This window comes from Phaethon aethereus (genome assembly GCF_964289735.1).
Source record: "Phaethon aethereus genome assembly, chromosome: Z".
NCBI classification, from domain to species: Eukaryota; Metazoa; Chordata; class Aves; order Phaethontiformes; family Phaethontidae; genus Phaethon; species Phaethon aethereus.
The window spans coordinates 21,618,312-21,762,490 of NC_138577.1; the positions used below are offsets into that span (position 1 = coordinate 21,618,312).

The following is a 144,179-nucleotide window of genomic DNA, read 5'->3' on the forward strand; positions in this document are numbered from 1 at the left end:
TTCCATCGGCCCTTAGCGGGCCGGGCCTGCGCTGCCGGCGCGGCGGGGGTGACCTCCCGGGCCGGCCTGCGGAGCGAGCGGCCTTCCCAGCGTTTTGCAAGGCTCCCCTGGGAGCGCAGGCGGCTGGAGAATACTCTTAGCAGCAGCAGCGGTGTTAGCAAAACGCTGTTATCGCGGTCAGTCCTTGGAAAAGGTGTTTGTGGAAGGCTGGGTTGCTAGGAAATGATCCTTAATATAGATCGTTCATGTGATCAGGATCCAGGGAATCCTCTGGGTTCCCTCTATGGTTGTCCTTTGCACATTTCTTCATTCAGTAACCCTGAAAAATTACTTTTGTAAATGGGACACAGTCATGTGCTCTACGATGTCCTCTCCATTCCAGATTAATTTTTTCCAGATCGTGAGTGAGAAGGAATACATTTCAGAGACACATTCACAAACTTATGTTATGCTAAGACTGTAAAGTGGACTATTTGTAGTCGGGAAAGTACCAGACATCACTGATGCATGCCCAAGTGGCTTCCTGCCATATGCTTTAGGCTTTTGCCCGTTTACTTCTTAGATTATCTTTGGGCTTGAGTGGATATGAGCTGTATTATATTCTTAGTTACATCTTCAGAGGAATAGGCAGATTGGCTAAACAAGTAGGACATCTAGTCCAATATCCTGTTTCAAACACTGGCTGGCATGAGCTGCTAATGAGGAAAGGTTAAGAAATTTGGAAAAAGAGAGTGGAAGATAACCTATTTCTCACAGGTTTAGTACCTGTCTCTTAACATGTTTGGTTTACTTTCTGAGATGGCTTAATATCCCCAAGAAAAACAGAGTTACTAACTCTGAAAATGTGTGTTTTATACATAACAGAGTAAAGTAGGGTAAGCACTTCAGGGGTCATTTAGTTCCTCCACTTTCCTCAAGACAAAATCATCTATACTTAAATAGTTTCTAATAGGTATTTATCTAACCTGCAGATTAAATTTATTACTTCATGTCACTAGTCACAGCTGATGCTCTTTCTAGCAACCTTAGATGCTTATAGCATTGCTGTTTCTCCCATTGGTGGTCTCTACACTTAATAGACCCAGTCCTTTCCATCTTCTCTTACAGGGTGTTTGGTGTTCAAACCCTTCTTAATGTATCAGGACAAGTGACATCTGGGGAATAAGTTTCACAGTTTTATCATTATGAACAAAAGTACTCTAGCACTACAATTTGTTACTTTTGCTTTCTCTTCAGATTATGGTTGGTGTGGTTGTATTTATGTTGATGTAGGATTACAGTTTGAGAATCATGTATAGTTGGTAGATTTTCAGTCTGTACGGTCCCTGCTTCAGCACTCTCCAAAAAGTCAGTGTTTGGCAACGAAAGGGTAAGTGGGAGCATGCTCCAACTAGAGGGACCAACAAAAATATTGTTGGGTGTTTTTTTCTCTTATTTTAGCATATCTTCTGTGTCCTGTAAGATCATTAGAGTTCTGCTAAATAGACGTTCCAGAAGTAGACTCTCAACTCTCCCCCCTTCCCCCAGCCAACAGAAAACCCCTTGTGACATTCTCATTCTGAAATCCAATAGCCTGAAGCAATTCCTGGTTTATTGCCAGAACTTGTAGAACAACACCCCCCCCTTCAAAACCAATCATGTCTGAGGCCTCACTTACATATGACATGTATTGTAACTCTTAAATAAGCAAGAGCTCCTGAATTTCACAGGCTATTTATAGACTCAATGTAAAACTATTTCCACATAGCTGAAATTGCACAGAAGAACAAAACAATTTGTTTGCAGTTGCTCTTAATTTTTCTGTATTGGCACAAAATATCATTAATATAGCAACAATTCAGTTGCTGTGTTCAGTATTGTGTGAGCTCTTCTTCTAAGATGACTGGCTTTCCCAACGATTTTTTGGTAGGTTTGGAAAGTGATGGTAGCATGCTTGCCTATATACCTTATCTCACCTTCAGAACCTTTTGGAAACTCTAGATGCATGGAAAGATACCTGAAAAGTATAAAGAAATAGCCTTATTAACAGACTGAGTCCCATTTCTCCATGACATCAGTCAGCAGGCACAAGTCAGTCCTGTATTTTCCACCAGCCCTAACTGCAATGGTGACATGGATGGTGGGGTAGCCACTGTCCTTGTGGGTGGCCTGAAGACACTTGTAATAACACTTATCACTTAGTTGATCTTGTTGATCTTGTTGGTCCAGTAATTCTCAGTCAGGGCTGCTGGTTGGGTTGCTTTATGCTACTTGGAGGAAATAATTTGACATCCATGATGCAAATGGAAGTATGTGGAATTAAATGTGGTAAGATACGTTTTTCTTAAACAATCATCACCATCTACCCCAAATGTGGTTTGTATTAACCTTTTCCTTCTTTTACAGGCAGGACTGAATGTTTTGGGCAATTATGCTACATCACTCAGTGGGTTGAGTTTTGGTTTTATTCTTATGAAACCTAGGGTTTTAATCTGACAGGAGGATTGGTCATATTGCAGTGATTTCTAGTTCTGTGTCAGCATCTTCTCTAGTAATAAATGCTTCATTTTGAGTCTTCTTGGTGAAGGTGAAACTCAACTGCGGTCACAAACACTGGGCCAAAACCTCTGCTGACATAAACATGGTCCATGGTAGCTGTAGATGCTTACATTCTGGCATGGGGTCTTGTAGCCTGGAGCATAAAATGTCTGGACTGTGGACTTTTAAAATATACAGGCTGTACTTTAAATAACACACTAGAAATCTGACTGTTTACATCAACATCATTAGACATTTTCTGGTGCAAGCAGGTAAAAACAAATTAATAGCATTACCATTTGATAGAATCAGGACATTTGGGATCCCAGGTAAAGAAAACAATTAAGCCCTTCAAGCATGTTGTGAAGTGTCTTTTCTGCACATGGACAGTTTTCTGAAAGAGTCTTTAGTTTGATTTACTGCATTATATTCTTCCCTACTGATACACATTATACTGCTGGGTACTGTACTGTATGTGCAGTACAGTACTGATATACAGGTAATATAAACACCAGTAATTTAAAGTTTCAAATACCCAGAGAAATTAAGAATTCTGGCCACATTTGAAAAATGTTCCTGCAAACCAGCATTTTAATCTGCACATTGAATTAAGGATTATATGAAATAAGTTAGTCTATTGAATTCACTATAATATATGAGGCAAGAATAAAAGGAATTTCATTGTCAAGAATTGGAAGGTCTTTTAGATGAAGTATCTATCTTCTCATTTACACTGCAATTTGTGCTAAGGTCAGGGCTATATAGGACATTTCCAAGCTCCTATGATCCACAGCTAGGATATAAGTAGGTGGAGCATACCTTTACACCCTCTGTTTTTTCAGCCCCAGGAAGAAGGGGATAGCCCGGGAATATGGAGATAGGCAGTAATACTTGAAAAACATTCAGTAATTGGCAAGGGTTTCTGGGTAGCTCCTTGACTGTGTGAGCAGAGCTATTTTTAGAGATGCTGTTAGAGATTGCATAGGAACAAGCTTATACCACTCTTTATGGATCATTTCAGCAGTTTTGTAACAAGTTTGTGATGGTTTTATACTAAAAGAAGGCAGATTTAGACTAGATCTAAGGCAGAAATTTTTTACAGTGAGGGTGGTGAAACACTGGCACAGATTGCCCAGAGAGGTGGTAGATGCCCCATCCCTGGAAACATTCCAGGTCAGGTTGGATGGGGCTCTGAGCAACCTGATATTGTTGAAGATGTCCCTGCTGATTGTAGGGGTGTTGGACTAGATGACCTTTAAATGTCCCTTGCAACCCAAACTATTCTATGATAAGCTGTGACAAAGTCTGCAGTCAGTGCAAAATCTACTGAATCTGCCTACATTAGGTATGCCCCAGAGAGGAAAAGATCTTTCTGGAATGTATTGTTATCTTGGTGTAAGGACATGAAACATCCCATAGATACATCTCATATATACAACCCCCCTGCACTGAGCAGGGGGGTTGGACTAGATGACCTTAAAAGGTCTTTTCCAACTCAAAGATTCTGTGATTCTATGATCAGGGGTGTGAAAAGATTCCTCAGGCCTGGATACATGTGCTCTTGCTGGAGATGGGTCATTTTCAGTACAGGGGATTTTGGGAAAGTTTGTCAAAGTTATGGAGAAGCTGAACAAGACCCTTTAAGGCCAATGTTCTGAGCCATGACAAGTCAAAGACATTTTCTGTGAGATGGCTGAATCACTATATGGAACTATATGCCTGGGCGGTTCAGTGACATACTCAAACCTCTTGAGGAAGTGATGATGTTATCTCAGCTTGTATCACTGTCCTGAACTTAAAGTTACAAATATGGGTGTTCAGTGTCCTTACAGTCAAGATGGATCTCCATCTTCTGACATTCTTTAACACTAAGAAGAATCACTTTTTTTTTTCCCCCGAGAGTGGAGAGGACTAGTCCTTTGGTGTGGCTGGCCAGAACAGTAGCAGACTTTTCTGTTGAAGCTATAGTCTTGTAGGTCATGAAGTCATGGTGAAGTCCCCTGAAGAAGAAAGGAGGAGGCAGGCTGGGAGGCAGCAGCAAGGAAAAAATGGATGATGTAACTGTTGGAAATGATTTAATGAGGGTTACAGCATTTCTTCAGCTTTATAACTTAACAAATAAGAGCTGCTCAGCAGCAGCAAAACCCAGGCTTGGTAATTCATTACTTCCTCTTGAGGGAGTTTGGAGGATATTGCTTTTTCCCCTGGAGTAAGTAGGTGTTTGCGATACTTGTGACAAAGGGGTAAAAGTTCACTGAGCCAAGCAGCCACTATTGCAACTAGCCAAATATGTACAACCTAGGCCACTTGATACTTGATGGCACTTGTTGCACCAAGCAATGAATGATAAAGGGCTATCCTCATTCTGCAGCATCGCTATGCCCAGTAGGTTGCTAAAATCTGAGACTCAGGACAAAGTCTTGCAAAATTCAGTGAGGGTCTCTAGAACTGTAACTGGGCTTCAGCAGTTCAGGAGAAACTTGTGATCATTGCAAGGTAGAAATGGGGATAGTTGACTCTTCCACATGTGATAGGCTTGACAGGGAGCTCTGGGTTATTGAAGAGGACTTGATGCAGTTCTTCTGTTGTGATCCTTGGGAAGAGGAATAGCAACACCATGAAGCTGCAGCAGGGCACGTGGAATAGAAAGAAGATTGGTTATAGCCCACTGAAAAATAATGGTACATGTGACAGAGTGCTGTGGAACCTAGCAATCTGCTTGTTTTTCAGGGGTGGAAATTGTATAGCTAATGTCATTTTAGACCTAGGCTGGAAGCTTTGACTGATGGAACGTGTTGCTAGGTGGTTTTTCCCAAAAGATAGTGGGCAGGACAGTCAGAAAAAAAAAGTGTCTGACCTTCACTGGAAGAGCAAGGCCAAAAGTGGGACCAGAAAAATGAAAAGGTTTCTAAATCAAAGAAAGTAAATATGAAAGATCAGTGAAGTTAAAATACAAATATTGAAAAGGATTAAATTAATCAATCATAGAAAATGCTTAAGTTAGAATGAGTAATACAGTGAAGTTGCAGTTCACTGCAAGGAAGTGCTGATTCACACTGGTAGCTAAGATGAACTGAAGGTGTTATTGACATGCTAAAGTCACTTATGCCACATGTGTGAGCTGCCCATGAGTTTAGTATGCTTTTGGCAGCTGCTAGAGCTAAAAATCCTTTGGAGTGATTCTGCATACACAGCCCCAAGTGTAGATATGTTCTTGAACAAATGCTTAAGGCAGAACTCTCAGACAGTGCACAAGAAGACCAAACTAGGAGTAGCAGATGATTAAAAAGGAGAGGGACATGTCCCCAAAATGAGTGGGATTGTCTTTCCTACTTGGCCACCAAGACTTTCGTAAGCAGTATGTCCAATAACAAATATGCCTGAAAATGTCAGTCAGTCCTTCATTGCCAAGGTAAGCTAATCTTTGGACAAAATAAGGTCATGTCTTAAGAACAGCTGAGCTGAGCCTAAATATGGCTGACAGAAGTGATACTAGCAATAGAAAAAGGCATTCTCAAAACTCAAGGCCATAGTTCAGCTTCCTTTGTTATAGGATGTATAGTCACAACCAATCTGTGTTACACAGATGTGGTTGCGGATTCCCTTCTGATGTTGAACTCTTAAAAAAAAACCCATGTAAGTGGCACTTTCTGTCCTCTCCAGTGAGCAAGGGAACAGTCCTAGTCAGACAAATTGTGACTGGCCATGGTTGTTCAGGCCTTCCTTTTGTTTTGGACAGACTGTAACAATGTTCCAGTTAGTGCAGAACAAAATCACATGACATGCTTCTTCAGGTTGTATAATAACTGGCTTACAAAGCACAGAATTTCAAACGGAGCTCATATTCTTGGTCCTCAACTGCAGAGCACAGCAGGGACAGTACATGGGATGATTGACTGCAGGCTCCACACCGTGGTTGCTCCACTGCATAATGGAGCTCTCCATACAAAGGCTAAAACTTGTCTGGGTCTGGTCTTAGGTAGTGGAATGACTCTAAACACAAAGAGCTATCGCTGACCTCTGTCCTTCCTCTAAGTGCAAGGAGTACTCCTCAATTTGTATAGGGAAAGCAGGATCACAAAACAACACAATGTAAGAAAATTGCCATAACTTAACCAGCGAGGTACCAGCTAGCACATTCCGGTGCACAAAGAGAAGCTGTAATAAGGAATGACAACTTAGTGCTTTAAGCTGCTGTGTTTCATAACTGTCATTCATGCTAATACTGGAAAGTACTTGGCAGGGTGGTTGTGGTGTAAGAACCTGTGTGCAGCAGAAAATAGTTCAGCTTGACTTTCTTTAACAACCACAAATTTGATTCCAGTGACTTCACGCATTGGGGTGACACCCAGCCTCTGAAGACCTATCCTGTTGTAGTATGTATGAATTAAGCTGTTGTTATGGTTGGAAACATTGGCTTTCTCATACTACAGCTTGGGACTTCTCAGTATAGGATGGTAGAGACTTATTGAAAAAACAGTGTATATGGACTTTACAGAGAGAAATCTGCTACCGGCAAACTACTGACAAATCCTTCTTGTATTTTTCCACACTATACATACTGTTAGACAGAAATCAATACAGTGAGACACCACTTGATGTCCAGGAAGAGAGCTATCAGCAATGATATATAGTTAATTGCCTTGAAGTGACACCTTTTTAAAAAGGGATCTTGACAGCTTTGTGCTTGAAGTTTTCTGCTTGAGCTGTTACGAAACACAAAAGGCTGGAGCCTGTTGCTACAAGTAAAGGCTGTGGAACTCATGGGGAACTACCTTCTCGTCAGTAAAACTGAAGACAAGTTCTTTATTAAACCCCTCATTCACTGCTGCCTTAGAGTTAAATTGACTGATGCTATTCAGAGCAGTTATGGCTATGTGTAGAAGAATATATTCAGTTCTGAGTATTGTACTGATAAGAGTACTGTCACCAAAAGTGAGTGCATTCATGAGAAAGAGTAACAATTTAATATGATGAAGCAATGAAGACTTGAGAATAGGAACAACTGGAAAAATAAAATCCAGGCATATTTGTGTGTGAATGTGTAATTAAGAGATACAAGGAGTATAGGAATTTGTACATGAAATCATAGCACAAAAGGGTTGTATATAGAATGAAGTAAGCAACAGAATGAAAGAGAACAAAGGAGAATATAGACTTTTGGTAATGATTTCCCATTGCTAAGACATACTAAAGTGTGGTATAGCTTCCATCAGCTATAGGTCTTAAATATTTTATACTGGGAGTGAACAACATATTTAGGTACCTAGGAAATGGGCATTCACTGGAAAATGAAACAATAATAATTTGTATTAGCCAATTCATACTGCACCTTTATATATGGTACAAAGATACAGATAAAGATATTTGCCCCATATGCTTCACTACCTTTAAGAATCTACTTTGCATTTTACAGCTCTGATCTCACTGACCTATATTCCCTTTTCCTTTCTCTACTTCACCATTTTCTTTACCATTTATTAAGAATTATTCCTTTTGTCTCCTTGTGCTCTTTTTCTCCTCTCCCGTTGCCAACCTTACTTTCATATATTTTTTTCTCTGCTCCCTTTAGCATTACCTTAAATACAGCTGTTATATTTACAACTTGTCCAGAATCAGTCCATCACAATAATTCCATCTAAGGATCATCTTAGGGAGAAAATTAATAGGAAATGAGTATTTGTGTGCCATATTTATACTATCACTTAGCTATATAGGAAACCAAATTCTGCTAAAAGTCTGTCCTCTTGTCTCACCGCCTGCAGTAACAAGTGCTTTGCCATCAGAATTTAGGAAACAAAAATGATGCTGGTCATGCATAAGACATAGCAAAATCAAGCCCAATTTCTCAGTACTTAACTCCTCTGTAGTGCCAATAGCAGTAAAAGCTTGCTTTAAGAGATAAGCCAGAGACATATGAATCATAGCCTGAAAGCATCTCCTACCCTGAGCTGTGAAGCATTCTTTCTAGAGCCTGGGCCCCAATTTAGAAATTGTTTTTTTTTTTTACTTGAAATTCTGGTGTGAATATTTGTAATCAAGCTTTAAATTCCAAGAACAGAATTTTGTATGTTTTGTGATTTCTTTTTGGTTTTGTTGCAGCACTGATTCCCCAGACTGGACTAGGAGCACCTTGTCTTGATAGTGTGTAAACACGTGGGAAAATGCTGACCTTTTCCCAGAATTAGGGATCCTAAAATATCAAAGAAAGTGGCAGACAAACATTAGTGTTAAGAGATGTAACATACAAACCAAATCATTATTGTAATCATAGACTAATGCTCCCTCATTCTTTACATTATCATTGTCTACTCCTTTCTTTGTCACTTGCCTGTCTCTTTTCTTTTGCCCTTCCTTTCTTCTGTAATTGGGGCCACTTGTCATTCAGCCTGTAAAGGTTGACTTAAATATATTTTGTTTATAGTTAATTAAGCAGTGGATGAATCTTCTTGGAGATATTTGTATGCAAGTCATGTCCATATCAACATATCCTGAAACACATATTTTAGTGCCTTTTCTGAATAGATCCTTTATGAAACTGCTTGCTAGTGTTTGCTCCAAAGTTATAGTTCATAAAGTATTACTAGGGTTTTATTATATGACTGTCTGTGATAATACCAACTAAAAGAATAATTCATTCACCAATGATAGTTTGTTGAGCAAGAAGTGTTAACATTTTCACTATCCTGATATTTTATATGCAGTCCTTAGCAATGAGAATAAATGTATTTCAGAAAAGCTTATGAATTGTTATGTCACTAATTGCTTGATAAACTTGAATCAAAAGGAGCCATTAACAAATTACTTTTAATACATTGGATTTGGTGAAAAATTCTCAGATGATGTTGACATTCTCCTGGTAGGTTCTTGTTGGCAGCTTATACTGTATATTACATGCATGTCAACATGTAAGAACAATAGTATATGCAGGCACTTTTAAATGAAATGTTTGAAAAATATTAGTGTGAAGTTGGGTAATCTTATCTTTGGATGTGTTGGGTGCACTGTTCTCCCGTGAGCTTTGAGAGGAGGGTTGGATCACAGTGGCTTCAGAGCTTTCTTTCTAAATTATTTCCTAAATTATTTTACAATTCTATGGTAATTGTTAGCTTATCACTGAAGATCGGACTATTAGTCCATGTGCTGTCCAATGGATACTATTTATAGGGTTACTAGAATATATTCAACAAGTCTTTTTAGTGTTTTTTTAATGTTACATTTATGCATACCTTATTACAAGTTTAATTGTGCATCACTGAGAATGTGCATACTTTATAGAGGCTCAGATGACCATTAATGCCTGGAAATACAGCAATACATTCACAATAAACACCCATCTACTCTGGAGTGATTACATGTTTAGTAAGAAGATGTATTCCGTATCTCATTTTGAAAAAAGCTGGCCTGCAGTGCCTTTGTGTACCACTCCCACCCCTGGGAAAGCTCCTCAAATGTTGTGTAAGCTATGGTCTAAATTTTCTTTGCAAGTTATTTGTAGCTCAATGTTTCTTAGAACATTCGGTGTTCCCAGGAATGATCTGGTAGCTGCTGTCTCTCTGCTCTCCTGCAGTGTTTTAGGTGTCAGGCTCTCCTTTTCCTGCCTTGTCTTCCTTTAGAGCTTTTTTTTTAGTTATTATTTTTTCCTTGCTTGCTCCTCTACTTTTCCTTCTCCTGACTTTTGCATCTGTCTTTATTTAGTGTCGTTCAGGGCATGTCTCAGTGTCAGGAGGCAAATCTGGCAAGGTGGGCTAGTGATCACACCCTGTAATCTATGGGAGCCCTTGCTACAGACAGAAGTACTAGGAGCAGATACAGACACGGAAGAAAAGGGTGATGTGATTAACAAGCTGCTGCCCTCGCTGCCTGAGTTAGGACTTGGCAGCCAGAAACTAGTACCTCACATACAGATGAGCTATCGACCGTATGGTGATGGGATCTTGACCTTTGGGAAGCAGCAGTTCCTGGCTCCTGCTGAGTTCCTTCCAGCAACTTCAACCACTGACTTAGAAAAGAAAAATACAATCTGACATATAATCCTTGACAAGTTGCTGACCCTTGTATCTGAGGGATGAGAGGAAACTATTCTCAGTGTTCACACAGTTCTTGTCTCTATAAGCAGTAATTCTTTGTCCGCAGCCTCAAAAAAAAGTCTGGGTTGAAGACAGAAATTTCAGTCTCATTTCTGTGTGTAAGAAGTCGCTTTTACAGATGATTGAATTCAGCCGTGTCTGGGGTGAATGTAACAATTGTTTGATAATGTGAAGCCTTAAATTATATCCAGCTGATTCTGTAGGGGGATTTTGCAGGCAGGCAGAAGTTAATTATCCAAAGCTGGATCCAGATCAAGATTAGTCTTATTGGCTCACAAACTGTAAACTTGATAGCTGTACAGTGGTAACTGACATACTTTTCTAATATCATTTGTGAGAATATGCTCTGCTGTAAGAAGGTACTTTTCCAGCCAGCTCAAGAAGCAACTTTTTGCCTGCTTATTAATCAATTACACTTTTCTTGAGAAAAAGAATGTAACCTAACATAATACTCCAACAGTTACTGCAAAAATACCACCCTAAAACCCTAAGTAGAAGCTTTTCAGGTCATGATTTAGGATTTTTGAATAACTTTTCATATCATGGATGCTGTCTCTTAGATGAAAGAGTTCTGTTGGTGATAACCTTATGACTGTTTCTTTTTTTCTCAAAACTAGTCAGGGTGAACATAACCAGTATGTTTTCAGTGTTCTCATTGGTGGTAATGTGAAGTCATCTTGATGTTATAGGTTATATTGAAGAATCATAGCTAGATTTTCATCATATTAAAGGCTAGTTGATTTGGTTCCTGAACTGTGAAGTGAAACTTACCGATAAAATTCTAGACCAGCAAAGCTAGTGATTGTTTTTTAATTGACCCTGTGGTGTAAGGATGTTTTCTGAGAAATTAAATCTTCAGCCACTATTAGAAAGTTAAGCATGCATATGAATGTATATTAATCCTAATTCTGATTTCATTTAAATCAATAGGAATTTTCCATTCCTTCCAGTAGCAGTTGGATTGGACTCCCATTGTCAAATTCTGCTGACCTCTACCAACCCCTCTTGTTTACATGGAATCTAAGTGATCAGTACTAGGAGTTTGTAATGATCTACAGGAAAATACTCAAGAATATAAATTGTCATGAGAATTACCATATTTAATTTTTCCTTAAAACCTGACTTAACACACAAGTTAAAAGATTTAGAGGTTGTAGTCCATAAGTAAAGTGAAGTTGGTATCCCCTTCTAGAGTAACTTGAGGCAGGATGAAACGCAGACACGTGAAGGAGTGGAAATAAACCTGTCACTGTGCTCTTTAAAACAGGTTGCTGCTCAGATATTAATAATAAGAAAATACTTATTTACAATTATAACAGGAAAGACATTTTGAATTACCTACAGACATATGGGATCATTGTCAAAGTATCTTGAACTATTCAGAAACTTCATAAAAAACTGCTGTACGAAAGTGAAGGTATTCCGAGATCCAGTAGTATCCCTTTTTTTTTCCCCAGGTTGTTAAAGTTAACTGAGAAGAAAAAGTGTTCTAGGGTATATAAAGCCTGTATCTGGTAAGAGAAATCCTTACTTCAGCAGCAACTTTCTTATCCTATATGAGACTTTATCCTGTTAATGCAGTGTATCTGTGTTAAGTGAGGTTGATCTATATGTGCTAGTTTTGTAGAACTAATTTTTTGCAGATGAGAATAAAATGCAGGCAAAAATTGACATCCCACTGGCAGACATAATTAGTTTTCTGCAAGGGAATTTCATCTGTTGTGTGCATAAAAAGTGTAATGCCCAAATAATGTTTTATGAAAGTTGTCCGTGTACGAATGGTGACCGAAAAACCAAGGTTCCTCGGAAAAGCTTAATGTATAAAAGAGAAGTAGAGGGAAATTCTGATCTCACTGAAGTTAGATTATTTCCATTGTCTTTTACAAGGTCAGTTTTCCAAAAATAGGCTACCCACTTGAGTAAGTGACATCTAACCAAAAATGTAAAGAAAAGTCATGGTAATAGAGGTTGTCTACATTTTGAGCCTTTAACAGCACATTTTTTACAGTGTGTATCATTTCAGTTACTGTTGATTTTTGAAAGATTGATGACAGCACTAGTGTCAATTCCATTATGAAATGAAGCTCCAATATAATGGTGAAGAGAAATGGAAAAACAAGAAAACAAGGACAGGTTGCTTACTGCTTGAATGACTGACATACACATGGCTTGAAAGGAAAGGAAACACAGCAAATCCACTTCCTATTTGAGTAAAACCCTAGTGCTAAAAAAACCCCTAGGGATAATAACAGCAAAGTAGGTCGTCTGAGAAAGGCCACAAATTTTCAAGCTAAAAAGGAGATAAAAGGCAAGTTAACAAGATTATTGAAGAGATACAGAGCACATTGTGGTTGTGTCAACTGTGTTTTGGGTAAATTTTAGCTTCTGCAAGAAAAAGAAAAAAGAAAAAAAATTTTTTATTATTTACCTTACCCAAAGAATGTTATGAATTGCTTAAAATAAGTTGCTTTAAGTAATAAATTGCTTTAAAACCGCACCAAATTTCAACATTTCAGTCTTCTCTGTTTCTTGCATTAAAACCTCTGGGGTTTCTGTCAGTTTTTGATTACATCTGTAAAATGGGCATACACTCTCATGTGAAGAACAAACATATTTCTCTAATTATTTGTGTATTTTATTTCCCAGGTCACTTTGAATTCTTGCCTATGATAGTACATGCCTACTTTTGTAAAGTATATAAAGAACTGAGGTGGCTGTAGTAGGTACGGCAAATGTTGTGTTGTCTAATGTTGGTATGGGAAATGCTTCTTAGCCCAGCAACTAATAACACAAGAAAGAGATTTGATAGTTTTATCATCTTAATGTAGTGTTGGTTATGGTGTACTAGTAGTAGAGTCAAACCCTGCACCGTTCCCCTGAGATACAAGTTTGTGAAGGCTTTTCCTAGCAGCCTGTATTTCCTAGGCAACAATCAACATTTAAGTGAGGTCTGACATGCATTTAAATGAAGGGTTTGAATTTGTGAGCCAGACTGGTATAAATTTACTGACTCCAGACCTTTCAGAATCTGTAAAATTTTCATTTTTTTCAGACATCTGTTATTTTGCTAAGCCTGATCATCAAGCAAAGCCCTTTGTGTTCTCCACTAACCATGATTAACCATCTGGCAGCTATCTGTAGATTTAGTTTCCCAAACCATAATTTCTTTCCAGTGCTAATCCTATGAGGACGACTAGGGGCCTCCGCTGGCATCTGCTTTTTTGTTATTTTAAAAAATTACTTCCAGTATTTCTAACCAGTACTTTGCACCCTTATTTACTTTACAGTATTTCCAGCAGATGGGGAGGAATGTTCCATTTTCCTCACATTCAGCACATTTCCAAAGAATGCTGATTTCTTTTTTTTAGGCTATAATGGAACAAGATACCACTGGAATAGTGTTTCATAAGGGATTTCTTTGATGGTTGCACTTCTTGATGATCCCATAGATCTCTTAGATGCCACTGTTCATCGTCTTACCTTGTGTTGCTTCAACTATGCCATAAAAGCAGAAGCGTAGTGTGGAGAGCCAGTCTGCTCTGAAGAAGTACTCAACATCTTCTCTACTGCCTCTTACAGCTCTGCATGCACGAAAACCATGCTAACTGTGTCTGACAATTAGAATTTGGAAAACAAACAACTGTTCTAGCTTACAGGAAGAGCAAAATAGTGCTCAATTACAAGATAATAAGAATTGTTAAAAAAGCAAAACAAAACAATGTTGTCTATATTTTTTCTCCTGGTTTGGAAGCGTGCCAAATTTGCATGCTGTGGGGGCTTGTAGATTTAAATTATGAAGACTTACACTACATTTTTGGTACTTTGTGTGAGTGACCCGGCTCTGACACCCTCTGTTACCACCTACAGGATTTATGTTCTAAATAATGAATCAATACCATTGCAAGGCTGGAAAGCAAAAATTTTCCATCCACTTAGCAGTATTGTAAAACCAGTGAAGCTATGTTGAAGTTATGTTGACATTGGTTACTGTTAAGGGTGATGAGGATGGTGTTGTACTTCACCTTTTTTCTTCAGAAAGAAGAAAAACTTTTACTTTCCACTATCCATTTTATGGCCCACTCTCAAGTTGTACCTAGGTAGAGATGATTTTAAGGAGTGTTCTCAGCAGCCAGATTGCTACATTTGCAGAGAAACAATTCTGTTCCAAGCCTAGGAAGTACTGGTAAGAAATAAAATAGAAACATTAATCTAAACTTTGTGGTTAAATAATTACTGGCAGCAGGAAGTTTGCCTTCCCATTTTTTTTCATAAGCTGATTCATCCAGATCAGGTCTTATATCAGTTCTGAATAGACTGAAGTCAATGTAGTTTAGAAAGCTGTGATAGGGGTTTCTGAACCTTTTCAATCTACGGTAAGAGAGGCTGTCAGGAGCATAGCTACATGATAGGCCTCTCTGTATGGGCATAGAGAATTATTATGCAGGACACAGGATAGGCTCAAATAACATTAGTGGCGAAAGTCCAGGGAAGGACCATGGGAATAGGTCATGGTTTCTAATCTTTCCAGGCTGCAACACAGGCAAAAGCTGTTTCAGAGTGTATTCTGGAAGAGACGGTGTGGAAGGTCATGTGGTCCTCAGGGAGCTCATGATTTGGCAGGTGAATTCCCCCTTCACAAACATCTCATAGCCTGTAGCTCCTGGCATACTGCCTTTTTTCTGGTTTGAAAAGGGAGGGGTGAATATCCATGTATAAAAATACCTCTGTGTACAGTTCACCTCAAATAGTTGTTAAGCAGCTGCCACACTTTCTAGCTGGCCTTAAGCCTCAAATTCTGTGACAGGGAAATTCTTTTCTAAAAGAACCAGGGAACATAAAATACATATTTTTTGTGATTTTTTAATATAAACACTTGAACTACATAGGAAATATTGTTCAGATATAAATTGGAGTTTGTCCTAAATGGGATGAGATATGTTTGAGAAAAAAGATGTTTGTCTTTCTATTTTCACTTTCTACATTAAATCATTCAAAGCTTGTGGGTGCTGATTATAGTATTTCCTCTTTACTTCTTGTAATGCTCTTCTCTAATACAAACACTAATGTAAGCATTGCTGCAAATGGATGTCATGCATTTTTTTTTCACCTCAAGAGTGAATCTCTAAATGAATCTAAAGTTTTAAAATGCCAAAAATCTCAAATATTTAGAAAAATGCTTAAAAAGCTTTATAATACTAACAAAACATCAAGAATTTATACTAAATATATCTTGAGGCGCTTGTCACATGACACAAAAAGGTTTCTGAAAGCCCTGCTGGCCTTATCTGCTGCTATGTTTTGCAGTCCAACAGCATCCCAGAGCTCTACAGTTGTTATTTTAAAATTGACTGGAACATTTGAAGCTAAATCACTTACTTGATTCTGACTGACCCAATGTGCCTCTACAGTGATTTCACACTAGCATATGCAAGAACCCAAGCAGCTGTAATTTTCGACGGGCCTTGTTGTATCTGTCCTGCACCAAATGCAATCTTGCATTTTAGAGAGTACATTTAAATCTCTGGCTCCTAAAAATAGTAACGGGAGTGAGGTAAGGGGTAAGAGATGCTCTGCAGGAGGATTAAAGAGCACTCTGTGTAAAAGATCCTTTGAAAGAGTGAAGCTATGTAACTGTTGAAAGAACGTGGATTTCTTAGTTTTTATACATCACTGAAATGTTTGGAGGAGTACAGGCTGTTATAATTAACTTAAAAATAACTAATACTTAGAGAAAGCCTAAAGAATTCTGCATATGTGATTATTATGTTTTTTCCACTGCTAAAATGTTCCACTCCCCTCTTATGATGGAACACAGTGACTGTTAAAATGGGCTTGTCAGCACTCATACAGGTTGTATTTATCTGTGTTAATAGGTCCAACCTGTCATTTCATGGAGAGAAAGGTGACGTTGTAAGCACAGTACATAACTAGGAAGGAGAGGCAGTGTATATGCAGTGTCTGTAGAACAATGATAAAATGCCACATTCAGATAAAATGGGAATATGACAATATAAGCTTATGAAAATCAAGTAGCGAGGATGTTAGTCTTATTCGGAAGACCCTGATGCATTGCAATGATAATATGAAGGTTTTCAGTCTATCTGAGAATTGAAAGGCCCCAAGAGAGTAGTGCTGCAGGGAAAACAACCACCAGAGGTGTAAGAAAGAGAAAGCAGACCTTTCACGCTTGAATGGTCTCATCAAAGTGTCATCAAACTGTCATTACCTGGACCTCTGCAAAGCATTTGACACTGTCCTGCGCGACATCCTTGTCTCTGAATTGGAGAGACATGGATTTGATGGATGGGCCAGGTGGTTAGGGAATTGTCTGGATGTGAGGATAGGCTGAGAGTTGGGGTTGTTCAGCATGCAGAAGAGAAGGCTCCACGGAGACCTTATTGCAGCCTTCCAGTCCTTAAAGGGGGCCAATAAGAAAGATAGGGACAGGCTTTTTATCAGGGCCTGTAGTGATAGGACAAGGGGTAATGGTTTTAAACTAAAAGAGGGTAGATTTGGACTAGATATAAGTAGGAAATTTTTCACTATGAGGGTGGTGAGATACTGGAACAGGTTGCCCAGAGAAGTTGTGGATGCCCCCTCCCTGTAAGTGTTAAAGGCCAGGTTGGATGGGGCCTTGAGCAACCTGGTCTAGTGGAAGGTGTCCCTGCCCATGGCAGGGGGTTTGGAACTAGATAATCTTTAAGATCCATTCCAACCCAAACCATTCCACGATTCTATGAAAACACCATTTATTTCATTCCTGAATGTTGTTTCACAGAGATCACAAGTGAAGAAATAGAAGACTTTTTCGCATAAAGAAAAACGCAATGGGGAATGAAGTTCTTGACTTTTATGATTTTCTTACCATAGTTCTATGGAGAAATGGGCGAATTTTACAACATGCTATCAGCAAATGTTCTTTCTGATTCATGGATATCAGAAATAGATACTTAGCCTTCCTTTCTCCAAATAACATAGCTGTCTTTTATAGCTGGGAGGATCTGAAGCAAGGAGAAAAAAAGGAAAAAACGTTCCCTGCCACTCTGTAAGTTTCATTTCCTGCTCAGCCATTTTGATAACCAAACAGAATGACTGATGTTAATGCATAATGACATGAGAATACCACCATTTTCAGTCATTAACTGCAAACAGGCATCATATTTTTTATTTCAGAAAGCTACTAGCAATACTTATGGTTGAATCAAGAAACCAACAAAGATATCTTTGCCATATCACCTTGGTCAAATAATTGTTTCATTTCACCACTGCTGTCTTGCTACTCTATGTGTAGCCTATATGTGCTTATTTCAGTTCTAAATTTTGGGATTACAGCGTCTATTTCTTGTAATGTATTTTCTCAGTAAGAAGCACAATGAAATTTAAATTTTCACTGGAATGCCTGAGTGCTACCTTGGTACAAGTAAATCAATGACAAACAGTTAAATCAGTAGTCACATGTTATGCATAACAGATGGACTTTAGTGCAATTGAAGTCTAATGGAACAAGAATGAATATCAAAAGATTTGCCTGCAGCTTTGGGGAGGACGGGTGCAGTCTGAGGCAATCCTGCCTTCTGCCACAAGCTGTATTTCCAGTTATGCTGACTGCAAAGTGAAAGAATATTTTGCATAATGGAATGTGCTTTTTTTGCTGTTTAAGTCAACCACACAAATCACACCCTAAATGGTTTCTCTTTTATAAATCCCAGTACAGCTTACTGTCACGTGCCCCACTGCTCAGTGACATTCCACTCTCATAAATGTATTTACTGGTTACTTTGTTAAACTCTTGCTTGAGGCTATTAAGAGTACTTGCCAGTAGGATCTTAATTTTAATTGGATAAGTATTGCCAGAGAGTCAAAACTGTTAGCACAGTCCTGGAACTATATGGCACAGCTGTACGATGCTAAACAGTTTGCATGTATATAGAGCACATTCCTGAGGTGGAGCCTGAGCCAGCTGTGGTGGTGCTGGCCAGTATGAACAGGTGGTGTGAAAAATCAGTGTGTGTTCACAGCAGAAGGTGGCAAGGAATCCACATGAAAAGGGAGGGTCACTGTTAGAATGGCAATGGGAAGAGAAGGAATAAACTCCTCTGGCTCTGCCTGGAAAGCAGGTTCTGATTTTTGAATGCAGAAACTGGAACTGTATTCTGGTGTTTGTTTCTTTGTATGTAGGAAGCATAACCCTGCAGATATTCTTGAAAAATAATCAGATCAAGTCAGAGACCATGCTGCTATCTGTCATTAGCATCTTATTTTCATTTATTTGCTAGTCACTTAGGATCTGGTGGCAATAGTTGCTTTCACAACTACTGTGAATACCTCCTTGAAGCTCTTGATCTAGCTCAGATCACATTGTGAGCTTCACCTTGGAAAAGTGGCATCTTGTGGTTGTTCTTCAGTTCCTTCCTTCCCCCTTGGCAACAGCTTTCCAGAGTGCCTCTGTATGGGCACACAGGACTCAGAGCTCAACACATTGTCATATTTCCTTCCATTTTGTCGCTATGCTGCTCTGTTATGCTGAACTAGGCACTACCGTTTCCTCTTTGCAGAGGGTTGGGGTGGAAAGTGTAAGCCTCAGGAAGCAAGTTCTGATTTAAAAATAATGTACCTTAGTAATCCATTGAGAATGCCACTGAAATAAGTGAAGGTAACATACCAGTTTTGGGAAAAAACCCAATGTTTTTTTCAGACTACACAACAGAAATGAGCTGGTCATCTGAGATAGCTGGTTCTGTTTTCCTAGAATTTCAACATTCATCTGCCACCTCTTTACCATTAAAAATAAACCAAAAAAACACCCAACCACCTGACATCATCGAAGTATTCTTATTGAATGTTTTCTTACTCACTGTACAGACAAGACTACACACTCTGGGAGACCTGCCCGGGAAGATTGGGTAATCAGTTTAAAAATGGCAGACTGACAGTTTTAGTCTAAAAAAATAATGCCTGAACAAATACATGTTGTTATGCTGAGGTGGTACACAATACCCTAATGTACTGGAACTAATTACTGTCATTTGATGTTGTGACATGGCTGTTTGAGAGTTCATATAATGTGGTGTGTTATCTTTTCCAATAATGCATCACATTATTGTGTGTTGATGGCATTGAAGAGTTATCACTGTTCATCCTACCATGTGGATAACATTGCAACATCTGGAGGGTCAGTGCTGACTACTTTCAAGGATCTCCTGTAAACAGAAGAAAGGAATACTCCCCAGCAGAATTCAGACTCTTGAAGAAATCCAGATGGCTGCCAAATCAGAAACATCACTAGGATGTTTTTATCTCTAAAAATTCTCTCTTGAGCTGAGATATGATTTCTATTATGAAAATACATTTAAAAATAGCTTGAGAGTCAGTTTCTCAGACTAACTCCAGATTGAGATTGTTTGTAGATATGCTTTAAAGGAAATAGTTCACACCTGTGGTGGCATTTCTTTGAAGGTCTCTTTTATTTAGAGAACATTTTGACATAGATCTCTAACATCTCTCAGCTTCTGGCAGCTGAGGAATTAAAATTTTTCTTGAAGAATGTTTGGAATAGGAAAATCAACTTCACTGTCAATGTGATACTGTTACGTAGTTAAATAATACAATGTGGTTATGCATAGCAACCAACAGAACAAAACCCCAAACTCTGTTGTGTGGAATGCAGAATTTGTCACGCTCTTGCAGATTGTAAACTTGCAGAAATGCACATGAATGTGAGAATTGGCTTGATGTTCTCACAGGCAGGCCAGGAGATAAGTAAAACTTCTACTCATATAATGGCATATTTGAAGAAAACCATAAACAAGTGAAGGTTAATAGCCTACAGACTTTATTCACATTTTAAATTAGGATAATTTAAGTCATCACATGAAACAATTCACACTTGTTAGTTTGAACTGGCCCAACTGTTGAACTTAGCCCAACATTTGGGTTGGTAAACTAGGATTATGGAGTTTAGAATGTTAAACAAGGGAGTTATGCTAATGTAGATTTTATTTCCATGGCTGCATGTATCTGGATAGCACAGTAATACAAGAAACTTTCAAAGTAGACTGCTGGCTGAGACAGAGCATGTCAGTAAGGACTGAACTCATCCTATAGCTTTCCAGTGACCTCCGTGGTTTGAGTTGATAATTTTGGTTCAGTTCACAGAAGACAGTTGTAAGCATTGTTAGCACTGATCTTTTAAATCTCAAAGGGTAGTCAAAGAAAAGAACAAAGAAACTTGTGATTTAGATTTTACTGCAAGAGTTTTCCACTTGTTGCAAACAGAGAACATGACAAGCCCCCACCTCCTCAGCACTTTCCTATGGTTAACCTGTAAATACAGCTCTACATTCCCAAGTGCTGGTCACCCACCATCTTGTTGGGGTGAAAATGATGTGCAGAGATGCTGCCCAAGAAAGGTTGTGTTGAACTCATGTACCATATTTGGTGTCCCTCCATGGGCAGTACTAGAGGGCAGCAGCATTTTGGTTTGGATCAGCTAAAGGATGTGAAACAAAACCATTCTCTGTGAGAACAGCTGCAGCTCTCCTGTGTGATAACAGTCATTGTTCAGTGACTATTGCAGAAAACCTGCTGTAGGTATTATGAGTTCAGTTAGAATTCACAAAACCTGTCAGGAGGGCAGCTGGACCATGCTCTTTATATATTAGCTAGTTTAATCTCTTCTCTGTTCTTTGGGATGGCAGAGTGGTACTGAGACTCCAAAATCTCTGCCTCTTCTCTTCCATCCTTTAAGGAGATTGAGGAGACAAAGAGGACAAGAAGGATCAAGGAGACAAAGGAAGAGCTAATCTCTGCTGGCAGATAATTTATCCAATGCAGCTCTATGCCTTTCCTAGTCCAGACAGTAATCACACAAAGTAACTGCCATGAATAATGTTGTTACTTAATGTTCCTGAAGATAAAGGCTCTTTCTCAGTCCTTTACTACTGCTCTTGGGCTGCGGTTCCTAGCCAACATCCCCAGTGTCCTGCATGAACTGTCCATAGCTATGGGTAATGTTGCTTTTCAGACTGTCAGTGATAACACTGTGACTACTACACGCTCCCCAGCAGGAGCTTTGCAGCTCAGCTGGCCAAGGTGGCTTTTGGCCAAGAATAAGTACAGGCCAGTGGCCAGGATCTGACTCTCTCCACTGTGTCCTGAGGAAAGCCAATTATAGTCTCTACTTTTCAGCCCTTAATTTGCTTCCTGCATTTCTCTACCTGATTGTCGTAAATACTGGACACTCACAGGCAAGTTCCCATAGGCAGGGAAAACAGATGTCACATTTTGGAGGGTTAACACCTGATCACTGAAGATAGCCCACCAGCCCGAGTTCTCAGAAGCTGCTGTTGGGAATTTAGTGTCTAATCTTTCTGCCTTAGTTTCCTCTTATGTGACATTGGGATAATGTTATTTAAGAGCCTACTGGGAAAATTTCAGTGATAGAGTGATTACTTTTTGTTAAGTGCTAAATTTCATTAGAACATATAAAAATAACCTCCAGTTTGCTACAAGATCTCTGTGGATTTTAGTAACCAGGTGCTATCCTCACATAAAAGCTGAGAGGAGAATTAAACCTCTGTGAAAGCAGGCTATCTTCCTGTTTACCACCTTACCAGAGAGCACCAGAAGTGTGTAAAAACTGGTGCTTGCTTTTTTTCATTTAGATAAAGAGCTTACCCTGGTTCCTGCCACAACTTTACAGTCTGTTTTTGACACCTGTCTGACATATGCTGATCTTACATTTACAAAAATAACATTGAAACCTGATGTTGATAGATCTGACAGTATTGATGTCAAATAAAATTTTCTTTGTGAAAAAGAATTCAGAAAAGTATTTCTTGCTGTTGTGAACCAAGAGACTTAGGACCTCACAATTACGGTGATTAAGAAGGTGATGTCTGAATTTGCAATGACTACTCCAAGGAAAGGAGTAGTATAGCTGAAAGCCCTGTCACATTGATTTTTGAATTTCTGAAACTAAATAGTATGAGCTCTGCATCAGAAACAGTGTAGGAGAGGCTTGAGCTGTGCTTTTAAGGTGTCTAGAAATGCAGCATTTGATTAAATTTATAGTAGGCATTTATGTAAGAGTGAAAACAAGAAAATCCTAATGTAAATTGGGCATAAAAAACTCCCAACAGAACAGAAGGAGGTAGAAGGACAGCAAGGGCTTTCTCATGGCCTTTTCTCATGGCCTCAATTGCTCCTCATGGCCTATGCCACTGACAAGTCACTACATCTCTGAGTGGAAATTTCCATGCCTATTAATTCATGAACCCTTTTAGTGGGTATGATTTTGCATGTCAGGAAGAAACCTAAGCAATGGCAAATCAGAAGCAGCTTTCTCAAGATATGTCTTGGAACCCACAGTGAAAATAAGATGGCAAATGCATTCACAGGAAAATCAATCATTTAAAAATGTTTAGCTGAGAGAGGAATACCACAGGGACAATGACAAACTTCAAGTGGCTTGTCTGTAGTTTCTAGGACATACTGAAAAAAATGCCCAAATCAACAATGGGAGGAAAACCTCTGTAAGATCACAACATGGAAAAAACACTAGGCACTGTAACAGGAGAGGCCGAAGTGCAAAAATATTTTTAGAGTTTTAAGTATCAGAATTTTGAAAAGCATCCAACCCCTTTCTGATAAATTCTCTACACAGGATGTCTCTTTGGATTAACAGCTGGAGGGTGAATGAACCTTTAAGAAGCTCCAGACCTCCAGATCAGAAAAAAGTACATCTGTCTGGTGCTAGGAGCTGGACAGAACAGGAGGCAGTGCCTCCGTCTGGGTTAAGTCATCATTTAGCAGTTTAGTTTAGCTGGTTTTAGTAATAAATCTCTGCCTTATTTCCAAGAGCTTGCTACAAAGAGCTGCTTTATAAACAGGACAGGATTGGCAAATTTTAGAAACTGAAAATGCAGTCCTTACAATTGTGTGTTTAGTATAGTCTTTCTGGTTAGACCTTATATTTTATTCTTCTTTGGATGATATTTACCCTCAACTTCTGTGTATCAAAGATACAGTTCCATTTTTTTTCAATCATTTAAGTGCAGCCAACTATTCATGCATTGTAGGAAGGTCTCCCTTCATAGTTTTCAGTATATGGGCAAAGCCACTTTCAGCTCAGTTGACAAGCTGAAATTATAGTTGAAGTTTGTGGCACTGTGTCTAAGCAGGGGATCTGACTCTCCTGCTCCTTCCCCTCACTTGCCCTCATACCAAACTAATCTTCCAAATGTGATCTTGATAGGGAAGGCGATGACTCTGGGGTCTTTTGTAGTGGTGATGATGGCTACAAAGACACACTGGGAAGGCTGGACCAAACCTTTTCTTAGTACATGATGTATTCAGGCAGTTTCAGTCTGCTCCTGTGTGATACAAGGAACTCCACCACATCCGTCTTCCAAAGGATGGGATCCCACACTCTGAGCACAGAAATACGCACAAAGGTGCAGGAGGGCACATGTGCATAGAGTGAGGTACTCCTCTTGGACAGGTATGAACACCTCCTTGACTCTGCAGGTTCTTCCTGGTGTTTGCAGAGCAGCAGAAGGTCACACCATGATGCCAAGTACCCTGGAGCACCATAAACAGTGAGATGAGGAATGGAAAGTTACTGCAAGAGGCTGTACCATATAGGTGTCTGCAGACCTTACTAGGCTCAGTGGCAGCTGCAGAAGGCAGGCCCTTGACAGCGTTGCCTGGCAGGGAGGGAATACTTGGACTTAAGGGTCCCAATGGGCCTTTATGAGAGTTTAGTTCTTGGTTCTGTGTCAGTTGCTTCACATCCAGTAGTACATGCCCTTGGTTAGAGGTGGCTTTGATGCTGGACACCTGACAACCTCTGGTCTAAACTGCCTCTTTTGTAACACTGAGCTTTTCCACCAATAGGGGCAGCACATGAAAATCTTTACTTTCTCTGAAACTAAGGAACATAGGAAAACCGCATGAAAATAATGAGAGAAAAATTCCACTTTTAAAACACAAAGGGAAATAATGTATGCTTTCAATACTTCTGTCTTCTTCTAAATCATTAATATAATGCAGATGCAGAATAACAGGTCTGGTAACTCATGGAGACAGTATGATCAGATGAGCTTTTATAACCCTGTTGGAATTGTTTGAAAAGTTGCTATGCTTTTATGTCCCAAAGTGATAACTGTGATGCTTCCAGTGTTTTGCAGTGTAAAATATATGGATTATGCAGACTCCACTTTGGTGGTGGTAGAAGAATGCAGTGTATTTGGGGTGAAGAGATAGAGATCTTCACCTTTGGCAGTGGTAGGAGTGTTGAAAAAACTTTATTAGGACTGAATTTTAGATGATATAGCTTCCTCTAGGTATTTGTACAAGACAATTGGCCTGCTCATCAGATACGCTGCTCATGAATAGAACAGCCTAAAGATCCCCATAATACTGGATGATCCGTTGTTTTACATATGAATTTTTTCTCTGTTTTAAATAATGGACTAATGCTAACTTCCTGCACAGTTTACTTGAAGAGTGGACCGCTCCATTCAGTGTCAATGTGTAAGTAAATGGTCCAGTGGAATAAATGCTGTACCATTTTTAAAAGCATTTTCAAATTCAGTTCATAAGAATGACATATGGCATGTAAAGCATGTTCCAGTGAGAAAGTATATTGTGTTTTGGTCAGAATATGTATTGTGTATGTATATATATTTTCTTAGCTCTCTTTGCCAAGCCAAACTCCCCAGACACCTGAGTACTGCAGCACCCTATGAGTTAACACTAAACTAGTGCCACAGAAGAATGTGCCACAGGTATTTAATCACTAGAGAGAGGGAAAAAAAAAATCTCTGTCATAACCTACTGACTAGCCATTTCTTGGCAATTGCTAATCAACTATGTTAGCCTTTTATTGTCTCTCCTTCCATTATCTTCCAGGAAAGGTCTGTGCAAGAGGTTGGTGTAGCTTAAGCAGGTATTGGTTCATTTGTTACCTTTCATGCAGTATGCTGAAGTCAACAGTCTGCTCTTCTCTGAAGGTGAAAGACTTCAACTTAATTTGACTTGTTTATTTACTGTAGAATTTGACTATCAAACCCAAAAGATAAGAATAGTTCCTGGTGGGAACATTTCTGAGAGTAATTTTTAGTGCTTTCTGTGAGCATTAATTTTTAAAAGATCTATATTTGGTAAATTGTGAATTACTTCTTTATTGACAGTCTACAGAAGAAACACAGTAGAAAATGACCTGGATATTAGTTCAGATTACCATGCTTTTAAGACTGTCTCTGTTCAGGCAAGTGCTGTATTCTATGCTTACCTTTTAACAGGCAATTAGATTTGCATTCCTTTCCTGAAAAAGTCTATTTCCGGGTTTGGAAAAAACATACCTTCCTAGAAAAAAATGCTGGAAAAAGGGGGAAATGATAGGAAAAAACCAGCTAGTACATGCCTCCTGTGTCACACAAACTGATTGTATAGAGAGGAGGCAGTAGTAATGTGTATGCAGTTTCAAGTGACTGCACCTGAAATTCTGAATTTTTGAAGGAGTTTCATTTGGCAGACAATGTTATCTTTGATCAAAAATCATTCATTATTCAGCTCTGTCTGCCCATGCTGCATTAACCAAGCACTGCTGAATAGGAAAACCAGAAAGCTGATTACTTCCTTTCTGGGAATGGAAGTGTCCAGCCTAAGGCATGGGAGAATGTCTCTCCCTTTCTCTCTTGCTGTAATACTGTAAACATCTGAAATTTTTTCAAGTGTCTATGGGAAGCCAACACAGACTGCTCCCTTATCTTTGTTTGCAGCATGGAACTGCAGCTGGCAAACATGGACACCACCACAGCTTTTATATGATTTCCATTAGACAGCCCAGGACTCTCCTGGTCCCTGGACAGGCAGGGTAACAAGAGATGAAAGAGATTCACCCCTTCTCTCAAAGCCAGTAATAGCAACAAATACCCCTTCTACTCAGGAAAAGTGGAGTTGCAACATATGACCTGCCTCTTTTGAGGCATCCCGGTTGATAGCAAAAAGCCTGGTTTTCTTACCCACTCAAAAGGACTCGAGTGGTGATGGAGTTACAAATATTTGACCTCACTGGGATTTCCTTGCTGTGCCATTTGGTCTTCTCTTCTTTCCACACACTGTACTTACTCCCAAGCAACATGTTAAACTGAAGAAAATTAATCTCTGCCAGAGTGGTTACGTTGGGCTCTCACTCTGCAAAGCCAAAGCTCATTCTAGTAATATGTCTACACTGACACTTAGGGTTAACACAGAGGTTATTTGCTGTCAGCCAGAGCTTTATGAATTAGTTTTCCTTCTCCTCTCTGCAGTCTGCACCAAAACTATCTGCTCTGTACTGTTTGATAGTGGCTTAAGGTCGGCACTGAAGCTTGAATGTTTCTAGGAACTGACTTAAGAACCACTTGTCTTTTGTGTGAGGCCACAGGGAGAGGTACAAAAGGGCTGGAGTCAGAATAGAGAATTTGGGGGTTGCAGCTGGTAGAGTTCCAGGGCAGAGAAGCTTAGGCGTTCTGGAGAGCAGAGCAGCTCAGGCAGTGACCTGGTGGAGCAAATACCAGTCTGCTACACTGTAGGAGGGACTCTGGACTTTTCAGTGAGGCTGGACTGAGCATGACTGGTCAGGTGCAAAGACAGAGCATGCCAGAATTGATTTTTGCTTTAACAGACCATATGTCTGTCATACAGTACTTTTTCCATCTAGCCTCAGGCATTAGGTTGCCTGTCAGGTCCAAGCACTTGAACTTTTTAGTCTCATGGATTTCAGCAAGAAGCTAGACGTTTACATAACGTGTTGAATTTGAAATTTATACCCTGAATTGGATTAGATGGTTAAAAATAAAAAATCCTTTTATTTATGTGCAAAAGTCCCCTATTCCCTGTGTTGGATCAGATCACCTGTTGCTGTGCTTTGCTTTTTTCTTTCTGGGACTGTCTGTGACTGCCACCAGCCATCCTTCTATTTAGAGTCATTACTGCAAGGAAATTGGAAACTGCAGCTAGTGGGACATGATTATTTTCTCTTTCATGTCACATTTGTCTTTTACTGTGACACAGCAAAATAAATGTTTGTACAGCTAATAAAACATTTATCTAGAGATAAACAGAAATGCCATGTCCTGGTTGAATGAGCTGCTGATGTAGAGCTAATGTTAGACTGGTTTACTAGCAATGGTGATACAGAAGGGGTGACAAAACAGGACTATCGCCCCCACCCCTCACCCACAGTAATGCCACAGCCTCTCTGAAGGGGTAGTCCATAGCAATAGCAGCAAAATTTAGATAAGAATCTTGAAACAAGCAGAGGTTGGCATCCTTGCTGGCCTTTAGGAAAGCACAGTCTTGTGAAATGTTTAGTCAAAGGCTTATAGCACTTGCCAAGGCTCTTGACTGAACAGCAGTCTAGCTAGATTTCCTTTTTCAGTCCGGTGATCAAAGTGATGAAATAATGCTTAATAACTGGGGACTGTGCAATCCTTGTTTTATGAAAATAACAATACACCATTGCATTTTTGCCACTGAGGAATATGAAGAATTAAATGAAAGAGACATAAATCTGTCAGTGCAATGAACAGTTTTGAACAGTGTTTGGTATAGCTCTGTCTGTTCCTCAGGGATTAGTGTTGCATTGTACTTTTTTAGCTTGTTGAAGTCACATAACCCACAAACTTACAATGTAGAAAATATGTGAAAAACAAAGAGCCAAAACCCCTCATTTGCTAAAACTGCCTTTTATTTTGAGCTTACCGTTTTAATCTTAAAAAGATAATTTTATGGCATGCAGCCTCAGAACCAGCACCATTGCATTTACAAACTACAGAGAATCCCTGTCAATTTATGCTTCCCTAATTCTGACTTTTAAATCACGCAGGAAATCTTACTTTGTTTCAGTTTTCTATAAAAGTTTTAACAGCACATTGCTGCAACAAGATTGCATGTTATGAGGATTCCATTCACAAAATAGGTTTACAGCACATTAAATATCGATTTAGTAATTTCATCATAAATGAAAATGTGTATATAAATACACAGTGCAGCTTTTGTGATGTGCTACCCTTTCGTGTTTTTTGTTCATTTACACTCCAGTTCACAAGAGCATCATTAGTGCAAATTAATGAGATTTTACTGTACAGTTGTCTTGTAACAAACTCTTTAGATATATTTCAACTGATTGAGGCCAGTGTAATGAGTTAATTTTCAGCATCTGGTTTGATGAGAGATTTCTCAAGCTCTTCTGCAGAGTTAGATTTCTTCTGGCTTGGGATAGCAGGTAGGACACGGCTTGGTTTCAGAGGCTCTCCTGGTAGACCAGGCAATAGAGAATAGAGCAAATGACTCTGAGAATGTCCCCTCTTCTGGGATCTGGAGGTTGGGGCTGGTGGGAGAATAACTGCACCAGTCCTTAGGGAATTTAAAGGCAGGGACTTAAACTTCTTAGCACCCTCAAATTGTAGTTGAACTAGAGGAAAAAGAAAAAGAGAGAAAGAGTGCACAGAAAGTGAAAAGCATTAAATTTTTACAAATGAGTTTGCAACTTCCTTTGAATTGTTGTTTGTTTGTTTTGTGTTGTGTGTACTCAAAAATGCATTTGAAAAATACGATCAAAATATCAGTAAGAAATTGTTAAAGCCTGGCAGGGCTGATCTTCAACTGAAGAAAACAACTCTGGTGTTAAGCAATTTACTTTGTGTTTGGTGATCAAAAAGACTTGATAAGTTCAAAGATTTACTTTTGATAAGCAGAGAATCTATAGTTGAGTCTGAAGGAGACTTGGTCTGTCTGGAGAGATTTCCGCAAGATGTTTTTTTATCAAGAACCACAGGCTGACTGAAACAGAAATGTTCTATGGGAATATGTTATTTTTAACAAAACCTTTGTGGGAGTGTGCTCTATTACCCAGGGTAAATTCTGATCAAAATCTTAGGAAAATGAAATGGAGGAATGTGGGACACTGTGTCTGGGTTTCTGCAGGTGCAGTCAATCATGAAGATAGGTCCACACATGCTCTGCAAGTCACAGGCCACAAAAGTAGCCCATTACCCTGTAGCGCATGAAGACCCACACTGAAACACAAGAGCCACAGCTGTTGTATGTCTTGTGTGTGTCAGCAATCTTGTAAGAAATGGTGGATTTAGATCATCCTTAATCTCCAGCTCACACTCAGCAGTGTAACGTTGCTTGTGGTTTAAAATATAGTTCTGTATCTTTTCTAAATGGAAATCCTCAAGCTCCTTTATTCAGGCAACTCACTAGCTAATTTCCTATTTTTTAAAAAGGATAATTCAAAACCTTAATTGTAGACCTGTTTTTCTCTGCCTTGTAATTTATTGTGAATTGCATGAGCTTCTTTTAATTTAATTCTCCATTTTATTCACAAGCTCTTTGTATACAAACGGTTTGGGTTTTTCAGATAACCGCATGAAGAGCTCCCTACTGGAGTTAATACCATCTCTGTTTCGGCTACAGAATTTTCCTTGCAATTTTTCACATTAATTTTTCCTTGGTTGCATTCTCATTCCATCTGTGATTTCCTTCCATCTGCATCTGTTGTGATGAATATATGAGAGCTTATTAACGTTTTCCTCTGAGATATTCTAGTTTGAGTTTCATCTTGCTAGTCATGGCAGCTGCCAGAAGGTAATTTAGATTCTCTGTCTATTTCACTGGCTTGATCCTTTGAAACTAACCACAAATGCTTCCTAGAGGTCAAATATTAAAAACCATTCTCTGAGCCAACCACTTGTCCTCAGATTGGTGTCATGCTTGTGTCCTGGTTCTTCATATGGAGGAAAAATCCTGCTATAAAGCACTCTGCTCAAAAGGTGACCACCTCAGCCTGTCATTATCATTTAATTTCCCAGTCAACTCCAATGAAAACTTGAGTGTTCATGTTTGCAGTTTTCCTGGCAGGCCCTTTGATTGTTTCCTTTTCATAATCTCTGACAGAAATTTTCCTGGGTCAGACTCAGGGAAATTCTACAAAAATGAGGAATGAAGAAGAGCATTATCTCTTAATCCAGTGAAAATCTTGTATAATTCCAGAGGGATATGTGAAATTAATCTGGATTTGGGCAATTTTAATAGAAGATAAAATGATAAATGAAGTAATTTTTATTAGAAATAATGAACCATATAATCAGCTGGTATGAACTGAGTAACTACTGCAGTGAATGCACCTGTGATAAGCTTACAAGTCAATTTTGAACTTAAAAAAAACCCCAAACCAAACAAAACATTCAGCACACTTGAGGAACTCTTAGGTAGACTAGTGGGTGGAGTTTCTTGAGGGCTGTAGAATAAAAAGTCAAGAAAAGAGGGCTTAAGGAATTTCAAGTCAGTTAACCTAACCTAAAAAATCCTAAAGACCTAGAATCCTGCCACAATTGGTGTTTCTCAGAAGTGAATCTTTGAACCTATGCAGTCTGCCTTCTCACTGCTCATCAAGCAACATCAAAAAGAATAATTGGGACACTGGCAAGTGGATGCAGGAGAAGTGAGAAATTATGTAGCTTTAATAAGGAAGGACTATTACCTTTGTTACAAATTTTCATTAAAAATAAGGTAGATCTGTTGCTATAATGTGGATACACATCTGATAAAAAAAGGCACTCAAGGTGTAATTTTCCAGAGAACAGGTTTACAATGCAAAATGACCTTGATAAATTGGAGAAACAGTAAGAAATTCAGATAGCAAAACTCAGCAAAGGCAAATGCAAACCACTATACCTAGGGAAAACAAACAAAGAAAGATATCCTAAACCACCAAAAGTCCAAATGTAAGATGGTGAATAACTGGCTAGAGGAGTAACAGGCCTGCAGGTAACTGGGGACACAGACTGTGTGTGAGTCAGAATCATATTGAAGAAGTTCAAGCAGAAAACTTGCAGCTTCCGTGCCTTCACAAAGCAGAAGCACACCAGTCTTGCCATGCAAGCTCTTCTGTGTCTTATTACAATTAACAAGTCAGAAATTTGCCATGTTGAAAACAAATGTTACCTCTGTAATGTCTGTAGATGCTGAAAGAGCTTTGCATCTATGTTATTTTTTCACTATATACATTGTGCAAAAGAGGCTGAAGCTCTCCTTGCCATACTTCTCTGTACCATATGCCATATACTAATTTCATCATTCATTATTTATTTATCAGGAACAGTAATTCTCTAAGACACACCAGGTATCTATTTGGGGCAAAGCAAAATCTTTATAGAGAGGATTATAAATATTGGCATTTTTTTTTCTTTTTGTGCTGATTTCAGTACAATTCAAGTTGTGATGGCCTGAGCAGGAGCATGCAGTGTTTGCTATAGCTGCCTGGCCTTTGGCAATGTAGTGTAATTCATGGGTCATATTCAAGGTTCATACATGTTCACAAGTTCAGGAAATCACTTAGTTCTCCTTTCCATGAAAAAAAAACCCCAAAAAAACACTAATACTTTGCTTTAGTTTGTATTGAATTTGTGTGAATCAAGCAGGGCTAAATATACTAAATGAGCCCATTTGTTTTCTGGCACATGGTAGAATGCTTTGAGTTTATTGAAATTTTGGTGTGTAAACCAAGTGCATGTTGAGAGGCTCACTTTTTTCCCTCTTTGGAGCCAGGTATATGTTTTTGCATTCAAAGTTGACACCTGTGTAAAATATCTCCAGAATGCTTTATGTGCTAGATAAGCCCATAATGATGGTTTAAGTAGGGCAAAAGCAATTAGTTTAACTTCACCTCCATGGATGGGTAGCCACCACAAACCTATGCTCATTGAAAGAAGTAAAAACCAGGATCCAAACATCAATGCTTTCCACCTAGTCCTACATACTGCACAAAGTTTAGGATATTCCATAAGGATTTCAGGTCTGGTACATGGATGGCTTTGAAATAATACATGTAATGACTGCTATTAGTATATGTACTGAAAACACATGAGCCTGGACCCAGCACTGGGGTTTGTGAGAGACAGAACCCTTAAGGCTGCTTGCCATATATCCAGAAGCTATGTACAGCAAAAGCACCAGTAATTGTTCACGTTCAGAGGACAGAGTCAGCTACCAAAGACCTAGTCTTACAGTAAGAGCCACTAATTCAGGGAGCCTTTTCCACTCAGTAATGACTCTTGAGTGGCTGCTATTATGAACTGCAGAGGCAAGAAAAAGGCTGTCAGGGAGGCATTGCCCAAGGAGTATGTACTCCAGGAGAAGGGATGGTTCTTAGACTTCCTTTTGCAAGCAGTGGACCATGGTGGCCCTCTGCAGAGAGGAAGGTGCTTTGTGGAATCCTTTGCTGTTAAGTTGGGAATGAAGAAACTTCAACTCATGATGAATAACAGCAAAATCATCCACTGACCCCCAGAAAATATTGTTAAATGACCTGCAGAAAGAGATTTTTTTTCTTTTTTTTTTTTTTGTTTAACAAGTAATAACCTCACTATGGCTTCAGACCTTCTAAGCCACATGAAGTGAGACCAGCAGAGAGTTCTCTAGAGGTCCCATATTTCTTTGGAAAATTAGTCAGGCATTGTGTGAGCAGTGTGTGCTATTTGAGACCCTGGTTTCTAGTGGTCATTGGGAGAGTCGCGTGATGAGATAGAAAGGATATGCTGGGGGTGGAGCAGCAGCATGCAGAATAACAGAGATGCCAGGCTGTGCTGAGGCTACTCAAGATGCCATGTGAGGAAAATTTTTGGCCCTGGGAACACCTGGAGGGTGGGAATCTATAAGGTTTAAAGTCACAGAAGTACTCTTTTCCCAGGCTACTGTTTCATTCCTATTATCCTCTTTCTAACTTGTATTTATAAATGTTTTTGCTTAGGGATTAAAGCTTCTCTTCCTTTTTTTCATTGCCCTTCCTTTTTTGGGAGATGTTTCTTCTTTCTGTTAATCTCTGAGTAGTTTCAGTTCTCTTTCTAATTTATGCTTATTTTATTGTTCCAGTTCCCTGGTTGCTTTTTTTCTCCACTGGCTTTCTTGCATGTTTTTAACACACATCTTACGTAACAAAAATATTAGAGAAACACAAGCGTTTATATTCAAACTTCATTGCTGGAACCATTTGCCTGGATAAAGGCTGTGTCCAGAACAGTAATATTTTTAGGGCTAGATGGAGGATGAGTGAAATCTTGGCTCTGAAACAGTTGTTTGGAAAGCTCCAGGATCAAATGTGTCATTTGTGTTAACAAAGAAGAAATGTAATCTCTTTGCAAATAACTTTCCTTTTCTGTTATTGGCTTGAACTGACTTTCAAGCAGTAATGGCACCTGGATAAATGTGCTGTGTTAGTTAATTAAACCATGATTACTAACCGTGATAATTGTATCTTATTTGTAAAACACAGTTTTTGGCATGAGACTAGAACTAAAATCCTGGCTGTTTGTGTGAATTACTGCAAGAACACCAGTGATTCTGAAATAATTTTTTTTTAAGATTTTGCTTACAACAAACTTTTAACTAGAAGACACAGAAATCATTAGTAGAAAACTAAAAATAGAAGACTTGGAGCTGGGGTTTTGAAAGCAGTTAGACTATTTTCTTTCCTCCGAGCAGACAGAGAACACCACCTCAGTATTCCCACATATCTCTACTTGTCTTCTTCCTCTCTTATTTTCTGTGCAGCAGCCGTGGAGGATTCTGTATTTCCCCTACCCAATCTGATGTTCCCTATAAAGCTACCTCTGCTGTTTCGTTTTTAGTAATATTGCTATAGCTGCAGAATTGCTGCTGAAACTCAGATCATGAGAGGCAATGAATCTTAAATTTAGTTCTGAAATGTTAGGACCTGGCTGATCCACAGGATGACAAAGAGTAAACTGCAAATCCTCATCCAAAATACATTGCGGGATTTGTGCTTAGTGGAGCACAGGAAGGCAGGACACTTCTGGGAGTAGGACTAGTGTTTGTGTGTGAAGAACACCCCAGTCGCTGGCTGGATCCAGCCTCGGCCACTCACTAAGTGTTGACACTCTGCCAGGACTTTGGGAGTAGGGTGAGGCTTTCCCTGCTCTTTGGGACCTTGCTTCTTACTGCCTTGGGAATGAGGATCTGGCTGAAAGTGCGGAGGGAAAAAAGGCTGCTGCTCTCTCAATCCCTTTATTTTAGCTCCTGTGCTATAGAAGTTACCCAAACCAGTTGCTGTTAGAATGAGAGAAGTAAATTATTCCCATGCTCATGTAAAAGCTAGTCTATATCTGCTGTGCTTAAGACAGAGAGAGATATAGAACATCTTTTCACGTATGTAACATTCAGAAAATGACAGGATTTTTTGAAACCTGATGATCTTGTTCTAGTCCTCTTCCCTCTAATTTTTGCTAGCAAAAGCACACAAAAATCACTGTAATGACATTTTTCATGCTGTCTCCAGAAGAGTCATTCCTTATCCTGGCTTTCATCTCACATATCCAACGTTTCATTGCCATGCAGTCATTAAGGTGTTGGCATTCATCTCTTTACATCCTTTAAGTCGCCATGTTGCATCATGTCCTGCCTCCTGTGAAAAGCTACTGGAGTCCTAGAGGCATATGCAACTAAGAGTGGGACCGGGAGTGAAAAACCCTATGACTGTAAGAATTCCAGTGGGTGGAAAGAATGGACAAGACTCTTATAAAGGGCAATGTAAAATCTTGTACCTGGGGAGGAATAACTCCCTGCACCAATACATGCTGAGGATCAAGCAGGTGAAAAGGAGCTTGTCAGAAAGGGACCTGAGGACCCTGATAGACAACAAGCTGAACATGAGCCAGCATGAGGAAGAGCGTTACGAACAGACTGTAGGAGGTGGTCCTTCCCCTCTACTCCACACTAGTGAGACATATCTGGAATGCTGCGTCCAGTTCTGGGGGCACCAGAGAAAGAGAGACATGGACTTACTGGAGCAAGTCCAACAACAAAGGGTGATGGAGATGATTAAGGGATTGGAGTGTCCAGCCTCAAAGGGGAAGCTGAAAGAGCTGAGTCTGTTCAGCCTTGAGAAGAAAAGGCAGCTGAGGGGATCTTGTCAATTTGTATAAATACCTGAATTGGGGGACTACTGAAGAGGGAGCTAGACTCTTCTCAGTGGTGTCCTATGAAGGCAAAAGAGTCAATAAGCACAAATAAGTAAGAAGAAGCAGTTTTACTCTGAAGGTGGTCAAACACTGGAACAGGTTGCTCAGAGAATTTGTGTAGTCCCCACCCTTAGAGGTACTTAAAACATAACTGGATGTGAGCCTGAGCAACCTGCTGTAGGTGACCTCTCTATGGGCAGAGGGGTTGGGCTACACAATCTCCATAGGTGCCTTGCAACCTTTGCCATTCTATGATGCTGTGAAAAAGGAACACAAAATCTCTCTCAAGCCCTCAGATGCCAGTGCTGGAGGCACACAGTATGATGCTGTTAACTGGGACTTCTCTGTACTTACTATTGTGAGCACAGTGGTTGGGTATGGGAGCTAGGCTGTTCCGTACAGGAGTAAGATTTTTTATTTTGGGTTGGTCTATGGATATCTGTTGAAAATTTTTACCTGCGAAAGAAAAAGATAATCGGTTACTGTTTGAAAATAATTGGAAATAATATGGTGCACTGCAGATCTCTGGCTTCTAGGAAAAAAGAAAACTTACTTAGTAATTCTCAGAAATATGTAATACCAAGAAACCACCAACTGAAAAAAGCTGTTGCTTTGTTCTCTTTACATTCGTTAAAGAGTGACGGATTTAATATAGTGTTCACGTGTACCCTTATCACCTTCTCTCATATAATATAGTAATTGTTCATAAAATAGGTACAATTCAGTAGCTAGGTCCATGTAAGAATATTTGGACACTAAATTTGTAGAAGTATTCAATTAGGTGGATTTGATTTCAGAATTGAAGCTTTAGTTTGCAAACTTTTCTAATAGGGTCTCAGCCTTTCTAAATACTAAAACAGAAATTGAGTTTAGCAGCTGGTTGGAAAATGAGACTGGTGGAAGTCTATCAGCAGTAAAGTTGAGCTTTGAGAGGGTTTTGCTGCAAATGAAAACATAGCGGAACTAAGATAAACTGATAGTAATTCTTACTAAACTATTTTTATGGCAATTTAATTTTTGCCAAGAAGAATAGACACTGGAAAATGAAATGTTAATTGGCTAACTGTGGCATATCACTGGCTAAGATTAAAGTTAACGTTGGTCTAGTGCTATTAAAAAAGACAATATATTAGATGATGTAATGCATTTCACTATATAAATGACACATCAAGTATTATTAAAAAAGTGGAAACTCAAACACCAAATCAACATTCTCTCCAGATCCTTTTCCTGAGTTGATCTTATTCTGTGATGTTGAGTCCCTCAAGTTTTTCTTTTTTGTTACCCCCAGATCTGAGATTAGTCTTGTAAGGAGTCTTGAGTTGTCTTGCCAAAGTGCTGCTCACGCAGCATGGCATTGCAACATAGCTCATTGCAGAGCAAACATATACTCTGTCAGCATGCAGAGATGAGTGGAGATGTAGTAGGACATCTTAAGCAACAGGAAGAAATAGAATGATATAAATTGCCTTTGTGGCTTTGTAGTTGGTACTTGAAAATACCTATGTATCGCTGGGCTGTGCAAAATAAAGCTATAGGAAAATAGTTATAGAACAGTTTCCTAGAGTTTCACTGAACTGCTCTAACTGTGTTGCTGACTAAATGGATTCTGTGTGAAGACTAAATGGATTTTGTGTGAAAGGAGATAAGGTGGTGTTTATCAGACAAACCTCCATGTTATAGTGCAGCCTTCAGCTCAGCATGGAGCGAGGTTCTGGTCCAAAGACCATGGCAGTTGATAGACGTTGGATCAATGTGCTGGATCCCATGGGTAAAGCTGATGTGTATTGGGCTAAATCATGAAGAATCTCTTATGGATGAGTTGTGTTTAGTAGAAACAGAGTTTGGTTTCCTTTTCCCATGTTTTAATCTTTATTTAGTCTTTAACACTTCTCCAGGGTGATCAAAAAGTGGATGTAAATGTTGGTAAATTTCTTCTATAGACTTCACATCCACTGTGCACAAAGAAATAAATATATGCATTCCAAAACAGCAGAGAATCAAGCCTGCTGCTTCCATTAGTGCAATTTGAGTTTTATTGGTTTCAATGATGCTTATGCTGAGAACTAATGGCTTATTATGTATGTACCATTATGGCTTTGATGATGAGATTGCTTTTTCTGTCAAGAGATATGTTTATTTCATAAATCTGGCAGTGAAACAACAGTAGCAAGCATAATCATGTTTGCAGTGCTGATATGAGTGCTAGGAAAAGAATCCTCGTTGTCTAAAAGTTCTGGCATCAAGTGAAAATACTATTCTGCACTTCCTTTCTATCTGCTCCAGATAACATCAGAGAAAAAAGTTTTTCTTTCTTTAAGACATTATCTTGGTCATCCCCAAGAGCATATTTATGATGGCATTTATTTTTCAATGAAATGTAAAGGAGGCAATTTCATTATTATAAAATGCAGGACTGTTCTGCATTTTGTTTACTGACTTTTTTTACAGGTTGTTCTTTGATTTTCCTTTGCATTTAGGTAGGTGAACCACGTTGTGGTGTGTTTTGTGGAAAAGTTGTATATGTTATCATGAATGTCCCACTGTAAATCAATCCTTCGGTCTGCGAAAGAAGCAGCCACACTGATCAGCTTTGCTCTACTCTTTCCTGGCCAAGAAGTGCGTCCTGTTGGACTATACCATACTGCTTATGCCAACATAAGCTTAATAATAGCCTATTTTTTAAAGTTACCTGTTCAAACAAATAGAAGGTACTGGGCTGCTGTAATAAAACCTGCAATAAAGTATCGCCTTATACCTGGAAGGGTAATAATCTAAAAGATGAGTGGATAATAGAAGGAGGGTGCCATCTGGTTAGAGGGTGCTAAGAGCTGCCTTACATTTGAGACAGTCTTCCTTTTACCCACTTGGAATTTCTCTACTTATACCATTTTCCCCGTGGAATGTAGATGGCATTACATTTTGCAAAAAGAGATGATTGCAAAGCTCCTAAATACAGAATGCTTCAGATTGTGGATGCTAGCTCAGCACTGTGGCTGGCAAGCCCTCTTGCAATATTGGCAGTAGTTTTTTGGTATAGTCTCTCTTTGCTCTCCCCAGCGGAGGGCAAGACAAAGTAGTTATTCTGAGAGAAACCTGATAGTAAGGTAAGTCTCACTGGTACCCACAGCAACCTCTCCCCTTTGTGTAAGTGCTAAGGATCAGCTAGTAAATTGACTCATCTTTCATTTCCAGGAGCACAGAAAACAGAGCAAAAAAACCTCAAAAAGTCCCCATCTATGAGCCATCTGCTTTAGTAGCAGTAAGCACAAAAAATAGCTCTGACTTTAATAAAAAGCATGGTCATGGAAGACAATCAAAACTGTGTGTCAGCTGAGAAGATACTTTTCAAATTGAGTTCTCCTAAATTATTGATACCCATAATCCTGCCCTGGATATTCAGTGATTAGGAAATTACACATAGCCACAACACTCATGACTTGAGAAATGGAGTATTAACACTTCAATGTCCTTCAAAGACCAGGTGGTGTTTTTTCCCTCAGATAGGGCTCCTGCAGAAAAAAAACCCCAAGGAAATAGCTTTCTTCAGAGAATGCTGCTTGCACAGTGCTACTGGGTGGGCTGGAGCCAGGCTTACTTTCCTTCTGATCCCTGTAAGTTCTCCAGGCACAGTGCACTGGAGACCTGGAAGCCCTGAAGTTCCTACAGTAAATGCAGTTCTAATACACAGCAGGTCAGGTGGCTTTAATTACAGAGGCAGACAGATTTAAACCATACACATGGGTGTGAAGGAGGATAAGCAGATCTTATCGTGAAGAAATGTTAGACAGTATCTGGGTTGTGCAATGTATTCTTATCAGACACTCTCTGCTTTCTTACAAGCATTTAATTCACATGCTTCAGTGGAAATCCTTTCGCCAGCTACAGGAATCTTTTTATTGTTGGAAAGTTTTGTTAAAGGGAGCTGATAAAGAGATAACTGGGCTTAAGGCACTCAGGCCATTTTTTCTCTGAGGTAGGTAATAAACTGTCAAAGATAAAATTACTTATTCTTACTTTTGACATGCAAAGACAGCTCCCATTGTAACATTTAGAAGATTTTCCCTAATTGATATGATTTTGCCCTCATTCATGTATGTAGACTGCTGGTCCTATCCTGAGTCCCTGTGCAGATCATGGAGCACTGAGTGGATGCACAGGATCTGACCTGATTCAGCTGGTTGCAGCTTTTTGTCATAGGATGTTCATAGAAAACCACCTGTCCTTCTGTCCAAAGCAAACAAGGATTCAACCATACAGAATTCCAGATTCTTAAGAAAAATCTGTAATTGCATTTTCAATAACATTTAAATGTAATAGTTACTTCCACATCAAATGTATTCATAGTCTATCTAGTTCCACCAAGAAATGTTTCCCCACAGTTGTCCTCAGGATTGGTTTATCCAGTTTGAGTTCATTCCTCCTTCTACTGTCAACATGAATGATCTCAGATATCTCAGCCTCACTGTAACCTATTATATTTAGGTTGTAAAGAAACCCTGCAGGTTTTCCTGTCTTCCACATGTGAGCTGAACCTTGCGGAGTTCAATGTAGAAAGAGTTGTGCTGGAGCAATCCTTGCTAGTGGAGTTTGGGGTTTGTATGGTTGAGTGGATTGCTGAAGACCACACAGTAAAAAGGTAGTGACACCTATAGACCAGGTCTATCAAGCTTTCAGGAGTGTGGCCTCATGTTCAGGAAGTGGAACTTTTTGAATAGCTCCTTTTTAGCCTGAAAAACTATTTCCAGTCTTTATTTGCACAATGTAGAATGACCCGTCATTCTGAAATTGCTGTCTCTACTCTCATTATTAGAGATGTGAACAAAGATTTGCTATATTATAGATCCTTTTGCTTAGGAGTCAGTACAGTTTGCACTATCACACAAGCTCAGATAGTGACCTGACCTAACTGAGGGTTCTTCTCAGGCAGGGTTTCTGTTCACTCCTCTTTCTGCTGGACGATAATGGCTCATGTCTGTTGGGGTGAGGGTAGATTAACTTGTGTAATGTTTACTCCCAGTAATGGAGTACTGGTAAGTTTGGGGATTGCTTTTGCTTCCTTCTTTTTCGGTTGGGTATTACAGAGGTTGGAAGGCATGCTAGATGTGTTTAATTTTGGCATGGGACTAATCCCAAAGGAGATGAAGTCGGAGACACTGATATGTTGAAGTAAACTCCAGCATGCAAGCCAGCCAGTCAGATTCATTTAAATATGGATGTGAGTCAAAGAAAGTACTAGATCCTAAATCCTGCCAAACCCTGGTTTGAAGTTTACTTCAGAATTCTGATGCTCTGCTTCATTGCTGTTGCATTACAGTTTCCAAACCACAACATAAAAGCATTTACTGTGCCTCTGTAAATTTAGCAACCTGAATTCAGCTTTGGAGAAACCATAAGAACAGCACATTAGACCAAAGAGCTGGCACTCAAGGTGGGAGGAGTGGAAAGGGGTGACACTACAGCCTGGAGTCAGAATATGTCTATAAGGGAAAGTGGCATGGTGCCAGTCTAACATGGCACACATGGACTTACCTGGTTGGATCCGGAAGCAGCTCTCAGCACAGTTAGAGATTTGAGTGCAGTACTGTTCCCTTGCACATCTAGTTCCAGGACTAAACATGAACACAAGGCAGCCAGCATGGCAGTGGGTTTTAACATGCAATTCACAAGGCATATATATAATCTGGAGGCACTTACCTTGCTCAGGTACCTTACATGCTTCCTAACTACCTGCATTTTTACTTGTTCATCAGACTTTTTTAAGCTTCTTATTCCCCACACCTAAGCGCCTTGCTTCACCTGTCAGCTGATGTCCTGTCCATATGCTATCTGCAATTGCTACTACATACAGGGAGAAGAAACAGAAAAAGATATTAAAGAAAGAGAAATATCACGGGTCAGACTTAATTATTTTTTTCTGACTCAGCTTGCCACATTAGTAGAGATTATAGGATTCGGGAGATAGAGAAGAAAGAAATTACCTGATGGAGAACTGGGAAGTGAGGGAAGGTGGGGAGGGCACAGAAGCACATGGTGAGATCTATCAGAGTTTAAGCCATTTATCAATTTGTCTGAAGGAGTCCTAGTACAGACTTTGTAGGAGAGTAGTTGGTTAGAGTCTGTGTTCCGGGGATCATTCAACAAAGGCTGGCAGCTGCTTCTGTGGTCCCACAAGTTGTGTTCACTCCTACTCTTTTGAGACTTGTGTGCAAAATGGTGAGTGCTGGTGCTGGAGGAGAAGCTTGATGTTGTGCTCTGGGAAGCAGTTAGGAAGGAATTGCCCACAGTGATTGGGGGGAGGCTCTGGGTTCTGACGGGCAGAAGTCCCTGACACTCTGGTTGCCTCTTCTCTGGTGTGAGGTACTTTGTGTCCATGCTCCTTCTTTTAAAGTCAGTGGTGGTCACACACTTATCTGGAATATCTTTGCAGTTTGTGTCCATAATGCAATCAAAAGTGGTGATGATATCATCTACTTCTGAGGTCTCTGAGTCTCTAGGATATCGGTCTCTGCTCTCCTTCTGACTGGTTTTCTGATCATCTTTCTTCTTTTTGCAGGAGAAGATGTGGTTCAGCATACTGAATCGTCCTTCTTTCTTTAGGAGTCTGTTGTTCTGGGAGGGAAACTGGTGAACTGGCTCGGATCTACTGGAAGTACAAGTCAAAATGTGATGTTGTTATTGCCAAGTAATGAAAAAATACTGCCTGTGTTAACCAGGGGTGTATACTGTTCAGATACATTTGCAGAGGTGGTTCAAGGAGGCAAAAAATTAGGACTTCAAATTTGAAACTAAGAAGGACTGAAATGATACTGTATTACTTCATTCTTTCTTATGGGGTTCATTGCCTTACACTCATCTTAATGTAGGCTCAGTGCAGCTGAGGAAAAAAAACAGGAAAAAAACCCCAAACAAACTGGCTTCAGCATCTACCAGCTGCAGAATAATGATTCTTAATGGTGAGGCCAGATCCAACAATAACAAGAACATCTTTAAAACCAAGTGGTCTTTGTATTATGTCATATTTGGAAAATGGTATTTCCAACAGCGCAGTCATTGCTAACACTGTAAGAAACGCAGTAGTTCACCATTCCTTCACTTTCGCTTTCCCCATTCCCTTTCTCCATGCTTTGCCTTGCCCTGCCTGTTCTAAAGACACCCAGCACAGTTTCAGAAGATCTAGCAAGAGAATTACCTACAGTGGTGTTGCCATAGTGGTTTTTAGACGAGATTTTGACTAATCAACATTTCAGACCTACTTTGACAGGCAGAGCGCAGGAGGAAAAGGAGGAGGAGAGATAATGTTATCCATGTCTCAAGTTGTAACACAGGAAATAATACTAACTGCTGACTGGAAAGGAGGGGAAAGCATAAAGAAATGTGATGATCGTCTAAGTGCATGCTCATTTACCAAAGATGAAGAACTGAAATGAATTAAATGACAGCTGAGAAAGAGAGAAGCAGCTCATAAGCAATGGTAAAAGAATTATACTTTTAAACAGAAAAAAACTCAGAATAAGAAGAGACAGTCAAGGTAGGGAACTAAAGAAGGCGAGGAAAACACTCCCAAACACTTTGAGGATGAAAACTTGAAATTTATTTTATTATTTATCTGGCAAAGCTGGTTTTGTGTTCAGTCTATCCTTCTGTCTGATTACATGAACGCACAGTGCACAGAGATTTCAAAAAAGTGGAAGGCACATATCTGAGGGCTGAAATTATTCTGTAAGATAAATTTTCTGCATGAAGGTGACTGAGCAAGAGCTATAATCTCATCTTCTTGGTTCAGAACCCTCAGCTGATCGGCAGACTAGCACTGTAAACACAGTGATGAGTCTTCAGTAGATGACTAATTTTAACATTGCTATTTTGGTGGAAAACTTGAACTGAGTATTGCATATGAATCAAGGAGAAATCACTCAGGGCTCAAACCCTTCAGCAGCACAGGAAAAGCAATGAATTTTTTTTCTAGTCAGTGGCAACATTTGAGCAAGATGTGAACGTTCGCTTTACCTGCTCTCCTGAGACAGCAGCTTGATGCATGCTGTATGCCCACAGTACATTGCATATGTCAGAGGAGTGTTTTCATTGATGTCTCGAGGGCTGCTGTCTATCCCCAGCTCTAGCAGTGTCTGCACACAGTCAGCTTTCCCTGCTGCTGCAGCCCAGTGCAAAGGCGTCCTACAGAAAAGGGGCAATATCATTAAAATAGATGAATAAATTTACTATTTAAACTATTAATGACATAGTGAGGTGCGCTGCTATGCTACTCGTCCAGATTCATGACATCCATCTTAAGGAACTCTCCAGCAACTTATCCCCCACTGATGTATCTGCCAGTGGTGGTAATAAGGCCATAGACTGGTATGTATCTATTTATGTGCCTCTATTTAGCTGTAGAGAAAGTAGATAATGGGACTGCAGAATGCCTATACATGCTATATAATATCATCTCTTCTGCTGCTGGAGTTGCAGAGTGGGAGGAATGCCTGAAGTTTTCTGAGCAGAATTTGAAAGATGTCTTTGTAGTGCCCACTGCATAGGGACAAGCTCTTCTCACCGTTACACCAAGCACAAATACCAATGTTTATGGTGAACAGCTTATCTTTTTTCTTCTTCAAGTATAATACCTTCTATGGAAATATCTGAGAATGTGTAATAGGAGGTTGTGTCTTACTGAGCTCTTAAGTGTAGTTAAACTCCTCCCTTTGCCCTTCTTTCCATAGAAACACAGCCTGCGCAACTACGTTTTACTGATGTTTAGAAACTTCTCCAGAACCCTACTTGGTTTTATTTCTGTTCCATTTTATTGCACTTTTCCATGAAGAATGCTGTTATTTTAAGTACCTGAAGGCCAAAGCCAAGAAAACCTTGGCTTTTGCTCCGCAAGCAGGATAATCAATGCGAACAGTCAGTTGGTTCTGTTTGCATTAAATAAATTTACGAGCAAAGTTCCAAGGGAGGTAGGTGTGGGGTGAAAAAGAGGAAAGAAGATGACTCTTCTGCACTTATAATATAGGGATTTCATCCTGGAAGGAATCAAGTGCCATGTCAGAATGGAAGGCGGAGGTCCTCTGATCCTATAGGAATACTCTGTTAGCATCCTAATGCAACAAGGGAACACTACAATTTTTAAATACAGATAGCAGCAGGATCCCAGCTTCAAGCTGTAGCATCCTGTTCTATTGTTTTGAAAAGAATGTTCACTTTTGATTGAAAGAGGTTAAGTCAAGTGGTGACAAAGTCTTTTCACACGTAATCTTATCATTTCCTACCAGAAACACAAAGTTAAATAGTCAGTTATGATACTAGATATGATACATATGAGCTGGTCTGCTTTGCAGTCTCTGAGCAAGCACGGTTCTCTGTAACTGCAGTTCATTAACTAGGCCATGGCCTGTGAAACAGGAAACATGATTATAGAACAAACAGAGCTAGTCTCAGGTTAATAGAAAGGAAGCAGCAATTTCAGTTTCAGAGTTTCCATGGTTACCTGTCATCCACATCAAGGGCCTGCAGGTTGCACTCTGGGACTTTAGCCAGCTCACTGATAATGTCACTGTAGCCTGCAGCAGCGGCAATGTGCATACATGTTTTGCCATTCTCATCATCGTAGTTAATTATTGATGGTCCCTGGTAGTGGTCCAGAATGATGGAGCACAGAATCCTGTTGCCACTCTGGGAGAAAGTTCAGAGAAGAAAACCGTTTTACAATGGACCTCACCCCAAACTGCATTTTCTCTGCTAAAGATGACTAAATACAGTAACGGTGTTTTGTTTTGTGTATACCAGACTCTCCCAAAAGCTTCCAATCTCCTGCAGGAATTGGGCTTGCTTTATGGTTTTCCTAGAACACTTGGAATCCTGGAAAAATAATAAATAATGTACTACTGCAAATATCTCCAAAAGTTACAGTGTATAAATTACTCAACAGCTTTCTCAGAAATAACTTTGTGTTTTTGCTGTTTTGCTAAGCCAGAGTCCAGAAAGATATAAGCCTATATTTCCTCATAGAAATTTAGGGTTGGAAGGGACCTTAAAAGACCAACCCACTTCTGTAAGCCTGTCCAAGTACATGTAGAAAAGCCATGTCAAATATTTGCTCAAGTGGTTCTTAAAAATTTTCTTAGCTAGTTTGCTCCAGTGCTTCAGTGTCTTAACAGAAATTTAACATTGTTCTCTAACCTGCAAATGAAACTGAACATTTTATGCCCTAACTTAGTGGAAATAAAGAAGAAGTATTTATGATTTTTTTATAACAACATAGAAACACAAGGCTGGAAAGATCTTTCTAGATCATCAAATTCAATCCCGGCAATCACTTGCAGCTATGTTACATCATCCCTTTCATAAACTTACTGTGTCCATTAAAAACAATTACTTTTTTTGTCCCCATTACTCCCAAAGGAAGGCAGCTCAAGAACTTGTTTGCTTTAATGATATATCTGTAATCTCTATTCATACTCATGGCTGTTTTGAGTCCCTTTGTTTCTGTGCCAGCATTATTATTTAGGTTAAATACTTCTTTCCTCTAACTGGTATTTGTTCTTCAGATATATTTGTATACAATCATCATATCCCTTCTGAGCTGTTCTCCTGCCGCTTTAATCAATCAAGGTCTTTTAAGTTTTCCTTGTAAAATATGCTTTCTATTTCTCTCATCAACCCACTAACTCTTCTCCTTTTGTGTTTTAGTTGTGTATCCTTGGAGAGGGGTGATTAAAATTGTACCTAGTCATACACAGACATTTTTGCCCGGTCTTTGTACAGGACAGTAGCTCTTCCCTATCTGTGTTAGAAATACCTCTTCTGGTATGTCACAGAACAACATTTGCCTTGTTCACAGCTGTGTCCCATTAGAAGCTCCTAGTCATTTTGGAATAACCCTTTACACCTCAGTACTTCTCTTCCATAGTCATTTCCAAACATAGAGTTTATAGTTTCTTGGAGGACCTTCTGTTATTAGCACCCAAGTGCATGACTTTTATCCTATTCAATTCTCTCCCATTTATATTGTTCTAGACTTGAAGGTAATCCAGCTTCTCCTGTATGAGATCCCCATTCTTTTCTGTTAATGTCTTCCAGTTTTTTGTTGTTGGCAGGTTTCATCAGAAAGCCCCTGTATTTTGTGCCAAGTTATCAGGAAAATATTAAGCAAGATTGATTTCAAGCCTTATCCTTGAAGGTAATTTCCTTTCAGCTTCTATTCAATATTTAATTATTACTCTTCACTTCTTGATTTTGAGATACAACTTCTTTTGCTTCTCCATACTTTTGCCTATTATTTTGTAAGATGTCTACTTATTCTAAAGATATCTTTTAAGGATGGATAATCATCTGTTGTATCTCAAGCCTCTTCTACACATTTTCCTTCTCTGCTCTTGGCATACAGATTCCTGCTACATTTTGCATGACTGACAGGATACATTCCAGGTCCCTGGAACCTGCTGGTCCCAGAGCTTCTCAGTCCAGCTGGGAATTCCCTTGATTTACCAAAATGTGTCCCTCTGAACTTTTTATGTTCTTTGTTTACTCACCTGTTTAATTTAGAGTCTACTCATGATCATGACATCCAAGTTTATTTTCTATGACAAGGCATTTTATAATGTCCCTGTTAACCACGTTAAAATCATTATTAATTCATAGTTGTCTGAATACCTCATGAAGAAAGAGTGTTGATCTTCATGTTCAGGAATACCGAGGTCCTGTGAATAATTGTTTTTATTCTCCAGTCCCTGTGCCAAATGAGAATGCCCTCAACTCTAGCATAATTCTCAGTTACATTTTTTTGGTCACTAGCATCAGAGAAATCTCTCATCACATTCAGGGCTAACTGAATCTAGAAGGCTATTATATACTTCTAGTACTACCACAATAAGCATCTATGTATTACCATCCTTCTCCAAGTCAGTTTTGATACATAAAAATTATTAACATGCAGAATCTTATTATTTCTGTATTAATGTTCTAGTGACACTACTATTCCTCTAATTTTATACTGTCTTGCTAAGTCCAGATTTCACATCCTGCACCTACAGTTTCAGTCCCTCAATGTTCTTGCACAACTCTTAGCATTTGCGTAACAAATTTCCCACTGTTCTTACTGTCATTTTATACATTAACAGATTGTTCTGTCTCCCACCAGTCTTCCATTTTCTAGACTAAACAAACCATTTCAACCTCTCTTCATGGGTCAAGTTTTTCAACCCACTTATCATACTTGGTACTTGCTTTTGGCCTCTTTCCAATTTGTCTACAGCTTTCTTCAGCCATGGCACCCCAAATGACATAATTATCCAGCTGAGGCTTCTCTCCTGACTTTGAAAATAACATTGCCAGTTCCTGTAGCCCACATGTATCACTTCTGTTACTATGTCCCAGAATGATGTTTGTTTATATCAACACTATAATTTAAACTCCTACTCACTTTGTAATCCACTAGTCTACTAGTCCACTACTCTTCGTTTTGCGCAAACAGGTTTAATTTTTCACAGTTCTGTATGCAGGGCTATTTTATTAATTTTAGTTCATTCCTACAATTTATGAAAACAATTTTGAATTTCATTGTGACCCATGAAGTGCTTGGTATCCCTCTAATTTTTTTCTAGCTGTGGGTTACATACATGTTCTGTATTTCATCATTTCGCTATGGAACATAAAAAACATTCTTATGATAAATCCCTGGTTGGACTGTCTGTGAGATGTCCACCTACAAAGATTATCTGAACTGTCCTGAATGTGGCTGTTAGAGAATATATGATGTGTGAATAAGTCCCCGGGCTGATATTGATTATATTACTCCTTATTCTTCCCCACTGAGACATCCTGCCTTTGGACTGAATTCTGGGTCCATTTTAGCAGGTTGTGCTTATAAAAATTGTGCTATTGACATAATTCAATGTGATTAAAATTGCATGTAATGGTCAAACTAGAAAGGGAATTGGACTTTTTATGATCACTCTATTCACCACCTGCTTAGTAAGCTTTCTGTGCCATGTGATGAACTTTATCTTGTTGGCACTTTTACAGTATTCCTGTGTTTTACTACATGGTATTAAACTGATTAATTGACATTCAAACATATGATATCCAATAGCTTCTTATCTGAGGAAGCAATAATTACTTTGAAGATGGCTATGAAATTTCTGTCCCATTTTAAAAATTCAATCAAATTGTTAATGACATTTTCTAAATAATTAAAGGATATTTCCAATATTTCGAACCGTCTGCTGAAAGAGATGTCTGGCCAGTTGCTCTGTGGATTTCCATCTCTCTCTTCTTAGGAATGCCTTCTTATCTTTACATTCATCTTGGCTTTTTAAAGTTGCACAAAAAATTCTCCTAAAATTCTTACACTGCCCTTATTCTTAGATTGATAGCTTTGAGCTGAGGTCACAAAGAATGTAGTCTTCCTGTGGTAAATTTACTATGAACCACAGTACTATTGTTAGACCAGGATGTTCAGTGGTGAATTTACCATAGGAAAATTACATGGTTTTGTAACCTTAACTGTACGTATCCCTGCATTTCGTCTTCCGTTTTTGTATTCACATTCTTTTCAGCAATGTTCTCAGAGATTATTATTAGTTATTTTTGCTGTGTTTCTACATAATCCTGCAGGGCTCCCCCCACAGTTTTCTTTACACTTTTGTCCCATCTCACGTCCCATCTTTACCTGCTTCCACCCATTATTCATCCTCCTCAGTGAACTTTTCTTTCTTAGATCACTCATCTAAATTAAACTTACTTCATGAAGAAGAAATACCCTAAAGCTTCCCCCTTGCAAGGGAAACTCTTGCTGTGCTTTATGTAAGTTTTTTGCCTGAGATTTGTGTCATCTCCAGGCAGTGGCAAACAACAAATTCACTAACAGGGTTGTTAGCTCTTACTTTCACTGGATTACAATTCCATTTTCTTTAGATTGGGTAAGAAAAAGCCCAACTTCTGATAGTTGCATCTCTCAGTGCTTTCAAAATAAGAAAATAATTCTTCAGGAAGTATCCACCGAATCAAGTACCATGAGGAGAATCCTGCCAGTTTGGGACACTCAATTTATCCTCATTGTTACTATCAATCACCGTTGTTTTTATACTTCAGCCTTTTTTATATCCAACTGATATGTAGAACAATAATTTTACTTGGGAAGTTTATTGTCACCATATTCTGCCACAACATTGCGTTTTATTCTGCCAGGTCTTCAGTCATACATAGTACAATGTTTTCCTTGTTCACTGCACTGCATAGAGGGTTCATTTTTTCCCCTCATCAGAATACTGTAGTGAACTAGATATTTTGATGCCAAAGAGAAGAATCATGTGAAGGGAGTCTGCTAAGCTGGCTTGTGGCTACCAGTAATGTAGAGGTGGGACGGGGAGAGAGACAAGCTATGGACCACTTAACTGTTTTCAGAAAACCCTGACAAAGTATTTTTCTTCCAAGTGAATGCCTCTGGAGATTATGTGGTTAGGTTGTATTAGTTCTCCTATATTTTCTGTCTCTGTATTAGTGTGCAGTTTAAAGCCTGTATCTATAGCCAGCTTTGCTGGATGGAAATTCCCCACTAGCAGCTCTTGATGTTGCTTCTTATCATTAACCTTGCACTTTAGGGCTGTCTGTGTTTCCTCCTTTACATTCCCTCTTCTTTCAATTCCACACCTGTGAATCCAAAGCTTTGTCTTTCTCTTTGATGTCCTTCTGCTCTGACCCTGAATGGCTTGACATTTTAACCATTATTTCATTCCTTTCTGCAGCAACAAGCAAATACTATTCCCATGGCACTACTCTGGAAGGTAACTTACTTTTCTAAAGAAGCATCATAAACTACTATAGACTAAATAAAATTTGTTTCAGTACTTCTGGCTTCCTCCTGGAAACCATCTTTGTACACCGTTGCGTGCTGTTTGAATTTTATGAACCAGAGTGCTGGCTGGTCTCTCAACCCTTTTATGTTTTCTCTTATCCTTCCCAAACAGACACACATAGCATATTTTAATATGAAATTGACTGTAGCACCAACAGGGCCATTAAAAAAGCAAAGATTTTTTTTTCCTTTGCTGAAATAAGGAAATGAGCCATTTCAAGCATTTGTGGAGCAACCCATAGCAAAATTTGAACAAATAACTTGTCTGTGGATGTTTTTCCTTTTTAACTCCGATTGAGGTTATTACATTGGTAAATACATCTTTCTTTTCAAGGCACCTTTTTTTTCCCTTTTTGATTCTGATATTCAGCATTTACTGAAAGCAAAAACCATTCTACAGACTTTTCTCACATGGCTCTGTTGGTTGGGGCTTGAAAAGTCTTGATCTTTGACTTAAGGCTTTACTGGCAGAAGCCCGGCATTCAGTTTCATCTATACTGGCAAAACCAAACTGTTCCTTCAGTACAATATTTTCCCTTATGGGATTCATTTCACTGGAGTGCAGTTTTCCTCATGTTCATGTTCAGAGCACTGTGGCAGTTTATTAGCTTATTATGTCATTACCTTTACTGTAACACAAGTTCATTTCATCCTAGAATCAGAGCAAGACAAACATAATGTTGCATTAACAGTGAGGATATATCTGTTTCGAATCAGATATTAAGGCTCTATCAGAACAACACATCCCAGTCTGATTGTAGATGCAGTGTCTGCCATTTTAAACATGGAGAATGCCAAACTCAAGAGCAGAGACATAATGTGTTTCCTTCTAGTCTGCAGCAAACATAGTGCAATGAGAAACATCAATAAAGCTGGCAGCTTGTGTTGCTGAAGAGTTTTGCACACATGGGAGCTTTCTCCCATTGTTAAGGACTTCCAGCATCCCCTCTCTGTACCCAGACTAGTGAAAGCTGAGGAATGGAAGCATGTTCACTCTACCTCCACTGCTGCCATGCCCTGTGTGCCAGATGGCTGTGTTGGCAGTGGAGAACCAGTGCAAAAATTCAGAGCACCGTGTCGTTTCTCTGCCCTCGGGGGACAAGGACAACTGGGCCCCATGCTGAAGAAAGGAACAATTTGTAATACCATCTTCAGCTTTCCTCCTGCCAGGGAAGCTTTGCCAGAAGTTGCCTGGATGCAGCCCAGGCACTTCACAGGGTGTGTTTCTGATGTCAAACCAATATAAATTAACAACAACTCTACTGACGCCACTGTAGTTACATTGGTGAGACTCAGCCAGCTCAGAGAGAAGCTCATTTGTCTTCTTCTAACCCTAGTACTTCAGCCTCAGACACCCACTGAGACAGTGTCTCTTGCAGACTCAGAGCGACACAGCTTGGCTTGACCTTGTGGTACTCTTGGAAAGAGGACGTGTTGTTGTTGTTGTACAGGATACTTTGTCCTGTGGTCCTCAGAGCACTGCTGCCTCTGATACAACTAGGGGACATGGGGTTTTTAAAATATTTATCCTCTCAGCAGCCTTAGTAGGTGCTGGAAAAAGCTACTGAATGACAAAGGCAGTCATGGAGGCATACTTCAACGTCTATCGTATGTCCTGCCTCTCTTACCCTCTCTTTGCTCAAATGAAAAATTGCATGAAATACTGACCAAGTCTCTCCGAGACTTTGTTTTCACTTGGAGTCTTCTATAAAAAGTGTGTACGGTTTACTGTGTAAATGACTATAGCTATGACTAAAATTACTTGGCAGCTTTCCCCTGCTAGTACATTGTTGTGAGGACTGATTTCCCTGCATCAGCTGTTTATGTGTTTTGAAAAAAAGGTCATCTTTTATTCCACAGTAGAATAAGGATTTATTTCTTAATGCTGTCATAGAAATGGAAACATTTGTCTTGCAGTGTCTTTTGTTAGGCATTGGAGATCAGGACATTTATAGATATGCAAAAGTTGTGGTGTATGTGCATTACTCATGTTCTGGCATCCACTTGCAGAGTTACATGTAGACTGTGTGCTGGGAAGAGGTCTGGCAATTATTGTGTACTTACCTACAGGTTTTGCCCAAGACAAATTCCTGCTAAGGTAAGTGGAAGTTCTGCAATTGATTTCCTTGGAAATTTGATTGGCATGAATAATTATGCTGTCAACAGCATCTTCATACTTGAAGGACTTACTGTTTAACAGTCAATTATTTCAGGCAAAGGCAGTTTTTCTGATGATCTGGTTATACTGATGAGCTTGTATATTAATACTCCTGTACCATGTACAAGTCACAAAAGGGGCTTTGGCTTATGAATTGTCATAAAGGAAAGTGGAGAAATAGGTTACAGCTATATAAAAAACTAAGTAGCACTAGGCAACATCCCTGCGCATCAGAACTCTGTTGTCTGCACCAGAAATTTTTTAAAATCCTCTCTGGTATGGTTTTGGCTTGGGTCAGTTAACACTTTCTCCACCAGTTCCTGGACATAGTTCAGGAGCTAGCATGGGCAGCAGAGCATTCCCAGTAAGTGATCTGCATACCACCATCCCGTTTTAGAGAATAAGAGAGTTTAGCAGTAGGGACACAGGCTGTCCTGTGGTAGTTGGCCTCGGTGCCAGATCCAAGGTTCATGCACATTTAATTTGGTATTGAACATATTGTCACAAAAGTTTAGGGCACTTTTTGGAAAAAGCTTCTGATGGTATTGAGCAAATTTATTTCTTACTCAAAACAATTTGCAAATTCTCTTCCTCCTTGTTTTGCTACTTGACAGCTCACTCTGTAGAGCCCTGCTGCTGTGCAGTGTTCCAGCCTCCATGAGCAATAGCTGTACCTTTGCTGGAATGACAATATTTACACAAGAATGGGATTTCTTAAGGATATGCTTAAAAAATGCAAATTGAATCTGTTTTTAATTTGTTTGCTAGCAGTCAAAATCGTCTTTAAAGCTTAGTGACATAAAAAATCACTACTGTCCCTTTCTAGCTACCTCTAGAAAACTATGTGAAACAAGGAGAAAACAAGTACAATTTTGCAGTGAAAGAAATCTTCCTGAAACCCACCAGACTGTGAACCAGCGAACGCACCTTTTCTGGCCTAATCCAACAACAAATACGTCTGTCATGGAGAAACACCCACTAAATTTTAAGAAGTCTTTGGAAGTCTCTCTGAATTCTTCCACCATAGGCAGCCCACAGGAAAAAAAATGGGCTGTGGGCAGAGGGAAGAAGCGCAGTGGTCCCTCAGGACAGCCCTGGGCCCTGAGCCACCACTGCCTTCCCTGGCCCCTTCCTCTGCCCTGGCTGACTGGCCAGCTGTGTCCTCGAGATGCCCTGCAGCAACAGAGATTCATTCCTAGAGATGCTGAAATTTAAGTGTGCTCTCACCTTCCAAGTAATTACAGAGATGCTGCCATGCTTGCTCAGCCAAACACAAATGAATAATTGCCTATGCTTTGCTTTTACAGTGTGTTTTACAGGAGGAATGAAATAATTGTATTGTTGCTATGGAGCAAATATGCAGGTTCATAATTTTTTAAAACTTTGCACTCTGAATCAACCTATAAAAAATCATAAGCGCAGTTCCACATCGCAGAATATTATTTTTAATAGCTTCTTTTTAGTTGCTTTCTTTTTATCCCTAGAAGTTTGCATTTCTTAATTTTATAAGAAATCTTTGTTTGATTTTTTGTTTATTCTTTAAATGAAAGCTGATATTTTTACATAATCATATGACTTTGGGAGCCAGAGTTTTAAGAAAGAGACAAAGAAACTTCTGGCAAAAATCATGGCAACTGGCAAGGCAATACAGGAAGATTCCAAATCTTCCTAGGCTATTTCCCAGATACTACTAATACTATTGTGATACAGTAGTATGTAGTATGATAGTGTATACGGTATAGTATATACTATATCTTACTAGGATTTCAGTGACACCATTATCTAGAACTGTTAGAATGGCTTTACACTTTGTTCCAGCATCATTTAGCAGTTTTTTGTTACAAAGGTGCGTTTCCTTTTCATTACAGCACTTATTGCTGGCTGCAATGAAAGGAGAGAAATACCTCCTGAGACACTTCTAATACAGCCCTATCTGCACCAGCTCTTAAAAATACTGCACGTGCAAAAAATGTGACATGAGATATTCTCACTTCAAACCAGAATGATCTGCGTTTTTGATGCTGATGTAACATATTCACACTGAAGGCAGGAACTTGAGTGGCAGGAGGTTTGAGCTTTTCAGTAGGGCAGACCTTCGTGTGGGTCTATCTAGTTACAGGTCCAGGACTCCACAGCCACTGTTTGTCTGGTGGGAGACCAAGCACCAAACATGCAGATGTGAGACCAAGCACCAAATATGCAGTCTTTTAAACAGCCAGAGTGGAACAATTATTTCATATGCAACATGCCTGAGACTTTGGTTTCAAATGGCGGGCAATGGATTTTACGTGGTCCTGCTCTGTGTTTCAGCCTAGTGCACAAACTACCTCTTTCCTGCAACTTCTGAAACAAGTTTCTGTACAGTGCCTGGTCTTGCCCTTGCTGCATTTTTTTAGAATGGAATTAAACACAGGGCCCTATTCAGCCAAAAACAACCCCTGCAGCTGGTACTGCTTGAGCTCTGTGACTCTCTTGTGCTCTTAATATATTAATACAATTCTTAAAGGAAAAATATCCCTTTTCCAGCAGCCACAGAGGAGGCTATTAGACATAATGATAATCCCACACAGCAGAGCTGTTGTTCTGTGCTCTGTCATAGCAGAGAAGGTCATGCCTGTCCACAGTATCTATTTCTTCTTGGCCTGGTAGGACAGCAGAGAGCACTGGCTGAAAGTCTTTTTTCTTTGCCAAGCTTGAGTAAGAGAAATGCTAACAGGTCTGTTCCATGCTCTGGTATTTCAACTACCCCTTCTGGATTTCGAGTATGGAGAAGTATGTGGATGGAAGAAGCAATTTATAAAGCTTCATAGCAGGAATCTCTTGAGAAGAAAAAGAGGGTGGTCATCCTGCACATGTTTCCTCTGATTTCTGGGAGCAGCTTAAAGGAGAAAGAAGAGGGATTTGTGATTTGCCTCCACATAGGGCCAAGTGGGTTTGTGCAGTTTTAATTTCCCCCTTTCTCAAGAGTTATTCTGCATGTTTGCGAGAGAAATGTGGAGGTGGGAGCTAATGGTGGAATTAAATAATAGAATTTACAAAACAAAGTTTCAGGGAAAGCTTAAGGTATGAGGGGAACTCTGGGGGTCCTGATATTAAGGGGATGATTCCCTTTTGTCTTTCTGTTCAAGAGACAGCTTGTTCCCGGAGCGATGATCTAGACCACTGGAGGACCTTGCATGAGTTTCAGAGATTTCCCGCTGGAAGCAGCCTGCATTGGAGCAAGCCTAGTAAAAATGCATTACAGGTTTTCAAGCAGATACCCTTAGTCTCTTAAGGCAAAATAGGAAGGAATGTGGCCCATTTTCAGACTGATTAGGATTAAAGAAGAACAAAACTTATTTTCAAATAATACCAGTTGCAGAGACCAAAATATACCTCTACTTCAGAAAAAAAAAAGTTGAGCCTATTGTACATGAACCATCTGTGGGAGGCTGTGGTTGAAGGAAACATTATTTGTTCTACATGTCCTTACTCATTTACAAATATAGTATGTGGCAGTTCAGAGCTTTTAAATTTCCTTATTGGCACATTTTTTAAGATGAGTGAACTTAGACCAAAAGGTGAGGATGCAAATATTTAGTCATTGTAGGAAAATATTACTGGATTTTCATGCAAGTTCTATTTCTGCTTATCTGGTGTGCAGGTGTTTTGAACATTGATACCGGAACTTGCTATGGCAAGGGAGCAAGTAAAAACATATTTATATAATTTCATCTGGGAAGTTTTCTGCAGTAAAGTTTAGGCATAACTTAGTAAATTACACTATATTTTAGACCACTTACTACCAGTTGCACAATACAGTGTTTAATGCCACGTTAAACCTGTGTGTTTTTCTTCTTTAATGATGACCTGAGTAATTTTTAGAAATCTGACAATTTTTTTGCATAGGAGATAGGAACATACAGCTCAACAGGAAAAGTGTTTGGCTCCTTGTCTTCCTAAGTCTCCAGAGAAGTAGCGTCTCAACCCTTCAGTTAATTATTCTGCAACTATAGCTGTTTAAACATGTTTTAACTTGTGTTGACATTATTTTATTCCCAAAGGTCTTTGGCAAGACTATTTAAGCTGCTGATTCCTGCAACCCTGATTTAGTGAAAAAATTTAAGCATGAGTTCAATGTGAAGCGTACATATAGTCCCAGTGAGATAAATGGTAGCTTTGTTTATGGCAACAGCGCTGAGCCTGTGTTAAGTATGCTTTGCTCTCCAAAGAAGATGTTAGATCCTTGATCTGTGCCCACTGGAGAAAAGCTAGAGCTGTTAGTGGGCATTCCTAGCATCCGTCTTCCTCATTTCACAGCCAATATAATTGCTTTTGGAGTATTTAGGACACCACAATAGTCAGCTCAGCTCAAGCAACCGCCTGTTGAAACCGCAGCCGTGGCTCACCTGTACTGCCCAGTGCAGAGCTGTTTTGAAGTCTTTGTCCACCAGAGTGAGGTCTGCTCCCTTGTGCAGCAGAGTCTGGGTGTGCTGGGGCCTGTTGTGGAAAGCAGCCCAGTGGAGTGAAGTCATTCCCTGAAAGCCACAAACCCGGAGAGCAAATAATTGTCACTCACAGGAGCATCCTTCAAGTCTCTCTAGATAAGCCAGGCAGTTTAGAAACCATTGGGGACTGACAGGCTCTTCCCTCTCCCTCTTGTTTTGGAATAATTAGTAACAGCTTCTGAATTAGTGGAGTCATAAAAGGGAACCAAGCAATTAGCTTTTCGGAGTTATTACAGAAAATGGATGCAAATATGAAAGCTTCTTTCCTATGTGACTATAGCTTGTTATAAATAATGTGTGGTCAGGACCATGATGGCTGGGGGATGGTTCCTCACTGCTCAGTTTGGATCCTGTGAGAAAAGCCTGTTTCAGACTGGTGCTTTGACATGACACAATGTGATATTTATTTTAGGTCTTAACTTTGATCCAAAATAAATATTATAACCTAATAGTCTAGCTGGCACTAATCAGCAAGCTAAGGAACTGGCCCAGTGATGTTAACAAAAAAGTCATAATATAAATATCTGCTATTTACTGTTTAGGGAGAAAACAAAGCAAATGGTAAGCTATTGACTTGCATTTTCATTGCATCTTAGCTGTATTCAGTCAGTCTTGGTAGATCAGGGAACACATGACCTGCATTTGTACCTTCGTCAGCTTTGTTATACACACCTATATTTTACTCTATATCCATATTATTAAAATTTTTCTGCATGAAATTACTCATTCAATGTTTTTCTTAAAAATTGCTAGCATTGTTCAAATGTGGTAACATTTTACTTTGGGCAGATGTTGTTTACTATCTCTTATCAGGGAAAATGCATTTCAAGGGTCTTGCCTGCTTTCCAAAATGATAAAAAGCAAAAAATGCAGAGCAGAAAAGATACAGATTGCCAACTGGCAACAACTCAGGTAAAATATAAGCTATAAAACATTGGTGCAGATGGCTTATTAGTGCAATAAATAGTGGAAGTTGTTAGCAGTGATTTTCTGACTAAAATCTTGAATGCCCTAACATTTATTTCTCTCACTCATCAGGTATCTTATACAGCTTTTCAAGTCCCCAGATGGCTTAAGTATAGAGCAGTTGAACAACAGTAGTTTGGGTTTTAGTTAGGGTTTGCAAAACTTAATCATGGGGGTTTTGGTTTTGTAAAACCAAAAATGAGGGTAAAATCCTGCTCTAACTGAAATTAATGGGAGCTCTGCCATTGACGTCAGTGGACAAAGGTTTTGACATGAGGGACTTAGCACTGTTGATGGGTGCTCAGTATCTGTGAATGCTGTGGACTGAGACTTCAGTGAAGTGATTTCTGGTTGGGAAATGGATCCTCACCCCTTGTCCTGGACAGCAGAAAAAATCACTGAAAAAGGAGAAGCTATAGTGTACCAGGCTAGCTTTCTGTCATCTACCCTGATCTGTTGATATGGACAAAAAATCCTGAAAAATCAACTTTCTCTCTGTTTCTACTGTGGTCACCAACAGAGTTAGCTGTAATGTAAGAGAGTGAGAACTGTTAGTAGGAATCAAAGATCTCTCTAGTACAGGGAAACAGTTCAGAGAGGTCAGTAGCACATGCTTAGGGAGAAAATATAAGAAACAAGACTTGATGATAGACAGTCACCTAACATTTGGTAATCAGGCTAAAGACTTCTTATGACAGCCAGACCTCCATAGTGTAATGATGCATTTTCTGAAAAAGTAATTATTTTAATTTTCTTTAAAACTGCTGCCTGATATTTTGTGTAGGTGTCCCCATAATTTTACATGTAAAAACCAGTTAATAATAAATCTCTTTTCATCTTCTCCATGCAATTTATGATGCCATGGACTTCTATTGTATCATCCATCTGACATAGTAGCCAAGCTGAAAGTCCTATTGTAGTTAGTTTGTTCTAGTTGTTAGCCTGACCGTGAAAGGAAGCTACTCTATAACCATCTTCGTAGTCCTTTTCTGTTCCTTTTCTTGTATATCCTTTTTCAGATTACTCTTGCAGCCTACATTCAAGATGTGGGTGTACCAAGGATTCAGACAAAGCATAATGCTGCTTCCTGTTTTGTTCTTTATTTCGTTTCTAATAATTTGTACATTCCACGTGTCCTTTCGGAACACCCAATTGAGCAAAGAGCATTGACCTGGCTGTAGCAGCAGCTCACACGTGTGGGCCTGCTGGAGCGGGCAATGATTGTCTAGCCTGCACCCATCTGATTTGTGCATGGTGATACCACCCTTGAGTGGCATCTGTAGATAGACTACTGTTTGTAAAAGAAAGCATGAGAGTGATATCAGAACTGACAAAGCTGAAGATTTAGCAGAATATAATATTAAAGGTGAGACAGCCAAACAATCGTGCATTTATAAAAAATAAGGAGCAATAAGGGACATAAAAGGAGAAAAAACAAGAAATGGTTGTGGGTAATACAGTGTGACACTTGTTTTGCCCAGAGTCAAGGCTTTTTCAGGGAACATCTCTTCACATTGTCATCTCACAGGCTTTGTAAGTAAACCCACAGAAAGCCACAGTTGTGGAAACTATGAAACCCCCAGATGTATTTCTTATTGTTTACGTGTTTGTGCATTCATTGGGGTGTTTTTCTCAAGTGTAAGAATGATGGGAAAACTGAAGTGTTTTAGTTATGCCAAGAGAAAAACTTGATTAGCTGCAATCATTTGTGAGGATCCACATTTTTCAGAAAACGTGAATATTCAGGGATTAATACTGACACTTGAACAAATGTCTTCTCAGTGCCAAATGACAGTAAGCTGGACTAAAAGTTCCAAACTGCACGTAGTGATGCATTACAACAAAACATTACAACTTGAAATTATGATCCACGGTTCCATGCAATTCATTAACAACATAATTCTACTCCAAAACAAAGCATACGTCTGGTTTAGGTTGTTAAGAGCAGGATCTGCAAACCATGCAGTGGATAAGGAAGGTTCATGGGAAGAGGGAAAATTAACAGCCCTGTGGTGCTTCTGGCACTGTGGAGAAGAGAAGAATCCTTGAGCAATTGTTAGAGTGAAGAGAAACATATGAAAAGACATCCAGAGTCTCTCTTGTATCTTGGCTTCTCTGTTTGGAGGAGAACACATCTGTGAAGTTAACACTCTCCTGTGTACACTATATATAAATATGCAGGGCACAATTCTTTAAGGATCAGAGGATAGCATAAAGTGTTGTAGCACCATGGCTGTTCTGTGTAATACTAGCTTTCCAATATTTTTCCTGAGAACAATACCTTAATGATGGGATGATTGGTAAATTAGAAGATTTAGTCCAATGTCTAACTTCAGAAGAGTCAAAAGCAATTCATGTCTTGGCAAGTGAGTTAAGAGACTGATTCAAGGTACCTCATAGCTGGCAGTATATGGAGAAGGTTTATTAGCCTAAAGGTGCATCCTAGGGAAAAATGAGATAATGCTTTGCAGAGTTCAGCAAAAGCACTATAGAAATTTTTGACTAGTGCATAGTGTCATATAAAATGGATAATATAGTGGACTCTCTCTGAACAGCGTGACTTGTATGCCCCCAGAGCCTGGGACTGTGACTTGTAGCACAAGCTCACTCACCTCATTGTCCTGATGATTAATTTCACTAAGATTTGACTGCTGCAGAAGCACGTTCAGAAGCCTGCAGAAGTAATGACAATAATCAGTGTACTGTACTCCTGACTAAACCTGAAAAAATGACATTTTTTGAGAAACAAAACATGTAATTTCAAGAAAAAATATGTATTAGTAATGGGCAGAGGTCAGAATTTTAGCTCTGGACTTTGTTGTACTAGAAAAGCAAATAGGACTTCATGGCTTACTGTAACAACAGAAGTTTAGTGCTGGGAATTAAAACAGATCCGCATGGAAGAATTCCTGTGCTAATTGCCAGGCTAGAATCAGAGTGTGTAATACTACACGTGTGCAGTTTTTGGTAGCTTAGCAATTCATTGTCATCCTATATTATAAAGTTTTAAACAAACAGAAATGGTAATGACCAGTTTCTAAAAGAATTATTCACTCTCCTTAACTCTTGAAGTAATGTAACGTTGTGTGCCTGTTTGTGTGTGTGTGTATGCATGCATGCTATATATTTACAGACACACAAACCAGTAGTATTTTACAAGGCTTTACAGTGTGTCTGCCAGGATAGGGCCATTGTTATGGTATAAAATATAGCAATGCATTGGTTCATGTTTCATAGAATATCAGACTACAAACACTCCCCTCTGGTGGAGGGAACAGTTACAATAGAATAGTTGCACGAAATATTATTACAAGTGCAATAATATTTTTAACACTGTATGGATTTTTCTTTTTTTTTTCCTTTTGGTATCCTATGAAGATGTTCTGAAATCACTAAAGATTTGGTAAGGATGGTTGTGTTTTATAGTAGGATGCTAAGCGTTTGGATCATGTACATGAGTGGACCATGGAAATGAAAAGGACCATCCTGTCACAGGCTGTAACAAAGCTGAATACCATAGATCCTAACATGGATATACAGTTCTTATGATTCTAGCAAAAGGAGAGATATATCCTTAGTGGATCCCTAGATAAGATCATAATACAAATCCGTGGTTCATCTGAAGGGGTGAACTTGCTACAAACCTTCCAAACATGGACATTTAAAAGACATGCTGTTTTGCAAGAAAATTAAAAGATGATGAAGGGTCAAGGAGGAAACTCTGGTAATGTACAGTTAATGCACAGACAAATGTATACAAACATGCATTTATTTCTATGCATAGGAGACAAAACCTTTTGCTGCTTTTCATCAGGACAATCTTCAACAACTTCCTGTATGTATTCTGGATTGAACTGTGCTCAGGTGTGTGGATCAGATCAAGATGAGAAAGTTGCATGACAAATTTGTTCTCCCACTCCCCCAGTAATAAAAAAGCAGATAGTGTAAATTATTCAAAAGACAGACATTTACAGTTGCTTAGGGATGATATGGGCAATTCTGCAGGTGAAAAGCTTATCTGTTGGTAATACCATCTTCAGGTGCCAGAAATTCAAGTTTAATTTTTTTTCTAACTAGAATATCCCTATAAGGTGAAGACTGTGCAGATCCCAGTGCTTTGCTAGGACTTCAAATCCACTTGTATATGGATACAAATACTTATAGAAAAGAGGTGTTACACCTCCTTTTCTGAATCACACAATCAGTGGCATAATGTAACTCTGAAAAGGACTATGTTTTAGGATTGCTGTGATTAGTTTGGTAAAAGTTTGTAAAAGGGAAGAAACATTTTGTGGTCTTTTGACACAATGACTCACTATCTCAGAAATTCAGTATCTGAAAACAGGTCTGGGTGAAAATGGCCTATTGAGCAAAAAGAGAGAGAGATAAGCATAATATGCTTGTAAAAAAACCAATTTATCACATAGTTTTATAATCTGGTTCATGGTTCTGTAGTTTAACCCCAGATATAAATCAATGAAACCAATGTATGTGAAGAAAATCTCATTCTCTGACTGTGAAACCTCTATCAACAACGAACTGGCTCACTTATATTGTTAAACCATTATGGCAACATAAGTGCTACCACTCAGATGTGTAGATATTCAGCCATGCAACTGAGATTTCTCTGATATCTGCTCTTAAAGACATAGATCAGGAAATCCATGGATTCTCTTTTCACGTTTTCTTTTAGGGTCTGTGGCATGCACTGAAGTACATAAATCAATTATCAAATCAATACATAAATTGGCTGATCGCTGTCTTTGTCTTTTCATGTGGTCCATATGCTGCCTCCAGCACATGGAGTTTTAGGAGTGGGCTGCCAGTTTTCAAACTTGGCTGAAAAAATATTTCATAGCTGGCCACTGCATATGCCCTCTTGGCAACGACATGGGGTTCAAGAGAGTGACAATGACTGTGATGGAAAAGCCTCCCCCTCAGAGCTCCAGGCGTGTGTTCTGGGCATGGAGCAAAGCCGATGAGAAGACAGAGGAAAAGGAATTGAGCAACTGGTAAACTCCTGTGCAGAGCAAAGGTCTGCCCGTATCCATGGAGAATGTGAAAAACATTCAGGGAACCCTATGTGCTGCTGGTAAAGTAGATTACGGTTCCCTTTCAAGTAGCAGCATGTGCTGTGTTGTACAAACATTGTCTTCTTTCTGTGGAGGTTTTGTTTAATGATAGTGACCCGTACTTTTGCAGAAACCTCAAGCTATTCTCTCCAAGTGATGCATGAAAAGCAATGATGATGTGGAAAATCAATAAAGCTGTAAAAAAAGGCAAGATCAGCAGAAACACACAGAGGTCTGAGCTGGTCTGATATGGTGACAGCAGCAAAACTGTAGACTCAGTGATTAAGTCACATGAACATTTTTCACGTACTGAATGTTTTACCTGTCTCTAATGTCTTCCTATCCCTCCAGACATGATTTACTCAGGAGAGTTTTTTGAGTGAATTTATTACAATGTACAAATCAAAATTTGGTAAACCTTCCTATTATCACAGGCTGGAATGAGACAAAGAGGACCCTTCTTACGACTTCCTGTGAAGACATTCAGTAGATGTTACTCCACCTTCAGTAAAAGTAGTTCAAAATGAGCCAGTCCACTGAATCTCAGCTTCCCCTTTACAGTAGAGGCTGTCAGACAGGTTGTCGTGGGGAAAACTTTTTTTCACATTTTCCATGCTACTCAGAGCAGAAGTCCAGAGAAGGAGCTTCTTGTGGGGAGGTGGCAGAAAAGTAATTGATAAGGGAAAACCCAGGGTTTCAACCTCTGTTACAATTTTTTCCCCCCTCCTGCTGTTGTGATCTTAAATCAGGCTCCTCACTTTTCTTGGCCATACATCTCAGTTACACAAGTGTCGTACAATGCATTTCCTCATCTCTACCCCCTTTACGATAACCACTAAACAAAGCAGCAAGTAACAAGTGTAACTTCCTGACTTGGGCTCCCCTTTGGGCTGGGTAGCTCGTGCTGGTGACTACCTGTTTGACATTCAACCAGCAAATGCTGTTGGAGCCTGGGACATACCTCACGTCAGGCTCTGCGGTAGCAGCGTGTAGTGGCAACCTCCCGTTTTTGTCAGGTATGTTCTGCTTAGCACCATTTCTGAGCAGGCTGACACAGCCTTCCAGCCAGCCCTGAAAAAGAAATTAGAGCATGTCAAAGAGGAAGGTGAAATGCATTAGGCCAGGTCTTTGCTTGGTGGTTCTGGCATCCGTGTGTGACTGTAGCTGTTTCTGCCAGCAGAGGAACCGGTCTTTTGTTTCCCCAGTAGAGTCTTTCAGCATTGAGAGTGGTTCCGTTTTGGAGTCCGAAAGGGAACTCGGTCATTCATTTCTGTGATAAGATGTTTTCTTTGCACTGCCTTTTGTTTTTTTCTGCAGCTGTGGTAAGTACCGACTGAGTAAACAGTGATTAAAAACCTGCTAATTCCTGTATCACTAGCGAATGCTACACATATTCCTGCATGTGGATTTAATTATGCTAGGTTAAACCAAGAACATGAGCCCTTAATCTCATTCACTTTATGAGATTTTAGCAGGGATAGCAAATCAATAGTAAAAAGCCTTAGAGTGTGGTCTTACAAACATTGGTGCAGAAGTTTGAATTAGTGACAATGTTAAACTGAAAACAGCACCAAAATAGGTGGGATGAATCAGTTCTTGGACTAAAACCTTCTATTGATCACCTCAACAAAAAAGCAAGTAAACAATCTGATTGTGACTGCATAAATCTTTCAGTGTATACTTAAGTGCCAGGGAAATCAAGCATGTGTTTAAATGTTTTGTTCAAACCTCTGCAGGCAATTGATAAAGACCGTTCCCTCCTGTATGAAATATGTCGGATTGACATTACCAGCATTTATAGGGAAAAGGTGCGGAATGATGGAATCAGAAAATCTCTATTGCAGCTCCTGATGGAAGTACAAGACCACCAAATTCTGCATGTGATTGTGACTGTGGAGCTCTGCTGAACTCAGTTCTCTGGATAGACACCACAGCCAAATGTTCTCTAGACCTCCCATTATATCCATCACAGAAACAGAAATGGAAACTTCGAAGCTTGGGTGGTTTAAATCTTTTCCAGTCATTTCTTTTTTTCCAAAGAATACTTTTTTCCCTCTGGGAAAATAGGAAGGAAAAAAAGAGCATGACACTAATTATGGGATTTTTTTAAAATATCTGGCAGAGGAAATGTTTATTCTCAAGTGAGGCATGCTCCTTGCACTGAATGAGACTGCCTGTTTGGCTGTTTTCTACACTTATTTTCTGGCTGAGTATCACATAGCTGAGCACAAGCATTGTTTTTGTCCTGAGTTTGCAGGAAGAAACTAGATGCAGGGGATGCGATGCCATGGTATCTGTTTAAATGAACTGGCAGTCATGCAGCCATAACTCACACTATGCAGCACTTGTGAACATCCCTTCCTCCTTTCTGTCCAACTAATAACGGAAGCTGATGGTGAACCCTTCTGCCCAACTAGCGTGGTCCCCATCCTCTCTCTGAATCCTGAATTCCCTCCAGTGAGGAGTAGAAGACTAAGGAAAAGAGGACCATCCTTGTGTGCTTCATACAGAACGCACCACATCTCCCTTCCAAAATTTCTCAACGGGGTGTCTGTGCCTACTATTACTTGCGTGTGGATTGACTGGAGGATTGGATTGCTTATGATTTGAGTATCTGCACTGGCACCTGCAGCATCTGGAATGAAGTTCTTAATCCAGCCATCCAAGGTCCAGCACTATAGTGAAAAAAGGCAATGCCCTGGCACGTGTGTTGTGCAGGAAAACATGCCTGCTGACCACCAGAGTTTGAGATAGCGATGCCCTCTCTGGAACATAAAAATCTGATGCTGACAGAGAAGTTAATCTGCATATTAAGAAGAAGAGGGGACTTTCCAGTGCACAGAAACAAGTGGCTTTCTTGGAACCACACAGAGGATCCTGGATCTAGTGCGATCCCCATACCATGCACTGGTTTTACAACCCGAAAGAGATAGGACACTATGACAGGAGTCCTGATCCTTTTCTAATAATCATTGCTTCCAGCTTTACATTATAATAAAGTTTCCAATTTCCCTGTTGTCTAGAACCAAAAGTTTTGTACTTTTTTTCTTTCTGTAGTATAAACAGAAATCTTATTTGGTCTGCACATTTACTCCCTTCACTCCATCTATCTTTCCATCCTTCTCCCCCAAGTCTTGGTACCAGATAAGTTGCCAGAGATAAACTGGTACGTCCACAAGCATCTTGAGTATTAATATTGGCTCCCATCTTCAACAGAAGCTTCACTGTATCAACCTGGCGTCCTGAGACAGCATGCATCAGAGGTGTGCAACCTGGGGAAGAAAGTAAAAAGTTCTATTACAATTTTTATTTTGTCAAATCCATAAGATAAAAATATTTTCTTATTTGCTAATGTTAGCACTGGAAAATAAACAAATCCTTTCTCTGACAACTGTCCAACAGTTGTACTCAGCTTTTTGCAGGCAGGAAGTAACTGCTATGCCAGTTACTGATCACTGATTTTAAAAAGAGCATGACTTCATTAGCAAAAGCCTTGCCTCATTAACTATACTTCTGGAGGGAAAAGTGTTTTTCTGTTGACAAGATCCCAGTATGAACTGTTGGCTTTGTACACCAGTTTGGAGGCTGATATTCTTCAGAATGACTAGAAGCCAGATGGTGCTTGACTAATTTTCTCAAATCCCAGCTTCATTCTGTCTCTGTGTATTCAAAAGATTTATGAAATCAAGCCCTGTCCTGTGCAAAAGTTTATGTGTGTGAGCTGATGCTTTACATAGCCAAAAATTATTTTAAAGACTGGATTTGCTCTAGAATATTTTATTTTCTGTTGTCATAAGAACTTATTTTATATTCTGCAAACAATTTCTGTGCTGGAAAAAATCAGAAATCTACATTCAAACCTAATACTCAAATTTCATAATGAAGTATCAAGATATCTTTTAATTGCTTCCTTTTCCTTCCATTCTGTTAACTGCTGAATAACAGCAAGAGATTTTCCTGCAGAATCTGACAAAGCAATCTAAAATTACTAAGCTGGGAATAGGCATGAATATTAGAAACTGTAAGACTGCTAGAAACTTCAGACACAACTGAAGAATGATTATTCTTGCTGGGTTCAATGAGGCTGCTGAGCAAATGCACACTACTCGACCGGAGGTTATGCAGACTCTGCCTTATGTGCAGGATATGAGCCATATGTTTTGTCTTGCAAGACTGGTCTTTAGTTCACAGAATCACAGAATCACTAGGTTGGAAAGGACCTTTAAGATCATCAAGTCCAACCATTAATCCAGAACCACCATGTCCCCTAAACCATGTCCTGAAGCGCCACATCCACACGTTTTTTGAACACTTCCAGGGATGGCGACTCCACCACCTCCCTGGGCAGCCTGTTCCAATGCCTGACCACCCTCTCAGTGAAGAAATTTTTCCTAATATCCAATCTAAACCTCCCCTGGCGCAACTTGAGGCCATTTCCTCTTGTCCTATCACTAGTTACTTGGGAGAAGAGACCAACACCCTCATCGCCACAACCCCCTTTCAGGTAGTTGTAGAGAGCAATAAGGTCTCCCCTCAGCCTCCTCTTCTCCAGACTAAACAACCCCAGTTCCCTCAGCCGCTCCTCCTAAGACTTGTGCTCCAGACCCCTCACCAGCTTCGTTGCCCTTCTCTGGACACGCTCCAGCACCTCAACATCCTTCTTGTAGTGAGGGGCCCAAAACTGAACACAGGATTCAAGGTGCGGCCTCACCAAGTGCTGAGTACAGGGGCACAATCACTTCCCTACTCCTGCTGGCCACACTATTCCTGATACAGGCCAGGACGCTGTTGGCCTCATATTCAGCCGGCTGTCAACCAGCACCCCCAGGTCCCTTTCCGCCGGGCTGCTCTCCAGCCACTCCTCCCCAAGCCTGTAGCATTGCATGGGGTTGTTGTGGCCAAAGTGCAGGACCCTGCACTTGGCCTTATTAAACCTCATACAGTTGGCCTCTGCCCATCGATCCAGCCTGTCCAGATCCCTCTGCAGAGCCCTCCTACCCTCCAGCAGATCAACACTCCCACTCAGCTTGGTGTCATCTGCAAACTTACTGAGGGAGCACTCAATTCCCTCATCCAGATCACCTATAAAGATATTGAACAAGACTGGTCCCAGAACCGAGCCCTGGGGAACACCACTCGTGACCGGCCGCCAGCCGGATTTAACGCCATTCACCACAACTCTCTGGGCTCGGCCATCCAGCCAGTTCTTCACCCAGCGAAGAGTAAACCCGTCTAAGCCACGAGCCGCCAGTTTCTCCAGGAGAATGCTGTGGGAGATGGTGTCAAAGGCTTTACTAAAGTCCAGGTAGACAACGTCCACTGCCTTTCCCTCATCCACTAGGCGGGTCACCTGGTCATAGAAGGAGATCAGGTTGGTCAAGCAGGACCTGCCTTTCATGAACCCATGCTGGCTGGGCCTGATCCTTTGGCTGTTCTGCAGATGCCCTGTGAGCACTCTCAAAACCAACCGCTCCATAATCTTCCCTGGAACAGAGGTCAGGCTGACAGACCTGTAGTTACATTCGTATGTACAACCTAGTAAACAAGTTCATTCTGGAGCTGAAATACTTTCATTTGCTGATCAGTCTCTCTCCACCCACTGCCCTTCATATCTGGTCCCTCTCCCATTAAAGATTGGAACTGAGAGCATTTTAGCTTGATTAAGCATTTTCCCTACTGACCAATAGATGTTTTAAAGGTAACAGTTAGGATGTCTGGTTTAAACTGTAGGAAAAGTTGGTAACTTGGTAAACGCTGGTAAAGATTAGAATAGACAGTGTTCATACGGGCCCATTAAAAGAAACTGCAATTAAAAAATACTTTTGAATAAACAAAGTCTTCCTTGAGAGAAGCTTCCAGAGATCTGTGGCTCTAATTAACTTGGGAAATATACACATATAAAACCCAGCCAATGGAAGCACTTTGTAATAACATTAAATAGTAACCTGAACACAAAATGAGAAGGAGCACAGTCTCACATATAAAACAGATAATTTATATCACTGCACGTTTACAACCAACACGTTGGTAAACAATGTCAGGATAAAATCATTAAAACAGTGTCTGTGCACATACGTTTCAAGTGCAAAAGACCGGACCCCTCTACTCTAGAGATGTGCAGAATATATAGCATTTGGCTTTGATAAAAAATATTATTTTTCCTTCCCTGAAATGACAACAATTTCTCAGAAGCTCCCTAAAGAAGATAAAATAGATTAATGATAAAGTATTGTCTGATTATAGCAAAACAACTTATTTGTATCCATATAAATAATGTTACAATTAGAGGGGTAAAGAAGTATCCGAACGGAGCATTTCCAGTGGATGTTCCAAAGAATAACTCAAACTTCCCATATTCTGCTGCTAAATATAATTTGCTGAACACAAAATTTGGGATAAAAAATGGCAAATTTAATTGCAAGTTGAAGCAACTAATCCCCTGAGAACAAGCTCAGCCTTAATTTACCCTCGGTGTCGCAGCACTCCAGGATGGAAGGATCTTCTCGAATCACTGCAGTCAGTGTGTTCACATCACCATTAGCTGCTGCTTGGTAAACCACAGTCAAGTCAATCTCTTCGGCTGCATCACCTGCAGGGGAGGAGTATGTCCGTGAGTAAGCGTAGAGCAAGTACAAATGATTAACAGTGAAAATAATGACACATTTCACCGAGTTTTTATGACTATATAACTCAAGGTGGAACAAAGTGTATCTAAACAGCACTGTGGTTTTTGTTAGTAATTTGAAACTTGTTTTTCATCACAACTTCTTCCAAAAACTGCCAGACATAGACACTGAGAGGACATAAGAAAACTTCTGGAAAGTTTCCACCTCTTCTAAGAAATCATACTAATATTAATATTAATGTAACATAACTTGAGAAACAATGAAGTAATAACTGAACTACCTCATAATGTTGCTGGCTACACTTCTATGAGATAGGATGAAATCAGGGTACAGGTGTTTTCAGTTTCTGTTATCCTTGCACCAGTCAGAAGACTGAGGCTTTTCACTTCCTTCCCCTGCAGTGTCCAGGGGAATTCTTTTCTCTGGAGAGTGAACTTCTGGTGGCAATGGTTTGTGTTAATAATTCCTGCGAAAAGGAAAGGTGCACTATTGCTTGGAACCCAGGAGAGGTTTATTTTGTTTGGCAGTTACAGTAGGAGGTATTTAAAGCAGATGCCTTGCAGGACCTGTTCCTGAACACTCCTCAGATTTTTGTTTCTAGAGAAATTAATGTGATGATTCTCTCTTTGCTTCTCTGCTTGTAGCTCCCACACTGGTCATCCATCGCATGCTCCACATGCCTACACCTCTTTTGACTTCAAGTGAACTATTAACCCGTTAACTCCAGGATTCAAAAGAGTTGTTTTTTTGGTGCAGAGTCAAATCTGATGTAATAGTAAAATGCTCTACATATGTATTGTTGGCCAGCTACAGTCTCATGTTTAATTTCAACAACAGTTTCTGATCTCTATTAACTCAAAAATAAAAAAGTACAGCTGCAGCTGCAGTGAGCTGTGCCATTCACTGTGGCTGAGGGTCAGATCTACAGAGCATAACGTTTGTCCAGCCACTGCACTACCTTGTTAGAAGTAGAAGGTAAAACTGACACCTAAATCACACTAGCAAGTTGATCAAGGGAAAGATAGGTTAAGTGACCGGTGACTTATCCATACTGTCCTGTCTTCTGGAGATAGCATAACTATGTAAGCTGTGTAGAAGAAAGGGAGATGGTTTAAAGAGAATTTGAAAAGTTAGTAATTTGAAAAGTCTTTTTCATAATCAAATAATATATTATTAACACATTGATATAAATTATATTTTAAACATTGTCATATATATTTTTGAGTGATAAAAGATCTTTAAAGGCAATTTTAAAGTATTAGCCACACTATTGACATTGTGATCAGATATTGTCACAGCCACACCCACATGAGCTCCATGCTGGGGTTTAGAGCCCAGCGTAATTCCCCACATGTGACCTTCTGTCCCTGGGATGTAATCACCAGTCTCATCTTCAAAACTTGGCTGCCATGGAAACGCAATCAGCTCTTAACCTGCGAAAGGTTAGTCTGTCAAAGCTGGAGCTCTGGCTGTGGGTTGGGAAAATTAGAAAGCTGATGTTAAATCTGCCTTCACCAGCGCACAGATTCCCTCTCCATCACTACTCAACTGAAGATAATTTAATTTCTTTTATTTCTTCTAGCTGGTCTTTTAAATGACACATTTGATAATATTTTCAAATTAAAAATGTTAACTTGATTTTTATTCTACTGGGGAGTCTATGGCTGAGGGAACTGTTCTTTTGGCTCAGAAGCTTTGACCTGTATGCTTGGGAGATTAGGAGAAACTAAGACGCCTTGGCTCTGGAGAGTCACCACCTTTGGAGAGTCATCATCAGTGACTAGTATATGAAAAAAGAAGTGACTTTACCACAGGGCCCATTAATCAGATTTCCTTATCATGCCAGATCTCCAGACTGCTCTCACAGTCAGTAAACTCAGCAAAGACATGTTCAAAACAAGCTCAGGTCTGAGCTAGTCCCTTACTCAAAGAGAGGTGTAGCATGGGCTGGGCGGAAGGCAGGGAGACAAGGCAGAGGTTCATTGCTTATGTTGCTCCTCTTGGCCAGTCTCTGAAGGTGCACAGGAGGGGCCAGCTATGAGCACCGACACAGCTCCTCTCACAGATGTGTGTGGTGGTTATTATATGGGAATGGTACAGAGAAGATGCTGCTGGCATTGGGAAAGAAACCATTAGATGTTAATGAGACAGACAGTGGATCAAAGGGTCCTTCACCTTTTATGCATAACACATGTAAATTTTGTAATTTTTTGTGTTTAACCTTGTAAGTACTGTGAAATTTTCCCGCTGTGAGTCAGGAGCAGAGTAATCCAGCCACAAAAGGAAACCCTCCATCTCCCGAGCAGAGCAGTTGCTTACTGGGAGGTCAGGATGACAGGAAGATGAGGGCATGGATGCACATCTGCATGTAGGTCCCTCACTCCCCCTGCCCTTTTTCATCTAACTAAAACCAAAACACCTTCTCCCCTTGTGCCTTTGCTTGTGCTGGGATGAGTCTGCTTTCCCCAGAGCAATTGTCTTGTATGAGGAGAGGAAGCAAAACTCAGAGTGGATGGATGGATGAATGAATGAATGAAGAAGTTTTCCCCATGTCTGCACTCACAGAGCATGGGCTCCACTCCTGTTGAGGCATGGTGGCATGAAGCCACATTCAAGATTCACACTTCCCCACCCACAAGTCCTAGCTGTTGAAGCAAGGAGACGTTGGTGGACCAGGTTGTCACCCTGCTGGTGAGGGAGACTGGGCCAGAAGGAATTGATAAGCACCCATATTGTGCATCTAACATAAAGTAGACTGACACTAATTCAGTTTCTGTATGGTGACACTATTTCAAGTGGGGTGTCTTCAACATGACCTGTGTGGCTTTGGGTAGGGGGTGAGGAGGAAGACAGATGCATGGGCTTCTGATGTTTCACATGACAGGGAGCAGGAAATGCCAGGAGAGCTTGGATGTCATTTGTGGTGGATGCACTTGGCTGCAGGTGACAAAACATCTCCCGCTTCATCTTCCTCCAGCTTATGCTGTCAAGGAATAAGGGGGCATGGGCGCAAACCTTGTAGGCCATTTCTTTTTGCAGACTCCTTCCTGAGCAGAAAAGGAATGGTTGGGAGAGTTTTGCAGAAGGTGACAGTGGGGTACTGAGCACTTGTGTCCCTCCTCTGTGAGCTTACACTCATGGGAAGTTTGGCTGCAGCTGGGGCACCAGCACCACATGGGATAAAGGGATTGTGAACAGCCAAATGCCCGACCCTCCATTTTCAAATGCCTTAGCGTTACTTCATTTATTTTCTTGCATGTCTGCAAATGCCAGTGAGTATCGGTGCCGTTTCAGATACATCTTGTATTTTAGTTTGAAAAATTGCTGTGCTGCTGGTGAAAGGAAGCTGTCAGTTGGCTTCAGCAAGGCAGAAGGTCCAACTAAGAGCATGTGTATGGAGGAACGGTAGGGAGAAATTGCAAGCTGGTGCAACAGTAGCTTGTAAAGGTCTGGAAGAATCTTAGTGAGCAAAGACCAAATGACATACAGGGTTGTGACATCTTCTTTTATAGCTAAAATCCTCAGAAAAAGCAAAAGTTAAAAGCCAATCTGTCTGAAATGAGCTGCGGTGTTTTAAAAGCACGTCATTTCTTTAAGACAAAGTAATTGTCTTTTGGTTAGAAAAGGGTTATATAAAGAAATACACAGAATGATCACAGAATTCAGAGCAATGAAATTACACTGCTTGTGACATTAATTGTCCTCTGACTCTCCTATGAAGAATGCATGTTTTACATGATTTGTGATGTTGGCTGATGTATTGTTTTACAAAGTGCACATCAGATGTATGTAAGTCCATGCTTTCTCCTGCATTGCATTTTTAAGGTCTAAATAAATTTGCTGCAGCTTAGTTTACATGGCCTTGACAATGACTGATTGAGACCTTGCTAAAACACTAGGATTTGAAAACTGAAGTCTGTATAACAGCATAATTTATGTTCATTATGAAGAAGAAATATTTATGTATGTAATTTACTCCCTTCTTTCCTATAAAACCTCTTGTCTCCACCAGTAGCCAAATGCCTTATGTGATTTCCCATAGCTTGTCAGCAGGACACAATACTAGGCAGATTTCAGCATGTCAGCATCAAGGGTCAGTGGGAAGTGGATGAGTGCAGTTTTTGGAAATTGTAGCTTGCTCTCTAATCTTACGGATTTATTGATTGCTTAACAAAGTAATAATCCCTGTGTGTGCCTGGCTGTAAGTGTACTAGTCCAGGCCTTTGTCTAGCTTCTCTGTTTACATGGTAAACAGTTGAAGCCAGGTACAGCACACATTTAAATGGCACCAAGCAGTGTTAGGAGGGGAGGGGTTTCTCATGTTGTTTGGCTTCTTTAAGACCCACATTGCTAGTGCTGTTGCTATTGATAAGTATTATAAGATATTAGTGAGCAATACCACAGGAAGAGTTGCAAAGAGACAGTATGATTTTCAAGCCTGGAATGCTCTTCTTTTGATCTGTAGCTGGGATGGTTTTCTGATGTGTGGAGTGGAGAAAGGGTTTGTAGGGAGAGTTGGATTATTATATGGGACGAACAGATACTGATCTGGTGTGTCTGAAAGATAGTCTGTAATCTTCCATTGTTATAAATTGCTCCAATGAAAGATACTCTCCTTCTCCTTGCTAAAAAAAAAAAATATATGCCTGCTTAAATCAGTAATGTGCCAAGACATTGACATGCTATTTAGATAAAATCCACCATACACGGTAAATTTTGAATAAAGTTTTCTTTGCATGATAGGCAATGGATTCAGTGTCCTATTACAGTGTTTTGTCTGCTCCTGCTCCCCATCTGCCTCCCACACAGCTAGCAGGGAAGGCAAACAGTAAGTCATAAATAATCTAATAAGCCAGCATCCCCGCAGTGGTGGTGGAAGGAAATGATGAATTCGTCTGGAGAGGACCCTTTTGCTGGGGAGGGGCTGTGCATGGAGTGTGGCATGGGGCTGGAGATGATGCTGGACAAGAATAAGGATGGGTTGGTGTGGAGGGTGGCCTGGCAGGAGGAGGGGCTGCAGATTAGGAGCAAGGGAAGGTACAGGCAGATGTTGCCTCCCAACTCCCTCACTTCTGTCCAGATAAGGTGGTTTGGGTCAGTGGTCTCCTGCATTGCTGTTTGGCCCCTTATCGATCTGGAGACTTGACTTCTCCTTCCCCAGCCCTGGTCATATTCCAGTCCCATTCCTGGCACCACTTCCATTGGCTCCCTGTCAGCCATCACCCCAGGCAGCACGTGTGAAGCGTTTCCCCTCTCCCTCCCCAGCCCGAGCACTGCTGGGTCAGCGTGTGGCACAGAGCATACTTGTAGTAACTGCAGAAGGAGAGCTTGAGAATGGCTGTTTGGAGCTGTGGAAGCTCAGTCAGCCCCACACCTTTGTTTTGGGGAAAACGCTCCTTACGTCATTCACACACGACCTAGGAACACCTGTCTCTATTCCTGCAAATCCCCTTCTCCCGTTGCACTTCCCTTCCATCTTTATCCTTGCTGGTAGTACTTTTTTGTCTCTTGTCGCTCAGTTTTTGTTGATGGCTTCCCACTCTTCCTCATCTACTCAGGGTGGGGTCCCAGCTCAGCTGGTGTAGACCAGTACTCTCAAGACTTGCTTCAGGGCTTTGAGCTCTACTGTGGATGAAAGGCATGCAGTGCATTTACTTTGGGTTCACCAAAGAAGTGTAGGCAGGCACAAAAGTACAACCTGTGGGACCTGGCCAGCTGAAGGGCATCACAGCATCTGTCTTCCTCCTGCCCTTCATCCTTTTTCTACAGTCAGCACCTTCATTGTGGGGCCAGCATGGCCATGTCAGGTTGGACACTTTGCAGGTGTGCACTGGAAACTGTGGCCACAGCACACAAATTATTTGGCAAGCTGACTTAAAGAGAAATCTTTTGCAACACAGATAATCAAACAACAACAGCTTTCTGCTTTGGGAACATAAAAGGAATACCACTATATTCCTTACAGTGGTTTAAGCCATAAGACGTAAAAGATTGTACTGGCAAATAAAGACATGAAATTCCACTCATTTAACTTAAAAATAGACAACAGAGACATTTGTATTACCATAGCAACCTTACCATGTAGAAAATCTTAATGTTGGGGTTTTTAAAGATATCTTGAATTCACAGCTGTGGCAATACTTACCTATACAGCTAAGATTTGCTGAAGCAAAGTCGATCACTTGTCAACATGTTGTCCTTTTAATGTATACAAACTAGGATACTTATGAAAATGAGCTTTTCTTAAATTTTTACTCCATTTTAAACTGCTCTGCTAATATTGCAATTTTTTAAATGTATATATCCATAAGAGGACCAATATATGATATAAACAATAAACATGCATACATCTCTCAATGCTAAGCATAAGAGCAATCAGATACTGTTGCTATTGTGCTGAAAAAATTATTTAAAAAAATCACTGTAGCAATAGGCTGAAATATCCATGTCTATAACTGATGGAAGAAATTGCTTCATGTGTAACCAAAATAAATCTCTCTGAGACCTGATCTTTTAAAAAAATTCTTGTTATTAATTCTGTCAAATAATCTTCATACATTTGTATGGGAGACATGGGAGGACCAGAGGATTTTGAAATTAGTAGCAGGTGACTTACCTTTGTGCTGATCAAACACTGATGAGGAACTGAAATCCATTGTGGTGTATCTCATTATTTACAACCAGACCAGACAAATACCATCTCCACGGTTTTCAGGGAAGAATCCCATATATTACAGTAAACAATGCAATGACAGCTGTTGCTGATCTTCTTGTCAGAGAATTAAACTTGCTTTATGGCTGCAGGTTGTTGTCAAGGCAAGGACATTACCGCTAGCCCGATGGGAATGGTATATTCTATTTGTTATGGGCCCTCTTAAAATGACATCCCTGGAAGCTTAACTGAGCTTCTGAAAAACATCTTGGCTTCAGCGAGTGAAACTGCCTACGAGCAGCTCTGAGAGATGCTGCAGCTCGTCCAGCCTCAGCAGCCGAGCGCTGCCCGTAGACAAACAAGCCTTGGAGGGTGAGTGGGACTTGGCTGGCGCACAGAGCATGTGCAGAGCGGCCAGCGCAGGTCGGTGCAGACATCCTCGCTGTGCCGGCCCAGCGGCATGTGCTGTGGGCAGGCTGCCTCTGCCACCCTGCTGTCAGCATGTGTCTAAGGATGGTTTGTGAAATGGTGTTTTCAGAGACTACCTGTTTCTTGGTTTAACTCCTGCACGGAGAACACAAATTAGCAAGCCCTTTCTACCTTAGTTTAGTACTACCCAGTTAAAGTACAGTGCTTAATGAAGGGATAATAGCTGAGAGCGTATTACCATGGCTGAAGAGGATGTTAATAGCTCCAACACCATAGTGCAATAGTTATATTAGTTCACAGTGGATGCTCCAAACCCAGTGTTTGCCAAATCAACAGTAGACCACATCTTCACACTATTTTTTTGACTAGGCCTTTGCATCTCTAAATTGGGAGTTCAGACTGTACTGTAAAGGAGGGGAGACTCTAGTAAGCTTTCCCTTTTGCTGGGTTGTATCCATGGAAGAAAAAACAATAAATGGGCTGACTTGGAATTTACCTGGAGCAGTAGATCACCAGCACTACCTAGAGGCTGGTGAATGGGATGTATATAACAGGTTTATTTAACACTGGTGCTCTGGAAGAGACACATCACTACTGCTGAATAAGGCCAACTATGTATGAAAATTAGGAAAGGCAAGACACATTTGGCCCAAAGGCGCAGACAGGACCTACATTAAAACTATGACTAAGTTTGATCAGCCTAAGAAGCCCCTAGACTTTATTCACTGTATTTATTCTATCCTGGTGTTTTAACTGATTCCTATGAGTACAACAGATGCTAGAGACATGATGTACATATTGACACTGTAGGAGTTGTGTCTGGAGCTGATTCACATCCCAAGCATCTGCTTCTGAACCTAAATCTAAACTATGTGTTTGGAAACAATAGAATGGTCCAGGAAGCAATATAGACTCAAGAGCTTGAAACGAAAGACCAGAGCTGAAATTCACCAAAATGTGGCAGTGTGATCTACTCGAGTGCCCTTAACTGCGGAGAGGCATGTGGTGGGACTGTGGAGCCAGAGATTGATTCTGTTTCTTTTCTCTGCTGCTGACTGGTTTGTGCTTTGGCTCATCTCAGGCCTTTTTTTACATTGAGGAGGGATCCAGCATGTGGCAAGTGCTGTCTATGCAATCTGGGAGCAGAGTATTAGTTATGCAGATGGTCAGTTCCTAACTGGCATCCCCTTGCCAGGAGGGTGGCTCAGGGGGTGGCACCAACAGGTGACAGCCCAGTCCCTCCCGTCTAACACCCTGGCTCTGCTCAGACAGCTGCCATAGCTGCTGACTTCATGGAGGAGGCACTGGAGCTGGAGACATGTCTGTGGTCAGGCATTTTAAACTGCAAATTATCACCTATGGCAATCTTCAAAAGACCCCAGAAGTGGCCTTTGCTTCCTGCATGTGACAAAAAGCCCTTTGTCCTCTGTGTACACAGGATTTCTGACCCTGAGCACTGCTGCAGTGCAGTTTATGCAGTTAACTGGCCACTCCACTGTCGTCTACCTAATCCAATCAATTAAATACTCAGTTTTACCTGCTCATTTACTGTTACTGTGTCTCTGTCCTTCCATTCTGCTCCTGAGATTGAGACAATGGGCTTGGAGATTACTGGTCCAATCTCACTCTTGCAGTGCATTAACCTGGGAATTAGGTGCATTGCAGGTATGCAGCCAAGGAATTTGGGGGAGAAACACCCGGCAGCTGATTCCTTGTGGGTCCCACCTGGGACATAATATTCCCTATGGTAATGTGTACATTTGGCAGGGGCTCAGCTTGCCTTCAGCTATGGGAATGCTGGGCACCTCCTCTGAACTAGGTGTCTGCAGCCCACAGGGACAGTGTGTTTGCCAGCTGGCATCTCCAACTCTCTACATCCGTCAGAAGAGAAGCAAGGCCAATGCTTTTGCAAAACACCTTTCCCCATGGAGGCACAAGCACCAGGTGAACACAGCTATGTGTCTTAGCTATGGTAGGCATATCACAGCTCAGAGGGTGCCAGAAAAGCTGAAATTTAGGAGTTGGGCTTGAGTTCCTGGCTTGTCTGTAAGTAACTTTTTATTGCTTCTTTAGAAGACTTGAAGGACATGTGTTCAGATTCCTCGGGGCCTCCTGTGCTCAACGTCAGTGAAAGCAACCCTGGCTAAGGGCAGCAAAGCCACAAGAGGTAGAGCCTGGTCTAGGCAGCAGATAAAGATGATAGCTTTAATATTGTTAATTTACATTATTCTTTAACTTAAGCAAAGTCTTCCTGACTTTTTATGCTGTCAGTGGTACTTAGGTTTTTTGGGGGTGATTTTTTTTTTTTTGTGGAAGAGAGCCCTGGTACAGAAAAGTGATAAAAATTGAGCAGCAGAAACACAGAGCTTTTTTTGCATGTTAGTTTGACTGCATTAGCCTGTGCTTCAGTGTTTGTCTGTACGTAGGGCAGTTAACTCTCCTTCTCCTTGTAACTGTTGTTCATTAGGTGAATGCAAAAATTGTGGTGAGACCACAGAGAATGGTTGAAACATTGCTATGTAAATGTTATTTACCGAGGTGCAGAGCAGGGCTGAAGACTGACATTGCAGAGACTGACAGACCGGTGCTTACAGCTGGCAGCATCTGCTCTGTGCCGCATCTCCATCATGAGCATGGACTCACCTTACGTATCTGCTCTTCTGCTGCCCTTGCGGAGGACGCTGGCAAGCGGGCAAGGGTTCTGCATCCATTTTCACCCTGATACATCAGTGCTTTGGAGGAAGGATGATCGTCTGCCTCTGCAAAGCTCCTGGAGCAGCAGTGCCCCCGTCTGTAAGGAGCGCTGCCGGCAGCCCGCACCGCAGAGACAGCAGCTCCACGGGTGCAGTGTTTCCCTGTTTTTCCACGGGTGTATCGCAAGCCTGAGTGTTTACAGCCTCAGTGTTCCTTGGTAACCAGGTAATCTAGTGAATGGACGTCAAAATGATCAAAGGGATACCATCAACCCTCACGTTCCATTCCTAATGAAAGCCAGTAATAACAATTCAGTTAGAGACCATTTCAAATACCATGCTATATATATACTAACTCCTGATTGGATTTGGAGCTCCATCCTCAATATTGTGAGTGTTAGCAACAAGCTCAGGTGTGTGTGGAGAAGTCAGACCCCTAGTCAGGTGAAAGAATTCAGCTGTGCTCTCTGGTGGGAACTGATCCAGGGTCCACCCAAGTGATCAAAAAGTCAGCAGATGAACAGTGACTAGACAGAAGAATAAAGTCACAGCTACATCTTAGAGGTTACCACATGAAATGTAGGCCAGAGTGAGGATCTGCTCTGCTCCCTGCTTTATAAGGCCAAATACATTGTCTCCTAAGTCAATATGCCTTTTTGCCTTTGAATTCAATGGGATCAGGGCATCTCCCATGGTACAATTTATTGGGATATCACTGGCATCCCATGAGACAAATTTAGTAACAAACCAATCATGCCTGAGAGTCCACTCTGTAATTAGAGCAGTGCTGTTAAACAGTAACTGGTTTTATGGATGTTGTTTTCCCAAATCATAATCTGTTTGTAATTAACTAAACCAAATTTAAATTTTTTCTCAGACATTGTTACGTCCACTTCAGAAGGTGTGAGGAGTTTCCCGCTGAGTTTATCACTATGCTGTAGCTTTCTTTTGTTGCCTTCCGAAGACTTCCTCATGATATTTTCAGGTCTAAAACTGCATTGAGTACCTCTGGCATGGTGGAAGACTGGTTTGAAGAGCCAGTGGAGTGGGCAAGCCACGATGTGCATGTGGAGAAGCAGATGAGGTGGGTGTGGAGACCTGCTGAGTCAGGAGAGTCAATGTGCAGGTGTGTCTGTCCTGGGTACACACCCCTGTCTGCGATGCCAGGGAGCCACAGCCAGGGCATGTCACATTCATGGTATTTCACTGGTAAAGAGAAATTTCTGTGCAAACCCTCACTTTTTAATTTTTTTTTAAATTGTTCTACAAGATAACATAAGGGACAAAAAGTGTCTCTTCCAGGTCAGATCAAAAGTTCACCTAGCCTGGTAACCGCAGTGTCTACTTAGCATTCACCAGCAGCTGTTTGGCAAAATGCATGACAAGTGTGTAGCGATATTTCCTCTGAGCACTCCCTTGCCTCCAGCCTTTTCCAGATCGTGGCCCGCAGAGCGGTCTTAAGGCAATCCTGTGATTCTGCCGAGTTCCAGTAGATGGTGGGGTGGGACCAGCACTTGGCTCTTTGAACCAGCAGAAGCAGCTCTTGCGTAGACCCTTGCATTGTTGTTCTATTAAATCCTTTTAAGCAGAGGAAGAAAAGTTCATTTGTGGGAAACGGTAATCTCTGACATTATGCAGTGCATTAAGAATTCCTGCAAATTAATGAAGTCCTATTCCAGATATCAAATAACAGTACAGAGCATGACTAATCATCTATGAATAGTAAGCTTTGAGAGCCTCGCTGTAAACATTTGTGATTGATAGTAAATTTGCATCGATAAAATGTATTGAAAAGTTTAACATGTGTTTTTACCTCTTCAGTTCCAAAATGCTCTATCTTAAACAAGAAAAGCTAGTCATTTAAAGGGAGATAGCAAATGACTGGTAGGCTGAAAAATAGTATCGAGAAGAGTGGATCAAAAAGACAGAACAGACTGAATGATGTATCTCTGTATAGTTAAAAACGAAGGGAGAAAGTCACCCCTTGCAACACTGAATCAGGAGAAGGCAGCTGCCTCTTCCCCAGCGGATGGGGATCTACACAACTGGGAATCCCAGTCTCGCTGTGCCACTGACTTGCTGGGACAGCTAGGTCAACTCATCTTTGTACCGGATTCGGAGTAATAATACTCAACAGATGTGTGAAAGTCTTTTCATGGATATTTTGCTTTCGTGTTTGCTGTACCAGTTTTCCTATGAGATGCACAAAACTGGGCTTGTGAGGGAGTGTCAGCTGCTCTGAAGAGGGAGCAATACCTGCTGTAGCAGTGTCCAGACTCTGCAACAGGACACATGGATGACACTGGCAGTGTAACAAATCCAAATAGGCACAACTGAACAGAAAACGGGAAATTTGAGTGAGAGGTCAATTCTTAGAGGAACTGCTTAAAAAAGAAACTAGTTTGTCCCCTACTTCTGAGCACTTTTATATTATATGAAAGTCAAATATAAAGCATCCAGTCCAATTTGATTTTGTTATAGAAACAACAGGAATCTATTTGTTGTGTCATAGGTTTATTATATCACACAAATCTTCTCTGTTCCTCATTATTGCTTACAATATACTGATAGCATCCAGCCAGCCATGCTTCATATTTTTTTCTGCAGTGGCACATGGAAGCACATATCTTCTTTCTAGTCCTGTTTCTTTGAATCTCTTTCTCTGCCTCTTAATGCAGAAATTAGAGGATAATAACAGGATTAAATCCCACACCCGTATCTTTATGTTGTGTTCTTTCTAACGATTCCGTTTCATATAATAGTGGGCATTTCTGTGCCAGAGTAAGTGCATATCTTTGGGATGTTGATCCTTCCCATCTGACCTGTGAAAAAACAGAAATTACTTACAGCCCTTACCCTGACATCTCACTACCTGGCTGGGGATGTAGCATGCTTCAGGGAAGCTGGCTGGCATAGTGAGAAAGTTGTGAAGTGGGCTACAGTCAGTGACAAGTCAGATTTATACATCAGAAAAGTGAAGCGGCTGCTGGAAAAAGTAGTAACATGAACAAAGGTGTTTTGATGGGGCCATGTTGCAATGGCAGATGTCATTACAAAGTTGAGCATCAGAATTTACATAGTGCCAGGAGAATAACTTTTTGCTTCCTCCATTCATGTCTTGTTATTGTCTTACACAATTTTTACAACCTTGAACCAGTTTACTTTTCAGTGGCAGATCATTTTTCTACTGTACATTAACTCCAGTGTGTGCAAGCAAAAGTAAGTACAATACAATAACACACACTGGATTGTTACTTGTGCAGCTTTAGCAATGACCAGGGTAGTCCAGGTGTAAACAGGTAAATAACAGGTAAATAACATAGCTGCATAATATTGCATCAAAAGCTGCTCCTCTGACACTCTTCCGTATGATTACAGTGAGGTGTGTAATGTGGACTGAATGAGCTGATGACTTCTGTCTTGTGTTTGGGGTAATTGAAGGTATGTGTCCATTAAAGTCTTTGATTAGCAATATTTTACATTTAATTGCCAAGGTCAAAGCCCCAGATATGAGGAAAAAACTCCAGGTGTCTGTAAGATGCAAACTGCAAATTGTAGCACAAAGGGTTTAGTCCTGCATTCCTTGCATACCTGGGACTCCTGTTGATATCTCCTCCCAAATTAAGAGCTTTACTTCAAGTTCGCAACGTGACAAATGCATTAGTAGTAATGGAGCACACAGGTCTGTGGTTTGGTATTAATATACTTGCACAGAAGTGGCAATTTAACTGTGTGCCAATGACACTCAAAACAAAAATGCAAACATTTAACTGGTATTTCAATATATGTAGTGCACTCACTGTCAGAATTTGAAGTTAGGCAGCTGAATAGGCCACAGCACAAGAGGTAGGTTCAGAAGAAAGCCAAGCGCACCGGGGAAAACAACATTATCCTTTTGAAGACTTTTACAGACTTAAACTATTACTTAGACTAACTAAGACTTACACTATTATAGCTGCTGAAGGTACATGGAATCTGCAAAGCAGGACTCTGGATTGCAGCAGCATTTATTATTGCTTTGTTGTAGCGAGGATAGCTCCCAGACTTAGAAGACCTATTTATGGACGCCACCTCCACCCGTACAATAACCACTGCAATTATCGTGAAATTATGGTAGTACGGGAAGGGCCAAGCAAGCACTGTGCCCCCGTAAGTGCCATGCAGGGCTGAAAATCAACCTGAAACTCTTCTGAGGTCCCAAGATTTTCCCGTCTGCCTAGACAAGACAAAAATGTTAGGAAAAGTCACCGAGGTGAAGTTCATTGTAGAGGTCACTTGGAAGGTCAGAGCCGTGTCGCACACCCAGCTAGCAGTTCTGGGTCTAGGAATGGGCTTACAAATAGCCATGACAGGCTAGTTCTGGGTCACTCAACATCCTGGCTGTGGGAGCAAGAGTGGCCTTACTGGTTAAATACTAAATTGGGAGATTGCTGTGTTTTCCTGCAGTCTGCTCTCATAGGCTCTGCTGTTCCAGTTGACTAGAAATAATAATAATATTGTAATAATATTCATTGGTTATTCATAGAAGGCAAAAGATTTGTACACAGAACTGATATGGTTTTAAATGCTTGAGTGGATGTCTGCAGCAGGGCTGTTGTAAAGTTTCCTCATTTCTTACTGTGATCTCTAGAAACAGTGTGCAACAGAAAAGTAAAAAGCATATTTTGCTGCTGACAAGTGGCTTTTATATGAAGTAATTTTTGAACTTCAGAGGACCTTTCCTGAGATTGCAAAACCATCCAAGTGGGTCAAAATGTGGCCTTAAACTATGTGGATACTTTAACTGGCAAGAGAAACTGGAAGCTCGTTGGGACCACTTGAAAACTGTGTGTGTGTTTATTCCGCATATGATGGACAGGCTCGAACTCGCTTGATTTGTGCTCTGACACAGACAAGCCTGTTTGTTAGCTCAAGCCCAGCATTGTACTAATGCAGTCACACATTTTTCAGCTTGGAGTGTCTGTCCACTATATCCTGCATATACACATGGGAAAAATAAGCACAAGGAGGAACTTATTCCTCTACAAACGTAACTGAAACTTCTAGATATGTCGGTCAGAAGCAATTCACAGATTACACACATAGATGTGCAGGAATAGGAATATGAGAGCAGATGATGGGAGGTGCTGGGGGTGCCACAAGCAACCACAGCCGAACGGGACGCGGGACCCCCGCGGGGGGCCGTGCCGTCTGGCCCGGGGTGCCGCGCAGCGCTGTGCATTGTGTCGGGTTTTCCGTGGCACAATAGGTGACTGAGGAAACCCCACGGCTTCCTCCCCACCCTGCGGAGCCCACGCTATGTGTGCCTCTCCAAAGGTTAAGCAAGCACAGACCTTCCTGGCAAAATTGCCTCTCTTCAGATTATTTTTCAGAGAGGGCGATGTTTTTCAGTCTGGTTAGGCAGGCTTAAAGTAAAAAAAACCCATGCTGGAGAAGAGTGAAAAGGAGTATTAGCTAAGCAAACAGTGAACGTGCACAGGTTCTTTGGAGATGTAGCTGGTAGGGAAATGTCTTTGCTTTGTCTCAGCTGGCTAAGAAGACAGCTTTCACGGCAGAAACTCTCAGTGATGGCAATGCTGTGTTTGCAGGCCCAGCCCGGCCTGGGCAAGCTGGTAGCTGCAGGCGCGCCGGCCGCCGGCTGGTGTCAGGGATGGCCCGTGCCTGCGGGCAGCAGCATGGCCGTGCAGCCGCCCCGAGGCCGATGCGGCCCCTCAGCCAGTCTGGGCTCCCAGCAAGCTCCCAGCAAGCTCCCAGCAAGCTCCGGCGCCTCCGGGTTCGCCCCCATGCTGAGCGTCAGCCTGGGACTGTGCTGAAGCGCAAATTTTGCACGAAGGGGCTATTGAATCACAGGTGCTTGTATGCCTGCACAGACTCCTTCCCCAGCTGAGAAGTCTACAGCACGTGCAGGGCAGCAGGGGGGTACACAGAGGAAAGCGAGTGTTGCCCGTGAACCCATTAACTCTGTTCTTCCTGACTGTCAGACTGTGCGCCTCATGTTTGGGATGCTCGCTCGCTCCTCTGGTCGTCTGCCGTGCTCGCCGCTGGCAGGTGGGCGGGAGACAGGGACGAGAGCCCGTCTTGTCTCTCCGTACCGTGCGCTGCCCTCGCCGCCTCGAAGCACCCGCTGGGTGCAGCCAGCTGTGGGGCAGCGCTGCGGTATCCAGCGGCAGAAAGGCAATGGCTAGAGGGAAGGGTGTGAAGGGGGTGATGGCTGTTTTCTCACTAACTTAGGCACTAAAAATAAACAGCCTACAGACCCAGACCTTCATCCCTCAGGGACGCTTTGCAAAGCAACTTGAACAATCTTGAAAAAAACACGCGAGACTAAAAATGGTTTTGTGATTTGCTGTGTGATTGGCTAAAGACTAAAGGCAGAAGCATTTTAAAGTTCTTTGAGCATGTTTCTGTTCTCGAATTATTTTGAAATTATAGCACTTTCACATGTTGTATAGCTGCTTCTTTCCTAACTGAAGTCACTTTGTCAGACTGTAAGTCCTAAGCTGTTCACTATAACATTATCAGGAGTGGATAGGGTTGCATAGAAGTAAATATAACAAGTACCTACGTTTTTAGAAAAAATGACTCTTAAGGAATAGGCCAAGATATTTTTAAGCATGTGAAAAGGCATGCTTGATTTGTTTGTGTTAACATTCAAGTTGGCTTCATAGTAAAGGAAGTCCTTTGCAAATATATTTTTCTATTTCAGAATTGGTTGGCTGTGACTTGTAGGGTTGATTATAATACACAACTGTCTTGACAGTTGCATGAAAATTAGATTGTCATGTCTGCAAATCATGAAAATGTCACGAGTGCCTATGGATGAATGAGAAATTTTAGCTGGTTTTTATTATTCTGCTATTCTAGAATATCAGTCATTATCTACTTTTCTGAGTTTTCTTATCCTTTTTTTTTCAAAAGAGGTAAGCACACATAAATCTTTTAGGACAGCTCTGACTGTTCAGGGATTTAAATTTATGCAAGCAAGGCTAGAGCTTTACAATTTCCAGGAAGCATTTTAGCAAGAGAATTTTGTTATACGAGGCCCTTAGTTGACCACTCAAACAAGGTGAACAAAGACAGTTTACAGCCATTTGCTTACCGAGATCTGCAGAATCATACACAGGCACACGTTGTATTTGTGCACAAACACACAGTAGGGCCTTTACCAACCTTTAACTGGAAGCTAAGACAAGTTATAGAAGTTGGCCAAAAAAGATACTTCAGTGGGCTCAGACGCAGGGAAAAAAAAAAAAAAAAGATCTATAAGAAATAAAGCCGGACAACAGACAACCTTTCATGGAACTTGGTTAATCCAGGAGATGTGCTGGCGGATGGTGGGGAGGGGGCAGGAGGCTGTCCCTGCTCCTCCTGTGTGGCACATGCTTCATGTCACGTGCAAGGGGAGCCGCTGCGCAGCCTCCCCAGCCCACCCCAAGGCTGTAGTGATCTCTGCCTAATCCATGGCAGATTTATAACTCACCCTAGGTGGGGCTGTGTGAAATCACTCCATCAAAAATCTACAAGCAGAAACAATTGTCTAAAATTAAGACCAAGAACATAGACATGCATCCTTGGGTCAATTAATAAAACCTTTGAGAGACTGTATACCTGTCTGGAAGGATGCCCTGTCAGAGCAGGGTCCTCATGAGGTCTGATCCATACTGCATGATGACAGAGGCACTGGGGGCCTTTATCTTCAAAGATACTACAGGATCTACAATATTTATGAGACCAGTAGGCCATCTGCTCTGGTGTCTTCTCCAGCGACAGTGAGCCGCAGGTGCTTACAAGTGTAGGAACTGAGCAGACATAGGAAAACCTTTCTCTGGCATGCCTTTCTGGTTTCCAGCAATCAGTGCTTTAGAGACTGGTGTCAGTGCTGGAAGTCAGGTCCAGATCATCACAGATAACTGTAGGCAGTGAATCTGCTGCTCATCAGTCTGTCTGTTGTATTATTGGACTTGCATATGCTTTTGCCTTCTACATCATCCTCAGTTACACGGTTAAATTTCTTGTGCCCGGTAATCTTGTACTTTCAGAAACAGTGATTGTTGTTCTCCCCGGTATTCCTTATTTTATAGATCTCTGTTCAGTGGTGCTCAGGGACCTACATTCCCTTGGGGGTCTGGGTTTGGGTTCTTTTACACAGATGTTGCTTAAGCCAGCAGCTAGTGCAGATATTTCAAGTTTGGTGGATGTCTGCAATAGTGAAAAGCAGCAAAATGATGATTCTTCCAGCAGAAACAAATGCATTTTCTCTGTCAATTTTTTACAATTGAGAACCATGAAATGAGATAAACTGAAGGAAATTATGAAAAGACCTTCCGGAAATAAATACCTGTGTAGCACAGTGAATGGGATACAGATATTTCTGTGAGCATTTTCTCAGGACCACATCGTCAATGTAGAGCTGAGCCAGAGCAGGTTCAGAAGCTGCTTAAATGTGGGGATAAATTTATCTAGGAGGATCTGCTGCTGAATCAGTGCAGCTCTGGCAGTGATGAATTTAGGCGAGTGATTACTAAAACAAATGAGAAATAGCATCCCGAGGTTATAGTACAAAATACCTGCCATTAGTATCTGTCATGATGCCAGAAAGACTTCTGAAGAATCTGAGAGGAGGTTTGCTTTTCTTCTGGTAGGCGGGTACTCAAGAGAGTAGAGAAGATAAAGTTCTTTCTTAGACCGTAAAGAGGCTAGAAAGCTTAGCATAGTTAAAATTGCTTAGCAAGTGCTGGCAAACTCTAGTTTACAGTAAGGCCATTTCTGTGCAATCTGCTGCAACGTTTTGCTTTGAGCAGGGAAGACAGTGTTTCACAGAAATGTTACCGGAGGTGGAGCAAATATACCCCCAGAAGTCACGGGGCCACACACTGTATAGTAGAAAGTGTATGTTCACAATGCCAAAACAAGTAGATCCAAAGTGGCAAGAGGTGAAGGGGACAGGGTATAGCAGTTGTATCATGAGATACAGCACACCTCTTCTAGTTTGAACTAAATTCTTATAGTTGCATAAAAGATGCAACCAATTTGGTGTTCCAGTCAATATTTCTCTCTCCTGACTGCTAAGCACCTCATAAACACAACAGCCAGCCTACATATATGTATGTATGAATATATGTATACACCCTGCTCCCCATACACATTTACACACACATATGTAGTGGCCAAGCTAATATATATGTACAATTGATGCCTGTCTAATAGATAATATGCTTATTGGAAATATTACTGCAGGTGTATCAGATGGTGCAAGTTGCCTAAATACTATTGTGAAGTCTCCTGTTTCTTTTTAGGTAATGTTATTTGTGAAAATCTTTCAGAAATAAAAAGCAGTAATTTATTATTTGAGGACAATTTTCTTTGGATTTTCTTTGGATCCACGTTTTTACTCATCCCATTAAATATTGATCGCCATTTTAATGGGGATCCATTTTAATCAGGATTGTGGTGTCTAATGAGATTAGTTAGATAACACTTCTTGTTAATTAGGTGACCTGTCCACTAGACTTTTTCTGAAGGGCTTGTGGGTGCATGAAGCAGAATTCTTTGGAGGACAAGTGACTGTGTGAGACCAAGGTCAGAGGTAGGATGCTGCAGGGTACATGAGAGCGCAAACATGAGTGTTAACATGGAAGCGCTTTTTAAACTAGTTGATTAAAAAGACACTAATAGAAAAAAACACAGCAGACATACTTTTATAGGACTAATCATGTCTATTCAACTGCTATTCAAATGATAGTCAAATGTATCTACTGAATCTGAAGGGATGATGTGCACAGAGTGCAGTAAAAACCCCAAAACTTTAAAGAAACTATTAGAAAATAGCTAATTGACTTCTTGCTCAGAATAATTTTGAGTTGGTGATGTTTGTATTCTGCTAGGCATCGTAATTGTTTGAGAGAGTTTCAACTGGATGCACTTGAGACCCACTTACCTCTTCTGTCTACTTAAATCCAGAATTTTTTGCATTTCCCAAGAACACAGAGCACAAAGAGATCCTGATTCTTTATTTAGAAGGAAGGACAACAATTCAAAATTGTGGGATGAAACACAGCATAGAAAAATGTAGACTGAATATCTGGATAGATGTCATGGTAGTAAGATAAATTAGACTGTAAAAGAGCCTGATGAAAGCCTATGAGTAATTTAAACTAGAAAGAACAAAGCTGCCTGATGTATACTGTAGAGAACAACCTTGTGCTCATGGGGAGAGACAAAATGATATCATAGGTTTTTTCTATCATTTATTTTCTAATGTCTATAATCTGTGATAAAGCATACTTTTGTGGAGAGGGAACAATATTTTTAAGCCTAGGCACTGACATTTGGATCTGGTTTAAAGAACTGTATGTAATCTGTCACAGGGAACCTTTCCAAAACTCTAAGATGTGATGCAAGAAGAGCTGAGAAGTTAATGTGTTGAATTGACAGACTGTGCTTAAAAAAGCAGGGAGTGCCACATCTGTATAGAAGTTAGTCTTAACAGTGCTCCATTTGCAGTTGGCTCCTATGTATTACCATAACAAAAATCATAATGAATAAAAATAAGAGGGTATTGTCTTTGTGATACTGATAACTAAACCCAAAGCCTCCAAACAAACCCTTATGTGGATCTTGCAAAGCATAGTATGGTTTCCAAATATATGTAAAAAAGATTCTGTAACACTGGACTTTTGTCATTTCCACAGTTACAAGACAGTACATCCACCTTTTTCTAGTGTCATAAGAATTATCACCAAGAGCTTACAGTGAAAGATATGGCCTCTGGCTACTGCATGAGCAATGTAATCATACTGTTAGCTGCTGGCCTGAATATACAACACACATGAGAATGAGAATATGTACCAGCCTTGTAGCTTTTGTGCTCATAATATTACAGAAATATTTACCCCTCTGTATTACAAACATTGCAATTACAAACACAAAAGGTAATATATATTTGCAGGAAACTACACACAAAATTTCCTAACACTCTTTACATTGATTCTTTTCTTTATTTAAAGAAAACCTAGCATGTATGAGGAGAATATAATTAAAGAAAAGTACATTTGTCTTACCTAAAACTAATTGATTCTGTAAAATCTGTTTGAGGGAGGACAAAGAAGAACTGATGATTAAACATAACCTCAACCAGGCAAAGAAATGAAAAATTCCAGGCTATGTATTTAGAGTGGAAGGAGATGATACAGTGACAGAGTGGAGTCTTCCGAAGCATTCAGCCCACAATCAGCCAGCCAGGTAAGCCTGAAGTCCACCCGAGTCCTTGCCTACTGCTTGATGTTTGTTGGCTTCAGCTCTTCAGAAGCAACTACCCAACATGAAATAGAAAGATGGGAAACTTAGATGCAATTTTGGCCGTTGTAATTTGGAGCACTCTCTTCTCCCACTGGTATCAGTATGAGTTGTACATTTATTTAAGAGGCAATACAATGTGTTTTTTAAAGTCTCACTCATGGCACATGGGTAATGCATATCTTACTTTATTTCTGAAATACCAGCTCTGGAACCCTGAGGAGACAGTATGAATGACCAGCAGTGTTGCCAGGCATGGCATTCGCTGGGGGTCATGGCACGCATCATTTATTCTGGGTAAATCCTCTGCTGTATGACTCAATGGCATGAGTCACAAGTCACTTTCTGGAACAGGCTAACCATTCTCATCTTTATCTGGGTATTTCATTTGCGTTCAAAAAACTTTATTTTCAACTTTGTGAGCTACAAGTGCAAAGCGGTTGGTTAGAATTTCACTGTCTGCACACATTTATTCACGTAATAAAAACTACACAACTATGTTGCTAAAAATAGACAGAAAAGAATGAAAATCACCTCGCAGTTATTTAAAGTCTGATATTACATCTTCACTGTAATTTTAGTTTGAACATGTGAGATACCTTAAAAAGTATTTGTTGATTTGTTCTTACTTTTCCAGTAAAAGAGTAGCTCCAGAATCAAATGCTTTCATAAATTAATGGGGTTTATAGGTGTTTTTCCTAGTTGATCTATCGCAGCATAGCTAGCCACAAGATGTGTGCATTTCAGTTGGTCATTGCTCGGGAAGCATTTAGCAGTTACCGTATTTTAGAGTGGAAAATCCTTCAAAAGTTGAAGCTGATAGAGGTACAGGTAAGTTCATAACACCAGACTCAGGGGATACTTGATAAACAAAATTGCACATGTGAAGCCTGGACTGAATTGCATGTGTTTCTTGGAAGCCTTTCAAAAGGTTGATTATGACCTGCTGAGCCTCGTGCTGTAGGCTTTGAGAGATTCTTGAGTTTCAGTATGTGCTGGTGGCCTCAGGTTTTTTTAGCTTTTGTCTGAGGCGGGTGAGGAATATTTTAGCTTAATTTAACCTTAGATAGGGAGGGGCAATACTTTTCCTGTGTTTGCTCATGTGGTTTGCACCACATTTCTGGAATCTGGCTCACAGGGTGATTTCAAGATGTCACGATACATCAGCAAAAGTAATTAGAGAAAGAATGTGAGCTGGCACTTGCATTAATGCTGCCTCATAATTAATAGCATAGCTACAATCTTGCTGGCTCCTGTAACGATCTGCAGCCTTGATTAAGAGCTTCTGCTTTTCTTTATGCCTGCCTGACCTTGAGTAACTATGCCGTCCCACCTTTCTGAGCAGTTACAGAGAAGACTGCTTTGGCTGGAATTAGACAGCCCCAGATGGTACTTTAATGCTCAACACCTGCTACAACTTCTTCAGTTCTGTTATCTCTGCCACAGCTTTTATGCATGCCTTTTTGCAATTTGTTCAGTGACTTGTGAAGGTTGCCAGATTGATTTTATTTCAAGGGGATATACATTTATCATTCCTCCTGACTGAGCAGTGGCAGCAGAGCAGGGCAGATCCTCAGATGCTGCAGACCAGCATAGCATCACTGACAACATTTTACCTGAAATGAAAAACTGGGCTAACCCTAAGCACCCTGAATTTGGCACAGAGCAGTTTGTGAGTGAAATGTGCCCTTGACCTCTGGACATAATAACAGTCTGAAAAGGAATAGTCTGGCTGCAGGCAGTTGTGACTGCCTCTTGTGCACATCAGTGGAAGGGTAGCAACCCTGCCAAACAAATCCACATTACTAAACAGCAATAAGAAAAGAAATAAAGGGCACAGGGTCAGGAGAGTGTGACATGCTTGCAGGGCAACTGCTAAATTTTCAGTACACGTCTGATCCCTTGCTAGCTGATACAAGTATCTGATTGCTGGAGACAGCACAAACAAGTTTTAATCAATAAATAAAGAAATGTGTTCAGAAGAAATTTGGCATGAGAACTTCAGTTCCATCAGAAAGCAGTCATTGCCTGGTTTTAGGATTCCCAGAACATGAGATGGTGTGTGAAATGGTAGAATATCTTACACAGCCAGGGCAATACTTCAGTATCAAGAAACATTAAACTAACAAGTTTCAAGGTCTGCTCAGGGTAAGCTTATTTAGACCATGGGGTTTGTTATTTTTGATAATTTTACAAATCTTTTATGGGAAAAAATATTTTCCCTCTTTACATTATAGCTCCAACTAAAATATTCTGCAGACACTAGACTGTTAAACAATATCTAGTGTATACATATATAAAATAGGAAAACCATGAAAGGATTGTCAGGAGGTATTCTTCCAAAGTGTCTATTTTATTTACTTCAAAAATGACTGTAGCACACCATTTTAAGACAGTCATGTTGGATTCAATGAAGATCACTTGTTGGGGAGTGTCGATGGTATATGTCACTGCAGACATGCAAATGTAGAACTCTGCTAATTTACTCTCTCCCTGAGATTCCTGTGCAGGTAAATGACTGACTCCCATCACTAATTATGATGCAAGAAAGCATCTAGCCACTGCTGCAATATGAGATGTTTTACTTTCCTGGAGAAGGTAGCTGGACAAATAGTTTTGTTATCTTTCCTGACCAGGGTAAACTCCTAAGGCACAGTTTCTCTCCTGGAAACAGGCATTGGTGTTGGGCTGAAATCCTAGAAGGAAGAGATTGTGTTGCATGGCTTGTAATCCTCTTTATTTCAGGATAAGTATGAGCTTGCAAATAAAGCATGTTGTACTTAGAATTCCATAGATGGCATTGGTCTGACTAAGCTACAATATGGATATTTATTTGCACTGTAGATACCACTTCCTGAGCTAGTGACTCTGGAGTCCTTTAGAGTTGAGAGAAAAATAGATGCTGCTAGCACACAACGAATCTCATCCTAAAGCAAATGTGAAAAGCAGGTTAGAAAATGGCATCCTTAACATGTAGGACACATGAGAAATACATGAAATAGAATTACACTTGGAGAAACAGGAAAGAGTTCTTGTGCTTGTTTTACCTGACTTCAAAGTGAAATGAAATCAGGTCCTTCTGAACCATCAGCACCAAAGCATTCAAGGTCATCCAGGGCGCCCTGGTCTCCAGTGTCAGTTTTGATGTCTCCACACACTCTTGCACTAACACATGGATCCTATGAACTTCTATGGGAATTCCCATTGTTAAGAACTGACATTGGTTTGATGTCATTAATACTTTTTTTTATTATGTCAAAGATGCTGTCATTATCCAGGTCCACTGAAATAAAAAATGGCCTCCCATTTACACAGGATTTTACTTAAACATATTTCAATCATGTGCTGTTGTTCCAGTTTCTATGACAAAAAAATCCATGATGATGGGTGGTAGAGGTTTCCCTTTCAGTCAGGTTAAGCCAGTTGAGCAAGGTTAAGATTATTGGGAAGACTAATACACTTGAAGGCATGTTATCTGTTATCACTGAAGTCACATGTGAAATACTAGCAGCTCCTGGAAAGTCTTTATGAATTTCTGGAGCAGTTTGATAAAAGTTACCTTACCTTTAGCTTACACTCCAAGCCCAGATAACCCTATCTCCCTGGAGGTACTTCTTTTCACAATTTCATGTATACTTCACTATATGTGCTATGCTAAGGCACATGGAGGGCAGGGAGGTGATTCAAGACAGGCAGCATGGCTTCACCAAGGGCAAGTCCTGCCTGACCAACCTAGTGGCCTTCTATGATGGAGTGACCACATCAGTGGACAAGGGGAGAGCTACCAATGTTGTCTCTCTGGACTTCCGTAAGTCCTTTGACATGGTCCCCCACAACATCCTTCCGTCTACATTGGAGAGATATGGAATTGATAGGCGGACTGTTGGGTGGACAAGGAATTGGTTGCATGGTCTCATCCAGAGGGTAGTGGTCAAGGCTCAATGTCCAGATAGAGATCAGTGGTGAGTGGTGTCCCTCAGGGGTCCATACTGGGACCAGTACTCTTTAACATCTTCATCAATGACATAGTGGGTTCGAGTGCACTCTCAGCAAATTTGCAGATGACACCAAGCTGAGTGGTGCGGTTGACACACCTGAGGGACAGGATGCCATCCAGAGGGACCTGGACAAGCTCAAGGAATGGGTCCATGTGAACCTCATGAGGTTCAACAAAGCCAAGTGCAGGGTCCCAGCAACCCCCGGTACCAGTACAGGCTGGGGAATGAAGGGATGGAGAGCAGCCCTGCCCAGAAGGGCTTGGGGGTACTGGTAGATGAAAAGCTGGACATGAGCTGGCAATGTGCACTCGCAGCCCAAAAAGCCAACCGTATCCTGGGCTGCATCCAAAACAGCGTGGCCAGCAGTTCGAGGGAGGTGATTCTGCCCCTCTACTCTGCTCTGGTGAGACCCCACCTGGAGTCCTGCATCCAGCTCTGGAGCCCTCAGCACAGGAAAGACATGGACCTGTTGGAGCAGGTATGGAGGAGACCATGAAAATGATCAGAGGGGTGTAACACCTCTGCTGTGAGGACAGGCTGAGAGAGTTGGGGTTGTTGAGCCTGGAGAAGAGAAGGTTCCAGGGAGACCTTCTTGCAGCCTTACAGTAGTTAAGGGAGGCCTATAGGAATGATGGGGACAGACTTTTAGCAGGGCCTGTTGCAATAGGACAAGGGGTAATGGTTTTAAACTAAAAGAGGGTAGATTTAGACTAGATCTTGGGAAGAAATTTTTCACATTGAAGGTGGTGAAACACTGGCCCAGGTTGCCCAGAGAGGTGATAGATGCCCCATCCCTGGAAACGTTCAAAGTCAGGTTGAACAGGGCTCTGAGCAACTTATCTAGTTGATGTCCCTGCTTATTGCAGGGGAGTTTGGATTAGCTGACATTTAAAGGTCCCTTCCAACCCAAATTTTCTATGATTCTGTGAAACAGCTTTTGACTTTGTCATGAATTCATTAAGTTCAAGGATCTCAATAGCTGAAGACAACTTACACAATGTTGATATTTGTTGTCATGTGAAACTCATCTTCTCAGGGGTAACCTTGGCTTATGTCAGTAGATATGTGGGGGCTTCTTCTGATGTTTGTTCAGTTGCATATTTTTATCACATTTTTGGCATGGGTTTTCAGTATGTATAATAAATATTGTGTTTATAGGCACATTATTATGCTTTTCACCCAACAATGATTTCTGAATTCTCAATTTGTTTTTATCTGTTGAGGGCATGCCAAAACCAGATTGCTTGCTTCTGCATTACTGGGAGGTCTGCTCGTTGTGATGTACTGTCATTAGCATGCAGAAATATTTCTTAATTCTTCTGTGTATTATGCTAGCAATTTACTTCATTGAAACTTTTATTGAACTGGATTTTGTTAGATACAACTGAAAACCTCCGTGTGTCCATATAACATGTTTGTGATGTTGTTTTTCCTCCAAGTTCTGTACATCTTAATTTGTGCTTTCTGTCATTCCCTGATTTTGGGGGTGATGAAACTAGCCATATCTGTAAGTTCACTGAATAAATTGTTCAGTGCTCACTGGCCTCACAAGTTAATTGGCTTTCAATACGTTTGGAGCACTTACAGAACAAAGCATTGCATGTAAAGAAATTTCATCTGTGGTTTGGCTTTTCAGAACAAGAAGATGTGGAAACTTACTAAAATGAAGCTGAAGTTGTCGGCTCTGGAGGCATGCCTTTAGTTCATTAGGTACCCTGAAGGTGACTTCAGTTCTTTGGGTGCTTTTTTTTGCCAAGGTTTTTATAAATTGGAATGCTTCATGATTGTATCACTTGAAATGTGCTTCTACTTGGTTTTAAAGTGCCTACTGTGGCCTGGTGTTACAACTGAGAAACAATACATGCTACTTGCAGAATGTTGAAAAGCTCATTAGTCTAGATGTTATACTTAATTTCATCATGGGCCCTGGTGAATAACACAACTAATGCCTTGTACTAATATACCACGAAGTTACCAAACATTTTGATTCTCCTTTAGTATAGGAAGATTTCTGGATGGGGTTTTTTATTTATTTCATGAATTGTCTTACTGTAACGTTTTTTATCTTATTGTAACGGTTTTGGCACCAAAGCACTGGAATTACATATATGTAATTCCGCAACTTTTAACAGAACATTTTTTGTATTTTGTTGGCATGCCTTTCTACAATATCATCTTTTGATTATCATGAGCTGCTGCTCATTTACTGTCTTGAAGGAGTTCCTTGAAAGTCATCATGAAAGAGAATACTTAGTTTATCTAATAATGGTTGGGCAAATCTTGAAATGCCTACCAACTCCATAAAACTGCTATTTTAAATCTTCACCTCAAAATAATCTCCTCAGTCACAGTAACTTCTGGATTTCTCAGGCATTAACAGCTTGCATATTTGCATTCATAAATAGAGGCTGGTGGTAGGCATGCTCCAGTGTGTTTCTAAAATACTCTAGTGATTTCAGTACTGAAAGATAGCCTATCTGCTTTTAATTAATAACCTGAAGTTCCTGAAAGCACAGTGAAATAACTGAGTAGATAAAGAAAGTTAAAGAAAAAAACAAAAAAAGAGCTAGTCTTTCAAAAGTGAAGAACATATAGCAAGTGCACCAACTGATCACAAATAGCTGTCTCTCTCAAGTACTTCCAACACAATGAATGTCTTCTTGTAGATCACAAAATAGCAATGTCACAATAAATCATGATATACACACTATTCACTCTTCACTGAACTTGGCTGGCATTTAGGTGCTTCATTCCAGCTCAGGATCTATCCTCTTCAGATTAAAGAGCTGTTACAACTCGCTGTTTGTGTAGAAACAGATTAATGATACCCCTCCTGTTTTCTCAGAAGCAGACTTTATTCTGCCTAGTGTGATTTATTAAAAATGCTGGCCTTGATGCCCTGGCTGAAAGATCAAAGATATAAAATCAGCCAACTTTGACATAAAACAGATGCTGTATTTTAGCTAAAGTTCCATATAGGTTCTTTATCAACATGGTTCTACTGATAAAGACACAGCATATCAGAGATAAGAAAAATAAAATGGCTGTGACTTTTGCACAGACTGTACTATACTCTATTTGATAAAGCTGGAAAACAGCATAGTAAACAGACAAATAAAGAAAATTGTTTTAGTTCCCAATCAGCACCTTACCTCTTTTTCACCTTTTGTAAACAATAGATTAAGTGTAAAGAGATTACTTGAGGTAATGGCATACAATATCTTTGTCTGGCACTGCATCATCATTGTCATCATCACCGTCACTGTAATGCTTCCCAGTTTGTGCCTGATACCCTTTTCATTCTCGAACACTTTCATAGTACCTTTCCCCAACGCTTGCCTGGAGTTGGTGTCAGTGACCTAGCAGGCCTGCTTTGGCCTGGCCTCTTGTCAGGCTACACCCATATTGAAAATAAAGCAGAGCTTAGAGAGTGGTCTGAACCAGGTCCCTAACTAGCCATGTTCACGCTACATAGCATTTCACCCTGGCGTTCTTTGGGTCCCATGCAGTTCTTCTGGCCCACGGGACTATTCTTGGTGTGGTTTTTTGGTTTTCAGTTTAAGGTATCTGAAATAATGGGATCACTGTTTTGCAAAGCACCAGTGGCATCAGAAGTATGAAACTGAGGTGAGGATACAAAGGTGACTGGGATAGTGTTAGAGAAGGAGGTAGGATGGAGAAAGCCAAACCTTATACAGTGTTGACCATGCTGCCTAATGGATTCCTAGTGCAGTGCTGTAGATGTTGCCACCTTCTGTGCTCCTTTTCTCCTGGAGGCTTTGTGAATATATACATTGTGCTTACCTTAAAAGTAATAATTTAGCTCTTTATTGCCTCATAAGTGTTGATTTAATTCAGATAAAGAACCTCAACATATTACTTTTCCTTCTGTCCTGGCAGGTTTAGCCCCAAAATAGAACTTTAAGCTGAAAGGAATGCACTGTTGTTCGTCAGTTCTGATTGCCAAACAAGAAACCATTACCATTAGTCTTTCATCTAAATTTGCCCATGACACTCCAAAATGGGGTCTTCTGGCAGTGCAGCATGAGAAAACTTGTCTCGACATCCGAACCTCCTGAAGGCCTCCACTGCAAGTCACAGCTCCTGGCCTTTTCAGCAGGCCCAGCCTGCTAGCATGGGTCTCTTCCGAGTCCGCAAGCAGCTGGGGACCGTACCTGCATCTTTACAACCTGCTTTTCGAAACCATGTGGACATATCTGTCAAAATTCACCTTCCTTTTTCTTCTCATGTTGTGTCCATTGTTCTGTAAAACTGAAGTTTTCCCAGGTAAGTATTTACCTTGCTCATTGCTCTTTTGGTGGAACGCCCACGGCTGCACAGCCCTCCATCTTTGTTTCTCAAGCTCTTTCTGCGCTTTCCACTCATGCATGTGCACATTTTTAAAGACACGTGCTGCATTTACTCCCAGTGTATGGCCAAAAGTGGGAATTGTGGCAGCTGCATGAAGCCTCTTTGAGGTGGAGGTTGACCAGAAGTGGTCAACTGGAGCTGTAGCCTTTCCCCCACCACCGGCACTGGTGGTGCGGTGCAGCCCCCCACTTCGCACAACATGGTGGGGTTGCAGCTATGTTGCTCTCCCCTTTGTGTTCAGAACAGCATCTGCCAGAGGAGAGTGTGTTATTGAAAGTGGACTGGGTTAAGAACATTATTTTTGTGCTGCCACGAGGGAGGACTGAGGGTAAAGAAGAATGCGTGCAGCCTGCGAAGCACGCCTTTTCCCCTGGAAGCAGAAATTTTTCCTATAATGGAGTCATTACTGAAGCTCAGTGGAGTACCGTTAAGTGACAAATCTGCATGTCTCTGCTCAGAAAGAAAGCAAAAATATCCTTCAGAGAAGAAGTAAAGGATTCAGTGCCCACAGCAAAGCCACTAAAAGCAACAAACCCCTTCCTGTGATTTCAGAAGGTGCAGGTCTCTCCACTCTTCTGCACTGTCAGGTTAATTTGTGACAGCCCACACTGCTGACATCTTGCCCATTGCTACAGACAGTTTTTCTGGTTTGAGCAATCAGTAACGAGAATTGCAAATTCTACCTGCCAGGATGCAGCTCCATCCTCTGGGAACTTCTCTGCTCCAGGGCTATTCAGCTTCAGCAAGTTCTGGGACAGATCACCCCATGGCTGCCTCTCTGACCTAGTAGTATGTGTCAACAAATAAATATTTAAGAAAACTGTGAGCAACACATTCCTCAATCTATTGCAGGGCTAGCATCAGTGCCAGCTGACCGCTAAATCCAGATGCTTAAGTATTTAGTGCCAATGCTTTTATCTTTGCTTTCTTACATGCTAAACTATTCGTGCTTACAAGACAGGATATCATTGCTATCATATTGCCTGAAAAATATATGTGTTTATAATCAGAGTAGATTTTTTTTCTGTCTGAAACTAGAATAATAGACCAGGATCTTAAACTTTAGTTTTAAATCACTTCAAATCAATTTCGTGTCAGTTCTGTGCTAAATCTATGTCGGTCAAGAAATATATCCTGATATCGCACATATGAACGGCACATACTTTCAAAATATTTTCACTGTACTGAAGCTGGTACACTAGTAATTCTTTGCATTGTTCATAGGGTCAAATCATATAAAAATAATCAAAGAAGATTGAAAAAAACCTATTTGTGAGATACCAAAAATAGAAAGCATGTCTTATTTTGCCATGCAGGATGGATGTAGAAAATATATGAAAGCCATTTATGTGAGAAATTTTTTAAAAATGTCTGAAATAAGTGAGTTTCCAAGCTGCAGTGGAGGCAAGAGAAGAGATTTGGCAGATAAATTGAGATGACAGGTGGAGAGAGAGCAAGGGAAAAGGACTTGATCAGTTATAAGTGAAAGGTAATTGGAAAGTCTCCATGACATCTCTGTTAAATACTCCTTCAACTCTGGTTTGTCTTGCTCATCTATTAAACCTCATGTGCACATCTGTTCACTCTGTAGAAATAGGCCTGCCAGGAAGGTTTGCACAAGGAATAAATAAATATCTTTCTCTCTTCATGCATACTATTATGTGTATGTACAAACATATGCACACACATATGTAGAATTAAATACCATTTTACACCAGAAAGACAGGAATCCCAAGAAGATAAATGGCAATCCACTTATTTGCTTATTCCAGGTTTTCTCATTTTTTTCCCACTTTCCACATAGTCCTAAGGCTGATGTCTAACTTCTGTAGGATTTATGTTGATGTGGAAATTTATTAAGGATGTATGAAGGCATTCATTTAAAATGGTAAGAATTCCATTATAAACAAATATGCAAGATATAAATATTGAGTATTTTTTTCAAAATGGAGACACTATTGTAGACTTGTTTACTTGACAGAGCACAACTGGAAAAGAATGCCCTTTTTCTCAAGGAAACTGCACATATGTGCAGAAGAAGACAAAAGAAAAAAGTCAAAGTCTCCCATAAGAGTTCCTCACAGCACTTTGCATCAATCTTTCATGGGTTCGTGCTCCTCTTTCTATATTGTTTCTCCAACTCTACTTAAACTTTTTATAATAAAATACAGCTGCTACAAAATATGATGAAAGATAAAGAGGGATTTTAAAGTAGTTCTGCAAAGACCTGTTTATATTTCTTGTCAGGTCATTTTTCAGAAGAAAAAAAATACTTGCAATAAACTATAAAATGTAGTTCTTTCACTGATGTATGAAGCAGGCCTGTAAGTTCAAGAAACACTGCATACATTTTAACCTCTTCATTCCTAAATTCAGGTTTTTTTCTGATCTTGATATCTGGAATGCTTTATATCCACTGCACCATGCTGTATTGTATCAAGCATTAACAGTCCTAGAGAAAAGTGGTTGAAAATCATTGTTATGTCACTATTTTCTGTATTTCAAATATTTCTGTCTTAGTCTGTTGTGCTGTTAATAAAAAAGCACTATCAAAACTGAAGTGAACTTTATGTTTGCTCCTGCAAATCTACCATTTTCATCCCAGCTAAAACACCACCACCCAGGAACGGGCTGTAGGCTCACCTCAATCCCTAGGGATTGAAACCCTCATCTTGGCCCTGTTTCCCAAGGGTTGCGTTAATCATCAGCTGGACAATAATTGGGGAAAGGAAGGGAAAAGATTAACTTCCATCAGTCCCACAGAGGTTACTGACCCTTGTGAAAATTATGTTAAGAAGCCACAGAGGACTCAGGCTTAGCTGATATAATGTTGTTTGGGCTCCTGTGCTAGCCCTGTTTGGCATGGTGTGTGCTCCGGGACCATGGGATGTAGCCCCATCATCTGTCTGGGCAGCTCTCCACTCAAGAGAAGGTTTTGGCTGCAGCAGAATCACTCTCTTCTCAGTCATTTTAAGCTCATAGTATTATAGAATCACAGAATCAGTAAGACTGGGAAAGACCTCTAAGATCACCAAGTCCAATTGTCAAGCCAACACCACCATGCCCACTAAACCATGTTCCGAAAGTGCCACATCCACACGCCTCTTGAACACCTCCAGTGATGGTGACTCCACCACCTCCCTGGGCAGCCTGTTCCAATGTTTGACCACTCTCTCAGTAAAGATATTTTTGTTAATATCCAGGCTAAACCTCCCCTGGCACAACTTGAGGACGCTTCTTCTCATCCTATCACTAGTTACTTGGGAGAAAAGACCAACACCCACCTCACCACAACCTCCTTTCAGGTAGTTGTAGAGAGTGATAAGGTCTCCCCTCAGCCTCCTCTTCTCCACACTGAACAATCCCAGTTCCCTCAGCCGCTCCTCAAAAGAGTTGTGCTCCAGACCCCTCACCAGCTTCGTTGCCCTTCTCTGGACACGCTCCAGCACCTCAATGTCCTTCTTGTAGTGAGGGGCCCAAAATCGAACACAGGATTTGAGGTGCGGCCTCACCAAGTGCTGAGTACAGGGGCATGATCACTTCCCTACTCCTGCTGGCCACACTATTTCTGATATAGGCCAGGACGCTGTCGGCCTTCTTGGCCACCTGGGCACATTGCCGGCTCATGTTCAGCCGGCTGTCAACCAGCACCCCTAGGTCCTTTTCTGCCAGGCTGCTCTCCAGCCACTCCTCCCCAAGCCTGTAGCGTTGCATGGGGTTGTTGTGACCCAAATGCAGGACCCAGCACTTGGCCTTGTTAAACCTCATACAATTGATTTTGGCCTATCAATCCATCCTGTCCAGATCCCTCTGCAGAGCCTTCCTGCCCTCCAGCAGATCAACACTCCCACCCAACTTGGTGTCATCTGCAAACTTACTGAGGGGGCACTCGATCCCCTCATCCAGATCATCAATAAAGATATTGAACAAGACCGGCCCCAGAACCGAGCCCTGGGGAACACTGCTTGTGACCGGCCGCCAGCCAGATTTAACGCCGTTCACCACAAGTCTCTGGGCTCGGCCATCCAGCCAGTTCTTTACCCAGCAAAGAGTAAACTTGTCTAAGCCACGAGCTGCCAGTTTCTCCAGGAGAATGTTGTGGGAGATGGTGTCAAAAGCTTTACTAAAGTCCAGGTAGACAACATCCACAGCCTTTCCCTCATCCACTAGGTGGGTCATCTGGTCATAGAAGGAGATCAGGTTGGTCAAGCAGGACCTGCCTTTCATGAACCCATGCTGGCTGGGCCTGAGCCCTTGGTTGTCCTGAAGATGCCCCGTGAGCACTCTCAAGATGAACCACTCCACAGTCTTCCCCTGTACGGAGGTCAGGCTGGCAGGCCTGTAGTTCCCAGGATCCTCCTTCTGGCCTTTCTTGTAGATGGGTGTCACACTGGCAAACCTCCAGTCTTCTGGGAGTGTTAACCAGGACTGATGATAAATGATGGAGAGTGGCTTGGCAAGCTCCTCCACCAGTTCCCTCAGGACTCTTGGGTGGATCCCATCAGGCCCCATAGACTTGTGGGTATCCAGGTGGCTTAACAGGTCCTTAACTGTTTCCTGCTGGATTATGAGGAGTTTATTCTGCTCTCCATCCCTGTCTTCCAGTTCAGGGGGCTGAATACCCTGCAGATACCTGGATTGGCTATTAAAGACTGAGGCAAAGGCGGCATTAAGTACCTCAGCCTTTTCCTCATCCTTGGTGACAGTGTTCCCCCCCACATCCAAAAGGAACAGAGATTCTCTGTGGCTCTCTTTTTGTTGTTAATATATTTGTTAAAACATTTTTTGTTACCTCTTACAACCATGGCCAGATTGAGTTCTAGCCGGGCTTTTGCCTTTCTAATTTTGTCCCTGCATGACCTAACAAGATCCTTGTACTCTTCTTGAGTTGCCTGCCCCTTCTTCCAAAGGTGATAAACTCTCATTTTTTCCCAGAGTCCCAGCAAAAGCTCCCTGTTCAGCCATGCTGGTCATCTTCCCCACCAGTTCGTCTTACAGCACATAGGGACTGCTTGCTCGTGCACCTTTAAGATCTCCTTCTTGAAGACTGTCCAGACTTCTTGGACCCCTCTGTCCTTCAGGACTGTCTCGCAAGGGACCCTCTCAACCAATGTCCTGAATAGGCCAAAGTCTGCCCTCCAGAAGTCCATGGTAGTGGTTTTGCTGACCCCCCTCCTTAATTCACCAAGAATTGAGAGTTCTATCATGTCATGGTCGCTAAGCCCATGACGGCCTCCGACCACCACATCTCCCACCAGTCCTTCTCTGTTTGTAAACAGCAGATCAAACGAGGCACCTCCCCTGGTAGGTTCACTTGCCAGCTGTGTCAGAAAATTGTCTTCCACACACTCCAGAAACGTTCTGGACTGTTTCTGCTGTGTGATACTTCCAGCATATGTCTGGTAAGTTGAAGTCCCCTACAAGAACAAGGGCCAGCTATTGTGAGACTTCTGCCAGTCACTTGTAGAATGCTTCATCTGCCTCTTCGTCCTGGTTGGGTGGTCTATAACAGACTCCCAGCATGATATCTGCCTTGTTGGCCTTCCCCCTCATCCTTACCCATAGGCACTCGACTTGGTCATCACAATCTTTGAGCTCTATACAATCAAAGCACCCCCTAACATACAGAGCCACCCCACCACCTCTCCTTCCTTGCCTATCCCTTCTGAAGAGCTTATAATGATCCATTGCAGCACTCCAATCATGTGAGTCATCCTACCATATTTCCTCAGCAGGAATATTTTCTGTATGTTTGAAGCATCATGCAGTGGCCCTGATCTTTGGACTGATTTTTTGCCCTGTCCACAGTATTGTGGACATATTTACATAGAATCATAGAATGGTTTGGGTTAGAAACCACTTCAGATCAGGTTAGAGATTCCTGTGGCTTTTTGAAAATTTAGACCTTAATTAATATGTCAAGAATGCTAGCAGACACTTAATGGATTGAGTCTAGGGCCCAGGCAAAGTCTTGCACCTGCACCTGCTTTTAGTTCCATATATGTTGGATCTAAAGTTTGATGCTGTGCTGTAAGAAAAAAAATTAATGTCGCACATAATGGGTAAAAATTGTCAGCTGGATCTTTACAACAGAAAAGAACTGATGAGCTCACATCAGAACTGTGTTTTAAATATAAAAAGCAAATACAGTGCTTACAATGAAGAATTTAACATGCCTAATTTCAGTCCAGAGTAAGTTTGCATATTAATGTTCAAGTTTATTGTGAACATGAAGATATTTGTGTCTAGATCTGCGTACAGATTCATGGTGAATGAGTATCAGTTTACACAGAAAGCTGCAACTGGTACCACTATAGAATTTGTTGGATGATTGTCAGAAAAAGGCAAGTTGTTTTCTGACTTTATTCTAGATTAACCATAAATATGAGAAATGACCTAGTATGGTATAAATCCTCAGGAAAGATCCATGGAATGCAGACATCCAGTTAATGTTATCAGTCATCAGGAGATACTTTTGCTCTATGCAAACAGGATAGAAAAAACATTTGTCTGGCAGTGAACTCCACAGTTCTATATAGAGGCACTCTTATGTGCCAGTTATCATTTTCTCGTTCATCTGCCCCTCTGCCAAAAGTGATCTTCCCAAGAAAACCTCCCTGAACATATGTTGCTTGTTCTTGCTTACTTGTTACTGACATTGTTTCTCACAAAGGCCACAACATTTCTCAAGGGCAAGGCTTGTTTATCAAATGCAGCAAATGTCTGGACACATGCATAGTGTTTACTAATGACCACGTGGTTGTTCTGTAACAGAGGATTCCAACAATATCACATGAGAAGGGAATCCTTAATTATTTCGGCCACTCATAATTAGTTTAACGATCTGAGCTTACTTGGTTGATTAGGCTGTGGTAAATGGGTCTAACATGTTCTGGCTTCTTCACTGATTTTTAAGTATTCCATGAAATGTTAACATTTGACAAGCGATTACTCAGAGCCTTCACAACGTGCGGAGAGATATTCGCATCCCTTGGCTACCCTTCTCTGCATGCATATTTTAGATAATACATACCAAAGCAGTACTACAGCTTAGAAAGGTTCTGCTGCAAGTCTTTCACTTCTTATTTTTATTATGTAGGAAACAAAGCATAGTGTTACACTGAAAAAAGTGATACATAAGGCTTCCTTATTATGTAGCTCTTCTGTTTATAAGATATTTAAGGCTTTTGTACTCTTAGCTGCATTGCATTCATAGTAATGCATTCAGTAACATGCTACAGACTAAACTGGTGGTCCCTTTTATTTTCTTTTTCAATGTCTGAAGAAATTTTAAAGAACATTCCTTTGACTCATCTGGGAGAGAGAAGGGTAGGAAAGGAAACTGAGTACATCAGAATTAGGTACCACCATTACCATCCTTACATTAGCCGGTTATGCCCATCATGAAGCAGCAGTGGGGCAGGTCTGTGCATCTGGCCCTATGTACACACAGGGGCACTGACGGCCAGTACACAAACCAGCACAGAGCTCCTGCTGGCTGATCTTAACTTCCTCTGATCCTACCCGCTTAATTTCTTGTACCCTCTTTGGGGAAAAAAAAGTCAGTCTGCTGCTTACTCTAGATACACGTTTATTCGATCAAGAGACATAGCTGCCAAATGATGGAGATCTTTTGAGAGGTTTAGGACCTGTATTTTTCCCACTTGGCTGATTGTGGAGCTCCAGATTTCTTCTAGCCTACTTGCAAAAAGCTTTGGATTCAGTTTTTGTGTATAGTGTTATAAGTCATAATTATTTAGACTGCAACACAGACTTAGTTCCAGATGCTTCCTATAGTGGGGAAACTTCCTGTTCAAAAGCAACCTTTCGTATGCAATTTACACACAAGCATGCTGTGTGTGCTATATCCGTAACACATCTGAGTACTGCAAAGCAGTAGGTTCACTTGTAAGGACACGGTCCTTCTCCAGGACGCCAGCCTTCAGCCTTTTCTGCAGCCCCCAGCTGTGGGTGCTTCACGGCAGGCTTTTAGGAGAGTTTCATTAATTGCTAAATTGCAACAGTGGTAGCAGCCTTCTTTATGGCAATTGTTACAACACTTTCAGTTCTTCTTACAAAGCAGAAGCAAGAAGACAAAGGGATTTGCATTGATTTAAAAACTTCTGTTTTTCTTTTCTACCATATTTTCACGTGAAGATTTTTACAGTCTCCTTATTTATGCTGACTCTTTGCCAAGTCCTGCTGTTTACACCTGTGTGTCATGGACCTTCTAACTTACCAAGATGTGAGGCAGGCAGTTGGTAAGGCTATATTCACAAAACTGTGTGTACCACTGGACATTATGCACCTGAGATCTGTGAGCTTCAAAAGTCTTGCCTCAGTACCTGACTAAATCTGTGGTGGCCTTAGGTTCAAGATGGAAAATCTTATGTTCCCAGGGATCCTCAAGTTCTTTTTCTGCAGCAGACTCAAAACAACTCAGACTCAGGGAGTCTAAACAGCTTAATACCTGTGTCCCATTAACGTGCCATTGGGTTGCACAAACAGGGAGTTCATCTGCTGTTAGTGGAAAGTAGCTTTGGAGCTCCAGGGTAATGCAAATCCACAAGATTTGGCTCTACATAAAACACAGTGGCAGAAGGTCTTTTTATTTAAAATAAAGAGACAGGAAGGAGCTATGAAAGAGCATGCTCCTTTGATACAGCTGTACAGTGGCTAGAACCAGTATTGGACATGTAAAGAATGACATTTTAATGCCCTCTGCCCTAAGCAACTAAAGGACACACTGCCCACCTCTGAGGAAGATGCCCTGAAACCCGGGCTGAAGACTGCTCTCCTAACTTCTGAAGGACATCTTTAATGATTAACTGTGTTAAAGAAGGAATAACCCCTTAGTCTGATGACTGGAGGACTCAGGAAGAACAAGCCTGCACCTTGAAACCTAGTGCATGGATTGTTTCTGTATTTTTTACAGAAGGGCAGAGCAGAAAGCAGAGCCTTGGGCTCCCCAGCCAGCTCCCTGATTATGTGCCTACCACATGGCTGTTGCTCAGACTTCCTTTGCTCACTCACTCAATACAAAGATCTACATGTGTGATTGAGTGTCTGTTCCTGCTTCTTCCTCTCCAACACACACAATACATGCATACAGCATGTATATGTGTGTGTACACATACATTTACCATGCACACACATACTCAGGCACAAGCACTTACAGTTAGGGCATTCATTCTCTTGGCAAATAGGAAATGTTTTGCTCAGCTCAACTCAGCAAAAGCAGGAACCATGACTGCAGACTTACTAATAAATGAAGTAAAATAGCATAAGGAAAATGTCAGCCTGGTCACCCAACTGAGAGAGAAACAATACAGTCACTAATCTAGCAATTAAACTTTTGAAATGGAGCCAGATGTACTGGAGATTGATTTGTATTCTGTAAAATTTAGTTTTATATTCATCTATGTGATTTAATCATGAATTGAATGACTGTATAAATGTGGCCAGCAGGTCAAGGGAGGTCATTCTGTCCCTCTCTTCTCTGCTCTGGTGAGACCCCACCTGGAGTCCTGCATCCAGCTCTGGAGCCCTCAGCACAGGAAAGACATGGATCTGTTGGAGAGGGTCCAGAGAAGGGTCACAACAATGACCAGAGGGATGGAACACCTCTGCTGTGAGGACACACTGAGAGAGTTTGGGTTGTTAAGCCTGGAGAAGAGAAGGCTCCGGGAGACCTTCTTGCAGCCTTAAAGTACTTAAAAGGGGCTTATGAGAAACATGGGGACAGGCGTTTTAGCAGGGCCTGTTGCAACAGGCCGAGGGGTAATGGTTTTAAACTAAAAGAAGGTAGATTTAAACTAGATCTAAGGAAGAAATTTTTCACATTGAGGGTGGTGAAACACTGGCCCAGGTTGCCCAGACAGGTGGTAGATGCCCCATTCCCAGATACATTCAAGGCCAGGTTGGACAAGGCTCTGAGCAACCTCATGGAGTTTGAAGATGTCCTGCTTGTTGCAGGGAGGGTTGGATTAGCTGACCTTTAAAGGTCCCTTCCAACCCAAACCTTTCTATAATTCTATGATTCTATGATAAACCCTAGAATTTGTTGTTATTTATACTGGAGGAGTCTAGAAAACTTCCTTGTGTCAGATAGTTAGCTGCTTGCAGGTCATTTTTATAGTACTAAGTTAAATCATTTGCATAAGGACAGTTTGCAGTTTATGTACTGTCTTCCAAAACATACACACTCATCGAAGGGACAAGCAGTACACTTAGCATGAGGCTGCATGCGCAGAGCTGCCAGGGTGCCCACCAACATCCAGAAGGTTTCTGAGCCAGAGGAAGTCATGATAAATTCAGCATGCCCTGTGCTCAGTGGTTGTGGTCAACAGTCAAGGCAGGGGGATGACTCTTCCTCTGAAAGGTGTGTTCAAATGCCTTTTTACTGTGAAAAACATCCAACAAACACTAAATTGTGTGGGCAGGCCCTTTCTGTTTTCTGTTTAGCAGACTCCCTCAGGTGCCGGAGTTATTTCAAAAACATTTGTATCATTTTCTTCTTGTGCCATAATATCTATGGGCCTTGTTAAAGCCCCTATGATAGGGTCAGCTTCGTAGCACCACTAGCTACTTTAATTAGAGAAGACAGAACATGTCAGAAACAAAATAGGGGAAAATGAGCTGAAACATCTGCCCTAGGCCTGGTTTTGGTCTGTTGGGGTTTTTCTGGGTGACAGCAGACTGCTCCATCCCCTCTGGATGCCAAGGAAGTCCCTTTCCTCCTGCCATTGCTGAAGTTTGGCATTCTGCCTCTCGGCTGCAGTCTCTGCTCCATTGCCCCCACTGAGCTCTCCCCATCACACCCTGTCTGCCCGGCTGCCCACACTGCCCCGGGCGTGCTGGCTGGCCCCCAGCACAGCCCCCTGATGCCGCGGGGGGGAAAGGAGCCCTCCACCCCCCTGCTGCCCCGGCAAAGGAGCCTGACAAACGGAGCCGAGGAAGGAGAGGTCAGACCACAAGGCAAGGCAGTGGCAGCGTGGTCGGGAGACAGGCTTTAGGTCCTTGGCCAATAAAAGCATTAGTAATAGCAGATTGGGGATGGTTAAGGGAGCAGGCGGGTCTGGAATGTGGTTGGAAGTCAACTAGGAGCTGGGACCAGGATTGGGAGAGAACAGGAGACAGGGAAGAGGCTTGGGAGGCAGTGGCAGGGCCACCTGCTTCTTGTCCTAACCTCCAACCTCCAGGTATTGCAGACTTTTTGCTTTCTTGATCTTCTCTTACCGCATATTCATCTTTCCCATGTGCTGACAAGACAATCTGATCGTGTCCTGCTGGCTGAGCAGCAGCCTCCTCAGATCATCCTCCTCCCCAGCTTCCTAACCATTGCGCCAAAACATACATATTCTGGACAAGATTTCCCGGTAAACTGAGTGTCCTGAAACAACTAGCAGGCTACACTTGTATAGCAGATGTACTCATATTACAGCTGTGTGGCCTGCTGCAAGCTTAATATCCTGGGTGGTGCCTGGTAGAGGGTTGCGCTGGCCAGATGTGGTCTGTGATTCAGGTTTTGGTCTAAACTTGACTGGGGCTGGTGGATGTTCCAATGGGTTTCAGTAGGCATTTGTTGGTTAAGGGCTGGGGAAGCTTTGGTAGCTTTGAGCACATTGAAGAGAAGCAATGTGAGTCTCTTCCTCTGGGTTTCACATCTCTCTCAAGCTATGGAAATCACAGAAAGGGCCAGAGGAGAATTTCCCAGACCTTCAGGGCCCTGAGCAGAGGACTGACTGTCATTGTGCTCTCTTTGTGGTGAGCATCATAAAAAAGTAAGACTAACCAAACCAGATCAATGCAAACTTCCTTCTAGCCAAGTGCCCTATCTCCAACAGTGGCCCACAGTGACTATGTTAGGAAGAGAATAGAACAAAACCAGGCTTGTGGTAATAATTCCTCAAAATGTTCCTTCAGCTTCCAGCGTGCTGCGTGGCAACTGGGGGAGTGCATTAAGGAGGAGGGAGAAGTTTAGAGCTCTCTTATGCTGCCTTCCATCCACATGAGACTTGGTTTAATTCCACATGGCAAAAATATCACAAAAGGGATGAGAAAGTGGCAGCTATTTTGATTGCAACCTGTGGCATTCCTGAAACTAGGGGTGGATCGTGACAGTGGTGAATAAAGACCAGAAAATGTCCCAAGACTTTCCAAAGAGAAGAATGAGGAGTGGAAATCAGGAGGTATTGCTCCACATATGGTCTTTGCATGTTAGTGTCTTTTGCTGCTACTTTTGAAAATATGATCTGACTTCTTACATTTCCTCCAAGCAAGGTTCGGGTGTTGTAGGTGTTCACAGGTGCTGACTTCACCTGTGAACAGTGATTACCCATTAATGAGATAGTATTAGTGTTCTGCAAACTATGACATCTCAGTTACTGCCGTTCCTCCCTGTACTTAGAATAGAAAATAACTATGGTAACTGTGGCCTCTGCTGTCAAACACTGACTTTTGGAGTAGTGCCTATTGTACATTGGCTCTTGCAGTGAATATATCTATATGTGCTCTCTATAATAACTAAGCAGCAAAACAACATATAAAAAACATTCCAGTCAGGACTGCAAAGTTCATTACCATTAATTCTTTCTCCTCAAATATTTCTTGCATTAAAAATTGAATGAAGTGATAAGCCAAGGAGGAGGGCTTGTGAAAATCTTATCAGAAATAAATATTTAGAAAACTTTGCTATTATAGCATCATTCCTGATGAGTTTATCTTAAAAAATCTTGCTTTATACTATCTTCCAGCCCAGAACTTGCACAAAAATGGACATTCAAAGTGGTTTCATCTAAAGTGTATTCAGCCTTTCCATATGTGTTTCTAACGTTTCCCTAGACACCACTTTGAACTGTTTAGGAAATCTCAAGGGCGGTGTTTGTTTAAGATTGGTGAACAGAATGGCACTGCAGCCTGGGAACTACACAAGCAAAAGAGAAATACTGTCCTTGCGAAATACACTGTGGATGTGTTGATTTACTTTCTATTACAGCTGATGCTAAAATTCGTGGCAGAGTGTTATTGTTGTGGGAGCATGGGAAGCGTGTTGTAGCACAAGCAGAGCTCCAGTGGCAGCACCCAGGACTGGCTGGGACGGGAGCTCCCGCTGTTCTCCCTGTCTGGAAATACTGTGTTTCTCTTACATGTCATAATTTTAAGAAGTATTGCTTTCGCCCTGCATCGAAAATATAAAGTGCCTCAATTTTCTTTCTCTGACCACACTAAAAAGTCATCATTACTGTTGTGTGCCTAATGCTTTAGTCCTTGCAAACCCTGTTGTGAGTAAACACCTCTCACGTGAGCAAAGGGTGCAAGGACTGGTCCTTGCATGAGCAAGGACCCTTCACATGGATGAAAAGAGACTTTACATTTTATTTGTACCTCCCAGCAATGGTTTGTTATTAGCTGTTCATGGTATCATCCAAATTAGATAAAGACAAACAATGAAAGAATGTTTTCTTCCAGTTGTCATAACTATATATTTGTTATGTTTTTTTTCCTAAAATAAAGAGAACTGTGGCTAGATCTTTCAGCCCAGAGGCATGTTCCTACTTTTAGCTGTGCTCCAGCCCTCCTGTGCTTGTATGTCCTCAGACTCCTTGGGAACGTGGAAACAGAGATTTTTTATTAAGGAAACAGGAAAATGATCAGGAGAAGATTAGCAATGCCCCCTGTGTTTTTATACAAGACAAAGAACAGGACAAAAAAGTGCAACCACAGCTTTTCCCATTGTCTGGAAGCAAATAATAAATGCCTAGTTTTATCCTTCAAACATACCAGCCATACTTCCAGTTCCTTCTTCTTTCTCCAGGTTTACTCACAGGCCCATATAGGAGCAGGGCTGGGGCCACCCCATTATACCTGTTACATGCTTTGGCATTCTCTATACCAGCTGTTAAGCCAAATTCTCCTGTTCAGTTCTGTAATCTCTCCTGCATGGGCAGACACTGTCATATCTACAATTTCACTATTCCTGGTCAGGACTGGTCTTGCTACAAAGTCAGTTTCAGATCAGCCTTGGTCTTGGGTCTGTCTACTCCAGTTTTATGGGTTCTTTCTAGACAGAGGGTAGGAATTGTGTAGGGAAGCTAGTCAGAGCAGAGCTTTCTCTCCATAGGGAGCAGGCAGCTCCATCACTGTGCCACATAACTCTGGGGAAATGCTGGGGAAAACAGACGTATTTGCTAAGGAGAACGTTTGTGAGCCAAATCCAGACATCTCATATAGAGTAAAGCAAGTCTTGTTCATTGCAGGATACTAGCTGCTTTACCAGCACTTTGTCCTGTACTTCTCCCAGGTAGCAGCAGATATAGCTGGGCTTGCAAATCAGCCTACAAATAAATGAAAAATCAGCTAGGAGGAACCTGTGCGTTTTGCAATGTAGGTCATTGTATTTAAGCATCTCCAACGATACAGCAGAAGTCAAACAGCCAACAGAAGACCTTTTCTTTCAGCAACACCCCCTCAGCACCATACCCTTGTTGTAGGAAAACAGCTTTCCCTTAAAAGCCACTTTGAGTCACTGATGTTTTGAATCAGGTGTATGCAGAGAAGCTCTGGTGAATTTTCCACTACACTTTAAAATGCTATCCTTGCCCTTAGCCCCCGCAAACTGTCTGCTCCACTTCTCTGCCAGAGGTTGCCACTAGAAGAGGAGAGACGCGTAGCAGGTCCAAGCTGCTTACGCCTGCCACAAATACACAGATGCTGGCTGGAGGTGGCAGCACACAATAGATCTGATTTAAACCTGGTGCTCCTAGGTCTCCAGGGGTTGTGCAAATATTTGCCTTGCTCTGCAGTATCACAGCACTCCCTAAGTTTCTGCTCTGAATGGGCCCAAAATGCTCAAAACAAGCTCAAGTGAAACTGCCATTCTTCAGGTGGTTTTGCACTGAAACCATGTCAAAAAACGTGTTCGCTATTTCACAGAAGGTTGTGGAAAGGTATATTTAGAAAAGCTAAAAAGGGCAGTGACATTTGGGCAAACTGTTCTATTAAGGACCACTTTACACTGCGTGGTGGGTCCAGAGTTCTCACGTATTAGGATGAGCAAAAATACATGTTATCCATAAAAATTCAGCGGTATTTTCAAGACATGCTCTTTCATCCCACACAATTTAGCTTAATGATGTGAAACCATCAGAAGAGGCCCTGACTTGCCTTCACTCCAAACGCCTATTGCAGTGTCAGGCATCCTCCCTTCCTAGGGCAGGACTGGGGCCACAGCCGAAACTCAGGCTTGACACTAATGGTATCAGAGAGTGTTACCCAGGAGGAAGTGTGGCAAATGGCAAGACGTGATTATATTTGCTGAAACACCAGGGCTGATCACAGAGAAGAACAAGATTAGCAGCACAGAGTGACCAGATTAGCACTTGCTGAGCTGCTGTAGCTCAAAGCTGCTAAATCCCACCTCTACCCATAACACTAACTCAACTGTTGGAGACTTGACTTAAAACTATCCACTCCTGTCACCTAAGGTGAGCTCAGAGACTATGTTCTTTGCGTGCACTGGGGCAAACTTACATTTAAATAACAATGCTTATTTTTTTCCTAAACCCTTAACATTTTTGCTAACAAATCTCAATTCCTAGTTCCAGTAGTGACACTGGGTAAAGTTCAGTAAGGATTTAAAATCCTATTGAAACAAGTACGTACACATCAAAAGCATTGTCAGAGCCCTGAGCACCAGGAGCATTGTCTCTCCCAGAAGGAAATAGGTGGCTGCGTGTATCTGGAGCGAAGCTGCTTTGCTGCAGAGTGCAAATGGAGCTGATGGGCAGCTGCCCATTCCTAAACATGTAGTTGTAGACTACAACATAAAGAGCTTAGCACTGCATGGAGCAGTAGCTAAATGCCTTTAATGCCTAAACTACTTTTAAAACTGTAGTATAAGCTCTTGAGTCACTTCAGCATATCTGACCATGTTACCCTAATGACTGAATGATGATGCTGATGAAGCATTATGCGACACATCCGTAAAATGATTTGTTTTTTCTTTAGATAGGGCTTTCATGAATCAAAAAAAAAAAAAAATCTGGCAACAGCAAATAGAGGCATAGAGTGAGAACAGTGAACACTTCAGGAAAACAAAGACAGAGGTGAAGGTGGGACAGTGTACCATGGAAAGAGTTGTCATTTTTATCAAAAGGACAGGCAAAGAGGAGAGAAAACAAAGCCCATCTTGAAACATGTCCTGAAGTGCTAATACCTCAAGAGACAGGTTGATGATTAAGGCTTGTGTTGACACAAGGAAAACCAGGAAAGGAATAAGGACCACATCTCAGTTATGTCTTTATCCCTTTGGGATGTGATTAAAATGGAACTGAAGGCTGATGCTATGGTTCAGCACTATTAGGTTGGGCTTTCAAAGGGACAATGTTGGTATAGAGGAGATATATGCAATGGCTCAAACTAGCTAGTGAAGGGGTGCGCTATAGCCAGGCGGCAACAGCTAGGCAGTGCCTATCAGTGCACACTGTATTTTGAAGTAATTATAACATGGTTTTTACCTGCAGATAAATTATGATCTCCCATTTGTATTTACTCAGTTGGCCCTGTAACCCACTATTGGAGGGAGGATCAGAAGACGATAGATACCGGTTTCTTCCCTCCTCCCACTATAAACACTGTTGAGGGTTACGCTCAGTCACATACTCTGGGACAGACTTGTGTTTCAGTGTGACTTTTGGTTTCTGACACGGCAGACTGTAGGGACTGGCTGGTATTTTTAATCCATCTGCTGCTAGTATCAGTGAGGATTTCTTGTCTGGAACTACTTGCATGTTTGTATTCCACACAAGGATTTACAAGACACTATAAGCAATAAAGGAAGTGATAAATGAGGGGGGAAAAAGCAGAAAAAAAAGTGAAAAGTGATTCAGAAATGTGTCTGTTCTTTCCATTCAAGCCACTGTACAGAAACTATGCTTCTATTGTGGGACAAAGACCTTTGAGCACAGTGAGATGTGTTTATGCTGCTCCTATCAAAGAGCCTTTCATCTCCACAAAGCAAATTATTAACACATTCCACTGAAGATGTGGGGGTGGAGGCCTGGCCTTGGAAAAAAAACTGGCCAAAAATGAACATTTTTTTTATAAACACTTTTAATGATAGTGAATGGCTCCTTGCCAAGACCCTTATGCCCAGTGAAGCACTGCAGGCTGATTGTTTGTCTGGAGAAGTCCCGTGGGCTGAGTCTTTTGTGCCGAGGAATTTCTCATTTGAAAGGCAGTGGTGTGGGAGGTGTGGGCCTTTCCAGGTTCATCGAGTTAAGGCCTGCACTGCCGGTTGCCTTAAACCTGCACCAGAGACTAATTTTTGGTGGATGAGTGAACACCCACCTCTGTTCCAGGCAGTAAATCTTGGTCTTTCATGAGAAGCTCAAAACATGAGAAGTAACCTACAGAACATATGCAGAATAGCTCTGTTAATAGACTACTCCCCATGCACTCCCAGCATCCTGCACAAATGTCTGGCTACCTAGAAGAAATTTGCTTACTGTTATTCTATGAATGAGTAAATATTTAACATTTTGTCCCTTGCCCTGTGGATCAGTATTGGCTTGCTTAGGAACAAGGGTTGTTGTTAGTAAATGGAGACCTGAAGTCAATTTATCAACAAAGCTCTTAAAAACCTGTTTTTTTTCACTAGCTTTCTTTCTGTTTAATTTAAAAGTAGTGACATTATTTGCATGAGCATCGTATTTCTTCATTGCTGTTACTGTCACAACAGAGGATATGTGTATGTGTATGTGTATATATACATATATAAGTGAATTGCAATGAGTTTGACAGGTTCCTGTGATTCAAAGGACAGCTGCTGTCATATATATTTCTTCTGGGGCAGTAATTAAGTAGAGCTCAACAGCACCCAGGAAAGCGGACTACCCACAGGTTTCTGTCCATACCCGAGTGCCTCTTTTACACTGAATATTTAGCCTTTGGGTAGTCATCGACTCTGCGAAGAACAGGAGTTTCTACATGTTTTAGTTGCAACGTGCTTGTACATCTCTCGATGTTGATGTCCTTGTGTTAGCTGATTTCCAGGTAACTTAAGGTACTTAAAGAAACCCTTCTTCAAATGTTTTTTCCAAGAAACAAATGTTCATGTTGAACACTGGGCAGTAGTTCTGGAGTTTAAACTAACCCACTTGCCAGTTGCAGTCTGCAATGCACAGACTGGCCTGTGTTTAACGTTGAGGAATAATGCCAGATGAGATGATAAACATTTTCAGCTTCCTGCTGTAAATCCAGGCATTTCATGCTTAAGAAAGTGGTCAGAACTGTGTAGAAAAAGCACTTCCATTTTGTGGAAGACATCAATATTAAAAAAATTAATCTTGTTCTGATCTCTGACAAAACCAAGAGTTAAAAAGTACTCTCTGAAAAGAGGGAAGATCCTGGTTTATGGCATATATATATGCCTGGTTTCCAGCATGTATAACATCTCTAGTTTCTGAGCTGTAGGCCACAGGAGCCCCCATAGGCTTAAGATGAAGGCAGCTGATCTGAGACCTGAGGACTTAACAAAGCCTGGGAACAGCCAAGAGCTCATTAGCTGGGAAGCCAGAACTCCTGGGTCCTTGGTCACCCTTTGGCCCGGGTGGACAGGTGAGGAGAAATCTGGAAAAACATAAACATCTACAAAAATCGTACCATGTTGTTGGAACTTTTGCATTTGTAGAAGTTGGCAATTTCTAATAAAAAGCCATCCTTGTCAGAAATTTTTCAGCTATCTTGATTAGAGTGAGAGCTGAGTTACGCACAGGTTAGCAATACAATGTTTATAATCCAAGGATTGTAAACCAGCGTAATATTTCAAGCACAGGTATTCTGGTCCCTAGACAAAAGTAATCTCACTCAATGAGTTTTGCTCTGTGTGTATACATGAATATAGATTTGTAACATATTTATACACTCTATGCATTGATAAACACAAGACTTCATTATTTGAAGCCCACATGGGCAGGTTTTGTCAAAGGTGAAGTATACCTTAAAATTTGGCCGCTGTATGTGAACCTCAGCAGTAACAATCTTAACATATCTCTCAGTAATGCCCGTTACAGTTGTTTACCTCACATGGAAATAAAGTTTCTTAGTAATACTTTCTTTATACTTACACTGTTTTATAATTCATCCAAATTATGAATTTTCAAAATGTTCAAATGTTTTCAAGACAGATTTTTAAACTCCCAGAGTGAACACTGTTTATAAGGTGTATGTCCTCACTGAACTTGGTGGTTAAAGCCTGGCTCCCCCGCAGCCAAAAGCAAAGCTCTTGTTTGATTGTGGCAATGCTAGGATTTCAGCTGGCCAGCTTCACTGACAAACACATTTTCCCATTCACTCCTAGCCTCATTTTAGCTTTTCGCTTCCAGAAATCCAGTTATTTGGCATTATTTTTCCTCAGTCAGCTCTTCTCTGTTCTGGTAGAGGACGGCTGAGTCCAAGGGATCAAAAGATTCCCAGACTCTTAACCTACCCTTACTTAGAGGGGTTTGTTTTGTTTTGTTGTTTGCTTGTTTTTCCACTGAAAGCTGTTTCCCTGCTCTACTTACCCTGCGTGAGAAAGTCTGAGTAGAAATAGTGCTGAAAAGAGTGTCTCCGCAATATCTGTGATCAGAGGCATCCTGTCACCAGGCTGGTGGAAAGCTATTGTTCAGAGAGAACTGGTTTTGGGATTCACACTGCTGAACCCCGAAGCGTCAGGACGTTGCTTCCTTTGAGCTGGATGCAGTGGAAACAGGCACACAGGAACAGCCCCTTCTTCAGAAACCTCACCAATCTGGTCTACCAATTTAGGCATTAGGCAGTAACATTAGTTTATTATGTATCTTACATATAATGTTTTAAGAGACTTTTAAGAGTTGAGATGAGTAAGACTCAGTTCTTTCTCAGGTGTGTCAGTCTGATTGCAGCTGATATGTTACTGAGGCTGTTAAATGCAAGTAAGCAGCAATTAAACTGTGAAGTCCTTAATAGCTACAATGTTTGAGCTTGTATGCTTAAGATTAAAGTCAGAACTCATCCTCATGTTCCTAAATAAAAACAGAGTAAATTTAAGAGCCTCCTAGGACTCCATATTGATCATCCTCTAATTTTAATCCCTATTTCCTACACGTTAAAAAGGAAGGTCCAATGGCTATGGGGGATCCCATGACTCTTTGGAGTTTGCTGTCTCTTTAGCTGTCCTTCAATGAGTATCTTATAAAAATGCTTCAGGGAATAAAGTTCAGTCTGTTCTTTAACTTCTTGGCTCAGATCTGCTTGCAAAGCCAAGCTCTTGCTCAGCCTGCAGCGGTCCCACATCTAGTTTGACTGTAATACTAAATACTGCATCTATACTTATTTCAGATTCTTGAGTTCCTTTTGGCCAGCACTCCACCATCACTTGTGAATATGAAGGTATGCATAAAAAAGCACTCTTCAGCAGTAGTTTGAGAAATATAAGCAAAGTGGCTGTTTTCTGAAAAATGAAACTACATCTTCACAAATGTCTTGCTTGCTGTATTTTGAGTTGTGTAACAGGTCAGTGTTCTGACGAATCACAGGGACCTGACACATCGATGCCCTGCATGTCACGACTACACATCATGGTGTCCTTCATGAAAGTTTTCAAGATCTTCTCGGAGAGATGTTGTTCTACATGATTTAGCTTAGTTCAGGGTGGATTTTCCATTTCTGAGGCACTAGATTAAGGTTTCAAATTCCTTATTATAAGCATCATAAGCTTTGCCATTGTCCATGTTCCTAAGGGACCATTTGGACTTTTTTTTCTAGCTGTCTGTTCTTCTGCACATTTGTTCTCTCTAGGTCTCAGATGTGAGGGCTAGAGCCCTATGCAGTTTGTGATCCATAGTCTAGGTTCTTAACCTAGCCAGACCTAGCTTTTAAGGATATATTTGTTTTTCTTTGGCAATGAAATTTGGTTTACAATGTGACAGACTCTGGTATCACCTAGGTAGATATAAATTCCAGGTTTCCCTTTATATTTTGAAAGGAACAGGACTGAGATGGTTTGAAGTAAGTCTAGGTTTAAATAAATTTACACATGTATGAGTGAAACAGGCATTATCATCTGAATGGGATTGGTGTGTCAGTCTGCTTTCACTGCGTTTGGTATGACACTGGAAGAGGGAAGCCCAGTGCTTGGAAACAGATGCCTGTTAATCACCTGCAAATGTTGAGCTCCTGGACTAACAACTGTGTGGCTGGCTCTTGCAGTAGGATATCTGAGAGATGATGGATAAGGATCCAATCTCATTAATGAGTAATGGCTATGCAAGTTTATTTCTAGTGCTTTCCTCCTTACAGTGGCCCAAAGACAGAGAGACTTCACATAAAGACAGTGACAAACACCAGCTCTTTGTAATGTTCTCCCGGTCTTTGGCTTTCCAACTTAGCTTCCAATTTCTCTTTGATTTTTTTCTGTTATGTGTTTGTCAGTGCTGCTGGCAGCTGTCTTCCCTGATGGGAGGCAGGAAGCTGCTAATGGGGAAACACCTTTCTCTGTGCTGGTTGATTTTTCACCAAAGGGATGTTTCCTAGGATAGGAAACTGTCAAAGGAAGCGAGTATGTTGAGAGGTTGGGAGGAAATGGAGAAAGAGGGAGTCCTAGATGGTCTGCCAACAGCACTGCAGCTGCTCCAGCCCTTGCACAGTTAAGATCTTAGAGTGGTGGTGAAGCCAAAACCTTAAGCAATCAAGCAAGCAGGAAGAAATTCCGCCTGAGGAGAGCAATTGTCTTGGTGACATTAGTGAAAGGAAATTGAGATTTGAGGAGGGAGATGGTTAGATCCTCACAAGGGAAGCTGAGACGGGTAAATGCTGGGGGAGAGGCCCATTCCTCAAGAGGAGTGGGGAGGGGCCCAGAAAATCCTCCCTGCTCATGGAGTTGCCCCTGTTAAAAAAGCATTTGCACTCAATGTAATAGCCATATATATATTTATGAACATATGTGTTATACTGCTATCACCTTGATCTTTTTGATGGCTTTATATTGTCTCATCTCTTCAGGGATAAAGAGGAGGCTCTTTGCAAGTGGTCAGGTGCACTGCAGAGCCAGAGTGAACTTATGCTTAACTCTGACTTTATGACTTTAGGCCTTCACTGCATACAAAGCCTACAATGGAGAAGTCTGTCTTGCCACTTGCTAATGCTGTATGATTTAAACTATCAAAGCAATTGATGCCAGCAAAAAAAGAGAGCAGGCTGGGTCTGAAAGCAAACTAGTTATCCCAGCACCTTGCCATTCAGGAAGGGAAAAATCCAGAAAATTGATTGGCAAAAAGCATTTCCCTCCTAACTGAGCTAAAAGAGACCTTTCCTGGGCTGAAGCTACCAAAGGTGACACAGGAAGACCAAGCACAGCAGCCAGTAGAGAACAACAGGATACGCAGGGTTAGCCTTGGCTGTTGTGTGTTCCCTGAGTTAGCCTTTTGGTATAAGTCATTAATACTGATCTCCGAGCTAGGATTTCAAGTATCGCTTTTGAAAAGGAAGAAATTATGCAAACCATATGTTTTGTTATTTATGGATTTGTTGGGAACAACTAAACTGTTCTTAGACATGCAAAATGTAAGGGAAAAGCTTCTAGCTTTTTTTGCTGTATTGAAACTCTTTTAGAAATAAGGAAGTGAAGAACTCAGAAGAATCAAGTAATTGAAAAAATAGCAAGCATTAAAGGATCTATTTATATAAATGCTTTTTATATATTTTGATTTATAGGTAACTGCTTAGCTGGGTTAATTTTAGATCAGCTGTGTTATTCCTAAGACTTTGTCAGGATGCGTAGTGTGTTGTATTATTTTTAGTCCAGGGTAAGCCAGCATGTTCATAAGAATCACTCTGGGCTTCCCACTCCGGGATGCAGCAGCTCCAACTTCAGACAGGGCTGAGTAGAGGAACAGATGCAAACTGTTTGTCACAGTTTTCTCCAGCCATTATCTTCCTTCCTGACACTGTGGTAGCGGAGCAGCAGGAGAGTCCACCAGGTATGCGGTAGCGACCCATTCCTAACAGTAGACAGCAGCCACGTCTCGCAGAAGGACTTGTGCTGTTGCTTCCTTTAGGGATGGCCAGAAAGTGGTCAGAGTGCTAAGTCAGTACAGGCACAGATACCCAGGAGTGCTGAGGATGGTGTCTCTGTGTGGTCTCACCTTCTGCCTCCTAAACATACCCTGAAAAAAAAAGCTCTCCGTGCTGCTCCATGCTGACAGTGATCATTTCTGGGCAGTACTGAAGCAATGCTCCCCTCTGCTTTGGCCCTGTTACTGTTTGATAACACAGGCTGCTGCTTCACTGGCATTTATCCATCATGTTCTGTCTGGAAACTGGGTCAGAGAAGACTAGCTTTTTGACATACACTTTATAATCGTCACTCTTCATTGTGAACTGCAAGGTCACACAACTCAGTGGCCTGAGGAGAGGCATAGATGCACTGAATCAGTGCCAGAGCAGCTGAAAAAGAGCTCCTATTCATTGCAGATTTCATGTTTTGACCTAACTCTGACAGAAAAGCATACCTGTCAGCTCCATGACAGGCTGATTAGGTTAATTAAGTCCTTGCCTATGAGTACAATAATTAGAACTGTCAGTTGTTTAAATGATGGTAGAAGAAAGGCAAGATTTGAGGAGAAGCACTGGAGTTTGGAAGTACTAACTGTATAGGAAGGAATCCACAACAGGCAGTGATTTAACACTTCCCTTCAGGCAACGTCATTTATGAATAATGCTGAGGGGAGGAGAAAATTGTGTCCAGTGGGGTTTGTTTTGTTTTGCACTTACAGTAATGAGAATTGAGATGGTCAATGAGTTTATAAATCAGGTTTACAGGGTGCAAGCATAATTTTAGCCTTGGGATAACCTTGGAAAGCTTAACTCTTTTCACAGGGAAGGCCTGTAGAACAAGGAGAATAGTGTATATTTTCTCATCCTCTCAACAAAGGTTGTAAGAAGCCATCTCATGTATTCTTTAGCTTTGGATTTGTCAGTAAATGCCATGTGCCGGGGTGGTAAGTCATAGTAGTACACGGTTAGTAGCAAAAAATGGTAAGGGAGGGAAGCCGAGAGAAACAAAACCAGGAGGTCCACATGTAAGGCTAGATAATACAACTCTACTCAGCCCTGAGAAACTGCTTAGGAAGTTTGATTTTTAGGCCTCGTGTTTTCAGATGTAAAGACTTTTGCCAGAGACCAGAGAAAATGACAAACGAAATGACAGCAGGTCTGGAAGGCATAACTTGCTAGGACCAGAGCTGGGTGTTCTTAGTTCAAAACAAAGAGAAGACTGGGGAGGAAGAGAGAACGCTCACAGTTACATCCTTCCAGTGTGGTAGGTAGGAGTGTGATGATCACTTGTATCCCATGGCAGCTGCGGGAGTGACAGGAAGAATCACTTCACACTGCAGCAGGGAAGAGTATAGTGGAATTGTAAAACTTTATAAGTGTTACCATGGTCAGATATTAGAGGAGGCTGTCTAAGGATGTGGTGAAAGTACTGGAAAGTGTTAAGAAGGTGTTAGGTAAACTTCTATTTGCATTAGTGGAGGAAGATATCTTGCCATCTCTTACAGCTCTGTCCATTGGTGACCCTGTAGGAGACTATGATTTAGCCATGTTCAAGTTAAGTTGCCAGCAAAGTACCTCCTAGAGGAAGTCAGGAAAAAGATGAAAATAAAGATGGAACAGGATGGAGGGGAAAAGATCCAGACCAATAAGACAATTTTCAGAACTGGGACTAAGAGGAAGTTTGGAAATATGGGTAGATGAAGTTATCCAAGGGAAAGTGCTGAACGGCTTGATAAAGAGTCCAAAGTCTCACGAAAGCAATGCAGACACCCCAACAATGTTGTTGTAATGACAGATGGAGAGTAGAAATGAAAAGGTGGAGAGAATAGTATGGAGACTGGTTCATTTTTGTAGAAGGGAGATGACTAACAGCAGAGCTGAGGAAGAAAGGAATGAACAGAGGCCTGAAGATCTGGCCATGGAGAGGTCATTGAAAGCCTCAGTCATACAGGGACTAAGGTACTGTGCCCTGACATACAAGAAAGTCTTTATTTTAACCCTGCAGCATTAAAATCAGGTTTAAAGAAAGTAATTCTGTGTCTTTTTTTAAAGAGCACATATGCCCCTAATTTTCTAACATGCATGCATACACAATAAAGAAATAATGTAAGCCAAACATTAATTAGAAAAATCTTCCAGAATATATCAACAACTTGTCTTTGTGGAACTGAATAATTTCTCATCAGAATAACTCAGTCAGAGAAACTGTTAAAAAGTCTGTGTAACTGTAACTGAGGTTCAGTTTGATTTGGGCATGGTTTGGAGAAGTAACACACAAAATGTAAGGTTCTCAGCCATTTCCTGATATTGCTTAAGAAAATACAGTCACTGTAAAGCACAGAACATTTCCTAAGTGTGGCAGTGATTTTTTTTACTGACACTAGGTGAGTTTTCTGGGCAGCTGGCATCAAATGCTAGAAGAAGCTCATGAGTTATATCCATCTTGAGGAAAAGTGCCAGAGCCGTTCCCCTTCCACCAGCAGGGACTGTTGACGTGTTTGAGTAGCTTTACCAGTTTAATGAATTGGGTGATTAACAGCAGTGATTCCTTGGGGTAAGGATTGCCAGTGCTGTTTTGTGTTAAGCAGAGGCATATGTCCAGCCACCACTGTAAGTCACGCTGCCTGCCCACTGCCAGCTGTTAAATGCCAGTTGTTGAGGAAACTTCACTGCAGCTTTTTTTTCTATGGGAGAGGTAAATAGTTTTTAAATGGCACAATGTCACGCTCTGCTCTGTGACTTTGGTGAAACTCAAATGGCTTTTGCTGGGGATCTAAAAACAAAAATTAGGGGTTTCTGATAAGCATGGCATTTTGTTATTCAAGCCCTTTCTCTCCTGCACAGTCCTCATCCCTGGCCCGCACGCAGGCACTCATCTCCCCTGCTCTTGTTAATGAATACAGAGAAAATGACAGCCTCTGCTTTATAATTAAAAGATGCCTAAAGTAATTAAGGAATGAAGAGAGACTAAGTCTGATCAAGTTAGAAGGAGAGCAATGCTGTATACCTTCCTTTCAATGCTATCTACCTGAAGTGAGCCAGGGATGTCCGTCCTACTGCACCAGGAATAGGATGCACTACAATTTTATTTTTGCACTTTTTTTTCTCCTACAGTTCTACATGCTGTTACACTCCACATACTAAAATCAGGCTAGTGGCTGCCTCCCACAGTATTTTGTAAACTGAAAGTATTTTTTAAAGAAAAATTCTTTCAGGCTTCAACAGACAAAGAAATTACCACAGCATCGTAAGCCTCCGCTTCTCAACAGGGACGGTGTATGTCTCATCCTCCTGCGAGTGTGCGGGGAGCTGAGGTGGCTGCGTTTCACAGTGAAACAGGAAGAAGCATTTACCATGGGGAAAGGGCTTCATCGCAGGCAGCTCACTGCCACTGAACATGGTGCTCTAACTGCATCCTGGGGTTAAGGGCTCAATTTTTACAAATCACTCAGCAAGTGGAAAGAAAAACCTCTTTCAGCCACAACTATAGGAATTCTTGTCTGAACTGGGCCACATCCCTTTTAATTTCATATTTTTTGGAAACTTGTAAAAGCTCTTACCTTTGGCCCTACACTGGGCTCTTAAGTCCCTGTTTTGAGACCTCTGCATGAAGATGGCACAGCTTTCTCGGGCGGTTGGAGCCTGGAGCGGGGTGTGAGCAGAGCTGGTGCAGTGGGTGCAGGCTGGGAGCAGGTCTGCGTGGGTACCCGAGTGCAGCCATCCAGCCCCTGCCCTTGCAAACAGGTAAGCATGTGCAGACCTGCTGAACCCTGTAGGCTTTGGATGTGGTTTTGGTATGCTTTTATGTGGACTTCTTCTACGTAGGGCTGCTGCTTTTGGACTTAACAGAGGTAACAGACCTGCAGGCAGAGCATCCACCCAATGCAAAATTACCTAGGTGCAGGGTTCACCCAGAGGAATTTTGTCTCGCAAATGGTGATTTCAGGAGGAGCTTGTGGTATTCTGGAGGTACTGGACACCCAAGCAGGAGACAGCACAGGGTCATTTGATGCCTTCTTGCTTTTGTTTTACAAGGTAATCTCTGAAGCCAGCACGGTATAATGACCAATATATTGTATTTTATATGCAAAAAACCATGTAAGGCCAACCTTGTGCTGAGGAGGTAAAGGCTAATGGAGTAGCCTTAGGGGTCTTTGAGCATATGTATTTCATAGTCTGATGAGGATGTCTACATTTATCTGGTATAACACATGCAAGATGCTCGTGACATGAACGAAAGAGTCAGAGTTAACTGGAGGCTGGCTTGTTAAAATAAAATAACAACAAGGACCAGAGGAAGCAAGCAGTAAAACCTCTGATAATAATGACAGGCTTTAGCTGCAAGATGGATATCAAGACCCAGGATTTTAACTCTTCTTAAATTAGAGGCTGTTAGGACGTGCAGTTATATTTTGGGCATGATTCTATTTATAAATAACAAAAAGGTCTTCATGCAACCTGCCAACTTATGCAGATGGATGAAGGGAGCTTTGGAGGCTTAATAAACGCTTTTTTTGTTTTACCATACTACAGCTGTTTTAGATAACGCAGGAACACTGTTTAATAAGATCTTTCATATATGCTTCCAGTTTAATATCTCTCCATACTCACTTGAGATACTCATATTAGAGAAATTAGACTAGACAGCTGGTACAGTGACAAGAGTCGGATTTGAGCAATGACATAAACCAGAGAAGCAGACTCAATCTGTAGAAATGCTCTGGTCAACAAACAATAAAATTTTCTCTTCTTCCCCCTTGACAAAGGCTACATTTTATTAAGCAAGCTCCTTCTGACAGCTGTGTTAATACAGTTAGATGTTGTTGCTGAGAAACTAATCAGAGAAATGTCTGGAAATAGGTTAGGTCTCCTCTTTGATTTAAAAGGAAAGTGAAGTTTGAAATATGACCATTTGAAAATAGATTCAGCCTCTGAGTTGCCATTGTGAATAACTCAAAACATTGACTAAAATCTCACAACTCAGAGGTTTGACAACACTGCAAAACCAGTGGTGTCCTTTCTTGTCTGTTCTCACAGGCATTCTTATCAGCACTCAAGACTTAATCTAATTTTATTATTTGGAAAAACCCAGAAGAGTAAAATTTAGATCCGAACCTCAACCGATATAATCTCATGTAACTTCTTTTACACCAGTTTACCCAAGAAGAACATGTGACTATTTAAAATTTTACTACATCCTAAATTCAGTGGGGCTAAGTTTTTATTTTCAGGACTATTCCAAGTGCTGGCATTTAAAGATCATTAGCAAATATACTTAATTTGCCTATATTGACTGCACCCCCTCCCTGCCTCCAGTGACTGAGTTTTGCATGGAAATAAAGGAAGAGGCAGAGTTTGCCCAGGAACATCAGCAGCGCTTTGCTTGGGTAGAAGTGGATGTCTGCCTTGCTGTGCCGGACGTTGCCGCAGTTTGGTGCTGAAAACATTTTCTCATTGTACTAATTCCTTAGCAGTAGCATGCTAGCACACTGCAATGCCAGTTCTCTGCTTTACATGGCTTTACAGAGGCCTTTTGTTAGCAGAGGCTGCTGGAGGAAGTCACTCAGGTCCACCGAGAGCCGCCCAGGTCAGCTGTCAGAGCCATGCAGCTGATGCTTGCAGTAGGGGAAAGACAATTGTGAATGGCTCCTCCGTGGCTGTTCGGAAACCAGCAGCAGCCCTTGGCTGCAGGGAACATGCTCTCTCTGCGACGCGTGCGCTGTGGCAGGCCGTCCGCCGTTGTGGCAGCCCTTCCCAGGCGGCTGGGCCGTGGCCCGCGTGGGGCGGCCGTGGGTGGGGGTGAAGGCAGCCCGGCGCAAGGGCCAGGGGCTGTGAGGAGGGGCTGCCATGCACACAGCCCAGCTTGCCCCCGAGCCCGGCTGACACATTTGGCACACGGTGACAGTGTAGCTTCTGTTTGTCTCAGCGGCTCTTTCAGTTGGCTGGCACTTGGAAAGTCACTTGGCTTGCGGAAATTCAGGTGTCCCGGCGGAGGACATTCCCTCCTGCCCACAGTCACTTGCAGGCGGCTTCAAGGCCCTTGCACCGGGTGGGTGATATCTTCGATCACCCGAGCGCTTCTCATGAGCGACGCACGCAGGAGCAGTGAGGCAGGTCATACGTGTGCTTGCGTGTGCCCGTGCGTGTATATGAAACCTTAGTTGCATGGAGAAGACCATGAAGTCTGTGAAATCAAGGATTTAAAAGGTAAAAACCACCAAAACAAATCGAAACCAAGCAGGAACAGTGTGGAAGAGCCCAGACCGCTGCAACGACAGCCCGGCAGGGAGCTTGTTGCGTGATCCTGCAGCCTTTGCAGGCCGTGCCAGCCCCGCGCTGCTGTTCCTCCCTCCCCTCTGCCGCCCTGCCCGCTCCCCTCCCGGGCGTTCTGCTCCCCGTGCTGCGGGGCAGGTGCCGTAAGCACAGCCTTGAGGCCTGCTGCCACAGCGGCCGCGGCAACGCGCAGCAGTGGCCGTCGGAGATGTCTCCCCAGCCCCCGGCGGCCCTCAGCTATGCTCGGCCACAGGGGTTGCGCAGGGTCCCGCCACCAGTGCTGCCTGCGGGTGAGGAACGGCCTGGCCTGAGGAGACCGGGAGGGCTGGGGGACCAAGCCCCGGCGCCTGTCAGGGAGGGGCAACTCTCAGATGGACGAAGTCGGCAGAAAATGGCAGTGTTCTGACAGAGGTGTGTTTTTTTTTTTCTCCTCCACAGTAAAGTATACTGTCCACTGCGGGTGATCATTAAAGATCTCTTACTCAACACTGTGGAGAGGTGGGTGTTGGTCTCTTCTCCCAAGTAACCAGCAATAGGACGAGAGGAAATGGCCTCAAGTTGTGCCAGGGGAGGTTTAGACTGGGTATTAGGAAAAATTTCTTCACCGAGAGGGTGGTCAAGCATTGGAACAGGCTGCCCAGGGCAGTGGTGGAGTCACCATCTCTGGATGTGTTCAACAACGTGTGGATGTGGTGCTTCAGGACATGGTTTAGTGGGCATGGAAGTGTTGGGGTGATGATTAGACTTGATCTTAAAGGTCTTTTCCAACCTAAATGATTCTGTGATTCTGTGATTAATGAGTGCCGAGTGGCAGCCCCAGCATCTCGGTTCCTCAAGGGCTGTTTCGCGTTCTTCTGCGGGTCTGCTAGAATACTGCTTTTATGCTTTTAGCCATATTTAAAGTCTTTTCCTATAGGTTTTACTGATCATAAAATAGATACATTTTTGAAGTGTTGTTCCACAAATCATTTTAGGCTCTATTTTAGACTAGCTACCTTACCTGCTATCATAATTTACTTAGATTCTGTGAGAAAGTAATGAGAGGGTTTTTTGATGAAATCCAGTTCCTACCATTTTTATTAAACACCAAATGTTTAATGTCCTCTCTTACTGCATTTTAATATGTTTTTAATAAAGCTCCCAAGCCCCAGACTCTTATCTGCAGATGGACTGTCTGATGGACAGAGGGCCCTTGAATCTCGGTTTGCTTTCCTCACCACAGTGATGCCGATCATTTAGAGTCTGTGGTCTGGTGAAGCTGTTCTCCAGATCCATCTGAAAGGGAGAAGCAACAGCTCCCCAGTCTGATACTGGAGCTGGTAATGTGAAATGAAAGGTCCTGACTTTGCTCGTTTTTTTGCTCACTTACCAGGAGCCACTGCTCCAGCTGGATGTCACAAGAGGCAGTTGCATTTTGGTGTCCTTCTTCCTAAATGTGGCCATGACCGACGAGGTGGTGTTGGAGACATCTCTGAAGAGTATGAAGGGAGCTCAGAGAAGCCTCCTATCTCTCTGCATACCAGGAGGTGAACTGTTTGCTGGCCAGTTGAACTGGCTTAAAGTCTCCATGGGGCTTCAAACTTGTCCCTCCGCTGTAACAAATAGCTATATATATATGGGGAGGGAATCAAGGCAGCCAAACCTGAGTATTACTGTTTGGATAGAAATGGAGCAGAAGCTGATGTCTCAGGAAGCAAAGTCTTGATCACCCCTGATCTTTCAACTCCTTTGAACATCACTAAAGAGAAGAACTATTTCTCCTTTGGGTTAATCACTCTTCCTAACTGTAAGTCCCTGGCTGGGTTGAGCTGGCTGTCACAGTGCTAAGCAGGTGCTGCAGTCCTGGCTGCCCATGGTGGTGGGGTTCCTGCATGTGATTTCAAATCCTTTGGGTAAATAACCGCTATTGTGAGCATCACACATGCACGCACACACAGGCATATCACGAGTAGCATGATGTCATGTTCAGTTCCTGCACACTGTTACTCTTACAGTGGATTCTCATCATATGGAGGACTACAATACATTCATTTTTTCTTACCAAAGAGTCAGGGGAATAAAACATGCTCTCTCTGATTAACAAAGAAGCCAGATGTTCAGAATAATTTTTGAAGCACGAGAAATTCAAAGCCAAATTAAGCAAGTATGTCTGGACATAGGCTTTTCAAGCTCTGTTTTCTCTCCCTTAAGTCTCTCAGCATGAAAAAACAAAAATCTTGCTGGGTGGTAACACAAAAGTTGATGATTAATTGTAATCTTCTCTCAGGGGTATTTCATTGCTGGGAATCATGTCACACATAACCTTCAACTGACTCTAAGCATTATCCATATGCAGTAAAATATTATAAAGATTTCTCCCTGTATTCAACACCTCTTATGATCTAAATAATGTCAAGGGCTCAATTCTGCTTCCTTATTTAGAATTTAAGCACCATATCTGAAGGACACTATTGGCTACATTTTCAACATGAAAGGCAGAGATTAATGCAGGATGTGTCAAACTTACTCATGACAACATTGAATGGTTTATGACGTTGAGTAAACATTTACTAGTTAAATTGGCAGGTGTTTGGTGAAGTGTGCATATCTGTATATGCAAACATGGCAACTGGACTTCTGCAAGTAGAGAAGTTCTTGAATATATAGTTTTGTATAGGCCCTATAGGACATTAACTCTTCTGTTCCATAACCAACACAAGGCAAGCACAAATTTCTTAGGATGCTGGTTTATGTCTTTTACACAATGAAAACATACATAACTTTCTAAGTCTAGGAGCCTTTCCAGAAGGAAAATTCAGCCAGATTGTCAATTCGGGGGTATACAATCAGGCAATCCTTTACAATGTTTTAGTATATATCTTTCTTGACATACTACTCGAGCGTGCATTGCACGCTGCAATGCATACAGATGCATGCACACTGCACACCATTACTGTACAGGAAGGTGCTTATTTTAATCTAGAAATAATTTCTTCTTGTGAGCTTGATTGTGGTCTGGTTTTGGTTTATTGGCTTTGTTTATGTCCCTAAAGGATCGTTTAGGAATACAAATAACTTACAGAAGCTTTGTAGGATGTAGACTTTGGAAAGTAGCACGATTCATTCTACCAGTATCTACTGCTGTTCAGTGTTAACTTCTTAATAACGAAGTCTTTCAAATCAAGCACTACTGACATAATAACACACTTGAATCTAGTGGCTTGGCTGAACGCAAGATAGGGATCATTTCCTTTATTCTGTGATTCTGTGATTCTTATGTCCCTTTGATCTCTATGTATGGGCAATTCTCATTATACTACACTTTCCTTAAATATGAACTCAGTACATATATCTCACATATATTTTGGGCTATTCACTCCGCCTACCACATAAAAAGGGCTATTCAGCTAAATATGGATTCTTTTACGGTAAAGGAGCTCAGGACAAACTGTGCTTTCCTTTGTTTATCTCAACTGAAATCTTATCACAGATTATTTTTCATTAATCTCAAATCTGTAACATATTGCAGCAGAACTAAAAGCCGAGTTGATATCTTTGATGGATCTCCATTCTTAAATCAAGTACAAAGATATTATCATTTTACAGCTCCATAACCATTCTCAACTTGCAGAAATAAAATGTCTTTTCTGAGTCTCCAAAGAGGGAGAAAGTTGCAGGTGTAACACTCACAAGCTGGAATGAAGATTGACCGCTACTGTGGAGTCCAAGTTTTGAGGCACTAAGGATGTGCTTTCTCCCTATGTTCAGCTTTACACAGTGCTAAAAGCAGCAGTGATGTCAATTCTGCTGTGAATACTCAGGATTTATTCCAACTGGGCCTGAAATTCACAAGCCAGGCACTCAAAATCAGACCATCTGGAAGATGTTAAGCTAAAGCAATTTGACTCTATGGCAGAGACAAAGAAAAATCAATTTTTCCAGAGTGACCCCAGAGCTAAGCCTGACTGGGCAGGTGTCCTGTGGGGAAACTGTATGTGGTCAGTAGTTGAGGGCTCTATCCTGTGTTGAGGTGGGCTTTGGGAAGAAGAGGAGTTAAGGTCTCATATGCTGTTTGGGCATCTCAGTTTTTGGTTATTTAACTTGCTCTTCTAATGTAACTCTGTGTGTAAAAGTTCACAGCATTCTGGGAAACAAACTGAGAAAAAACATATATGTAGAAATGCCATCATCCAGCACTGCATTACTGTCACATACTGCCAGGGTAAGTGTTGTGGCCCCAGCCCCTGCTGCATGAGTTGCTGTAGTACTGGTCAGCAGTACTGGTTATGACTCCCTGCTTCAATGATGGGAACTACTTTTGGTGTATAGAGCATTTTCACTGCAGCTAGGCCAGCCCAAATCTCCAGAGACAATTTTTCATCCTCAGCTGCTCAGTGTAGAACAGGTTCAGGAGGAGAGACATTGACCAGTGATGCCTTACCCAGGGCTGACCATGAGCTGTGGGAGTGTGGGGAGTCCTGATTCTGGTTCTGGCCCTGGAGGGGAAGAGACACATGCTGTTCCTTCCCAGTGTGACCCTTTTGTGTTGTCACTCTTCACTTGTCTTCAATCTTCTTCCCTCATCTAGCCAATTTCTGTATCCAACCCTTAATTTTGTTCACCCAGCTCCCAAGGTGGGACTTAGGGAACCTGGGGTTGAGACCACAAGGAAAAGCCTGCAGAGCTTCAGGCTAGACCATGCATGATAGTGGGCAAAATCTTCAGTAGAAAAGGTGCTGAGACATGTGAGGAGCTACCAAGCATGTGCAAACTGTGGATTTGAAAGATCTATAGCTTTGCCAAAAAGTCACAGACTTCATGCAAAGCATTGTTACTGTACTTCAGCAAAAATTCAAGTGATGCTTTTCCTACCTTTCCCAAGTTTCCAGAGTTTAAACCTTTCCAGAGAACATTTCAATCACAGTAAAATTATTTTTGAATACACTCAAAAAAGTTTTCCTCAGAACAAAACTTTTAGGAGTAAAAATGGTCCAGGGTGAGGAAAGGTCCATAGCATGGAAAATTTCAGCCCAACATTTAAAGTTTGACAAAACTCTCTGCCACAGGAAAAGGATACCTGCCAAGGGATGTCCTGCCAAGTCATGCATCTGAAATAATTGATTCATGGAAAAGCAACCACAGGAGCTGCTGGATGCCCATGGAAGCAACGCACCGCTGTTCCAGTGCCCAACATCATATTCCCCTGGGAAAGTAGGAAGACATTAGGCAAGCAGCCAGAATGTAGCCAGAGCTGCACCAGGGTTAACACACCCTTTCCTTTTTCCTCCTTTTTTATCCCCTGGAGAAGCGGTGTGGGCTCTTCCTCGACCACAAGAGGTCGGGGCCTCCCAGCGCAGGCTCTCGCTGGAGCAGCCAACCTCTTGGGTCGAAGGGTCCCTGGGGACCTCAGCTGAGCTCCTACAAACAGTGGCAATCTCTGCCATGGGGAGCCTCCAAAATGCTGCTGGAGAAGGGAAAGAGGGAGATGAAGTGGCTTTTTTGGTGTCATCCAGTAGGTTAGTAGAAGGCTGTCACATGCTCTGACAACAACTTCAGGAAACCACGCTGTTCTTTTGTGTATCGGAGGGAATCAGAAATCTTTGGGGCTAATCCTCCAATAATGACAAGTCTGGCTGATGGTACTGAGAATCTTCACTAATTTTAGGTAGACAGGCCTCTACTTCAAACTTAAATTTGTCAAAAATCTGATGCAATTATTCTTTTCCTCCTTCCCACCATCCACGTGCTGTTCAGGAATACTCCCTTTTTGCTGCCTTCCTTACACCCGACAGTTGTTTGCTGCAAAATTCCTCACTTCATTTAGCTGTGCTGTGCACAGAACAGAGGGGTGCAATCATTCCCAAATCAATGAATGTTATACCCATTTGAAAGAAATACAACAATATTCTGGGAAGCTGTTTTCAACACAGAAGGAACACCCTTGCCCTGAATCACCTAATGTTTTAAGATACTCCTTCCAATACCAAAACCTCTTAAATTTCAAGTCATTGCTAAACTAATTCCGTCCTGACTTCAGACCAGTTTTGTGCTTTAAAGTTTAAGCTAGTTGATCTAATATAAATAGATTTTCAGTGTTAGAAGTTTGTTTGTTCCTAATTTTTTGGTATTGGTTCTTAGGCAAACAAGAAACAATTTTTAGAACTTTATTTCCTGTTGCAATTTTACTGAGTACTCATTTACATGTACTCATAAAGTAGATCACAAAATAGATAGACATCTGATTATGAAAATTGTACCCTATAACAGCTGTGCCTTCTTCCTAGGTGTCTATAGAATACAGACTTGAGCTGCACACAAGAGTTTTAAAAAGAAGTAGTGTCTTAATTTTTCTGCATTTTTCATATTTTAAATCCCTAATGTACCCAAAAGTAAAGTTGTTTAAATGCATGTTTTTCACACTCAGATTGACATTCAGCCACTTAACCTTTGGAAGTCTTACACAGCTTTTGTATATTGGAGAGAAAATAGAGAAGGAACTTGACCCTGGTCTATAATTGACTGCAGTGGGAGAAAATACTTGAATCCAGCAGGATCTGTAATCAAGTAAAAGCGCAAATTGAACCTAATGATTCAAAGGTGAATCTGGAGAAACTACAAACTAGTGGAAAACAAAAAAACCCTGGAAATGGAAAACTATTTTCTAGAAACTAGAAATTAGTTTGTAAAATCAGAAGTATCTGCCTATTGGAACAGCGTATCAAGGGATGCAGGAGGGAAGCCAGCAGTTTCCAAAATACCTATATCTGCCAGGGATGGGCAGGGGACATGACTGTTAATGAACAACTCACATCTGCTGGACTCCTCAGGTGCTTGGGGGGCAGGTGGCTGCTGCAATACCCAGTCTGGTGGCCCGATGTGGGCCTTTGGATGCCACATGAGCCCAGCCTGCATCTCTTTTCCCAGTTGAAGTCTGGGTGGGAACCCCCAAAGGTGAATGTGATAAGCAGGAAGCAAGAAAACATGTAGAATTAATCAGTTCCAGTGAACTGGCATTTTCTCATTAAAATGTGTTCAGTCAGGCAATGTTTATTCATGAAACGAAAGTACATGATGGGTCCTTCCAGCTTTGACATGAATTCCTGGTGCTTGTTTACATTTGTGGCAAGTCTTGATGGTTTCTCAACTTCATTAGAAAGCGAGAAGCAGCTCTACAATTTTCAGTGACCCATGCTCAAAAATGTTTTGCAAAGGCTTAGTTGTGAAAATATCAGTAAGATTTTGTTTTGAAAATAACGAGTCTAATTACACTTCTTCAGGAGTTATAAAATTTAAATAAGCTTTTAGCACACTTTCTGCATTCAGAGTTAATTGTTACAGTCAGAGATTTGCTGGTTTGCCCCTTCAGTGAAAAGAGAACGTATGCATGTATTATTAATGCATGCACATTTTGCTATCAAAATTAGTAAGAAAAACAAGATAAACTGGGTTTTTTTCCTGTGTGTGAAACAGCTGGATTAATTGTGGTCAGATGCTGACTTGAGTTAATGGCAGTGAGCAAGTTGCTTTAACATAGAAGTGCAGCAGTTTGGAAGAAGAATATTTCCACAGGAAAAGACCAGAAGCTGGTTTCCAGCAAGCTCAAGAATACAAGAAGTATATTGTATTCTAAATAAGAGATCCACAAACTGCAAAGGAAGAAAATACGTCTCTCAGGGACCTGCACAATATTAAGAGGTTTATATCAAACAGATTTGCCTCTTGATTTTTGGACTTATTTTTCTTGTTTATTCCAATCTTCTTTACTCCTAAGCTTATGTTAGCTAGTGTGAAGGTAATTACTATTATACCTCTATCCCAAAAAGCAGCATGAACCCAAAACCTCGCAGCCAAGGTGTCTTATGCATCCACAGAAAGGATCTTGTTGCAGGGCATGGCTGAGCGGAGTAAGTGTCGCCTCCAACACTGGGGCTGCAGGATGAGGCGGGAGGTATTTCCCCCGCCATGTTCGCACCCTGGGAGCAAACTGTCTCCCCAGGGTGGTTGAACGTGGAAATCCTGAGATTAAGCCTCCTGGGACAGCAGCTCTGTGGGCACATCTGACTTTGATTTACAAGGGTATGTTGGGGTTATCCTGCATGGAACTGCAGCAATTTCTTCTATCTATGTCATTTGTGCAGTAAGGGCAATCTCTGATTGCCAGTTTCTGTCCTTCATTTACCAAAACCCAGCACAGTGTACCTGACACTCCAGCTCAGGAATGTCTTTGTTTCCAGGGCAGTCTGCCCTTGGGCTTGGGAACTGCAGAAGTCCAAATTGCACCCCTAAGACCTTCTGACTGAAGTCCCAAGATTGGGGCTTCTGTCCCAAATGCTCTGGATGCCTTTCTTCAGACTTACTCACCCAGCCAGGTCACTGTGTCCTCCACGTGCTAGAGTAGGGGCAAGGTGCACTGCAGATTCGCAGCATTCATGGGCAAAGGAACACCTGATGCTTTCTCTGCCCTCTGCCCTGCTCTGCAGCACCATTCAGCATCTCTTGTGTTTTCAGTGTATATAGCCATCATGCTTTTATCTTGTCTCTCTGCTTTCACCTCTTCTGAACATTTTTCCCATTTTTATTTTAGCCAATACAGACAAGTCTCAGTCCCATGTGAGTACCTTAATGCCTCAATCATATCAGTGTCACCAAAACATCATTAGCATTGTGCTGAGCACTTTGTAAATCCTGGGCTCAGCTATGTCCTCACTGATGGAAATTAAATGTTACTTTGGGGTATTCATCAGAGTTGCAGTAGTGGTAAAACCTGTGCAAAATGTGCCAAAGTGCAGCCCATGATTTTACACAGAGCTGTAATAAAGCAATTAATAAGATTTTTCTGCTGTGAGCTCAATTGTTATGGTAAAATCTCTCCTGAGTGAAAAAACCTCAAGAAATGCTGTGTGTTTCTAGGCGGACAACTTCAGCACTGGTAGCTACCTCAGTGCCTGTTGAGTTCAGCAGAAGTGGCAGTGGTGCCTCCAAGCACTGAGATGCACGGTCCCATTGAAACTGCATTTGTTTTCAAGTGTCTGGGCTTAGCAGTTGCTGCTCAGTTTGCTTAGAGAAAAAAAAAACCTAGGGGTTGGGGTATGAACCATGAGCATCCAAGGTGCTCTTTCTGTTAGGAGACAGAGTGCTTCTGCTCTATCAGTTGTGAATACCTACGAGCTGGGTTGTTATCTGTAGATGCTATCTGTTCCTCTAGCTATGGATCCTCACACTTTAGTGGTGAGCTGACTTGGTTTCTCTTTAAGGTAATATGGCTACTTTTTATTTTGACCAGAATTCAAATGTCTGTTCCTGACAACTACAGCGAAAGTAAATACATAATCATGTTCAAACCCACAAACTGTGCGTGATGAAAAAGTCACATGAAGTTTTCTCTGCAAGGCATTTTAACCTTGATGTGCTCCTTTAACTGCTAAGTTGCACTTACATATACAGCTAAGAGCAAGCCCTCTTGTTATGCATTTGTGCACAAACATCCCACATTGCCTCTTGCAACAACAGCCACATTATGCTTCCTTGCACAAAACCAGCTGTCAGTTTAGATTTCCTTAATCCTGTCAGATTCCAACTCAGCCAACTAACAATCATTATCTATGGGAAACCCTTCTGTGAAATAAAGCAATGTCCTTACTGAAATGACATGTCATAAAAATTAGTTTGGTCACCAATCCAAGGAAATACTTTGTTTAAGTTTGAAAATTACATACTTATGGTGTCATATTCTCTGATACTATAGATCTCAGAAAGGATGAGCAGAACAGCACAGAAACAGCATGCAGGACCAAATCCCTGTTTGCCCTAATCACATAACACACTTAAACGGTGCAATTGTGTTTTGCAAGTTGTTGCTATGTAGACAGTGCACACATATGGGCAGCAGCACGATACTCTTGGGTGTAACTTTTCCAAACTCCATCAATGCAAATGAGGAATGTGAACCACAAGGATTTTGACCCAGCAGACTTAGGATGGCTCATTCAAAAGCAACCTGCTACCACTAGTGAAAGAGTTAAAGGTGGCAATTGTTCCCCAAAAGGACATGGTAATGTTTTTTTGGGGCTTCTCTGGGAAAGGCTAAGGAGAAGCCAAATGAAATGTGCATACTGCAGATCTTATTTCTGCCTGTGGTAAACAGGAGGCAGAAGGAAACCAAGCCATGTTTCCTGACACTGGACACAGAATACCATATGGAGCAGATCAATAAATGACCATGAACATCTTCAATGCAGTGGTCCTTAGCCTTCTTAGTCCACAGTGATCCCCGCAAATAATTTATGCTTCCCCAAGTACCTGACTCACTGGACAGGAGGATGGAGGAAGGTTGGATGTGACCTCAGCCCATAAGGACCATTTCTTGCTAACTAAAAAAGGGAAGCCATCCCAAAGCCAACTTAAACTGTTCAAATGTGTTTCCACTGCTGCGCCTGTAAGCACATGTTGCTTTGACAAGAATTGCAGCTTCTCAGGGCACCGGCTGGGAAAGGCTGAACATTTTCTCCAGGTTTTTCTGTTTTGCCATTGTTTTTGTGTGTTTGTAACATAAATGGATTGCAGAGTTGCTAACCACAGTCAGTTTAAAGCCAGGAGTCAGTTTTCAATACATCAGTGGACTGTCTTAAAAAGACAATTCAAAGCAATGGGATTTTTTTAGTTACATTGTAGATACCATCAAAAGCAACTAGGGAAATGTTTTCTGCCCTTTTTTTCCCTCCACAGCAATATGGGAGGAATTTATTTTTCCTTCATAATGAAAGCTGCGACCTTTATCTATTTACAAGATTTGGTATCAGGGACTTTCAGAATAAAAATCATGATGCTTAATGGGACTCATGATAAAATCCCAAGAGCTGCCAATTAATACATAATCTGATAATCCTTTTATATCCTGGTCATCAAAGACAGTAAAGTTCTTAGTGTGTTGAAACGTGATTCTCTTCATGGCATTTCAAACCACTTAATAACACATTTGTAAAAGCAAGCGGCCAGATTTGGTTTTTAGTTCTCAGAGTACAGCCCATAGCTGTGCTATAACCACATAAGTAAAAACATGTACTTCCTTGTTTGGGAGGAATAATCATCACTTTTTAAAGATAACTTTTATGTGGAAAAGGAAGAGGGGTTAGTATCTTTTCCAATAAATGCACTAAATACCATTTTATGAATGTTCCTTTAAAATTTTGCTTTTCTAAATTAAAATGATGCTTCTTTACTAATAGTTACTTCCAACCTAATTATTTTGGTTCTATCGAGTTCAAACTGCTATTTAGAGAGGAAAAAAACCCTGCTGTGGTCTGTTCCCTGTAGGTTGATGGAGGCCTCTAGGCAATCAAACTAATCAGGGTGCTGTCTCAGGGTCAGCCTGATTTCTGCAGAAATCTCTGTGCAGAGGCTGCAGCTGAGCTCTTCATGTCATGTTTAAAAGCTGTGCACATATTATATAAAAGGTGACAGGCACAAGCATGCAAGAATCCAAAGCATGCAAGAAAGGTGTTTTAATAGGACAACAGTGCAAGCCTGTTTTCAAAACTCAGTATTAAATCACATGTAACAACTGTATTTTTGGGAACAAAAAAAAAAAGGCTTCCCCAAAGAATTGTTTCTAGACTGAGAGCAAACAATAAAAGGATGGACTCATGGTAAAATGGTGAGAGAAAAGCTGGGGTTACAGATCTGTTTCCACTACAGGTCTCCAGTATGATTTTATGGTAGTGCCTGTGCTTATATTTATTTCTTTTGCTGCTGAGGAGAGACAGCAGTACACCCTTTCTGGTCCCCTTTGTCTGTCCAGTCTATTTAGACGTAAGTGCTTAGTGGCAGACACTCTCTCCTCCTCAGTGGCAGAGCAGCATCCTGCACAATGAACCCCTAATCTCTGCTGAAGCTCAGCAATGCTGTGGTAGCAATAGTAAGAATGAAGCAGAAAGTGCAGCATTTAAAGGCCACAGGAGAACATGGTTAGGCAACACCACCTCAGACAAAACCTTTCTGACTGGCTAACTACTGGGGTTATGGGTGAGCAGTATGCATAGTCTGACTGATTATTTTCAAAACAGAGATGGCTTTAGAAGTCCTGCTGCTCATGATGCTCATGGACATTAGCAGGACTCTTGTCAGGGATCACAGCTGAACCAGAGCTCCTTGTGACCACTCTGATGGATGAATGGTTTCAAGTTCCTATTCAAGGCTCTTAAAACCTCAGTATGTGCATGCATTACAGAAAAAGTCTGTGGAAGTTGTTGAAGTTTCAAAGTCAAACACTCAAATGCCAAGAAACAGCAATAGAACTGTAATTCACCCCCTTTCATGTGTGTTATGATAGTGTCTGAGCACCATTGTTTTGTGGTATGGTCCTTCCCTCGTTTAGTGCAGATGATGGATAGTGGTTGAGTGGTGCTAATTGCAGCTGCTGACGTGGGAAAGATTTTGGAAAGACTGCATTTACTGCCACTCTACATTAGGGTCAAGCCTACAACTGTTCAGAAATAAAGGCCCTCCTTGTTAGGAGGTTTAGAGAAAAGAGCACAGACCTAGAAGTCCTGATGAGTTTGGAGAACTTTTCTATTAAACAGTCAGGCATGAAGGGAGGAGAAACCTCTTGGGAGATGGAGCCAAAAGGGCCTGGTCCCACCATTCCAGAAGACCCACCAGCACTTCTGAAAGCTTGCAATGGGCAGGACAAGAAGTGCAGCACAAAAGAGATGGCCTCATGTGAGTGATTTAAGCATTGCCCTCGAGAACTGGATTTTGTCCCTGCTCATGCCACAGCATTTTAATTGTTAGGAAAATCACTTAAAACAGGTGAAAACAGGTTAAACAGGTTGCCCAGAGAGGTGGTAGATGCCCCATCCCTGGAAACATTCAAGGTGAGGTTGGACAGGGCTCTGATCAACCTGATCTAGTTGGCGATGTCCCTGTTCACTGCAGGGGGATTGGACTAGGTGGCCTTTAAAGGTCCCTTCCAACACGAACTATTCTATGAAACGCTCTGTAAGTTCCTTCTTCTCTGCTGTCTGTTTCCTGACACATCTAGGTCTGATTTACAGGAGGCCATAGTAGACATTGCGGCAGCTAAAAGCGGTGGGGACTGCCACTGTGTGTGCAGTTTACTGATCCCAGCCTGCTTCACTGGGCCTCAGCGCCCCAACCACAAGAAAGACATCAGCCACTTTCTCACAACATGGCGAGGGTGAATGACTTAGTACTTGTGCGTCGAGGTGAAGTTTGCATACCACAGCAGGGAATGAATGAGTCCATCGTCAGAGCAGCAGTTGGACACCACGCTGGGGACACCTCTCTACCACAAGGCCACATGGTCTCAGCAGTGAGAAATAAAGCAGCCATTCATTCCGTGAGCATGGTCATTCCTGTGCACTGAACGGGCCCAGGGACCTGGTGGAGATCAGGCACTTCAGCGCTCTCGTATCTGGCACAGAGACCAATTACTGCCTGATTTTGCCTTCTGTGTGCTTTGCTTTGCCATTTTTTTATTAATAACCTTGTCCTTAATAAACTACAATTCATTTTCCTGGGACAGTACGAGAGGTACCACTGCTTTAGGGATATTTTAGGGCCATTCAAAGCAACAAAGTGCCCGATCCCACACAGAGTGCACTGGATTGGTGTTCAGAGGATGCGGGTTCATTCCCGGCTCTTGCTCTCATTTCCATGGTCAGATTATTCCTCTACAACCTCTCTGTACATCTGCTTTCCCATATTGGATATGGACCCCAGTATGCAGCCTGTATTGTAAAGCTCTTGAAATTACTTGCTTTGAAGTTGCAATGCTTGTTTTAACGATACACATTACAATATCTGTCAATTCCTGCACATGTCCTGATGCACTTGATTGGATAGGATTTCCATGGCAGGGCCAATTACAAGAACCTGAAAGAGCTGAAAATAGTTCTATGGAACATTACAAAATCCCTTGAAGTTCAAGAGTGACGTATTCTATGCAAGAAACACTCTTTTCTGTGCAAAAGCCAAGCAGGTAGTACAGCACAAAATATGGACAAAGGATGCTTATAGTTAATCCAGCTCTGAAAAAGTAGAACTGGAAAATTTGAAAGAAAAATGTTTCACATAAGACCCTTGCTTTGAAAGGCTTATCTAAATGCTAGAAAAGCAGGAATATCGTAAACAGTAATAAAGAAACTTAATTTCATGGAATCAGAATACAACAAAGTGGATAAGAACAATGTTAGGCAAATAGATGTTGATTTTTCTTGTGAGTTTAAGCACCTTCAAAGCCCTGAATGGTCTGGTCAGAAGCCAAAACAAATGGCAATACATGACGAGTTATGAGCAAAACTAGCCAGTGGTGTGGGACTGGTCTGGTTTGCTTCTGCTGACAGAATGGAAAGATCTATTTTATGTGGCAGTCTAATAATGACTATTGGTTTATTTTTTCCTCTGCAGATAAGGCAGAGGTGTGTCCTCCTTTTCCCTCAACATCAACGTGGCAATCTTGTACACACCCCAACTGTACCGTGGTCTCCCATCGATGGAACTTGCTCTCATTGGGGTCAGTGTCATCTGCAAACATGCAGCCTCTTGCTTGAGGGAGCATAGGGAATATAGCAATATCCAAATTCTGCAAGCAAAGAAGAAGCTGAATACTATTTTAAGCAAACATTTCCTGTACAGACTTCCGATATTTCTTGCCTTTGTGTTTGCATTTCTCTAAAAGTATTGCATGTGGCCACAGAGGCAATTTTCCCTACTTCATTTACAGTACTTAGCCATTATTTTGCAACACAAACCAGCTGGAAAGATAGATGAGTAAGATAACTTGAAACTTTTGCTCTTGAGAACAACCAGAGCAAACAACCTAGCTTCTTTCCATTTGTAAGTGTTATGTATCAACAGGAAATTTCACATACATTAATTCACTTCATATAGGTTTCACCTGAATTACTTTTATTTTATTCTTTAACTTTGCAGCTTGAAAAAGGGGAAGGGATTTTTTCAGTGCCCATCGATGTGAAAGGAGAATAGCAACTGCAGAAAAAGTTTTTCACTTCTTGTTTTGCAATAAAATAGCAAGAAAGAACGATAACATATAACAATGTCCTATACTGATGACAGATGATTATGAATGGAAGATGAATTGGCATCTGGGAAGGGAAATGAATGTGCTCTCACGGTGATCTTTTCCACATAAAGCTGCAGTTTCATAGCAGTACAAGGTCTTTGCTGTACAAATGTTTGCATCAGTATTTCTCAGATTCTTATTTTGGATTGGATTCACGTTAGGTGATCAGTCTGAGCTAGTTTTAAAAATCAGTAGGTTTGTCTTTAAAAGCAATTTGGATGAATAAAAGACTGTTTTCTTGAATTATCTCAGTGGCAGATGTTTGTGCCCTGGTTGCTTTGCTTGACTCCAGAAACTGGCCACCAGAACACTGTCGTTGTTCCCATTGAACAGCTTCTGCCACTGAACAGCTTTCTGATGAATCCCAGGAAGAATACCTGAAAAACCTGATGGTAAGACAGCCTTTATGGGATATCTGAGCTTTCTAAAAGGGCATTCAAATTGGCCTTTTTGTAAACATAACCTGTAGATCGTATAGATGCATATATTTATTTTATCCAACTTTG

At 41.2% G+C, this 144,179-nt stretch overlaps 1 protein-coding gene across 1 annotated transcript; it reads right to left on the reverse strand.

The window, feature by feature from the left end:
- Window positions 1-28,801: 28,801 nt before the first annotated feature.
- On the reverse strand, window positions 28,802-76,588 carry ANKRD55 (ankyrin repeat domain 55; the record flags this gene model as incomplete). The annotated part of the gene is made up of 11 exons (XM_082012808.1): window positions 76,421-76,588; window positions 69,645-69,767; window positions 66,320-66,450; window positions 64,140-64,249; window positions 60,719-60,779; window positions 57,042-57,170; window positions 45,129-45,313; window positions 43,649-43,816; window positions 41,620-42,284; window positions 35,993-36,094; window positions 28,802-29,070 (listed from the first exon to the last, which is right to left on the reverse strand). Exons 1-11 carry the CDS (start codon window positions 76,473-76,475, stop codon window positions 28,802-28,804), a joined length of 1,998 nt encoding a protein of 665 aa, XP_081868934.1. The 5' UTR covers window positions 76,476-76,588.
- Between the last annotated feature and the right edge of the window lie 67,591 nt (window positions 76,589-144,179).